This window comes from Heliconius melpomene, chromosome 3 (genome assembly GCF_056956725.1).
Source record: "Heliconius melpomene rosina isolate 202511_hmr_F chromosome 3, ASM5695672v1, whole genome shotgun sequence".
NCBI lineage: Eukaryota > Metazoa > Arthropoda > Insecta > Lepidoptera > Nymphalidae > Heliconius > Heliconius melpomene.
Window position 1 is genome coordinate 7,299,852 of NC_140391.1, and position 121,896 is coordinate 7,421,747.

The following is a 121,896-nucleotide window of genomic DNA, read 5'->3' on the forward strand; positions in this document are numbered from 1 at the left end:
GAAAAGTGAAGAAGAAGAAAAGAGAGTGGCCTTAACATTTTCTTTAGAGTCTAGGTTCTTGCTCTGCTGTATGCCGGAGATATTTAAACCTATTTACCTAGATACCTTGATAGGACAACAGGTAGATACTTTATATAATATAGTAGCTATGTAACCTTCATACAGAGGTTCCAAATAAACTTATTAGAAAAGTATTTTCTGCAACTTGTAGGTACCTATTGGAGAAAATAAAATTGAATTCTTATAAGAATCATAATGGAATATATTTATAATATTTTCGGGTTTTATTTCTATTCTTACTACTAAATAGTTTTATTCCAACCTGTAAAAGAACTATAATATTATTAAGAAACATTCCGTAGTAGTTCTATATACTCGTAGTTCCTAAATTTTATTTTAAAATTGTAAAGTGCCAATTAGGTACATACACAACAGTTAAGAAAATATTTAGAATCGTGTAAAAAAGTTTACCTATTTTTTAAATCTCTTGGACGAATCAGTGTCTCAATTCGTTCAAATATTTACACGTTTCTAAATATTTCATTTTAATCTTTTAATTTTGTAATCATGGCCTACTTATTGAAAGGTAATAATATTTTTAAATGATTTAATTAGATGTTTATTTGATACCTACTCAAAATATATGCAAAAGGTGTTAATTAAGTTATACTCCTATGCAGTTTTAAGGGCCTTGTGTCGGGTATAAGTAACTCATTAAAATGTTAATATAGAAAAGGGTGAATGAATTCTCTCATTACAAAATGTCAAAATAAAATGTTGATTGTATAATTACATTTTAACACAGGCATGTACAATTCAACCAGTAAGAGGTTTATTAGTATGTTTTATTCTTCAGCTTCACGTTACATCTCGCATGTAGCAGGGAAGGTAGAGAGAGCTTATGGTAAAACACTCCGTTCCCCACTTTTCGTCGAATTCTGAAGGCATTGCGAGTGGCGCGGAATTCAACGCCGCGCAAAAGATTATGTATATGAATAGGTACAATATATATATATATATATATATATATATATATATATTTATCATATAGGTATATGCCCACTTATACCTGTCCATTCAAACAAAATATCTAATAGGTAATATGTATAATGCTCAATACAATTAAATGAATATTAAAATAAAATATATATTAATGACCAAAAATAAAATTAAAACATAAATCCACCCTAAAACACATAACTCTCAATCCGAGCTAAAAAATCCAATAAAAGCCGTATAATTCGCCCTTTTATACAAATATTTGTTCAAAGAGGTGAGACCACAATAAAAATGCAGCGTGTTGGGTGCGCACCGACGAGACCATTCATTCGTTTGATGACTTCATTTGCCGCGACCGACTCGCGATAATGCACTATTGTTTACCCTTCGATAGTGCGTCTTGCACTGCACGCGACACCGCGCCAGACAGAGACAGCTATACGTGTCGCGACGCCCGCTTCACAGCACACTGCACACACACATCACCCGTCTCGCTCTTACAACTGTACTTCGTGTATGCGAAAGCGAGATAGGACCACCGCTCGTATAAAACAGGTAGTAGAAGAAATAATAATCATCTTTACGACTTCTCACTCTATTCAGCACCTTGTTACGATACTGCGCGCTCATTGTGGCCCGACCGAGAGTGGTTGTAAAATCTTTTCTTTACTGGCCCGTTTCACTAATTGTACGTTTATGAGTTTACGACTTTGCGGCTTAACTTTTCAGTAGCCGAGGCATTATTGGCCTTTTGTAGATGTTTTTTTGCTTGTTGACTGCGGTAAGCCGTGTTAAGTGGTTATTAAACATTAATAGGAGCCACTTGAAAAGTTAAAACTCAAATTCAAAGACTTTCTGATCTTACCGAAATTTAATTTATTTGGGCATAATAGCGATTACTCGGCACGTGGAGACTCTTACAGCGTCTAACACTTGAGTGTAGAGAGCGTAGAGCGCGGTCTGCCATCAGCTCTACGGTGCCTGGGGGTGGAAGGCACGTGTTTAGGAGGAGTGATAAGCGAGGGAAAAGAGAGCATCACTGATAATATTTATAGTGATTAGCGAAAAGGGGACGGAACAATCGTCGCTGCTGGTCGCGCAGGCGGCGCGCGGGGCGGCGCGCGTGGCGCTCGCAGTAGCCTGCGTGAGCCGAGCCGCGCCGGTTGTCCCGGCACAGTCGCGCGCCCGCACCACACGCGACCGCAAACTTCGCTCGACACGTCCGCCACATGTGCTGAGACACTCGCTCCCAACCAGCACCAGAGCCACTACAGAACATAGAACGCTTAAAAACTCGTAAAACCGCAGCACGTGCTCTAAACTCGTAAAATAATCGTAAAAAGTAAACACACGAGCGGCCTTTATCGCCGATGAAACACATTATGACGCTCGAGTGACGTTTAATAGCCAATAAAATTAATAAAGTTAACGTTCAGTCGTCTATCTGAAGTGACGGCGGAGAGACGGAGTGACGGCGAGTGACGGCGCGCGGGCCGCGATGACATAAGTGTTTCCGAGTGACGTTAGTGTCGGTGACTTATCAGAATGAACTCTTACTTCGAGCAGGGCGGTTTCTACGGGGCCCATGGGGTGCACCAGGGCGGCGGCGGTGGAGACCAATACCGCGGATTCCCCTTGGGGCTGACATATGCCCAGCCTCATGCATTACACCAGCCGAGGCCGCAGGATTCCCCGTACGATGCATCAGTGGCGGCCGCTTGCAAGCTGTATGCAGGAGAGCAGCAATATGCTAAGGCAGACTGCTCGAAAGCTGGAGGCGAACAGCAGAATGGTTATGGTGGGAAAGAGGCATGGGGATCAGGTCTAGGAGCGCTAGTGAGGCCCGCAGCGTGTACTCCCGAGGCCCGATACAGCGAGTCGTCGAGTCCTGGCCGAGCTCTGCCCTGGGGGAACCAGTGCGGGCTACCTGGAGCAGCAGCTTCAGCACAACCTGTTCAACACCAGCCCACTAATCACACATTCTACCCTTGGATGGCCATAGCAGGTTAGTAAATTTGTATCTTTTAATTTTGAAGTTATTGACATTCAAAATTTTTAGTATAGGAGCGTACAATAAATTTTAAAATAATAAACAGAATATTAGATACATTTATCATTAAGAAATAAAAAGATAATAATTAACGGTTAATCGGAATAACTGTAGAGCAACTTTCATACGACCATAAGAAAGCTCTAAAACGCTGCTTATCTCATTAATAAGATAAACTCATATTATAGGTCTGGAATTACCAATAAGATACTAATGAGAACGTAAACAGGTAGCCGAGAGGCGCTCAACTTAAATATCAATAAAAATCACATAAAATGAAAGACCCTCGTTAACACCTCTTTAGTGCGACAGATTTGAGTATTATTCGGAGTTTTATAGTATCATAAGAACAAGCATAAAACTGTTTGATATTAGTATAATTTTATAAAATAAAAATAAAAGTGGAATGTATTTGACAAGGTTTTTAGGAAGAGATAAGCTTTTATTTAATTCGGTCGTTTTATCATTTATGTGCACAATTACTTTTATACATTTATACAATGTATAAAATGACAGAGACGTGGTTCATAAAAAAATTGGGCATTCATCTAGTACATTTTAAGATAAACTTTAATATTATTTAACATTATAATACCTACAATAAATAAAACATAATTTTATTCTAAACATTCCACATCCTTTTAGCAATAATTTAATACAAATATTTTAATAGGTAAATGTACAAAATTCTAACAAAAATCTAGTAAAGCAATTAACAAGAACTGGATACAAAATATTTACTTAAACATGAAAATAATAAAACATATAATTCTCGAGTATTTCATTCATTAAAAGTTTACACATGAGAAATCGTTAAACATAAGCATTAGAAGACATAGGTAGGTACATTTTAGAGCCCACCGGCAGGAGCGCTCGCGCCGCTCGCCCGGGTCAATGGCCCGGTCTAGTTTGGGTATTTTTATTATCTTAGTTTAAATGTTAGATATTTCACATGACCATTTATTTATATGGCGAACTTGACACCTTATACTAAGAGTAGCAAAAAATTTACATATAATGTTAAGGCTATATTCAAAATCTAATTTATTACGTAAATTGTGGGAATATTTAATATTATAAAGAAAATATACATTTTCAAGATTCTTTTAATAAGGAAAAAATTTCGAGGACTAAAATAAGTAAAAAATATCTAATATAGAAATGAATTTTATTTTAATATGCATGTGAGGTCGAAGCTCCAATTGATTTATTAGATTCCCTTTACTAGTTAGAATATACAAGAAACAAATCCAATAAGAACATTTGTACCGACTATAAAATTTCTATTTAATATTGATATACGCCTTATATATTGTTATATTATACTGAAAATACTATTAGGTGCATATGTGACATACTATTGGAATGTTTATTCATTTATTTTTTATTAAATAATTATTAGCTCTATCTATCGGTAAAAAAATAGGCGGAAAGTGAGGAATGGAGTGTCTCAACACTACGTTCCCTCTGCCTTGCTACATGCGGGATATAGCGTGAAGCGTAAAAAAATATCTATCCGTATCCCGCGACGAGGGCAAGGCCATCATTGACGCGTAATTACCACGACGCGCGTGTGGTCCCAGTTCTCATAACTCATGGGACTTGATAAAAATTAAGTAACACAGCCTGAAAAAAAATATATAAAAATAACTAAAATGAGTAGTCGAACTGTCGGCCATATTTCATTCCAGTTCACGCAACACGGCCCGCGAAAACAATACAAGGCCGCGTCCATGTGGACCGCATGAGCTTTGACCGCTCTCGTCCTTATAAATTTAAAATGCATCGGAATTTTGTTTTAAGTAGATCCCTAAGTTAAAATCCTAATAGTACCTAGTTTAGTTAAAACTAAACTTTAAAATTTTTAAAAATCCTATTTAAAATATAACTTCTTGTTCTTAATTTGATTAACATAAGTGATTATATTTTGTAAAATAATTTATGGCGCAAAGAGTTCATTAGCATTTTTATGAACATTTTAAAAAATCATTACAGGAAATTTCAAATTTATGAAGTAACAATTAAATCTAATTGTAACAAAATGTAGCTCGTGAATTGTTTTTAGAGATTAAAATTTTTCATTTATCATTAAGAGTTAATTAGATTTTTTGGGAAACAAAAATTATTAATAATAACGAGGAAAAATATGAATAAAGTGCAGGTATTATTAAAATTTACTGACTGACTGACTGAGGCCAGTCGTCGCGTACAAGCGTGTGACTGTAAACGCGAGTTTGTGGGTTCGTTTTCCACCCGAAGAAATGAAATATTTATATCGCGGCGTTCGGTTCCGCCACTCACAAATGATTTCAAAATTTGTGCGGAAAGTGGAGAGCGGAGGATCATTGCTCTATGCTTCACACAGTGAAAAAAAGTACATAACTAAAATAATATGAAAAAAAAAGCTTGAGTGTAGTTCCTTATAAATCATTCGTCAGAAATTGTTTGCATACAAATAATGATTTAGGGGCCTTTGGTAGAGCGGCGACTGCGCGGCTAATTTAATGTAATAAGCCTTTATTATTATAATTTTAGGAAAGAACGCGTGAAATAAACTAGTTTTATAAAAATAGTTACACTGAAATTGATATAGCAATTTTACTTTTATTTGACGATTATTAAAAAATAATTTATTTACTAATAATACTTCTATACTCGTACCATAAATTTAAAACAAGCCTCTAAAAATATTAAATCTTTGATTAAGAAAATTCTAGGTTCCCTGGTTCCCAATCTCCTGGTTCCAAAAACTCTGGCATATGAGAGATGAAGTGCGAGTATTTTAAACATTTATTTTTATTCATAACTTCCCTGCACTCTATAACAACATTGTAAGAAATTAACCGGACGAGCTCAAACTAGAGATTAATTCGATGCATTTAATTTGCAGCATCATTAGCACAATTACGTTAGGTACAAAAAACTTATGAAGCTATTATAATTGTATGTGATTCTTTGTCTAAATATAAGAAACAAGTTTATAGAAAAATAAATGTTATGAAATTACGCGAACATTTATACTAGCTCTACTATAATTGATGATAGCAACTAGAGCGACATGAAAATTACATATTTTAAACATTTTTTTATTAAAGGTCTTCTTTCTTTTAATCTTTTTTTCTAACATTTAAAACTTTACATCTAGGGGTGGTAAATAATAAAAGATATATTGTGATTATTATCTTTTTGTTGCACTTATTGTTTTTCTACCTCCTGCTATCTGCATCTAACCTTAAGCCGAGGCCTGACCCTATAATTTCTAAACAGGTTCCCAAATTGGCGACTGAATTTTGCCCGAGGCGGAATATTTTAAATGCTCCTTTATTAAAGGGAAATGAGATATTGTAATCACTACCTAGTTGCTCCGTACATGCGTCTTGCTTATTATTCCAGATTTTTATTTTCAATTGGTGTTCAAGAGCATTCATTGATATAGGTACATTCTACATATTTGATTTTCAAAAACCACACGCAAATATTTTTTTAATATTTTAAAATATTTTACATAAGAAAATGAACATATAGATACCAATATAATTTAACGAAAAAAAATTCTCAGGCAAACTTTAGGTGAAATAATCACATTGTTCAAAACCATCGGACCATCTCTACATATCTGTAATAAAGATTACATAGTCGGTCGGACTTTCTAGAACGGTAGCTAAAAGATAAGTACCTTTAGCAACATAATTATGAAACTTGGTGTTATTTAAAAGGCCGGCGGTGTACTCTACAAGACATTTGTAAGAGCCTATAACCAATCTTTCATATAATGGACGAACCTCAATTATTTAAAACGTGCTATAATGTGGTTTGAATCGAAGGGAAGTTGTTTAACTAAAATATGGTAGATACCTACCTATATATGTATTACAAAAGTTTTGAACGTGAATTGAAAAATTTATGTTCATTTATATATACGTACTAATACTTAATCTAAATGCTTAATCAGTTTTAATATCTTATTAGAAAATAAAACAAAATACAACAAACTTAGGGAAGTTAGTGCGTAACATAGGGAAGTATCGTATTTGGTAATAAACTTAACTCAACATTTACATTGAAAAATGCCTCCAGAATTCGGCTGAAAATAGGGAACGGAGTATCTTAACATAAGGTTCCTTCTGTCTCCCTCGGTGCTGTGTGCGGGATACAACGTGAAGTAAAAGAATATATTAATTATAAGTACATCGACTTTATATAAATTCAATAAAATTTTGCACATATGCTAATTGCAACATGATACTAATTGATTGTAAACGGAATAATTATTATATTTAAAATACAATAAAATGTATATTTAGCATAGTAAATAATTATTTACATACCTAATATAAAAAATTGTTTTCGTGATTATCTAACTAGTATGAAGATTTTTGTTGTTGTTTTTATACTTATTTTATATAAAACATTTCAATTATTTAAATATATATTTCAATAATATAAAATCTTAACAAGATATATCTTGATAAAATAATTAATAAAATAAGTAAGCTACTTAGATATCAATGTCAATAATATAACAAAAAAATATTTTCTTCACATTTTCGAATTAACATAATACATAGTTATTTTTATTGGATTTATTAAATTTTGGAATATTAAATTTTATTAAACTCGCTGAAGGAAGCCATGTGGCACAGGTGCTAAAGCGTGTGACTGTAACGCGACGGTCGTGGGGTTCGATTCCCACACGGGGGAATTAATTATTATTTATTAATATTTTTTAATCGCGGCGTTCAATTCCGCCACTCAACACGCAACGCTTCAAAAAATCAGTGGAGAAAGGAGAACGTAGAGTCTTGTAGGCTCCCTCCCTATCCTGTATATACGGGGTAGCGGGAACCTGAAAAAAAACAAATTTTATTAAATGATAGGTTAATCACATTTTATTACGTACCAAGTCAAAACACCTTACGACGTACGCGCGTGAGTCAGACGACGCCCGCCACGAACGCTACTCTACTTTACAACATCGATGCGCATCGAATAACAAATTGCTAACAATTTATCTTTAGACAAAACAAACTGTTTTATTTTTATATATATCACACTCGCTTTATTTATTTCAATTGTGTGAATGTATATATTTGGATTTGATTTGGTAGTGTCATATTTTATTGTAATTATTTTAATTTAATTAAGTAATAACAATAATAATGCTTTTAAAAATTCTTTTTCTGAAGAAAAATATATTAATTTCATGTATCGGGATTTTAATCCGCGCCTCTTGACAGCGATCCGAGCTCTTGAGAGCGCTGTGACTACTAAGCCATACGTTCTTTTACATACGGAAGAAAAAATACAAAAGTAACAATAATAATGATTTAGTACGATAACTTACATAATATCACCAAAATTAAATTTAATTTTAGTTTGTAATTTTTTAAATTAAATTTTAAGATTTGAAATCCGCAATTACGTAGGCTGAAAATACTGATTTAAAGGAATGTCTTCTATTGCGTCATTAGTAGAACTAATATTATTACGTCTACCAATAACTCGTTCTACTAAAACTAGATCACCATTCAATGAACTTGGTGAGAAATTTACAACGATCGTAAGTCATTTTATAATTAGACGATTTTTATTAAATACTTTTTTAAGTAACATTTTCTACCTTATTACATTTAAATTTTCTTATCTAATACATTAAGAATAGCTTAATTTAGTACGTATAGTTCAGAAAGAAAAGAAGGTTTAAATTTTACGCGAGAACTAAGGAATATAAATCTTCGGCTAGTGTAGAATGCAGACTAACGCATCCGTGACTCATGGACGAGAAGTGTGTTCTACTATATGTTATCGATGCGTTCCGAATGCAAATTAGTGTTTATTTTATAACAAGATAAATGTTTTTGTACGCCATTATATCATTTGGTTATTAATTAAGATTTAATCGATACACAAAGACGCGGCATGTCAGAAGTAAATAAACTAATTTTGTCTCACAATTATCTTCAATTATGACAGTTAAAAAAAAAGCAGCTATTGCTTTCCTTAATTACATTTTGTGTTCCTTTTTTGGTATTGTCGTTTTGTATTGTCTAAATAGACGAGCATGTACAGAACAAGTAAAATGACCTTGAATACATTTCATAAAGAATGCTCTAGTACCTACTGAATAGACGCCCGTAATAGTTCCCCAAATTGGTCCGTCCGTCCACCGCACACAATCAAAACAAACGCTGGATACACACAAAAATAACAACATAATAGCCCCGTAACAGTCGCAAACCATAAACTAATAATGGGGGAGATATGTTTTATGGCTTTCAAGTTTTTGAATACGCTAAGTTTTTTGACTTTTAGTGCAGCAAAAATCGTGTACGTGCGAGGACGTTCATTCGGCTTTTTATTATTAATATTATAATTATTAATTAGTGAAGTTAAAAGAAAAAAACAGTGTAAAAAATTGACGTTGGTATGAAGGAGGTGCGCCTGCGCATCTCCCGCCAGTTGACGGCGCGCGGCGGCCATCTTGGATAAGGATCGATCATAGGTGTGCAGCTGTGAAGTGATAAATATGAATCCGGGTGCATCTTCGTGTGCGTGCTTTCTTTTTGTGTGCGCCGATGAAAGCTCGACTATCTCCTCTCCAGGAATACTGCAAAAAAATATACAATTATATTATAGTGCCTAGTCATAAAATAGCTAAATAAGATTTTTCATATAATGTATGTATGTAAGAGTATATTAAATAATATGTTTACGTAATAGTTATATATTTTATATCACGCCTCGTCCAAATTTTCTAGGGTAGGTAGAAGCTACTGATTTTCATTCCGTTCCCTAAATTTTACATATTTAGATTAGATGTTAGATAGATGGTGGATTCCAGCATCTTCGATAAAATTATATTAATATATTTTCTAAAATATATATGTATATAATTATCTAATGTATCTAAATAAACTCTACATTTTTACCAAGCTTACTCTAGTAATAGTATTTCACCATATATGCAATTAAAGAAGGTAAACGAAAACCTACCGAGCACCGTGAGATTTAGTTATTAGGCGTTGCATCGGAAATGATCGGTTACATACAATTGTGCTTAGATTTTTTGTTTTTTCTCCTATATCCAATTTTAAATAATTATAATAAATTCGACTAGACCTACATTAAAAAAAGGCAAGCGATAGCTACTTTTTTTACTTAAAGAAGACGTGATATAACGGATTTGAGGTTCTTTTTTCTTTTTTCGGCAATGATGGATCTTGAAAATATCATTAGGTCCGTGGGTATCATTACGCGTTGCATCGGAAATCATCGGTTACGTACAATCGAACCGTGACTCTCTACCTTACAATTGTTACCTACTATTCCACTTTTTGTTCGCTGAGAACAAACCTATTGACATTCAGTTTTTAGATAACAATGAGCTAGATCGACTTCGTTTCTATTTAAAAAAGAACTTCCTAGGTTGTAATATATACCATTTATATAATTATCTTTTACAACTTTAAAGTGATAAAAAAGGAATATTTTGTATAAATTTACTAATTTAATTTATGATAGTTAGACAATATAAAATAATTAATTATTAAAACTCCAAAAAATATACATGGTTAAACAATGATAATTAAATGTGTTTTTAATATCAAAGTTAAATAATTCTTAGGTAAATTAACTAAGGAAATCTACATATAACATCACACGTATCCACATATATCCGTACCTACGTAGTTACGTAAATAGGTATTATTATACTCGAACTTGCTCGGTTATTTTGCCCCAGGGATGTTCTTTTAGGATACTTGACCATATCGAGCGTTTCATATTTCAATTTCACATTTCGTTGATTTATGTTCAAAAATAAAATATGTTTAACTGAAGGTGTACTTTAAATTAGATTAAATCTTAAAATTTTTGTTTATCATTTATTACTTATTATTTATTTTTAACATTACATAGTTAATTTTAAATAACATAAAGAAAATTAGTGGATATGTTACATACATTCATAATAAAAAGTAAGTATAGAGTCGCTCAGTGCGTACTAATTATACCTGTCAATTTAAATACAACCAACTGGCAACAATTATATATAAATTATAAAAAAAATACATAGAGACTGCACTGTATAATCTTAAGATATATATTTTTTTAAATTTCAATGCAACTTAGTTGCATCTATAATTAACAGAAATGATAATAATAGTCTCAGTAGATTTCCTAAGACGATCATGAACTTTAGTTATTAAGATGGTATAAATTAGTATTAAAATGGCTGATTTTAATAACTCTTTTTAAAGTTTATCCGTACTAATCGTATATTACGTAAACATACTCAGTTTTCTTGAACAAAAACAAATATTTCTTTTTTCTAATTATCCATTTATTATGTACTTTCTTCAATAATATAATTAAATATAAAGTTATAACATATCTCGGGCCGTAGTACGGGGCCGACCTAACCGCAGAGCTCCAAGACTGCTCGGCAATTAATAATTTTGCACGATCCACCACTCCACAATCGCCGACATGAAACAAAAGTTTCATATCAAACCACAACGTAACAGAACATTATATATTAGATATACGTATTTATTTTAATTTTTATTACATCGTTTACACCTTTAAAATATCCTATAAAATATTTATAATGATTATGATTCTTAATTAATCGCAATAAATATCTCTTTAAACTGTAGTTAGAAATTTATTTTAAATTTGTTCACTTTATATAATATTTTTTGAGTAATTTTGAATTAATTGATGTATTTCATAATAAAAAAAAGATATTACCAAATTATTAAATTCACATAACATTTTTAATATGTATCGTAAAAATTATTGGATAAAGTATTTAAAATGCCAAGTTGATTTGACCCGCACATTGCTACAGTAAAAAGATATTATACATTTATATAGGTACCTGACAATATAATTTTATGTAATTTTCATAAATATTCTTTTAAAAAAATAGAAATATCTGAATGTATCTAAGACTAGATTGTATACAAACATCGATTACATCTCTTGCAATATTTAAAAAATTACAAATACGTAATTAACATTTTTCTTATTATAATATACACAATTTAAAATGAAAAATCATATTACTTAAAGAAGTGTGCTACCAGCCTTACACATTCATTAATTATAATAAAAATATTTTTATGTTCTTTTTTCATATCTACTTATTCAATTTAATACTCCAAATTGTTTGTACGAATTATAATAACCACTTTAATTATAATTATACAAAAAAAAAGTCTCTGAAAGCGAGGTACGATATAAAATTGCCAACTAATTTAAAAGCCCTAACCCGTTCCTAGTAAACTATTAAACCATATTTAATTTCACATAAACAGTGCATGGCAACATACACCTTGTATAAATAACCACCACCTTTCCATTCCATGCAAAAATCTTGAATATGTCATGCGAAATTAAATTTTATTTCTTTCACACTTAAGTTAACTATTGTAGAAAACTTGAATTGAACGTTTTTGAGTATATTAGACCTATGGACCACTTTATGGTTTAGACAATAAGGTCTCGTATTGCGTAACGACTCTACAATTTAAGGCGTTTTAGAATTACGTGTCTGATATAGGGAGCTTCGTGCCGAAACCAGCGTTTAACAGAACAATGTGTCTTCTTTTTAAACTAAGTCGGTTAATCGTGTTGATTCTACTATGAGGTTTTTACTTGGAATACTTTTTGCTTCTCATATCTCGGTTTTTATAGCTTGCAATGATATTAAACATGAAATATCATTAGGTAACTAATTAAAAATGTCAGACTATAAATAAATTTGCTTCTTAGTCACTTATGTTCATTCGATCTTTTTGCTTCAACTAATTATTAAATTAAAATCTTATCTTCGTAGTAAAGATTACACTTCGGATGCTGCCCATTAAAGAGAAGGCTATAAAACTATGATAACAAAAACAAGTGAGCCAAGTTCATTAAACAATTAAATAATAAAGTCATAGATATGAACTATAATAAAGCAATAAATTGTGTCTATTGTATACAAAATGACATTTTTATCATAAAACATATTAACATTGAGAATAAATACAATTAATGGCGGCAGGCAAGTTCACTTACCTTCCACTAGGCACTTGCTACTTTTTAATTATTCTTATTCAATCTCACGTTGGGCTATAGCCCGTGTCGAATCTGTTAGATCCATCACGCCACTCGTAGATTCGATACGGATATCGATATAACGATCAATAAAGTTTATCACACCATTTCAGTAGGAATCTCATAATTATCCACCAATAAAAATTTATAAACGTTTCGATTGTTAGCGTTTTATAGTCTAGCGGTGAAAGTTCGAATATTATTCTATGGCAAATTTTTAATAATTGGTTTTAATATATTGTATAGAATATATTATGTGAATTTTTTTCTAGAATTATATATATTTTTTGATTAATAGTAAATGTTATAATGGTTAATATTAGAAAGGTTCACAGCGGTAAACGAACAGAAAGCTTGCGCCGGCGCCGATAGCCATGATGGATGGGCCCCTCCACACACTTAACTCATAAACCCTTCCAATATTTGGAGACCCGCGCTCGAAACTATATCTATCCCTTTCTAATGTTTTGTTTAAAAATATTTCGTTGATTACTTGTTTAAAGGAATTTAGTACTTTTATTTTAATTAAATATTTACATCTTTCTCATATTATATTAAAAAGATATTTATTTGATTTCATTGGAATTTAAATTAATACAATATTTTCTTAGTAATAATTAATTTCTTTAATAACCAAAGCCTTTAAATACAAAATAGATTTACATAAATTTTCATACACTAATAACAATGACTAAATATTGATGTAATCTACGAAAATGGTTACAAAGCTCCACAAGGTTGTCGATTCAAGGTAATTTAACAAAACAGCCCGGACTCGTAGCGCGATAGACAACCAAAAAGATGTTTCTATTAAAGGCCCGTTTTTTCATACCAGTTGATGCCCATAAAGCCGTAAATTATAATTTATTAACCCACAGCAGAAGAGAATTAAGTTATCTACCATTTCCTATCAAGGGCGGCGTTCCTTTGGATAATAATTAGTCAGGCTAGTGGTGTTCGAAAATTCGTATGTAACGGACGTTCTTATACAGTTCAATACTAAAAGCTACATAATAATATAAGTTGTGAGAGTTTTTTTAGTGTTTTTCTTGCGTATAGTGTTCTTACGTATAGAATAGTGAAGGCGCGACCTACCACAGTTCAATTTGACGGGTGAAGCATTCGATATGCAAAGCGTGACATGCGCCACGCGTAACGTTAATTTACGCGCTAATATTGTCTGTCTGTCAGTTGTCGCGAAAAAATTCCCAATTTTAGACCAAAAATGGACTATTTAAAATATTTTAATTTTCTTAGTGTTATTATATAAATATGTGTCTATATATAAGTCTGTTTATTGTACATCTAAGTCTAAATAAAGATGAATTGGCTTTTACTTTTCGCACGCCTCGCGGGAGATGTGCTTGACTGTCAGCTCACGATGTTAGAGGCAACGACATCCGCGCAGAATTATAATAAGAGTTTCCTTCTGAAGTGCACTCGCGATACATAAAACATAACGCTGCCCGCCGTCGTGTTTACAAAGGAAAATATAATCCGTCTGACTATCGTAGTTTTATAATGAGTTTTAAATTAACCATAAATTTTATATAAATAAGATTTTTTTTTATCAGCTTACGTTGTATCCCCTAGTGTTAAAACACTCCCTTCTCCACTTTTTGCCATGTTTTTTCGAGGCATTGCTTGTTGAAATTGAATTTTTAACGACGTTAAAGTGTAATTACAAATACATTATTAACCAAATAATGATAATAAGTGATAAAATAGAATATAAGCAGACATAGAATTTTGATCTAATATAATTTTAAGTGTTAGTGTTTTAAGGGGTCAGAGACCGGGTGGTTTATGAATGCGAGTGCACGAAGCCGACGCGCCGCGAAAATATGTAGAGACAAACAAGCAACACCAAACAATCTTCAACAAAATATAACGATATTTTATGATCGATAAAACCGGAACTGGTGAATTTTCAATTATTATTATTAATATAAAACCCTTATTTAAAAATACTAGGTATATAATGTATAGCATATATAGTAGTAACGTACCAGGTAGAAAAATTATCGATTTTTAGTAGTGTATTTAAGGTAATATACCTATATACAGCTTTATTTGGCTTAATAACTTTTAAATAACTGATTATTTTAATATTAATAAGATAAACAAAGGAAATGTGTACAGCAAGATGTGTGGCCAACATATTTTTATGCAAATGCTCTAAACGATTGTGTTATACGAAATTATTATTTATGTGCTACGCCGTGTCATACTAAATGTTTATCTTGTATGCGTATATATTGTTCATATCTGCATTCCGATACCACGGATTGAAATAAAATTATAGAAATACATACACAAAAATTCGCTGCACTCTTTTTTTTATGTAAATATTTAAAATTCTTCACATTAATAAATAGGTTTAGAAACCCACATGGACATGTTATTTTTAAATTCATAATCTTGTATAAAATTTTGAATAAATAAATATGTATCTTAATAATTTTATCTCAATTTAATTATGATAAAATTTTAGTTTCATTTTTTACTCCACGAAATAGCAAAAAAATGCTTATGAGAAAACTTGTATCGATCATTATAATTATTTATGTCAGCAAAATGAATACTAATTTTATACTAATAATAGAATCAACCAAAAGCTCTATCCGGGCGATTTAAATAGGAACTCTACATATTATATTGATAAATAATTTTGCTTATTTAGGCTAAGTAACTTTATATATTTAATAATATTTAAGCACGCTACGTATATAAAATATATGCAAAAAATCCATTAGAAAACAAATAACATAGACTTAGTAAAAATAAAATATACTTTTGTAAGGTAATGAAAGTGGAATGTAATATAGCAGTGTAACTGCGGGTATAATTACAGTATCGCAGGACTTACCAATCCATCTTTATTACATTTTCCATGTAATATTACTGCATATTTACTCATTCCACGTTTTTGTGCATTTAAATTATAGATACGTCAGTCCTCGAGTTGTCATTAGAACAATGGTATTTTATTAGGTAGAGACATCTCATGATTTAAAACGCAAAGTTCTTTGGAAATATTCTATCAAGCTAACTATATGGGAGAATTCTTTCTTATGTATAACTGTTTTAGGTTCTTAGTTAATTAATTATGGAATTATACAATTCAATAGTCTCTATAATTTTTTTAAAAAATAAAATCATTTTATTGTAAATTTATACTTACACATATAATGACAGAAAATGGAACTCGCAAATTTACGTGAAGACAAAAGCTTATTATAGTTAGTGGAGGGCGAATTGCGATGTCCGCCCTACCGGCCCTCTGACCTCACTAAAACTAGAACTGTGATTTAACGACTAATTGACTGTAATGTTTCAAAACTTAAGATAAAGATAATTAAATAGCATTACTTAATTTTTAATAGTTAATTATTTAGGAAAAATCATTTTACATGACACAATTCATTATTTAGTAGACATTATGATAAATTCAAATACAAAAATTATATATTTCTTAATTTTTTTTTAAATTCACCAAAAACTGGCAGCTTGGTGGTTTTTTGTTTGAACGAACTCCAAAACAAAACAAGATGGCGATTGCGTGCCACTAACTTCATATAGCCCGAATTTAAAGTGATTACTTTCTGTTCACCGCAGTAACCAATTTTCACGCCATACATTATAGATGTAATATTTGTAAACCTTTGATTATTTAAAATTGCCATTTTGCGAGGGTTTTATATCTGAACGTAATTGTTTAAATATTTTATATGTATATAAATAATTTTAGTTACAGCAATAACTCTACCTAAAATTATTTAAGTATTCCTACAAACGTATTGGAGCAATGACCGCTAAACAAATTGACTAGGGCTAGAGCAATTTGATTATATTATACAGGCTTTGAGATAGATTAATTAATATAATATAATATGAATTTGTTATAGTAACAGTCATAATTTACCATCTTATATTATTCTGAACGTTTTTCTGTTTGATTTTAAACTTTATTATAACACAATAAAGTTACTATTCTATTGTTTTTCGTATATTTATCAAAGTGTATCGCGCACAGTAGCGTTGCAACATTAGATCGCAATTTCAATAAACGGATGAAAACAAGCCATTCGAATAAATTAGCAATTAAATAAGACAAAAAGCAAAATTCTATTCGCGCGAAATAAATGTTAGAATAATATATATTCGGGAATAAGTCGTGTTACTTGATTAGGCGATCTTAATTGCCTTGTGATTACAGTTTTATTGATTGAATTAATATATTCATTAATATTAAAATACCGACTTCGATAATTAAGGAGATAAGAGTAAATTTTATTTACACTATTACGAATGGGAATCAATTTTTTTTATATTCACAAATGTCTAATTTTGAGTTTTTTATTAAATTTGCTAAATATAACTAAAATTACTAAGCACATTTTATAAATACAAATATTTAAACGGATTTTGATTTTTACGAATATTTAAATAAAAATCGATTTTAAGTTATCTGTATTATAACCACAGATGAGCAAGTAAAGTGCCTGACAAGTATTTAAATGGCTACCTCTCGAGCGCAGTAGCGGCAGAATAAAGATAATGTTCACACGTGGCCGCGTATAAACGTCACTCCGCGAGTCCGATGCAGTAAGACGAACACTTTACGACTAAGCCCAAGTTGATAATTTTTTTTATTAATTTTACGATCTCTTAAAGATATAAAGCCGATATCGATAATGGTTATTGAGGTTATTACAACGCTATAACGTGTTATTTATTTTTATTTAATATAATTTTATTTTTTCATTTAAGTTCAAAATATATTGGTGACTTTTTCGAGTAACGGACTCGACGTATAAATAAAGATAAATAATATATCCTGACTACTATATATTTGTTTTTTTTTTTCTATAATTAAAATGGAAAATTGTTGGTTTAAACACATTTTTCACTAGAAATAATTAGTTTAAAAAAGGTTATAGTAATAAAATATACAAACGCATAGTAAACGGGATATTGTGAAGCATCCTCACGGGCCCTTCTTTTTATTGCGTAGGTACTGTTTACAACGTATTTTATAGAACCAGCTGCTTGATTACGTCACTCCAGCTGGTAGTATCGGTACTTTGGGGAAATTTCGAATTCAAATTCATTACACAAATTAGCTCGTACATTTAAATGCTCCATAAAATTCTTGAAGTGTCAGGATTACTTGCATTCTAACACAAATTCTAGTTGTATACATTCCTATTTTACATGAATCGTTTTATTGAAATTGAGATATTTTAAAATATATATTTTGCGTTGAGTATCTTTAAATGTTGAGTTTTTACGATTATTACCTTAAAAAAACTAGGAACGTACAGGATGTAGGTACCTGAATTACGTAACCGTAAAAAATAAAAGATGTAAAACTTGGACTTTTGAGCAATTTGCACAATAAAATCGTAAAAATTTGTAATACAATACATGCGGTCAGAATAATAAAGATTTGAGCAGTCAGGTACAAATCTATTATCTACCTTATACTGTGTTGAAAAGTTAACTGTTTTACGACCAAAAAAGTTACGCAATTTTAACGGTCGAACTATATTGTCTTTTTTAAACTATCTATGCAGTAAAAAAAAAAACTTAAAAAATCTTGATTTCTTCAATATATTCCTAGCTTTATTTATAAATATTTGTATCCACAACATGTTAAAGTCTGGTCGATAAATAATTAATCGTCGTATGCAAATGAATTGGTTTAGAGATGTGCCGCATGAATAATAAGGCAGGTGCTCCATTATCGGTGCATTTGAAAATGTTATCATTTAATTTTCTGTTTATATTTTAAACCTACGTACATCTTGTTATTTCACATAGGTATGTATATTTCATGAAGTATGTTATAATACTAGAACATATAATTTTCAAATAGGAAGGACGGTGCTATCTCACTACGGTTGATTTTCATGGTTTAAATTTCAAGGTCCATTTATTATATTTATATATATTGAAATATTTTAAAATTCATATTTGGGCTTGCGAGTTCCGCAATTTCGTCATAAAATCATATTTAAAATTAAAACTTATCTATAGCGATAATTAAAATCAACTGTGCTCTACATTTAATACGAGAACACTTTTTAGAGAGAGATTGTACAATATTGCTTTGGCGTTCAATAAATTCACGCTTGTTTTATTATTTCCTTTTGGCACGGAACCCGTTCCCGGCGATCCCGTTCCTCATCCGCGTCACGTGGCGGCCGGGTCGCTCCGACCGCATTGAAACGCGACAGTCACTACACATCATAAATCTTCAAGTTGGGTCTTTCCATTGTTTTCGCGAATGTCAAAGATCAGCGTATTGCTATTGTTATACTGGATCTCTACCGCACAGTTCATTACATTCAACCATAATTAAAAGTTTTAGGTGTTACTAGTTTATTTAGGTACTTGAGCAACGAATTATGCGAGTAGGTAATTAAGATATAGATAGATAACGGCAGAGTTATTTACGTCAAGACTTAGTATGAATATTCCAATGCTTTTTTAACTCCGGATGTTTAGACGAGTCGAATGTCGTCTACGTGTCTACGGAATGTGTACGAAAATAATGTATATTGAAATTGAAATATTTTAAAGGGTTAAAAAATATGTGATGGTGCTTTTAATGTATGTAAAGTTGAAAAACCACCTAGAGTATAATTGATATCATAAAACTAAAAAAACAAGGCGGCCTTTAGTACCGCCATAAATAATTTTAATATAAGCTGTACGTAGTTAAACAGAGCGTCAATTTGCAAGATATTCGTAGTCCGTTAACTTGTTCTTCGAGCCCCAAGGCGAGCTCAGTTCTTTAGCGCTGGCACACGGATCGATTTTGTTTTATTAAGTATAATATGTTTAATAGTTGCATACAAGAAATAAATAAATTTTGTATAATTTTTCCTATATAATAAACAAATATATTAGATTATGTCTTCATGGGATAAGTATTACTTTTTCTGTTCTCTAAAATGATATCATAGTCCGTATATAATCGCGGAACTACTATACGCAGCTAAATTATCGAGCGACCAAAATGTATTCAAGTTCAAGGACCCAATAAAAAGCAAGTACCCACGTGGTTGAGCGTACCATTACAAAACGTGACAAGTTATAATAACGTCAAACATTAGTTGAGATAGTGTTTACAAGTTGAAATATCTACTCTATTTCTATTTCTACTTATGGAGAGGAGAGTAAATAAAAAAAAACAGTTTAGTCACTAATATCATACTGTAGAGGCCGTCGTGGCGCAGCGGCACAAGGGTGTGACTATAGCGCGACAGTTGTGGGTTCGATCCTCATTCTAAGAAGTAAAAAAAATCTAAATAAATATTTAATATTTATTTAAGTTTAAATTTCCATTTCTTCGCTCTGGTGTCGAGGCAAACCGCGGCGTTGAGTTCTGCCACTCAACACGCAATGCCTCCAGAATTTGGCAGAAAGTGGGGAATACAGTGTCTTAACACTAGGTTCCCCCTGCCTGCCACATTAGGATTTATTTATCAAATTGTAGTGTATCGGGCTATATTATGTGAATTAGTGATATATTAAAAAAATATATGATAAAAAGATGATTCTCATTATTAATTGTCTTAATAAAATATCAATATATTAAATAAAAGACATAGATCAAGATTAATCCACGCTATCTTAATATATTAAGTAGATATATCTAATATAGAATAATTAATGAGTTCCTTTTAGAGTTTAAGTTCAATGGAAATGCATTGTACCATGAAAATAACACGAAACTTTAATAGTTCTTACATTTTATAAACTTAAAGTTTTTTTTAATAAGTAATGAGTATTTTAATGTCAACTTGATAACTTTCCTTCTTTGTAACAAGCTTTTATAAATGTACCCACATTTCTGTCATAGTAAAGAACTTTTAAACTCATTACTCTATTTTAATGTTTTTTTTATTGTTCTTGATAATAATCTAAATCATCAACGCGAGATTGTAATAATACTGCAATAAAATATATATTAAGGCTTAATTAAGTTGTTACTTGTATATGAATGTTTGAAATTTTAGTTAGGGCAGTAAAATTGTTTCACTCTCCTAATTAGTATAGACGTAGTTAAATCTATATGGCAACATCCGCATAGCTTAGCATTTTAAATTCATTTCATGTCTTTTTGTGCTACAATTAGTGTAAAAAGCTTAGACAAAAATTTTTTTGAGCAAAAACTTGTTGCGATAAAGTTATTTATACAGGCTGTTCAAATGGTACAAATATCTAACATATATAAAATTGCAAGTTATTTCGAATTATAATATCTAAGAATTATATATTACATAATATATCATCCATTTAATACATTAAGAGTAATATTATTACCATGAATTGAACATATTAAATATTTTAATTAATTGTCATTTTAAAATTACTTGCTCTTGGAACACTAGCACTAGGTTCCTCGAATTCCTCTACCTACCCTGCTATGTATACAATACAGCGAGAAGCTAAAAATAATAATATTAATATTTTATATGCATCTAACTTGATATTCCAGTTATGAGTAATAGCTGTGAGTGGGTCTGACTCCGGACGTAGTGGAAACGTTTATTGTTACCACTGTCGCCTACTTGCCACTCAACAAAAGTGGGGCACGTATTTCAAAATGTCGATTTATCTGATTTTTATGCTGTCTGTATTTACAAAAAGAATATGTAAACAAGCGTGTGATTGTAAACGTGAAAGTTCGATCTCAACTCGGGTAAGGAAAAATGCGGCGTTAAGTTCCATCATTCAACCCGCAAACCCCGGAAAGTGGGGAACGGAGTATCTAAACACTAGCATCCATCTGTCAATCCTGATATCCAACATGAAGCTATTCTTATGATAAAATATATTACCTAGGTACTTGAAATTATGTTTAATAATATAAATACGGAAAAGTGTTCTATTGACTGTGACATAAATATATATTTGTATGGACATATAAGCATAATATATTTCTTATAACAATATCTATTTCAACCTATTTTTAGAGTAGAGATACATTTTTCAATTTCATATAATGGGACTTTAGACTATTGTGACCATTCAAGGGTTGAAACGAAATATACAATAGAAAGAAAATTTTAAAAAGAAAATGTAACAGTTGTTGTTTTCCCACGAAGCAATGGCACATTTTTCTGTGCTTTCAAAATATTAGATAACTATATTATACATATATAGTAGGTAGTAGTTTTGATAGATTAGAGTTATGGATATGTCTAATTAATTTAAGGCTGCTAGTGAGTTATACAAATATACATATATTTTGTGAAAAAGTCACTTGCCTATTGAAAATATTGTTCTCCAAATTGTAAATGATTTCTAAATGTAATTTATTGTAATAAATTACTTACTATTTATTTTTAATAAAAACTGCAATGTTTAATTAAAATCATAAGAGAATCTTATATTTCATCAGTTGTTTGTAAAATTTAGTTCATACATTATTTTTAACATAAAGTATGTGGTAGTTTGTACTTTTATTTCACACGAATAAAGTTTTTATGGCGCTTGTGTTTCACTTCATAAATTCAACCCTACCTATTTCCTATTTCTAAATCACGCTACATTTTACCATTCAGCTATTTTTTGTTGGGATATTTTGATTTTAATGCAACAGCTCTACCTCGATAAGGAATTTGGGTTACTTCAGTTTTCTGTTGAGTTATTTTATAAGAATTTCATTAAAAATAATGAAAAGCACATACTTCTTATCGAGTAGTGTATATCTATGAAATAAATAGCTTTAGCTAGAAATTATTAATTAAAATATTATTTTCTAACAAAAGTACTATCTTATCTTTTCTGTCGAAAAAACAATATGGTTTTTTACCATATAATATGTCGCTTAATAGCTTAAAAATTGTATTTTATCAGATTTTTTTTGTTTATAGGTATTAAACAGGATTAAACCTTGAGATCAGTCATCACGCACGAGCATAAGCGTGTGATTGTAAGCGCGATAGGGTTCGATTCCCACTCGAGGAAATGACATATTTAGTATTTAACATTAAAGAGTGGTGTCGAGTTCTGCAACACAACAAGCAAAGCCTCCAGAATTTGGCGGAAAGTGGAGAACGGAAGTGTCTCAACACTAGGTTTCCACAGGTTCCCTCTGCCCTTCTATATACCTTCTAAGTTACTAAGTTCTCACGCATCCAAATAACATTTTTTTATATTATCAAACGAAATAAAATATATCAACACTAGCTACGAATTATGCGACTACAGGATCATTTTTCAAGTACGTAGATAGACCCAAATAATGTCTTTATAACGGGTTCGCGTGTGTAATGCCAGTATGGGATCACGCGTACAAACTACCTCTTTTCGGATATTATCAATTATCTTTTCTCATGTGAAAGGCTTTATAACACTTATTTTTACTAATAGGTATCACATATTTATATAAAATATTTGTGTTAACATGGAGGTCCATAAATTGATTTCAATGTAGAAATAGAAATGTTTTAGTTTTCCAAAAATCTCTCTATATGAAATATTTTAGTCTTAGTATTTCAAAATAAGTAAAATGTTATTTTTTCACTATTAAAAAAGTCAAATAGTATTTGAAAAATGATGAAACTTAAAGATGTTCTAATAAGACTTCCACCTAGCATTTTAAACCTAGTAAGCTTACTTTATAAACCATTTAATATGAAAACAAAATTAATTTTAAAATATTTTTTTGTTATTAACTAATACTTTTACATACATATGTATGTAGATATGTATTTTTTTAAGAAACACCATAAACCTTTAATGATTTTCACATCGATACATCGTTTTTAGCGTACATCACGACGCCGAGCGGTGAGCGCATAATTTGAAGCTGCAAGATGTCGGATAAAAGGTCTAACGTAACTATTAGAGGCATTGTTCTCACAAATATCCATGGGTGTTTTTAATTCGTGAAAATATTGTTAAATCTTTTAGAAATCATTAAAATTGATTGATATAAATAAATATTACAAATATTTAGTAATTCTATAGAAAAAAAATATTTTAAAGTGCTTTTTACATAATTATATACTTAATATGTATGGAAGTATATTACCTACGAAACGAATAGAAAAACCAATGAAAATGAAAGGTTTTTATCAAATACAAATATCGCAATACTTACTTACGTTTCGAAAGCTTTTAGTTGCGTTTATTATTATCATTTATAGATTATTTGATAGATTTTAGTAGTAATTTACCTGAAACCCATTGCAACGATCAATAGATAATTATAGAGGCATTACCTACACATTGAACCCTCCTGACCCTCCTCGTGTGACTGCAGTACACGTGTAGCGATGACTTTGTCGTTGACTCTATGAGCTAGGTATTATTAAAATGGAAAATTAAAAAATATCTTAAAAATACATGTAATTTGAGGCCATCATGGCGCAATAACACAGGAAACTATTGTAAACGTAACAGTTGTGGGTTTGATTCTGATTCACAAGGATGAATAGTAAATAGAAATAATAAATATTACGTAGGTACCCTCCTATATATTTATTTCAGCTTCACCCTGTATACCTACATAACAGGGTAGGCAGAGGAAATCTAGAGTTAAGACACTCTATTCTCCACTTTTCGCCGAATTTTAATAATAAGTGGTAATAAGTAGGTAATCATTATTGAATGACGAAACCCATCTAAACTGGAAAGCTCACCGTGCAGGCTACGAGGTAGCTTTATAACGCGATACGTTTTGAGGCCGACCTTGCTTTGCCCATAAATTTAACAATTGTGACATGCAAATCTCTACTAACCGCGCTTGATATATAGCCTGAACGCGAACAATTTGCTTCGCCGTGTCTGATAGCGATAGTTGGGATCAGGCACTACGTTGAGTAATAGATTCGTAACTGATGTTATTTTTGCTTCGGTCTCGTTCGTGGAATTCTCATTGAAACGCGGTAATACGTACATATCTAGATTTGTAATTTTTTTTTCCTATTTTTTATCTAGAACCTAATATATGCGGGAATCAAGGAATTACCTTGTGCAAGGTTTATCGATAAAAAATGAAGAACATTTATGTGCTTTTAAATAAATGCTTTTTATCTTATTGTTAATATAATTACTGTTTAGCTCCTGTATTGAACATTTTAAATAGTGAAGTATATAATGATTCATAAAGTAAGAAATTCAACATTAGATACATTGATTGGGTCAATTAGATTAACTAATATTTCTCATTGTATTTGCACTGCAAAACTCAGCGGGCGGCCGTGCGCAGGCGCCACATTACAAGGTTCCTATTGCCCCCAAGCGATAGCCTGTCTAGATGTAACGAGCCCACACTCTTAGCTATTATAATTGAATTGATCCACGAATACATTATCCAGTGATGCGTCAAATGTATGTAAACGACACTTGTTAACGATATTAACTACAAGATTTGTATCGCTTACCTACGCTTACACGTTTACCAAAGAATATCTATACGTATAGAAAAATAAATATTTTGTTTGTTTATATGTTTTCATTTCGTATTTTCCTAGGAGCGACAAAACTTTGAGGAAAATGAAATTAGGTGAAATCAAAATAGGTTACTTACGAAGTGAGTATGTAGCGAGTAAAATATTCGCATTAAATCATACCAGTCATAAATCGCACAAACCCGTTCCACAGCTTATCAAAACAATACACAGACACACTTCCAGCAGTTGGACGAAGAACGACTTCCATACCACCACCTTATATATGGCATTACTGGGCCTATTACTTAAGCAGCAAGGTTGCGCTTACGCTGCCATCGATATCGATATAGTATATTCTGGAAACAAGACCAAGATCATTTCAAAATTAAGCCTCAAGAATATGATAAATTTTCATAAATTAGTTGTTATTTATTGGAGTGTGGACTTTAAGGTGTTGCCAATCGGTATACTTTAGTTTTATAAGATTTGTTGTGTTAAGACTATACCGCTTTGAACGGATCAAGCCGAATATTGATTATTAGCGAGCGAGCTATTTCGTATATTACGAGCGATGGTAAAAAAGATTGTTGCGGGCAGGTAAAAGAAATATTTTACAGAACAATTTTAACTACATCCGTGATCTTCAAAATGCTTATAAGAAGGTAGGTAGGTACTTACCTCCTTGTGTATATGAAAGTACCTAATGTTATTTCACACTGTATCCAGCTGAGCCTATCCGACGCGTAGCAGGGTAGGCAGAGGGACCCTAGTGTTAAAACACTCCTCTCCCGGCTTTCCGCCGAATTCTGGAGGTATTGTCTACTGAGTGACGAAGAGTGAACTCAAAGCTGCGCTTTGCCTAGACACTAGATCCAAGAAATAAAAATATTCCGTTCGCTCGAGTAAAAATCGAACCTAAAGCCTGTAAAAAGATTAAAGGCCAGTTGTGACGTAGCATCGTCTCCCAATGAATTATGATATTATAGACAAGTACAAGTACTACTTAACCTATAGATATAACTTATAAAACTGGAATTCAAATGCTATAAACAATTAATAGGAAGCGAGAACTAATCGTTTCAAATTACTTTTTTTACACCTATTAACAGCTTGCGTCAGTGATTATGTTTACATCATTGCTAAATAGATATCTATCTATATATAAGAACTATCGAAGCTGTCTATTGTACGCTGTGTACTCTCACGTTAGAACTGTAGTAACTGTAACCGAGTTAGAAAAAAGAAAGTGTTGAGTTGGTTTTTATAACGCTTCATTCATTTATTAAATCAATTAAAAAGGTAAATAATTTTTAAAAAAATCACACGTAAATATATTATTATCGAATAATCGTACTAATTTTAATGTAGTGTTTAGTGCTTTTATCGTTTTTTGACACTTTGTGCATCTGATAACCAAAAATTTCGTGTATTAACACGGTTAATTTTCAATAAATATCAACAAGTTTACCAAATAAGATGCCAGACACCGCCCCGTGCGGCGCTCGGCATAACCTGGTCGGACCACCGCGGTACTTGATCCATTGACATCTCTACACAAAAAGAAATAAAAAGAATCATATTTTTAATTTGGTTCCATAAAGCGCAGGAACTTAAAGTGTGACTGTTAACGCGACTGGTGGTAGGTTCGATCCCCATTCGAGGAAATGAAACATTTATTGAAACGTATATTTCCATTTCTTCGCTTTAGTGTCAAGGCAAAGGGCGGCCATCTGTTCCGCTATTCAACACGCTATGCCTCCAAAATTCGACGGAGAGTGGGGATCGGAGTGTTTTAACACTAGGTTCCCTCTGCCTACCGTAGGTATTGTGTGCCGGATACTGAAGCGTGAAGCTGATTTTTTTTTATAGTTTTCATTCATTTTCCACAGATTTGTTGAACCTTTTCGTTCATTACGTGCCAACACAAACGCAAAGCTACCTCGTCATTAAAACGATTATCTATGTAACGCTCCTTTTTATACAATTATTTACAGAACATAAAAATAATCTTGATTTAAGGTTTGTTATTAATGGAGCTTTGAAATGAGTAGTTGTAATAAATTACAGTTTGATAATGCGAGGGAAAAGCTAGGGTGCTTTCTGTAAAAAAAATCTGTGGAAGCAATTATGGTATGTTTATATGTAGGGTAAAACCCGGATAGTTGCCACACTTTTTGAAAAAGCTCTTTTATTAGAAATGTATACCACTACAATAGCTATTCAAAGTGTATTCTTAAACATAGTATATTAATCTTCTAATTTAGCCAGTTTTTTCAAATATAAATATTATTAATTTTGAGTACAGCCTGTTTTAAGTGGCCTCTAAAAAAGAGGATAGTTGCCTACTATGGCGGATACTAGCCTCACGTTAAAAATGGTTCGGGGGATACTTGCCTCTCTATTTTTTTTTTCAAATAAAAACGAACTTATATTAATTTAAGTAATCACTTTTTGTTATTGAACACAATCTTTCATTACGTATTAATCAAAGTCAATATAAATGTAAAATTACAACAAAGTAGACTCCAAAATGGTAATTGAATATACAAAATAATAATTAAATATTACTATTTATTTTAAAGATAGAACAACAAAAAAAAAGAATTAACTTTGGCATAGCATCTATTAAATAAGTATTCAGTCCTAATTACTTACTGAGATCCTTTATAATTATTACCCAAACAACACTTAAAAGTACTAAGGTTTTAAAATTTTAAATTTGAACATGTAATTTTTTAATTAAAAAAAAGAATTAAATATTAGTATTTATCTTAAATATTAAAAATAATTATGGGAATAACTTTGGCATTAGTATTGATTATCACCAGAAGCCAAGGTTTTCAACTTGCCACATCTCATGCAATGGTTTTTGAATGTTGTACAAGTTTCATGCAACCACATTCGACACATCTCACATTGTATCCAATCTGATTTTGATTTAGTTAAATTATAATTTTCAAAACATTCTGCACAATAATTATCAACTTTAACTTCGTTGTTGGTATTTTCTTTTATTGAATTTGCTATTTGAATTTGCTATTTTGAATTTCTTAAGGTTCAAGAGGTTATGCCATAAATCCGGGATATTTAGTTGATACTTTTTTGTTTTTTATTTAGATCTTCGAGCGCAAGTACTAAGCTTAGTTGATGTGGCGCGGCACCACGCCTAGCTTTCGTTTATACTTGCGAGGCATTTTGCTGTTGAGAATTTATTTTATTTAAGATAAACTATAATAAAACCCAATAAAAATATCACCAAGAAAAAAAGGTAAAACCAAATGAAAAAAATAACTAAGAAAAAAAACCTGTTTGCTCGTTAAAATGTGTAGTTACGGATAGTTGCCCCAGGGCAACAATCCGCAAAAGACAGTAGGGCAACTATCCTTTTTGATACGGATACTTGCCCTTTTTATTTACAAAATAAATAAAACATATTTAACAACAAAACGTTTATTACAGTGCAATTTAAACTCTAATGCAATCAAAGAAATAATTATTTTACTGAAACCACAATTATTTATAATTATATTTAACGGAGATTACTTGCCAATATAATTCTGACTCTCGTCAAAGTATCGTCGCGGAAGATTTTTACTCACACGGACAAAACTCGTACACCTACATCGACAGCTGATGCGGCACCAAGTCCTACGCGGGGGACGCTTCTTATTATGATCAAAAAGAAACACTGTCAACACGTCTAACATAGAGCATTTGAAACTGAGGCATGTATCCGTCCGAGGCAACTATCCGGGTTTTACCCTATAGGCAGGCAGGTAGGGCACCTGTGGCGAAACACGCGTTTTCCTTCACCATTGAGGTTAACCGGAAATTTATCGACAGAGAAAGTTTTATCAACCAGTCCTTCATATTAGATTCCAATATAATAATCAAACATAATAAATAAACTTACGTAATTAATAAAAAACACGTTTACCTTCCTCGAACAGTAGATATCTACATAGAGTACATTAAACCTGATTTTATTTATTTTTATAAAATCCAATTATATTGTTTGTCCACATTAAAACGAGAGATAATAGTTGTCGCGTCGTTATACAAATGATTAATGCAAACAGAAAATTAATATTAATTATCAGCTGCCGATGCTTCGCCGGGGCTCGGTCGGACCGTTCACTCTATAGGATATTTTGCATTAAGTTGAATTAAAAAGGCTGCTATATAATTAAACATGTAATCGTAACTCATAGCGGGAATGACGGGATGCGGTTCATATCTGGTGTAGAGATTACGATCGTAATTGTACAAAATATGGCTGTTCGTCCGTCTGTCCGCTTGCATGTAGATGCGAGATAGCGCCCTTTGTTGCGGATGAACTTTCTCGGGTTTAAGGATAATTTGCACCTTCGCATTATATTAAATGTAAAAACGCGAAATCTCGTTTTTAATTCAAGTGGGTAGGTGCTTAACTTGTGAGTGCTTACGGAGACGCTTCTTATACTTACTTTGTCACTTAATTTACTATGTAATAGTTAAGAGCGCGGCGTTGAGTTATGCCGCCCAATACGCAATGCCCTGAGAATTCGGCGGAAAGTTGGGTACGAGAGTAGTGGGAATGGAGTATCTTAACACTAGGTTCCCACGTTCAATCTGCCTATCCTGCTAAGTGCGGGATGAGCTTGAATACAAAGAAGATACAAATAATCGAAAACCGAAAGGGAAGATAACTTTGTATCAAAGAGTGGTTTGTTAAATGTAATAAATTAACTACATTAATTACATTATCAAAATGTGATTTAAATAGGTATATATTTTTCATGAATGATACCAATCGAGGTGTCAATAATACGGGGCGATAATTAATAATATAAAAATTGCAATTTCAAGTAAATATTATACATAATATAAGAAAGACACCTATTGAAAAAATGTGACTAAAATACTAGTAGATACAATTTACGAGTAACGACTGTATCTGAGAAACATAGGAGAAAAAACTTATAAACCTGAATAACTTTTCACTATTCACAGAAAACCATATTTGGAATACACGAGTATATAAATAAACTCATTCGTCAACTTCTATGGTATTTTATTTCATATATAAACTAACTAAACATGTTAAAATGAAATAAGAGTGATGACAAGCGAATAATAAATAATGACAATGACAAATATAAATAAAATGGACTTCGTAGTAGAACAAAAACATGTTAAAGGCTTACTTACCAACAAAACGTGCTATCATAGAATAGAAATTTATCGTAAGAATTTTATCTCGTTCGTATCTTAACTAAGCGACGCCGTATACCGCCGGTAGACGATAATTTACTAGCTTTTAACATTTGAAGCAAATCGGTACGTATTATATTTAAATAATCACAATCCTTACAACATGTTGCTATACGGTCTAAGTTTCTACAGCTGTTGGGACCACCTTGTATGGCAGTGTGACATTGATTGTGACGTATATTTATTCAATGAAAACTCGGAAAAAACCTATAAGAGTACATGTATTTGTAAATCTAATTACTACCGAGATATTAATTAAAGAAACATTTTTTATATGAATTAATAATATAACACGTTTTTATTAAATTTAAATCGACTTCACAAAACGTTAAAGCTCAAAAAGCTTATTGAAATAGAAAATATAAGTTGAAATCGCGCAATTTTCTCCACTAAAATAGAGCAAACTTCTTGCTAGAGTTAGAGAGGGACGCCCAATATGTCCCTCCTTTTCTCGCGCAATCTTTAAACATTTAAAGCTTCATAGATGGCAGTAAAATCGGCGCTACGACTTGAAGTGCCCACTAGTGTCGCCATCTAGCGGAGTATAACCGAACTTTTATGGCGCGTTTATCGAAGAGGGCTCTTTGGCAGCTCGTAAACGATTTTACGAGCCCCAGCTCCGGCCCGCGCCTCGATATAACCCGACCGAGTGCGGTAGGCGGTGCAATATTCGGTGCTTCTGTTGAACGCTATAGTATTCAATTCAACCGGTGTTCATGGGCTTTTATGTGCGATTCAAGGTGCGATTGGATGGCGTGCTCGAGCGTTTATTTGGGTTTATTGTTGGGGTTTGTTTATGCGATTGCTGTTTAACCAAGTACGGGGTTCCGTACATGCCTTTGTTATGATTATTATGTTGTTGTGGATAATGAAGAGGAAACCGTGGGAAATTTTTAATTTTTACAAATTTTATTGACAAAAAAATGAAAAATAATAGATATATGGCATCAAATATATCAGTTTCTTTATGAAACATGAGCATTTAGATACTTAGGTCGTTTGAATTATGGCTTATTTGGGTTAAAAGTTTTAATCTGAAATATCGAATCTACATGCCGTTTATCATGGATTTATATTTGAATTTTCCCCAAAATGTAGCTGTGAAAAAGGCAAATCATAAATAAGATCCGATTCAAATTTGTAGAAGATGTTATCGGTATGATTTGTTAGCTCGCACCCAAAAGCGTCTAGTGATGCGCTAATTGCTGTTGCGCTTATCGATAAGCTATATGAATGGGTTTTGTATCGAAACTTATATAATAAATATTTATAATAGAATAAATAATTAGAAATTTAGTTAACTATATAAAATAAATTTCAAATAGGTATAGGTATTTTATGGTATTTCTAGATTTGATTAAATTTTATTTCACGTTTAAAATTTTTGTCTATATATCTATCAACATAAATTTTACCACGCAGCTTTTCTGTTCGACAGCACAAAATAAATAGGTATTTCTACTGCTGTTTTGTTATTCAGTAGATAAAGCCTGCCACGAATTTAAATGAAGGGCAAACCTACGTACTTATGAAACATGTAAAACATATAACCGGAAACTGTCGAAAATGGAGCTGACCACATTGAAACTACGATCGATGACTAAAGATTCAACTTCAAATTAACACTCATTTAAATTCGTTGCCTACGACTACTCGCCTACGGTATAATATATGACAATTGATGATTTAAGACGTTTAAATATTCGGTATTGTATCTCCTAATGGATATAATAAGACTAATAAAAAAATAAATTATATGATAAGCTCAAATATACTTATATGTATATTCGCACGTTTTGTTATATTGTTTGTACTATGTTTATTTGTATAACTGAGGCAGACTAAACATAGAAAGTAGATGTGTACATCAGGCTGTTAAATTTTCAGCACATTGATTTGACTAATCAACTAGTATAAAAATATGAGTAAAATAAATGTATGACTAAATAGAAAACTAAGTGAATTAAAAAAAATAATAATAAGAACGTAAACTGTATTTTGAATAGCTATTAATATTTGTAGGATGTACCTTAGGCTATTGTAGCATATAATATATTAAATGTCCAATGAGCTCGGAGCCACCCTGCCAGTAACAAATAACAAGCTATTTGACCGAGTAAACTTTTTTGTGTGCCTTACGGAGCCCAAACAATGTGTTATCTGTCCTAAATGTGATTTAACAGGTAATTTTAAGGATATATTACCCTTAAACAGAGCCAGATTTATATTCTGACATAATGTAAAATAGGTAGGTGAGCATCAGAATGAGGAACTACATTTATTTTCATTTACCTCCATTTGTATCGCAGCTCCACGTGGAGATTACGTGATTTAACAAAGGGAGTGCTATAAATCTGGGGGCGCTGTCTTAGTAGGCTTTGTGGGCATTTTTGATATGTGCCTTTAAAAGCTTTTTTCTGTATTTAGATGAGAGTTCATTGTGTAATTCATTAGAGCAAGGGTAGGTCGCCGCGTGGCAGTGCGGCCCGCGGTCGATATCAAGAGATAACGCAATATTTATAGTCGCCCAATGAGATATCCAACAAGGGCGTGATATTTACGTCGTCTTCGCATTCATTAATACTTATAAATGTCATTACAAACTATTACTAAACTATACTAATCCACAACATAGAAGATTAAATAAACAAATTAGAAAGTGTAGTCTCGTCTATTCGATTTTAAAGAACTTAAATAATCATATTATAATTGTAGATACGACACTTTTAATAACGGGAACAAAATAACTAGTAATAAATCAATACTACGGGTATTTATAGCGTAAGTCACTGTTTCGATTCATTAAAATGCTGATCACGTGTCGACCATCATTCGGTTTTACAAATGACTAGACAGCGCAACGCTAATGCTGAGGTGTGATTCCAGTTTAACGAAGATTCGTAAATTAAAGTTTTATGGATTATTTACGTAATTTGATTTACGCCACTAATACATTATTAAAAACAAAATTTTTATTTAAATCATAATATTAAGAATGTTTCTTTCATAGAATTGTTAAGTAATTTCGAAATGTTGTATCATTTTAATCTAATATAAAGATAGTATCAAATTAGTGTGGGTGGTCCCATAAACTAGAAGCCGCATTGTCTATTCTCGAATCGAACTTGCTATTTGCATTGAGAACCTACTCGGCATATATTATACAGGTGGCACGGCACGTAAGTAATTAGCGCATATGTCGATATCGCTACTGCCATTCATGAGATTCTATATCAAAACTTTTATACATTTTATTTTAAAGCATAAAAGGACTAAAGCTGTTGTCACACTATTTTTTAATAAAGCGACGACATTTCAGTTGGATTGGAGTTAATAAAGAAAACAGAGCGGTATTTCACTCTGCAGGCCAGACCAACTGACCTGACCGACCGCCAGTCCAGTAATACGTCACGACTAGACAGCTACCCCCTCCCCCGGTCCCGGGGCTCCTGCTCCACGCTAGACTGAGATGACAATACCACAAATAACACAAGAGCGATAGGGATCGCACCATCTCGTGAAACATGGCGCATAACGCCCCTTGATTTATGGTGCAGTGTGCCAAAGTTCGAACTTTATGTATGCGTGACGCTACGTGTACAATATTATATTTTATAATATAAATTTTATATGACATAACTTGTTATCATATCGTTTATGAGATAATTTTATTATTGTATTATATCGAATATAATATGTATTATATAATTTATCGAGACGCAAAGATCGATATTTGACCCCGCTCTAAAATTCAGCTGCGACCATAGGGGTCACAGCGCTCATTTTGCATGTCATAGCCAAAGGCTTTGTAGTATGGCGAAATTGTGGGAATAATTTCATCTATTTTTCTTTTATAATAAACTCATGCACTATATTATTATATATTATTTGTATGGAAAACATTGTTCTGATAATTATTCTTTAATAAAAGAAAATTAATGGTTCTGTAATTAAGTATGTTGTTGTAATGTTTTTAATATTACACTTCTACAACTTGTTATATTATAATAAATGTTTATCCTTATAATTTTTCTAATATTTTTATTAATTTAATATTTTTTTGTTACAGGTGTGTAGACATATTCGCCAAGTTCAGTATGTATACTTTTATTAATTGTACGAGTTTTAATTTGGTGTTCTTTAAATCTTTAAATACCTAGGCTTGGCAAGACTTTTAGTTATAAAATTGTCACTACAAATAAAAATATTATATGAATAAATTGCATAAAATATTTATTCAATTCATCAATTATTAAATAACAATTAGTTTTCAATATAATAATAATAATAATAAATAGACAAAAAAATAAAGCTTTATAAATTTGTATCTACTACAGTAGTCAAACATCTAAAGTTAACGCATTACAAGCGCTTACACGGGCGTCGGGTTCACTGGCGCGTACGGCGGGCATGATTAAAATTTAAATATGGGAAAGTCCCGGCTTCATTAAGTGGTTATTAGACACGCTGAGCAAACTGAGCAAACTGAGCAATTTGCTGAGTAAAAATATGCGTAGGTGGGTACAATACAGCTCGGGTAGCGCCGTAAACATCTTGGTGGCGCGCTAGGTGGTCTTAACTCTCTCGTATTATTTATTAGTTCACCCGCCCGGGCACAGTAGCTACGTGTATTCAAAAGTAACATCTGTCAGATATTGTTGAAAATTTCTTTTATATTTAATATAAAAAGTTTATATAATAAATGTAAAAATATTGTATGTGAGGCCAGTCGAGGCGTGTGAGTTCGATTCCTATTTAAGAAAATGAAATATCATTTCTATTAAAATGAATATTCATTTCTTCACTGTGGTGCAGAGGCAAAGCGCGGCGTTAAGTGCAGCTACTTAACACAAAATTCCTCTAGAATTCGGCGGAAATTGAGAAGCGTATTTTAATACTAGACTACATGCGGGATAAAGCGTAAAACTGAAAAAATATACATTGTAGGTATATAAATAACGAATATGTATTAGTAGTTTTACATAATTTAGTTTTACATAATTTGTAATACATAATTATAGTTACTTCCAGTCGTCTCTATCCATTTAATAATTTATTTTTTATAAATAAATGCCACTTTAAAATTAAAATTTAAAATTAAACAGCCAAAGCTATTTTAATTAAATTAAGATGAAAGGTTAATAATTAATTATTAAAATTAAAAATTTATGTTTATTTTATGTTTTATTAGCAAAATCAAAACTACCTGATATCTATACTTCCAATCCTATAACTAGCTGTATAATCATTAATAACCCACACCCACTCACACAAATTGAACACCCTGTAATTACCAAAAAAAATGCCGCTTAAATTTTTCCTATAATTATATGAGGACAAATTGAGTAAGATAGGCCTGCGTTACGAGGGTTCGCATTGTTCATACGATGACAAATAGTATGGCAGATAATACCACACTATCGGGTGTCCAGAGAATTTAGCACTGTTTCCAGCCAATATTCCACTCGATAATAAACATGGTACGACCTTTAATACGTTATTACGAACGCAATTATCATTCGAGTTTATTTTAATTTATGCCATCGTTATTTTATTTCGTGTTATCCCATTCCATTTTTTGATAAATTATTATTGATTGTTGTTTGTGAATTAATTTCAATAGTATGATGTTTTTTTATAAAAAGGTTTGTATAAACAAACGTTTATAAAAAATATTAATCCATTTTAACAGTCCGTATAAATGAAGAAATTGGTGCGAGACGGTATTTAACGCCGTGCTTATGAGACCCTTTTTATCCCTAAAAAAATAATAATCAAAAGCGAAAATCCTATATATTTTATAAACTTTGGTAATAAGTAGGTAGGTATACAAAATATAGAATCTTTGACTCCCATCCCATGAGATAAAGCAGACAGTTCCAACTCAACGTTAGTAAGGCAATCCTCGCCGAATCGTGATCCTCGTGACTAAAACTATATCTAACAAACCTTTGCTATTTTAACAAGACCGCCCAACACCGTTATTTCAAGGAATAGCTTTTATACTTATGGATTCATTAAGAAAGAAAATGTATATATAAAAATTGTTACGTTTAAATAAAATGTAAAATTTAATATGAAAGTCTAATTATAAATCATAATTTAACACGTTATTTTAAATATAAAAATATTTGATGGTATAACACAAATAAAAAGCACACACCAGTGCCTATTTAATAAATATACCCACTCACAATGTGGGAACATTATAAAAAACTTCCCAAACTTTCCTATACCTACGGTCTCGTAAATCTTACGTTTTTTAATAGATAAATAGCGCTTCGCACAAACGAGCAATATCACATTATTTGCCCTCCCTCAGGAAAGGCCCTCCTGATAAAGCCTCCTTCCTCACACCCTTCATGTTAATGTACTACGCCAGACGTTGACAATCATTTTTTGGCCCACTTGGTTATATTATAACCCCTATAAAGTATACCTCCAATTATGTTTTCCGTGTCTATTAAAACGGAAATTGGGCAAATGCCGCCTTAAAGATTAAAGTAGCTTTTATCGCACCTTTGGAATTTTGAGCTAATTTATTTTCTTTCATTATTCTATTCTATTCTCAAGTAACGGTAGAGCGTTGGTAATTTATGCAATTTTTTGAATGCAAATACAGGTAGCGGTGTTAATTTTTAAAAAAAGTAGTTTACAAAACAACAATTGTTCCGCCGTTGTCGGTCTTTAGACGTTACACGGTACAAGGTAATAAAATGTTGAAAAGTTCGAAAAAATATGCCGTCGTAAACAAAAGCGGTGCGGATGCAAAGTTAGATAAAGAACATCTCACACACCTGAGCTAGAAAATTGCTTTTTTCTAAGCGCCTCCAGTTTTTTACGCAACTTTCTCCAAGAATAAAAGAAGTTTCTTGGAAGAACTTTCTCGTTTTTTTTTTGGCCGCGGGGTGTAAATCATATGAATACCCGACTGATATGACGGTTGAAAAGTGCAAAAAAATGAGCAAAACAATAAAAATATGTTTTGACATATTTCAAATTTATAGTAGCACTTACAGACATTGCATATTTTATATTTTAGTAGGTATATTTATTTATAATGTCTGCTTTAAAGCTAAGTAAAGCTTTGACTATCTCTCATCTAAAAGTATTCAGATATTTTTCTTGTAGAGTGCGCATAAAACAGCACACCCTTATCACAACTAGTTAAAAACTAATTACTGGGGTGACACCACCTTTCTATAAATCTCGTGGCTCCACGGAATTGCCTTGACAAAAGTTATTTTTAAGAAAAATCCCCTCGAGGTTGGCCCTCCTCGCCCCCCGCCCCGCCCTCCCCGCGGTACCCCGCGAGGAATTTATCACGATTTATATTCATGGCATAACAACGCGAGCCAGTTTAGGGCGATACTGCCTAAATTACGATCTTCCAATAAAACTTGTTAGGTACCTATACTAATTTGAATAAAAAAATTTGCTATTGTAATTTCGTCTTGTTTGCTTAATAAATTAATTTCATAATTTATGTACAATATGACTAAAATTAAGTATAAGAATCTATTTATAAAATCCACCTAATGAAATTACTTATTTACAATGAAATAAACTTATAAATACACCAATAACTGTAAAGACCACTTTTGGGTTCGATTCCCACTCGGACAAATGAAGCTCTCTACGAACAAAATAAAGTGCTGCGTTGATTTCCACTACACAACACGCAACGCCCTGAAAAGACAAAGTAGAGAAGGAAAGGAAGGATAGTGGGAATGGAATATCTTAACACTAGAATCTCAGGTTCTCTCGGCCTATCCTTCTACATATGTGCAGGATACAGCGTGCATCAAAAAAAACGTAACTAAATTATAAATCCTACTTTATAGTATATATGTGGTTTAAATATATACATACCTAATTAAATACAAATAACTAATAAATGACAAAGACATAATTCAGCATACGTAAATCAGGTGGCATATGGTTAGAAATGTTTCGAACAGCCAGTAACTCTCGAACGGAACAACAAATCAGCTGTGGTTTGGGCGGAAGCGTTTACTGTCGCTGCAACAACTGCTTAAGGGCCATAACTTATAGGGCCCGGCCTATAGTTGATTGGAATGTGAATTTAAATTTGACATGAAATTTAGGCAATTATTTTATAGTAAAAACGATAAATAAATTTATTAATCAAGTTGATAAGTCATTAATTTGATAAAGCTGAAATATAATACAACAGTTCTTTGAAAATATAAAGAAATATATTTTGCGCCTTAGAATTTCCGATGACCAATATATAGAAATTTTAAATTTAATATACCTAGTATTGTTCACATATATTTAAGACAAAGGGAAAAGAAAAATATACAGAGAAAAGGATATCCAAATCTTCCTTGAGAGCCCTAGCAAAAATTGCTTAGAGAATAAATCTCTAGTAGGATCTGGATATAGCCACTAGATTGTGACAAAGGGGTGTAGCCTTCAGGGCACTGTGGGGGGTGTTCCACCATAATTGATGAGGTTCTTAGCGCAGCAGGGCGGCGTGGAATTATCATCGCGGCGCGACACTTCGGTACAAGTCCTCATTAATTTGTGATTAGCCCGCAGTAAGGAGACTTGAGGCTTTCTTCTAATTGCATCACTTTTTTTCATGGAACAGGATTAGAGGACATACGAGCTTGGGGTGGAATTTATAAGTAGCTTTTAGTAGGGATGCATTTTTGTCGGCGGAAGTCAGGCTTTAGAATAATTATTATAGGTACCTACTTCTAAGCAACGAAGAAAATTGTAATTATCCTCAACTTTTGGCTTTCTTTATACCGAATTCCTGCTTAGTTCAGGATATTTATTAAATTTGTTGTTTTTAAAACTAGCATACTGATGACAAATTAACTACATTCTATAGGTATATTGACATGAATATTGCAATACAACGATGAAAATATGAAATTATACCAAATATTTTGGTTATAATTCCGTCAGATTAGACAAACAATGTGTATAAATAAGAACGGTTTATTACTTAATCTTAAGGATAAGCAAAAAGACGAGAGAAGGCTGTAATATCTAAAAACTCAATTCATCCCTCAATAAATATCTTAAGCATCATTTACTGGGAATGAGGCAAAAACGTTACTCCCCCATACTGTTTATTTAAGGTGGATTTGTTGAATATTTATTCTCGTACACACATACTTTGGGGGCGAATGTATGCATGTCAAAAGGAAGTCTAAATAAAGTACCAATTTTTTTTTTCAAAATATGTACAATATATTTCTTTTCTTTCATTTTTATTTAAGGGTATCGATGTCAAGAGTCACATCTGCTTACAGAATTATTTGAAAGGAACAATTATTGTCGAAATAGAGTATGTGTTGTGATTTTTACCATTAAACTCTCATAGTTACTTTTGCTTAAAGAAATATAAAAAAATATAAATTTCGAGTAAACGAGCAAAAATCTTTTGTTATTTATATTTAACTTACTATTAATTCCATAAGAAAATCTGCGTTCTACAATATCCATGTAGTCGTATACATTTCAGTAGGTTGTTTTATCTCTACTTCCTCGTATATTTCGTAAGTGCTAAGCTAAGAAAACCTACGAATTAGATTAATTCGGTTAGAGGGGTTTGGTCGGAGCCAATTTGTCTGATTGCTACCAGTATGTCTCAACCTGCCTATGTATCTCAGTTTTCAATAAATTCTGACCCCCGCCCTATCAATAAATATTTGCGCATGATTAATCCAATAAACTTACTGCGCACTATTAAATTATTTTTTTATTCATTTAAGAAAACGTAATGTATTGTGAAGGGGCGTTTTATCTTCCGTTGCAATTCAATTGAATAGGGAATATAGTAGATATATGTACTCGTATATGAATCCATTATCCTTCAACGCAATCTATCTTATAATGGTAAATAAATAAAATATTAAAATAGACATAAATTATTAATAATGAAGTACTAAAAGATTAATAAAATTAACAGCCTACACTACCTATACCTAATACCTAGGCGGGTTCTGTGGCGTTAAAACACGACCCCCAAAAGTGATATCCGAAAATCATTAAACAAAGCCTAAAAGATACAACAAATTGTTAATAAGTAGTGCTACAGTCATTATCGTCGATGGCACACGCCTTTTCCGCATCCCTAATTGAAGCGAGGGGAAAAAATCAAACGGTAAATATTGGAAAGCAATCCGAGTGATTCTATTAGATTAAGTAAACTTGCTCTGAGGTTAGGGGGTTGGTACTTTAACGAGGCTTGATTTGTTTTGATTTTTCCTACTGTGTCCAAGGAAAAGTTAAGAATTATACAAGTTTAATTTTTTTCGCAATTTAATAGAAATATTTCGTTATAAAACAATGAAATTTATTGATTTATTTTTGTAATATCTATTCTAGAGTTCTTAAGTTACTATGAAATATGAAGCACAAAGTAAAATACAATATCTTTACTAAAGATAACAAAGATTTCGTGTCTGTAGCGTCGCGTGCAGTAACAGATGGAAATATATTGCAATTTAGCTGAGCTCTATCTCAATAGGCATCACCAATAAGGGAGATTCCTTTTATTCATCATTACCACTTCCTTATATCATGATACCCAATTTCTTAATTTTCTTATGAATAAACTTAGAAGTATAATAATAAAAGAAAAAAATTTCGTCAGCTGTATTTTATAGGTATACGTACTCCTGTGTTGGTATAACGTAGGAATATATAACAAGGCAAACATCGTTTTTTCATCAGACTTTAAAAGCGCCCGAGTGTAGCCTAAATCCTCAGATCAAGATAAGCTGGCACATTCAAGATATTTAAATCGATTTCCCCAATTTTCCGACAGAGGGCTCTACGGGCCGACTCAATTTATCCGGTGTCGCTGCGGGGCGAGCCAGCATTGTTCACCAAATGAACTACGTTCAATCTACAGCGTTTACACCACTAACTACATCGGGAAATTTGAATACGATCTCGTAATATGGATGGCATCTCTTATTTTGCAGTGGTTGCTTTCATTTCACTGCTAGTTGGAAAATTGAAGATTAATTTCAAATTGCATTGCATTGAATTTTTGTTTATTTAATTTATTTTTATTACAAGATCACTTATAGCTATTAATCAAGACAGCGAACCCTTTAAATTTCCCTCCATTAAGGAGTTTTGCTTATTTCTCCCGACCGGAACCTATTTGTTGGGTTGCTATTTAAAACATTCGCCCCGTCTGTTTACATAGATCAGATACGTTCAACAAAGGATTTTGTAATTAAGAAAGATATTTTAAGTCAGCGGCAGCTTGGCTTTATACGCAAAATGAATTTACTGGATTAAGTGCGTTTCAACTTTTGTTAAATTGTGTTTTGTTTCTTTATTGCTAAACAGAATCTAACTTAATAAAGCTTAATAAAGTTCCGCCGTCGTTAGAAATTCGTTATACCAGCAAATATCGTTCCGTTATACCAGCAAATTATAAATCGTAAATTTATATATTGTGTTGAACAATGGACAATTATTATTACTGGACATATTTTACATTGGGCCAATATCCAAAAGATAGATATAACACGCAAAGCCATAACTCGAACGGCTCCTAAATATAAATTTCCGAGCTCCAACCCCAATTTAGGAGTGCATTATTTTCGCTTTCGCAGACATCCAATACAATTAAAATCTTCTTTAATTAAGGGACGACAATGAATCATTCGCACGTGGCGCACCGAGTTTTCCACTTGTATGTATGTATATCGCCTTAACTCAGGAAACTGTAACGTCAAGGTGGGATGTACAAAAATAACCCATAACGTAAATAGGCTATGGCTCATATTAAGGCAAAACAAAGGGCATTTAGGGGTTAATTTCTATTGTTTTCTTGTATCTCTTTTCACTTTGTCGTATCGTCCGCCATATTTACCCGTACGTGAGGGATGTTTACAATAACTAAATAGGCAAGACAAAACCTATTTTACGAATATAGATACTTTACTTATAAATTGATAAAAGTTGTTTCTATAATATCACGAATTGAAGTCTCTAAGATTAATTTCTTTTATCAATAAATTAACATTAAGGCATTTCATTAAGCATAGAAATGTTAGACGCTTAAATGCAACCAAGAATGTTTATTGCGCCCTTAAATAGAAATGCTTTAAATTCCAGTAGAGTTTGCAAGGGTTACAAATTATGTATAAATTTTAGTTATTTACTAACTCGTTAATACTACTCCGATTTTGTATATACGTGTATAATATTTTATATTAAATTCTATTTATTTACTGATTTGTAACAATTGGAGATTCCTTTTACATCAGGTACCTATCTAACAATTTGTACTTACATATTTTTGATTCCTGTACCAATAGATATGTCAAATGCTTAAAACGTATTGATTGAGTCAAATCCATATTACAAAGTCCACATACAAACAAGAATTTTGAAAAAACCATCCTGTCAATAGAACTCACCGAATGCAAACATACGAGAACGAATCCTAAAAAAAAACTACAACCCCAAATTTGAGGCGAAACCAGTCAAAAAAGATGACCAAAACGAGGTGCGAGTCCAGCTATCCGTCGGGAGTTGTAATTCTGGTGACAAATATTGAAAGCCACATTTCATATTTGTGCTATCTGTGCGCTTGTGTCGCCATCTGTGCCGCTGGGACGCTATTGGTTCTCCATCAAGCGGGCGTATGATCTATTTTTGTTGGAAATAAAACATTGTTTTATTTCCACTGGGAAATGTTTTATAAGTATTTTTACGGTTCGTACGTGACGTGTTATTTTGGGGAGCTGTTTTTTAGATTAACTTGCACTATTATAACTTTATAGGTGGGATACTTCAAGAACCAACCCCTATGTACGAGCAGAACTTACACGGCTGTAGGTATTCACAATAGATTACATACAAATAATATAAACAAAAAATATCCTTTTAAAAAAACATTTATAGGTAATTTGACCATAAACTAAATTAATTGTAATAATAATTAAAGTAATATAAAATTCCAACAATAAAAACGGCAATGTCAGAAAATAGTGCGTCGCGATACAGAGCATACATTATTATCGAGATCGAAAATTTCACGTGCCCATATAATTTTAAGCTCGTAAAGCCCGAACAATAATTCACTGGGAGCATTTGCGGAAAATGCATTTTATTGTTAAAACGTGAATTTTATTTATCGTCGACAGTAGTGGAGGATGTGTGGGGCCGGGGGGAGGGGGGGGGGAGGGGAGGGGGGTTGATTTGCAGTAGCGCCGCGTCGAACCCACCCTTTGGCACGGATTATTTATACTAAAGGTAATTTCCCCGGTTCATTATTGGGAAATGCAACATTTGTGCATTTCACGGGCTGTCATTTGCAGTTCATTAAAAATAAGTTTCGACCGCAGGGATTTATCAATTTTTTATCTCGTTTTCCAAAGAGACGAGACATAATATTCATCCAGAAGTAATATAAACCCATCCTTTTTATTAAAGTTGCTCTACAAAAGTTCCGCTATAAGTTACTCGATGCAATCTTAGAATAAAAACTTGGCTCTATTACCTGAGTCCTACAAATCAAATTACACGGCCAATTTAAAACGCTCAGTTAGCAGTGAATAATTCAAAGGTGAGCTACGGTATTTCATTCTACTATCTAATACGCGTAGAGGCGGACCTGTGAAGCGATATTCATCGCGCTGCTTGGTCAAGGTCTTGGGAAACGCCTCTATCAATAAAATTAATGATTAATAGTTGTATATTGATATTACATTAACATATTGCACAATAATTTAATAGTAAGTAGATACTTAGTGATACCATATATTATTGTTTTGTATTTTTATCACTTTCACGCTGTATCCCGCACACAGCAGGGTACGCAGAGGGAACCTAGTGTTAAGACACTCCGTTCCCCACTTTCTGCCGAATCCTGGAGGCTTTGCGTGTTGAGTATATGTTTATATATTTAATCAAAACAAAACAATACTAAAACCTACTGAAAAAAATCAATCAGCACCAACTTTTCAGACACTCAACACAAAAGAAACAAGTTCAAACTCAATGAAAGTCGTTAGAGATTTCTTTCTCCATCCTACGCTATTTAAGGTGGAAAAAGGAATACAAAACAAAAGAGCAACTCTTTTAAAAGCTATTTAGTTGCAATCCCTAGATAGCGTCTACCGCAGCCACGTTTTTTCCCGCTGAAAAGCCAATTTGGAATGAATCACTGTAACATTGGCTAGCAGCTGGGCTAATTTACCTACGGTCGGACAGTCTAATGCGAGTCGTTGCCTCGTAAATATCGAATCGCGACCGAGCGCCGAATATCGAAAGCCGGCATTAGTCGGATACAGCTAATACACACGGGGGCACGCGTCGTAAATTATCGCATGTTCATTTGGCCCTCGATGTTTAATCTGTTCGACGCGGTCGTCGTGCTATTTCGAGTTGGTCGTACAATGCTGAAATTCGCCTACTAAAATGTTTAGCATTAGTATTTATTCGAATATCTGTGGATATGGGAGTGAAAAAGAAATTTATCAATCCGTTTAAAACCTCAATTTAAAATTAAAATCCTTGAGGCAGGTTAGACAGAGGGAATATGGGAACCTAGTGTAAAGCCACTCCATTCTCATTAAGATACTTTCGTTCTCCACTTTCTGCAGAATTCTCGAGACATTGTGTGACTTCGTTACCGAAGCTAGGAAACTGAAAATATTAAAGTTTCATTTGCTCTAGGGAGAATCGAGCCCACGACCTGTCGCATTTACAATCTTTTGTGCCCCTTTGCTATGACTGGCTTCAAATTATCATTGTTAACGAACTTAACGTTACTATATAAAGAACAACAAATAATCATAATAAGTATATTTATATTTTAAACAGTTACAATAGCCATTAAAACAAATCAAACGTACGTACAATAGTATGGAACGTGGAATGATGTCGAGCGTAGTACACACTCTGTCCCTGTCACGTAGTCCGTGATATAGGACGACGCAATGTACGCCAGCCCATATATACATATATATATTCAATTTAATTCGCACCATTTAAATCTACAGAAAAAAAATAAACAAATAGTTAGATGAAGTCAGTCGTACCGCAGTGGTGGATGTGTGAATGTAAACACGAGAGGTTGTGAGTTCGATCCTCATTCGAGGAAAATGAAATATTTATTTAAATTTATATTTTCATTTCTTCGCTCTGGTGTCGCGGCGTTGAATTCCGCCATTCAATACACAATGACACTAAATTCGGCGAAAAGTGGTGGAACTGAGTATCTTAACATTAGGTTCCCGTTTGCCTACCCTAATTTAAAAAGATAGAACATTTACTTCAAAGATAAGGAACCTTGTCATTTATCATGGATGTCTTATCAAATACCTTTTGATATGCAATAATGGCAGCAATGTATCAAACTAGCTATCTAAGTTGAACGCAATTTGAAGTATGGTGGCTTTTAAGGAGCTTTCACCCCAAAAAGAAGGTGGCGGGGGTGTTGCCTTATCGCGAAACTGCAGGCACTCCACCCGTTTACCTTAAGATCTTTAATATTAAATAATATACTACAGTTAAAGCCGCTTTTAATATACTACCTGACTATGCTTTATCGGCCATAGGTATGTTAGAATTTTCCTTTGCCGAGATATAAGCATATTTTAAAATAAAAATGAATGTAGATATTTAATTACACTTAAAATTTAAAAGAGAATAGTTTCACAATTTAAAAATATATTAAATTAGTTATTTTTTTAAATGATTATGAAGAATCTGGCAAAGTTCATGTATGCATATCCGCATGCCGTCATGCGATGCGTGCGCCGCGGGGAATGAAGACGTTAAATAATAAAGGCGGATGGCCGCATGCTCGACACACGCACGGCCATGCTCTTTTAATTTAACCGTGTAATAAATATTTATCAATAAATTTTGATTGAGTTTTAGTATTTATCATGGAGAGATACTACAGTACAGAAATGGTTTCGACGTCATCAACATTAAAAGTTTATTTTATTTAACTTGCCTTGAAGTTCAGAAGGCTCCGTAATAACTCCAGCTTCATTTACGCACAAGGTTAATTAAAACGGTTACGTGTGTACAATTAATATACTTAAACTTAATAAACTTAAAGTTTATTTGTAAATTGCATTTGTTAAAAGTGTTTTCATTATATTAATTGGTAGTTATTTTACTTTGTATAAGTTACATATAGTTTATAATGAATAAACATTTTTTTTTAGGAATAAAATAAAAAAAATATTGAACGTAGAATTACAAAGTAAACTTGTAGAGCGCTATAAATTAAAAATACTTGAGCACTCATTGATATAGAAGTTGCCAGCAAATAAATTTGATTAATGGTATATCTTACTATATACGACTACATAAATATATTTTCTGTAGTTTAGACGTTCACAACCATCTATTTATATTAATGTACCTATCATAAAAGATTACAATAATATATCTGCCTTACAATATAATTAACAAATAAATAAGTTATACACGAGTAAGTTTCGCAGTTTATTACATGTTTTGTAAACATAACATGTCTATTACGTGCATTGTCTCATAGCTAGGAGGGTCGCCGTAAAGCATGGGACTCGTGGTGACGGCGCGTGGGTGCTGATCTACAGCCGGCCTTATATTGTTTTCTAATGACTCAATGGCGATAAGTTTGTACATTTTAAATGAAGTCGTGAGTGAAAATGATTTAATTATATTTTTTTATACGAGTATAATAACTTCAAAAATAGTTATACCGGGAAATGTTGGAAACCTGGAAAGCACCGACGACGACGATCGACTAGACCAGCTTTTTTTATGTAAAATATAAAAAAGCTATTTACAATTTGAGCATAAAAATATTAATGGTAACTTATATTGCTTCATTATATTTTGTATCGTGACAGTTTTTTTTATATAAAAAAAAATGTTTCACGAGCGTGTAGGTATAGCTGTAGATTGAACGTAACAGTTAAAATTTCTGCTACAATTTTTGAAATTAGTAGGTATTTCTTTCTTCGATTGTATGATATAATGGCCATTAAAAAATAGAGATGAAAGATAATAATTGCAAAATAATTCATAATAATCAATATGACAAAATAATATACTAAATTAACTGCAGTTATCGCTTTTAATAATGTGAAAATCTGTGCATTTCGTATTATCCTATTATAATTATGAAAGTTATGGCCTATTTTATTGACCCCAGTTTCACACTATTTTACACCGCGCCGCACATTACCAAAATTAGAATTTATTGCACACGCAATGAAGTGACTTAGCCACAGTTTGCCCTGAGTGAGGTCCCTAAAGTATATGAGAATGTCAAACAGAAGAGATAGGGAGGGAAATCTTGATTCATTTCTTTAATATATATTATATATTTACTACCTACTACCAGTATATAATAGATAAATATTACAAAAAATAGCAACACTGAATTTCATAACATTTCAAAACAAAAAATAAATATATCATACTCGGTACAAGTTCAAAAGAAATATTAATATCGATAACTAACAGTGTATTCAATTTAAACGTAATAAAAGAAGACCACATCGCGCACACATAATTGTCATTTCCAATAAAAAAATAATGTTGCTACAATATAAAAATTACATTCCCAATTTCAATAGATAGGTAGCTCTACCTACTTTGTTTGAAAGTGGATGTATGGCGTAATATACTTAGTATCGAAGACCACGTGACCGCGGAAGATGGACGACTCTCTTGTGTATCACTAATGAGATTTTACTGTGTTTGCCTTAATGTATAGATAGATACATGTAGGTTGGTAATATAAGATTATGTGTTTTATTATATAATATTATTAAATAAGCTTAATTTATGTTCTAATATTTTGTTTTACTTCTTTAAATTTCATCAGAATTCACCTTACCCTTGAGGACAGTTATGGCACAGTGGTACAAACATGTAACTGTAAATGCGACAGGTTGTGTTCGATTCCCACTAGAAAAAAATGAAATATTTAATATTCAATCCTGCTAACTAGGCAAAGCTCGGCATCGAGCTTGTCCAATCAACACGTAATACCTCCAGAATTTAGCTGAAAATGGGGAACGGAAGTGTCTTAATGAGAACGGAGTGTCTTATCACTAGGTTCCCTCTTTCTACCCTACCCAGGATAAAGCGTAAAACTAAAAAAAAAACAACAATTTATATTAACAACAATTATATACTGTATTCCAGTAATCAAGCACGCCTTAGCTCGTACTCTATTATTCAGCACTAAAGCCATTCCAGACTGCATGCACTAAATTAACTTTACACAGCCACTTAAATATTCTGGTGCAGATCAAAAGATGCATTCGTTTAATTAAAGTCAAGCGTTTGGATTATTTTTGGACTGCTTATTTGTTTGAACAACATTTAGGGTATCTTTAGATTTTGAATGCATGAGAAAATATACAAATATATTTATAATAATGTATTAAATATATATAAATGTATTAAATTCTGATATTATTCCTTATTTTACATCTCAATGATTTTTTTATTGAGGCCAGTAGTGGCGCAGGGAACGGAATCAGCGGAATGTGGGGAATGGAAGTGTATTAACACTAAGCTCCCAGGTTCTCTCTGTTTTACCGTAAGCGGGATACAGAGAGAAGCTAAAAAAAGATAATTTACGGGCACTTTGAAATATACAAGAAAATATACTTTTCCTACATAATTAGATAATAAAAATATATAGCCAATTTCGCTCATACAAACTTTGTGCATATTATATGTCAATAAACAAAACCATCGTATTGTGAGGATCGGACGGTCGGGGGAGGTGTGGGGAGGTGCCACCCTCAACAAAATTATGTACGACGAACTGGGACTAATATATCAAGGGGAGGACGTACCGGGCTAAGGAGACTGGGTATTAGGGGGTGGGCCGGTGGAATACTTAAGAACCCTGTGACACCCTATTAAAACACACGACCTGCATTTTTAGGTAGACGATTTAATTTGCTTCGCCGCGGTTGAAATTCCTTTTGCAGTTGAATTCATTTACCAACTAAATAATTTGCTTATTTAGTTGGTAAATTTTAATAAAAAAAAAATTATCCAATATTTTTTATATTAGGAAACTAAATTTCTACTGATAAAAATATATGCTGTAAACAAACGGATCCCGAGAAAAAAAAATGTAATTATCAATATACCTATGGGATATATAAAAATACTTATGTTTAACCGTAAAGAGGAAATCACTTCTATTCCAGAACAGTTCCAATACTTATTACAAACTTTCCTACTCTCCTAAACTGCATAAATATATCAACGCGAATATAATATCACCGGTGCATATAAACGCTTGCAAGCGACCAATATTACACGAAACGAGGCGTGAAACACACGGCGCTCAGAACGCATCCGGAATCATAATTCCAAAATAACTTCCCTCCTAACCCTCGAACGAGCCCCGCTTTTTTGGATAAAGTGGAATCCCCGTCCCACCGTTAATTCCCAAGATAGAAATAATTTGAAATTGGATCATCTATCTGCCTGGCTCCAAACAAAAATAACTTAAGCGTGGTATCTAGTAACGATTTATGTACGCGAAATTATATTGAAAATTCTTATTTTAGTTTATCATAAGTTCAAATAAATAACGAATTAATTCAGGATATATAACTAGTTTTTTTTTATATAAAGCAATAATATAATATATAATTATTTTTATGTATACAGTTTTATTTTATTACATTAATTTCATTAAACTTATTTATCTTATCTGTAATAACATAAAACATTTAACTCAAAAACATTTAAATGACTATAAAAACTAAGGAGGTTATTACAATCAATTAATTATTCTACTTTTATTTGTTTTTATTTTAATTAAAAACATAATTTAATAATTAAATTACGTGTCATTTTAATGATAAATTATAATTATAAATATTTTTTAAGATATATTATACTAATAAATTGTATAATAAAACAAAACAAACAATATAAACGTAAAATATATTTAAAAGGTGGGCCACAATTAATTTTACGAGCAGTCCTTACGTTTACAAGGTCATAAAACGAGCCATAAACACGTTCATCCATTCACTCTATGTTTGCTTACCGTTTTAAATGTAAATACGATTACGGCAACCATTTATATGACGATTACTCAAATAAAATTTTAAAAAGTTCTTGTTGCATTTTAAACTCTAATCTTTTAGGAGAAAAATAAAAAATCGGTAGGTACTGTTTTGCAGTTGTTCTACCCACTTGATCCTCTCCAGACTTTTGGGGGTAGATAAATAATATGCGCGTTTTTTATTTCACCTTTGACACTTTATTAATCCAATTTGTTTCCTTATATCCTGCCTTGGGGATGAGGAAAAAATTTGTCTTTATAATTGCTTTTTTGACTATATATCTCCCTATAAAATAAATATTCGTGTCTGTCCCAAAAGAGTGTCTGATAAGCTTTTTTAATAATCCAGTTTTATAAATTGCTTCATTAAATTTAAGCAGTACCAAAGACTTTTTGGCTTCTGCTTGACTTTATTTATATTTAAGAAAAATAAATTATTTACTTTTAATTCTTTACGTTAATGCATCCATTGCAGTTAACCAAGGAAATATTTTTGTTTCAGTTTAGATTTAGGCTATAGATTGTTTGAAAAGATAAATATTTTTTACCATATCACTAAATTAATTTAAATAAAATAATTTAACCAGTATTTCTATTTCGTATCTATTTACCAAACGTCAAACAACCTCAAAGTGTAAAGTCGTGCCGCCATCACCGAGGTCACCATGGCGATTCTTTTTATAGCCAACTAAGAAAATTGGCTCATTAATCTTTAAGATAAATGTTCAGGGCGTATTAGGTCCGCGTTATCAGCAAGGAACGAATGGTGGTGTGGATTCCTACCCCTTTATCACCAACTTCGACATATATTGAGGAATCGTAACTAGATATTTTATTTTCGACATTTGACAAAAGTTATAAGTACCCACCAAAAAATAAATTATTAATTCGAAAGACCTATATTATAAATTCGAAAGTAACTCTATCTGTTTGTCTGTGTGTCTGTTTGTCTGTCTGTCTGTCTGTTTGTCTGTCTGTCTGTCTGCCTATTACGCAATCAGGACCAAACCGCTGATTTAATTGTAATAAAATACTCATATAGAGATACTCGAGGGTCTCGGGATGAACATAGGATACTTTTTTTTCATATTTGTAATATTTTCGATATACACTAATATATTGGCTTATAATGGCTTATTCATTTGACTTGCAATTTATTCTGTCATGTTAATAACATCCGTCGCTATGCGACTAAGCAACGAATAGCAAAGTTTGTTGTTAGTAAACGTCACCCAAAATGAGCTTACTTAACGCATCTCTCTATTGAAATCTCAAAAATAATTTCATAAATATATTTAATAAATATTCGTATAGTTCAAGCGGGCGTAGCCGCGTTCGGGACCACTAGTTCCCTATAAAAGTAAAACATAAATTAATTTCATATAACACAGCACACTCGTTTTTGTATATATAAACTAAGTAGATACATATATAAAGAATCTACATTATCTTTCTTAACCTTATATTTACTGCTTTAATATCAAATCACCAGCTGTTACAATATGATTTATATCAATTGAATAAGGATGCAATTCTCAGTGATAAATAGCTTATATTTTTTATCAACATTATATGAAATATGTATGAACGTTTAGATACATATTTAAAAAGTACTTTGTAATTGTTGTTTATAGACTGTTAGAGACGCAATATATCGTACATAGGAAGACTTATTATATTAATGATTTAAACATTAAACTATGAATACTAATACTCGTTTGCAATGTAGAGTTTATGACATTTTATGGATTTATATGTACATCGAGTTTTAAATCTTAATGTTGGATTTTAATATTTTTTTTCAAAACAACACACTATAAATTCACAACTTCACAGTGGCACGAAATAAATAATATTTTTAGGGATTATGTTTAAATGCAAATATTTTCTTTAGAATGACATTAAAATATGTGAGGGCACCGATAATGTCCAGCTGGTACAACCAATCCAAAGTTATTTATCGTGCAACCTAAATGAATTTGTGAAAAATAAAACAACTACCTTTCGGTTATATAGAACAAAGAATAAAATATAATCTTAAAGTGAATCAGAAAGTAAAAAAAAATATATTATTTATTACCTCAATATTATTGATAAAAATCGACTCTAAGCCTAGTAACCAAAGAAAAATGCGGACAAACGTCTGAACATAAATCTCGACATCCGCGTACCTCAGGCGAGAAAAATGCAAGTGACAAATAAAATCACACCTGAACCTATAACGAGTGGTTAGATCACTGTATTTAATTACTGGTTCCGGACGTAGATAGTCCGATAGCCATCTATATTCTATATCTACTAGGATTTATGTACATCTTTAAATAATTATAAATTCCTTAGACTCATTTATATCGACATAATCAGTTCAAATATATTAAAATTCCATGAAAGTTAAAATATATAGGTAGGTACTCTTCGCTTCTTCAAAAACAGCTACAAAAGAACATTTTTCGTTAAAAAAATATGAAAATACATAATTTAATTTTATTGTTATTAGATTTGTCATAATTATTTTACATTTTTCATTTTTTACAATTTTAATATCTAAAAAAACATTAGAAAGTCAAAACCGTTGACTTCCTCCACAAATATATCCCCATATACGAGTACGAACTTAATAAAGTGAAAACGTGAGCGATCGACTGTATTAACATAATATACGAATAGATTTATTTCGTCGGGAAAATACAAATGAGTGGTGGTCTAGTGAGGTGATAAATCTTGTCGATGTCTTGGCATGTCGCGCGTCGGGTTAAAAGCTCGATAACCGAGACTCACACACCTACCCGACTCAACAATAAGCAGTGCTTTGTTTTATTTCGGAACGTTCCTGAGATCCGACCAGATATGTGTAAGCTAAATATTTTATGCACAAAAATATCGATATATAATTGCTTCATTACGTCCCTGTGTTCGTGAATAAAATATGTGGGAGTCGTTCACAGGCAGTTTCGGTGGCATTATATTATTTAAATATCGATTTAATTATACAAAAAAGTACTCAAAAATAAATATAGTAGGTATGTTATAAAAATTTTAATATAGTATTTATGAGAATAACATCTCAAGCTTATGTACGAGTATTAAATCCAAAAACTATACGTCAATACCAAAAACTATACGACAATACTTCTATTTGTTGTTTGTTGTTCTTTATAATAAAATTAAACATAAAAAAATAAAATATAATTATAATCGAACCGAGAACAGCCTGTATACATCATTTGGAAAGCAGACGCGTCCTGGTGTCAGTTGGGTCTGTGTCGCTATCGTTGTATCGCCATGTCACGCCGTTTGCTTTATGGTGCCAGCTCGGGTGTAATATTTCATGAGGATCGCACGCCATGATTCATTCCACTTCACTTTTTTAATTCTCGAATATGCCTTTAATGAAGGTGGAATACAGATAATAGTATTTAAAACGTATATCCGACAGTTTATTTCGATGTAATTGACCTCACTAATGTTTTCTTATACGAAGCACCTCACTACTTACTATTTTGACGTACGACAGTGTATTTAATTAATGCGAACCACTAAAGGACTAATTAAAAATAACAAAAGTTTAAAGAAGTGTATCGAGAGTAAAAAGTGTACTCTGGCAAAATACGCGAGTTTGAAATTGCGACTGTGGCAGCCTGCTTGTCAGTTATAATTGGCTGAACTTGTTGGCTGGGTCGTTGCGATTTTTTTTTCACTCCGCCCTCCACCGACATTACTCTTCGTCTCCCGTGAGGGACGTAAATTGAGGACATGGAGGCTCTGGATACGGGCATTGATGTGACGTATGAATACGGGAACATGTTATGTTTTATTAAAATTCAAATTTAAAATGGAATTTCCTAACAGCATCGGGTCGTTTTAATTACATTCGCTTTCACAATTGTTTTGTGTGTATTTTTTGAATTGTATTTAAGACTTAATTTAAATTATAATGAAGTTAATACTTCAGTATATAAGTACTTAAAAATTTAGATGTATTTTACTTTTTTCTTTAGCTTTACGCTGCACATAATAGGGTAAGCAGAGGGAACCTGGAAACCTAGTGTTATGACACTCTTCAATCTTCGCACTTTTGCCTCCAAAAATAGTAAATATTAAACAACAATATTTAATTTCCTCAAATGGAAATCGAATCCATAACCTGTCGCGTCTACCGTACATACGAGTACCTACACTACAGACTGTCCAGCGCAGCGCGGGCCCGGCGAGACCCGTCCGCTGTTAGTGCGAATCTTTACATAATTCATAACCGTTTATGCATATCGGCGCAATTGACACGTGTAACACTTGTTTCGCTTGTTTTATTTTGTAAAGATTTATAGTTGTGCGTGTCTGCTCTTTATACGGGACGTATTTTAGAATTGTGCTCAATTGACTTTGAATTTATATCTTTGCTATATACTTTTTCTTCGAATAGCCTCAGTAGGTAATTTATTTGACTTAAATAAGATTAATTGTTAGTGAATTTTAACTAAAATAAATAATTTAACTTAACTAATATAAATTTAATATCCAAAAATAATTTCAATCAAAAAATACATATAGAAACGTTTATTTTCACGCAGGCAGTATTAATTTAATAAAAGTGCACCAGCTTAACTTAAGCCACAGTAAATAGTGCCGTTCTTCGCGGCTAAGCCAAAAAACTGCAACTGGCTTATAATAATTTTAAATACGCGAATTTATTTATGGGAAAGCTCATTAACTTCTGGCGGTTTTATTTTTTAATTTTATATTTCTTTAACTATTTCAAGACAAAGATAAATATAGACGTATGTAGGTACTATTCCTTTATACAACCATAGGATTAGGACAACATTTTATAACAAAAAAATATTTACAATAATTTATATAATATATTTAAATCAAACTATTAAAATACCTACTAGTCGTTGCCTCAAAGTTAATAGAACTCATAAACCACTCGTAGGAACTTAACGATTTTAAAACTCAGACAATTTCATTTCAGTTCTTTTTCTTTAAAATTTCATGCACAATTCAACGTTATAAAGTTTATGAAGGTGTAAAGTTTGCTTTTCAGTTAGTTACTGTGCGTAATTAGTTAGACGCTGCGGTAGTTTTAATGTTATTTTCTTTGTCCAACTAATTGTTAACTACTATTGTTTGTTTTTGTATTACATTTAATAATAACCAATTTTTGTATGTATTGTTGAAAAATAAACATTATGTATTTTTTTTTTGCTTTTCGTATATAACAAATCAATCTTTAACACACTTTAACACAATATATAAGAAATAATACTTTATGAGTATCCTCATATTAATTTGTTAATTTAATAATTATGTCTATTTTTTAATTTATATTTTTTAATATATAGGAATATATGACAAAATACTATCCTTTCGGATACAAAGATAACAAACAGATGCACAAATGCAAAATCTAGTCAACGTGGTCGCTTATCGCCATACGTTTGAACTCACATCACCTTTGACTGATAAAGTCTTATTTTATTAGGATCTCTTAGAAATGTATTTTTATTCTTTATTACAGAAAATTATTATAAGTATTGATGTATGTTTGGATTTTCAAGTGGAAAATAAAAATCTATTAAAGCATACAAATATTGATATTGAAACTATTTTAGAGAATGTTTTGCCTGATCAAAAATGTATATATATATATGTAGTAGGTAAAAACACTAAAATGTACAGTATAAAAACAAAAAATGCTTTCATAAAGAAGCTAGTAATAGTGATATAAAGATAAATGAGGACATAAATGATCATGCCCATTAAACAGTACCTTAAAAAACTACTTAAATTCCATATTGGTCACACTTCCACCTAATAAATCGAACTACCCTCTTTAAACATAAATAAAGTGGATCTCGTTAAAAGCCGTAGTAAAAAACCGTACATATAATAGTATTTTTAAACTAGGCCGCACCCCCGTGAAACGACTTATTTCTTTCATAAATATGTAGATTCCTTCACGTGGACTACAGGAGCTACGGCCAAAATTAATATACGAATTTATCTCCGTTTACGCATACTTCGCGGGTCTAGAAAGATTTGTATATAGTCGTGCTTTTGCATAAACAGCACCCCCGTATTGTGTATATAGGGGCTTTTACGCCATATTTATTATTTTATAATGAGTTTTATCTATTTGAATAATTTTAAATCATATTAAAAGCTAATATTTATGATTAAGAAACACATAAATTTAAAAATGCTTATTTAAAATGTCACGGGCAGGGTAGGTAGAAGGAACATGTTTGGAACCTAGTGCTATAATAGTTCTTTTTCTAGCTTTCCGCCATGATCTGGAGTCATTGCCACCGGGTTACAAAATCCTCAATTTATTTTAAAATTTATTATAATGTAAAATTAAACGTTTTATATCAGTGTCGCTATGCAAATTATCAAGTGGCATTACTTTACAACAGCATATACATTACAAGCTAAAGCGATCTAACGCAAAGCAAAATAGATAAGGCAATTATCTCATTACTCATTAATTACTCAAATAAACATTCAAGATAATAAATGTCTAACAACACTTGTCATCTTTATCGTGAAATATTGTAATATGGTACCTACTATTATTGTATTTTATTGACTGCAAAATATTAAAACATAATTATTTTAATATAGGTATTTACTTAGTATTTACTGTTTTATTTTATTGCTAAGGTAAACCTAGAAGCTAGTGTTAAATCACTTCTACATTTACCACCAAGCATTGAAATGGAAAAAATGTATGAATATCACTTAATATTTTCATGGGCAGCAAGGTCTCTTAACACTAGGTTCCCAGGTTCCCTCTGCCTACACTGCTATGTGCGTGAATAATAACAAAAATATATAACAAATACATATACAAACCAAATGCCAATATAAGATCATACATAATATATCTAATTGTTATTAATGAAACCACATATCTCAAAGAGCAATCGACTTGGCAAACTTTGCACCCTCTTAGCATTACGCAAGCTTATTTATTTTGTGTGATTTATTTTTCCATCTATATATGTAACAAAAATGTTTTGAATCTAAATTGCGATCATCAATCAGTCGTCCAATTAAATCTATTTGCGGTGCCCACGCATTACGCTCATTCTTGGCTCAGTCGAACGTAACATTTTACTCAGCGCTTCATACAAAAACTACATTATCCATAGAATAGAGAATGTGAGAAATGGCGTTAAGTTGTGTGAACTGATGACTACTTAAAAAGAATAAATTTAATAGTCAATAAATTTTAATAATCTTTTTGGGCAGTCTTTATATGCCTTATTAATTTTTCAATTAGCTTTTGATATTAAAGTTGAAAAAAACATGTAAACCTACATGTTTCTAGTTCCATATCCTCATACATTTATGCCATTTCCACATAAGTAACAGATTCAAAACATTACCTCATTCACACATTATATAACTGAAACGCAGGTGTTAAAAGCGTATTACAGCTAACAAACAGGCGCTAAGCCTCGAGCTTCGGCAGACCATGGTTCTGTAAAATGGCCGAAGATTAGCTGGCGGACTTATAATATCCATATTTCATCTCAAACTTTAGGTACGTACGGCTTAATTATGCTTTAATAGACCTTCTTAGGGCCTGACAAACTTTACTGAATTAAGTATAGTGGCGGTGTAAAGAACATTATATTAGAATACTGTACGAAATATTATTAGTAGCTTATAACTATTTAAACTCGCAAGTATGTACCTGTATAATAAATAAATCAATATTTTTATTTCTTCGCTGGTGTTGAGGCAAAGCGCGGCGTTGAGTTCTGCCTCTCGACACGGAGGTAAATGGGGAACGGCGTGTCTTAACACTGGGTTCCATTTGCGTAAACTGCTGTGCGCAGGATACACCGTGAAGTTCATATAATAAATAAAATTGGTATATAAAATATAGAACCTTGAACTATAATTAAACAAGAATATACTTTTACAAAGTAAAAGTTTTTTTTACAAAGTAAAAGAGCGTCGTTTAATTATTGGAAGTTGCATCTCGGAATACTTATTAATATGGCAAAGTGACATTCACATAATACCTCTGTAGGTACGCATCACATGCCTCACATGTGAACTCGTAAAGGCGTGCCAAGTTTTTCTTAGAACTTAATCAATAATGTGGAGAGGTATTGAAAAGCTCGCGACTACCCATATGTAGGTATCTATAGTAGCTTTTGTTCGATGCTCAGCAAAGTAAAACATAACAATACAATAGGTAATTATGTAAATATTTACCTGTAAAAAATATAATTCTTAAAATTTAAAAATGTAATTAAGAACCTGTTTACAACTTCTTACACACGGCAGGGTGGGCAGATGCAATCTAGAATCCTAGTGATAACATTCCGTTCTCATTAAGACTCTTTCGTTCCCTACTTTGTTTTCTTTATTCTACTTAAATATTTATTCTACTAAATAATGTAAATTTTACGAAAAAATATAGACCATTTATGTATATAATTACTTAAACATTTTTTGTTAAAAATAAAATAATACTTTTTTTTAAACACAGCATTCCGGCCCGATACATACACAAATAGGTGTATTTTAATTGCACTAGCAATTGAGATTATGTTTATCCTTTTATGTTTTGCGAAGTTTGACAATTTCCGCGACGCACTACGGGTTGCCGGCCCCGGTTCTGCGTTTACGTTAATTCTGCGTGGTGCCCGGGCCGTATTTGCATTTTGCACGCGTGATAAGTGGTCGGGATTACACGGGATTCCCACCTACAGCCTCTGTTTGTTCTGAAATAAAGGGCTGTTAAACTTTTTTCATGGTAATTTGGGTCACCTTCAAGAGTAACGGCCGTTGTAAATTTGTTTAAGTAGGCTTAGGTCCGTCCCATTCGCGAAATTTAAATCTCGTTCTTTGCTAATTTTCTAATTATACAAGTAGATATAGCTAAGGAAATTTTAGAATACATAATGGCTACTAATAAATATAAAATGTCTGGAGGAATTAATAAAAACTTTTAAAAGTATGACGTACAATAAGAAGCCGTCGGAAGTGGGGGTTATTTTTCTATCGTGATTAATGCAACCGCCACAAATGCAGCCCGGCTGACTTCCAAAATTTCCACACTAAATCTCGTTGCGAGCTCTCGTTTCACTTCTTTTGCCTGAGGAACACTTGGCAGCATGTTTAATCTCTTTAATGTTAGTTTTATACTGTAAATAACAAATAAATATTTATTATTATCTTATGTATACATATGTAAATGTAATAGTGTATATGTAAAGAAAGGTACGTAGGTTAGTAAAATCTTATATTCCTTTAAAAAAAATTAAAAATATAAAGGTATCAGTAGTAATATGTATATAATTATAATAATTATCTAAATAATATAGTATAATTTATTATATTAATGTATGTTTTTGACTCCTAAACAGTGTGATGTTGGCCATAGTACCTAACCTCTAAGCATCACCGAACTTGGGAAGGCCGAGCTAGACGAGCTTTACTTCTTGGCTTAGTATGAATTTAGTAAAATTTTAGAAATTATTTTACAATAGATAAATATAACGACCTCCGAAATAAATATAATATTGAATTCAACTTTGACCACCCTATATAATCTTATTTACCTGAGATATTTACTCGTAGAAATAGTAAACGACGTCTAACTTTTACAATATCGCACAATTGCACGGACTTTTATCCAACTTTAGAAGTAGCTAAGAATATTCAATGACTTTAAATGTGCTGAGAATTGTTTTGCACATTTCTGGAACCTTAGCAGTTTAAAACATTAAATATAACAAAAAATGATAACATTATGCAAATCGAAGTAAAAAAATAATAATGTCAGTTATTCTAACGTAATAATCCATTTCTCAATATAAAATAATATTAACCTCCACTATTAAAGAATAATTATTATTAATATTTTATCATTTATAAATAATTATTAATCTTACATTGCCCTGTACAATATTAAATTATTATTGCTATTATATAATAAATTGGCATTTGGACATTTCTATAACGCGCATGCGCTCAAAGCCCGTCGGCGTTAGCCAAAAGATAAATCCGTCGGAGTTCATTATATTTATAAGTTTATACTGTAAATTGGTATACATTATTGATATTTGTAATTTATGGTACATATAATAATCTAACAAAATTATTTTACTAACATTATAGATAAAAGTAGAGTTTAAGCAATCACAATAATTTAATTTAATTTCTTGTTAGGTTATTTGTGATTTTCCCAAACGTTATTTACGATTGTTTGCTATATATAAATTATAAAACAAATTCAACAGTTTAGGTTCAATACAGATTTTATGTTTATTTTTTGTAGGTTATAAGACCTAGCAACGGGTTGTTTGTTTGGCAACTTGGTGGAATCTAATTGGAAGGAGTGTTAAAAGCAACTATACCAAATATACTTAATCTAGTATTTATAACACTAAATGTTATTATTGTAATTATAAAATTATGATTTTAATTAAATTTATACCAAAAAATAAACAAAACATAGCGTGAACATAGCTCCAAGTAACTCCAACTAAGCGTCATCCACATAAACGCAAATAAACGCAGAAATTAGGAAGAAATACAATACTTGCCTGTAATTTGAAATTAGACACATGTAATTACACTCATTTCACATAAAAATATCAACTTAAAACTATTAAAAAATAGGAAAAACTATGAAAAACAATACGAAAACTACTGTGATGCTTTCGCATACTTCAGATAGGTGGCGAAGTGGCGCGTCATTCAATATGGCGATGGCTAGACGTAATTCTATTGGCTGACGCACGAATCACCGTGAAGTTAGTTACGAAGTGTGAGTGGGATGGCTTTATTGAAATTTAATATGTCAATAAAGGATGGAAGTATGTATCGGGGACTACATTCGCGTGTCGGCGGCGTCCCAAACCGGTTTAGTCAGAGGCGTTTACGAAGTGTGCGTATGTGCTCGGCTATGTGTCGAGGGCAGGTAGTCGCCTATTTATAATGACGAATTACAGCGTCCGACTCTGTTTGTATTAAAAACTGAATTTTTAAATTCAATTATTCTGTTTACAGGTAAATATACGAGAATGAAAACGTGAGCTGAAAATGGATGAGTATACAATTTTGTTTTTTTCTGATAGAAATGTTGATTGACGTGGTAGGGCGTTTGTGAGTTTGAATCTCGCTAAAAAATTAATACGGTCTGGTCAGACAAAGTGAGGTGACTTTTTTTTATTATACTTTCTTTTTTACATTTTACAATTTAAAAGGGAGAAGAATACTTCTCTACCTCTCAAATTATATTCTAATAATATAGGCGAAGATAAAAAATATTAAAAAACAACCAAATGTCGTTTATCATTAATTCAATAAATTTATTTTAATATCTAATAATATTTTGAGGATAAAACATTTATCTAATGATCTGATATACCATAGAATGTCAAAATTTGTACAATTTTTCCGCCTCACTCGCCTAGACTAGGAAACGTCAGGCGGAAGGAAGAATATGTTGCGTAAAAAAGCGTATACCTATGCCTCAGGCTCAGTGAGCTAGGATAAATTTATTTTGTCGTGTAACTAGCAATAAATATGCTAATTCAACACTATAACGTCCGTATGTCGCCTGGTGCCTCCGGCATTGAAAGAGTGAAAAAGATATCACAAAATAGCACTGCGCATTCCTCTTTTCAGTCATACAGCCTTCGAGTGGTATTGTGCGAAAGCTTACTTTGTTTCTTTCAGTCGATGGTCGTTTATTTTTCTCGCGAATGTGTTGAGTTACGACATTCTGCCATCCGCTTGCAGTTTTATCGACCTATGGCAACTACTAACCTAATAAATTTTGGTGTTTCGCTCAGTGAATCCATTGCTGAACGAATGCATCGTCCCAGATATGAGTGGGATTTGACTATATTGATTTACTACTGTAGATTACCAGCGAGTTACACTATTTTATAATTTTGCTTATGTTTTTGTATAGGATTGTGTTTAAAATACAATTAGATTTTTTTTATTTGTACAAATTTAATGATCGTACAAATAAGGAAACTTCAATAAGTTTTTATTTTTAAATAACTTTATCATAATATACCTCGCAACTCAATTAAGAAAAAGATATTATATATAAATCACATAGTAGGCGGCAAAATTAAAACAATGAAAACCAATATTTAATGGATGGGCAAACCTTAATTAACTTGTAGTTCGTCGGTTCGTCCAAAGCTCTACAGATAAAAGAAGCCATCTGCATTTCGGTATTCAAATTATTTTCAAACGTGTTCTCCATTCTAACCGGCGTAGTCTACACAAAATCGTTTCATCACACTCACTCTTGCGCACCTGTCATATGTGCGAGCAGTACAACCCTTCCCCAGGCTGGGACACTCGGTTAACAAAGGGTAATATAACATACGAACTCATATGGGCCCAAATAAAACATAAAAGATGAACATCACAAAAGTTTTGCCTAAACTAACCTCGTTAAGAGATTTCTGGATAAAAGAATACCGTTTTTTCAGTATCATCACGATTGTCCGGCCGATCGGATAGCTCGATCTTGCTCCTAAAATTCCACCTAAAACTCCTCAAAGTGCTGGTTTATTGTACAAGTGTACGGAGAAAGTTTAACGTACAAAAGACCTTACTTTTTAAGTCATGGAGCAAAAGAAAGTGGCGATTGTTATTTAAAAAGCTTTTGTATTGAACGGAACAGCATCCGATGTTTTATACTTTTTAGTTGTCGAATAGCAAAGCAGAGAGTCACATGTGTAGTGTATCAAGTTGTGCGTTTAGTGTTATCATTACAAAACAAATAAGAATCCTGAATATTTATTACCTGCAGGTAATTTTATTTTTTATTAACGTTCGTAAGCTACACCTTAAAAATATTCATCCGCTTAAAAATTCACGATTTTGTGAGGGTTTCCGAGCGTGTTTCATAAAGGAAACGAATTGAATTAAAATAATGTTTTAGATCAAGCTTTATAATAGTATTTAAAAAAAATTTCGAACAATTAAAGCTTATTACACTGTACAAGAATATTTGGAGGATGGACATGTATGGAATTAATGTCTATTGAATGTCAGGCAGGATAGCTGCCAGCTAATGTAATAGTAAAATATACCATTGACTTTGAAAAGAGCAACTGTTGAGTTTCTTGCCGGCTCTTCTCAGCAGAACTGTCTTCCGAACCGGTGGTAGTTTGTTGTTGACATCTACATTCGACGATTCAAAAGTGGTTTTAATAGTTTATTTGAATAAAGAATATATTGAATTTGAATTTGAATTTAGCAATACACATATATTGTTATACTTATCCAATGAATGCAATATTGCTATAACATCCATCTACCGCAATTGACCTGCTAGTGTATTAATTAATATACGTACATAGCTCAACTAGATTATTTAGACTTAGTTATCCTCTCGCCGGACCAGAAGGTAACATGAACGTTACGCACATACAGACAAAGGAGACGCTTAATTAAACTAGCGGAACGAGGCAAACGTAAGCATTTAATTTATACCCCTGCAGTAACTCCGCGAGCTCCTAGCTTGGGATGGTAGGACGAGCGTTCATGGTAAATTATTATAATTTTCCAATACAATATTACTAGGTACTATAATTTCAGTATACATATACAAATAGGAGGTCAGTTTCAATTGTGACTGCAACCACGATAGGTTATGGGTTCGATTCCCACTTGAGGAAATGAAATATTTGATATTTTTATTTCTTCGCTCCGGTGTCGAGGCAAAGTGCGTATAACACGAAATGCCTCAAGAATTCGGCGGAAAATGGGGATCAACTGCTATGTGCGGAATATAGCATCCCACTAAATATATATATATATATATATATATATATATATATATATATATATATATGTATGTAGGTTTATATACTTTCGTATATGAAGGAATAAATTTCAGTAGATTTTTAAAGAAAAATATTAAAATTCAAAAGATATTTCTAACATAGAGTGGTAGAGTTATTATTTGTTCTTTGAATATTTTTAAGATTTACTGCAGCATAATAGACTTTTTCATATCTTCCATGTACAGACTGCAGTCATTTACAGTTTTACTACTAGTAGTTCTTTTTGTATGAGTAATAATTATTGTCACATGCTGAAAATATGAATTAGAGTGCTCTACAGAAAGATATATTCAAGAAGTCTCACAGACTTTCGTTCAAGTAGAATTTTCTTTTATTACTATTTTAATTACGCTTATTGGCAAATTAAATTTATTATATATTTAATTTAAATTTTATTGTAACTTAAAGCTATTAAGAACTAAATTCAGCTATCTTTCAAATGTGGTTTCGATTCGAAATATGAATACATTAGATCTCCCTTCGGAGCAACTATTAACCGCAGGTATATATACTCGTATACCTATACAAGTTTAACATCTTGATTTCCCTGCAGCCGAATTTGAGAGCAAATATTATCTTAACGGAGTTAAATTACCCTTTATATAGTACTCCGTCTCTATTGTAGAGTAGATTGAGGTTACGTGGTACTAAAATTGCTTAGAATCTTCCATAATAGTTTCGACTTAGGTTATAATTTTTTTAGTCTTTTTTTTGTTGTATCTATAGATATCTATTTACATATTTATAAGAGCGCTAATATATAGAATTTATAAAATTTCTATATCGGTAGAGCAAAAAAATATAGTAAAGTATATGTCGATAAGTGACTTTTATATATTTCTATTCGCGTTATTCGTATAATAAATGTCACTTGTAATGCACCTGATATATAAATACTTTTAATGCAAAAATACGCTAAAAATAACAATAAAAACATCAAAATTGACAAACACCATAAAATGATCGCTGATCAAAATTTCCCACCTGCCCACATACCCAATTAAAATAATCATCTTAATACATTTTACAACAAAAAATTACCTATAAACGATACATATTAACAATTCTGTATAAAAGGTGTTACTTAATATAAAGTATAAATAGGAAAAAACAAACAAAACTGGCATCGCTTAAAGGAGTTAAGTATTTAAGAGGTAGAGGTACAATTCTAGAACACTCGAGAGGCTCACGCGGCCATGCCTGAATGCCTGTAGCTCTTCCCACCTATTCCTTTCTTAATTAAGTCCATACTGGGAGGCAACAATGGCGAGCCTCCGATGCGCTCGGAGATATTCAAATCTAAGGCCGCTATTATATAGCCGCCGTTTATAGCCAGGCGACTTCTGAATTGAATTTGAACGCCTTACACTCTGTTAATTGGAAAACAATATATGAAAATGTATTAGATCTGATGGTTTTAGACTGTTTATTGTCAAGTTGTATTTCTTAGTATATGGAGGAAGTTGTGGTTTTAATTCCTACTCGAGGAAATAAAATATTTGATATTTTCATTTCTTCGCTCTGTTGTCGAGGTAAAACTCGGCGTTGAGTTCCTCCACTCGACACGCAATGCCCCTAGAATTTGGCGGCCTCTAGAGTGGAAGTGGCTTAGCACAAGGTTCCCAGGTTCCCTGTGCCAACCCTGCTATGTACGGAATACAGCATGAAGCTGAATATAAGTTATAAATGCTTCGCATTATCAAAATTAAATTCTTTAAGTTATACAGACCATAAGTTCACAACAATTCATAATTATATAAATACCTATTTACAATAATACAATACATATAATTGTAAATTGATAGTCATAATTAATAATAATTTAATAATCGTTGTTATTCCTATTAATAATAATAATTTAATTATTTTAATCGTGTTTTATGCGAATGTTATATTCACTCAAGACAAATTAAATTTAATTTTTAAAGGAGCACTAATGAGTATAAAAAATAATAATATTCTTAGTTCATATTACATACGTACTCTTCGGTTAATAGTGGAGTTTGTGCTCCACAAGCATGTGACAAGCACGCGACCAGTTATAGGTTCGATTCGCACTCGAGGAAATAACACGCGTGAAAAGTGCCGACCGTAGCAGGATAGAACGTGAAACTGAAATAAAATACTTATATGTAGATTTATATATTTAACATTATAAGTATATTTTACATCTAATCTAAATCTCTATATATACTCGTATATGAATAAATATCTCTAGTTATTTAAAGTTAATAACAAAATCGACGAATAAATTCATAGCGGTTTTCTCGATTCGTGGGACGTTGGCCTCGGCGTCTCTCTTCCAATTGTACGACTATTTTTACTCGCCCTTTCATACACTCAAATATAAACTACATACTCGTATATTCGTAAGCACATGTCCCGTTGATGGTTTAATTGTTATGCGGTTATGACAAGTAAATTGAACTGATATAACGTGATTAGTTGGCGGACGTTAGTTAACACATTTATGTCGTTAAATAATTAAATAACTTCGTTAAATATGAAATATGTTTATGAAGGCAATCTTCATATATTATATAGATTCTTTGGGAAGTACTGCAGTGATATTTTTAGGGTTCTGTTCATCGAAATGTGAAAACCCTTAAAGGAACCTTTTATGATCACTTTTTTTTATATTATGTAAGCCCGCGTTAATATAACAATAAGAAATTACAGTTCAATAATTTTAGACTACAAAGAAAGGAAATTCATGTCAAGAAAGCTTTTAAGGAAACTTGTCACCGAGCTGTAGGAATTGTTACTAAATAAGGAAATCTTTAAATTATTTATTTTGATATAGCTTGATTAATACGCGACGCCTGAATTCTTATCGGCATTACCTTATTCTCATGCAAATGCCTTTTATTTTTACGATATCTATATAAAGATAATAAAACTATAAAAGGATAAAATTTTGTATCGACTTATATTTTTGTCTGTCTGTCTATATTTTGTTCGCGTGTTACACAATAAATATTGGACGGATTTTAGTGAAACGTTTATTGTATAGGTCATATTATTACTTGTTAGTCTTGGACTGGGAAAAACAAAGTCTAAAATTTATTTCAAAGGTGATGTGAAATACTTGCAGCCCGCCTAATCTATAAGAGATATTGACATAACGCCCTAGTAAAAGTTGTGATGATGAGCTCTTTACTTACATAGATGTTCTTCTAGTTTTTAGGATTTTCTGGTGGCATTAGAAAATTAAAGGTCTAGAACACCTAATGTGAAAATCAAACAGCATCTATATACCCTATGTATATTAATATAACGTTTCAGCAAAATCTTTTTGCTTCTTATGGAGAAGGTTGAGTAGGGAGGTAGATTCTGGCAAAAGGATTAATGCCTGGAGAAAGAAGAAGAAGTATTTACTCACTACCTACATAAATATCATTCTACCAATTGTAACAACTTAGCTATCTGTGTATGGTATGAAGAAACAGTGTAGCGGAATTGCGAAATGGAAACGAATAAATAGCATTTCTCAGTTTACAGGTGACAATCTGATCGGCAAAAGAAATAGTCCAGTTTTACATATGGCCGCGGTAAAAGTACGATACTCCGAGGAGCTGCCGCATAAATTGGCTCGTTCGTGATACAGTGCCTCGTTGAATATGTATAGGTATTCCCTTCCGTGCTTCTCATTTTACTAATAGATTTCTCTTTGATTAAATTTGTATACGTTTTATTCATACGGTTGAACCAGCTATTGTTGGTTGGTGGCCATTTAAATCACCGGTTACGGCCTTCCCTACATTTTATTTCGTTGTTTCGCGTGCATAAATATTTTGTTTTCTTATAATTCCGCTTACTACGTATTTTCAGATTCAACTTATAACAAAAAAGTACCTAAGCAACACTATTTCTTTCTATATGAAAATTATCTATAGGTATATCTAAAAAGTAGTAAGTTTTAGTGGTTATAACCTAACACAGAATTGTTTTACACAAAGAATTATTTATATAATACCTACCTATATATAACTCTTTGATATTTAGCATCGGCACTCAGCCATACATCGAATGGAAGATATTTATAATGTCTTTATTAAGACAAGCCATCGGATGAGCTCACGCCCGCTTATTATTATAATTTAGACGATTGCCTAAAGCTTTAATGGAATGAAGTCATCTTTTTAAGAATAACCTGTTTAAGCGCGTGTATGGTAAAAAAACAAATGAACCTATACTACTTCCTTCAACATACGTAGAGATATAGATATGTAATACAAATTTTACATTTTTGGGGTTACTTCAAAAGGAAAAAACCGAACCCTTATAGGATCAGTTTTTTGTCTCTCTATCCTTCTGTTAGGAGCATTTATATCGAGATAGTGTGGTATCAAGTTGAAATTAAGACGAAATACGGTACGGTCCCTTAAAGCAAAAAACGACTCGCACTTAACCGTTCTAATAATAATAAGTTGATATCTTATATGCGAATTGAAAAAAGTTATTATAAATATGTAATCTAATAACTGTATTACGTAAAAGTTTTTAAAATAAATTTATTCGTTTAAATGTATAACAAATCGTAGCTATATTAGATATGCAAGAATGTGAGCGCAGATTTCGTGACGACCGGTCGTGGCGGTTGCGAGTTCCTTTATGGGCTCTTATTTTTTGCAGGTCAACACGTAATCATATGTGGTAAGGACTGAAGGGTGAAAATGTTGTTTTTTCCAACTTATAATACCTATATTATTTACTCATTTCTATACTTTATCAAGTATATTCTTTGTATAAAATATATGGGTATTATATAGAGGCATATAGAGGAGAAATATTAATATTTTCTTTGCGGGTATCTTTATATTAATTCGGCCGAAAGTGGGAAGTGGAGTATTTTAACACCAAACTCCCTCTACCTACCCTGTTACATGCGGGATATAGCGTGAAGCTGAAAAAAACTGGACGAAGATGATAAGAATGATTATTCATCCAAACTTAATTAACAATCGGCGCTGTGTATCTTAGAGCGTTGCCTAAATGCCGTAAAGAGCTTTTAATCTTACAAACGGAAATATTTATGAATGCCTTGCCTGATTAGAAACATTAAAAGTTCCAAGTTATAACGTTGGCGCAAGTCTCAACCACACGAAGTAATTGTACATTCCGAGCGCGTACGTTCTTTCAAAGTTGAAATTTGTGGGTAGCTCTGAAAAAGTGCCAATTCATCATAGTAAAGCCCCAAGACCGAAAACGGAGTCGCCCGAATAAATTTTACTTCCATACTTTCGCGTGGGGAACGACTGCTTTATGAGATCCTTAAGGCTGTATGGATTTGGGGAATATTTCCTCCGCGTACTAGCCCTCGACAAATGAAGGAGCATTGAGCACATTAGAATGTGTGAAAGGGCCCATAGGCATTTTTATTGTTATACCGACCAATTCGTTTAAAAGCAAGTGCTGGTACGGTTTGTAGCTTTCATACGAAGTAGCCACTCACTAATATTTATTGCACCTCTTTGGTTTTCCTTTGAGAAAGAAAATTTTTGATGCTTTTCCAGTTAATTCTTTTAGTGTTTTTATAACACTTTCTCCAAGTGGAAAACAATGTTTAAACTTAGCATGTTTCTGACTGTTTGATATTAACTTATTGTTCTACTCTATATAAAAACTATTAAATCTATTCTAAAATCATATTTTAAATTGAAAAATTAAATATTAAAATTAAATACAATTATTTTTCTACATTGTTACTTAATTGTAATTGAAATAGAGTTAGGTATTCATTAAAATTCATACCTAAGCACATAAACTGCTCGTAAGGGCAGCCGCCTGGGCGCGGCTCGTTACCGCGCCTCCCACCACCGCCATGCGTCCGCGCACCCGTTTGTTCTAGCTTTAGAGATATTTTCTTTGCTAGGTCTTTAGAGAGACAAGATAACTATGAAATAATCTTATTGTGTGTTAATGAGCCAATTTATCTTTTTACACAATAGATAGTGATGTAGTTCTAATATAAAAAATAAATTAGTTATTTATCTTTAAAAATGAAATTAATTCTATAGTAATGCTTTAATATTCATGTTTCATTTATATTTCATCCGAGAAAGCGCTACACAGACACAATCGTTCCCATACAAGGCGCTGCACCAGTTACAGATAAATTGGAGAACTCGTGGGCGATGTGATTTGAATTGAATTAATTATGAACCGCGGAGCGTTCACTCACGAGCTCCTGCAGGAAATGCAAACGAGGAGAGAAAAATTGCAAGAGTATAGCATATTCCGTCGCTATTCTAGAGAATACTCCTTATCTCGGCACAGGGTTCAATAAACCAGGGTCTGCCGCGGGACTGAATTGCGGACCTCGAATTTATGCGACACAATACGCATACAGGTGTCGTCGAGCTCGGCACCCCTTCAATAAGCCGCGATGGGAACCAAATAGAATAGGGGCCTTGTAACTTAAATACTTGTACCATTAAATATTCAACTGTTAGAAAACATTTTCTTTTAGTTTGTTGTTTTCTATGTAACTATAAGTAATGAAAGAAGAAGCTGTTTAATAAAAATAAGTTTCTTTGGACTAAACAATGAAAAATCCAATTACTTGTGAAAAATTCGTCGTTAACAAGTTCCAACAAATGGACAAAACAAACCCGATTATAAATCAGAGTTGAATATTTGCAGAGCGTTCGGAATATGAATTATTCTCTGTGATTGTTCTTGTGGTCGCGTCATGGTTAATACATAAAATGCGAACTAGTTTTTCCGTAACTTTTCTGCAATAGCATATTAAAATTATATATTTAAAAGATACAATTTCTGCTTCTTAGTATATAAGATTTTGCTATATAAAATTGATAAAATAGGCTGTTATTATTCATAATAAACGTTATAATTTTATAACGAATTGATTAATATATGCCTTTCGGGAAAAAGTCTCACAGCGCCTACGGTTGTCTCCTGAAGATGCCTAACCTGAATTTGTTTTGGCGAATATTTCAAACTGTTTTTTATCAATCGGTAGGCTGGTCGGTAATTGGAAGCGAGCGAGGCAGGCGGCCATAATTGACAGTGCTATCATTCTGAACTACTCTCTTCGGACATTCGGGGAAACTCTTAATTGGTCCATTTTTGTTGACGTTTAATATAAACCGCCTTCGATAATAACACCACAATTATTAGCAAATCATTGCTTTAATTTGCTACTGAACTTTTACTTATTGCATTGAGACAACGTACCCATAAAAAGTTTCTCCAGGCTCTTGATGAACGATTTCCTTTAGCTACAAGAACTTTACCTCAGTTTATTTATTTTCAATGGTCATCATAAAATATCAAGTTTTCAAGAAAAATTGCTGAGATAGGTAAAAAATTATGGTCGATCCAATAAAACAATAACCTTTGTTTGATTAAGCTCTTCGTAATGTATAAATAAAAGTTTCAAAAGCGTCAGTTTTTAGAAGCTTTCGTTTTGCCATATTTTACAATAATTTACGTTTTTCTCCTAAAAGGATCGTGTACCAATTTCCACTAATAAGGTATTGTCAAGAAACCAACCAAAGTCACTAGAAGAAGTAGATTTCTTATTGGTTTATAATTAAAGCATCTTGAAGGTGACCGTCTACCCTGAAGGTGGACAAAAAGCGCGCATTCGTTGAATACAAACGAAAGCAGTTTCACTGAATTTCTCCACTGAAAAACTTTCCGAGCGATACTTATCAAGTGTTTGAAATGACACAACCGGATTCCATCCCTTCGGACGTGTACTTTTTTTACGCAATGGAAATAAAACTGACGAATTTCTCAATAAAAGGGAGATGATCGGCGAGCTGTCACGTACCGGTACCGGGGGCAGAGAGTATTTGGAGCGGTGCAGCAAAAACTATTCGGGGTCCTTCATTATGGCATTTTTGTCGTCTGACGGGGTTGCGTGGTCGCGGCCATTGCGGCGCGGTGGAGGGGTGGGGAGCGGTAAGGTATTCGCGGCAGCCCCCTCTCCCCTCGCGCCCTCACCGCGCCCCTCGCCCGCCATCCATCTTCGATATGCACATAAAGCGAACCGGACCCGTAACGGACATCGGCAGACCCACATTCCCGCTGATCTTCAATTTATTTATCTCTTTATTAATTCTCAACTCTCGAATTTTAATGTTTTTAAAATCCATCTTTGAATTATTTTGTTTAGCGTGACAACTTTATAGTAAATTTATTTACGTTTATTTGCATATCATTGATAACAAGTTCATTAAAACGTACGGAATTTGCATTAATTAATCACTCATTAGTGCAAATATCTAGATATAAAATAAATATCAGATTTCTATTGCACTATTTTTATAAATAAGACTATTTTATAAATAAAAAATATACATGCTATAATTAAATGTAGGAAATATATAACGTAACATTGCTTTAAAAAACTCATAAATATAAATTCAAATAATCATTTAAACCACATTTTGGGTCATATATTTAACTAACTCGTCGTCGTAACTGTAGATTTTATTCATATTAGGAATATCATAATATAGAATATTTACCTATAAATTTTCTATCTAATGAAGTTCTGGACTAAACATAGCATATCACATAAGATAAAGATAGATAAATATGATAAAATAAATCTGGTAGCGGCCGATTGCTTGTGACAGAGATATAGAAAATATAATTAAAGTCAGCTGTTTACAATGAAATCGATAGGGTTGCCCCATAAAACATCGAGCCTGGCGTGGATTAACGAAGTACTCTATATCTGTAGACACTTGCCTTCAAGGGACGTTTTAATTAATGTAGGGTTGGCAACTTATGTATTGTAAATATAATTAACTATTTTTTTTATAACCTGGGAACCTAGTATTAAGACAGTTCTGTTCCCCATTTTCCGCCGAATTCTGGGAGCATTGCGTATTGAGTGGCGGAACTTAACGCCGTGTTTTGCCTTGACACCAGAGCGGGGGAATGAAAATATTAAATATGTTCATTTCTTTAGTAAATTAATATAAAATTGTAAACTTACAATTAATAAAATTATCTCTTGAGTGCGTTGTTGTGTTAAATTGCTGCAGGGATTCGAGATAGCTGATAAGCTTCTGTCTTTACGACATTTGCAAGTGATGTGCAATAAGCTGTTAAATGGCTGTCTCCCTAACAAAACCTGTAATAAGTAATAATATAGCAAAATTAACAGTAACATATGTAATTGATGTAAGTATATATTGCATATCATAATTATTTTAGCAATCTATATTTTCTAGATATGTAAAAATAAATATAGGTACCTACTACCTTAGAAATAAAAGCATTGTCTTGTATATTTACTATATTTACTATAAATAGCTATGACATACAAACAAAATTTTATTTTTTACTGTATTGTGTTAAATACGGACAAACAGTTCATTCAATCAGATTTAACGAGACAAGTGACATTACTCTCAGCATTATAAATTAGAATATTTACCATTAAAAGTTCAATTCGTCGTCAAAATAGAAAATATTTACTTCATGCATGCTCGATCCGAACTTCGAACTGTAACCCTTTGAGTCAGCCGTAACTTTGAACAACAATTACTGTCAACTCTATGTGAAATATTTGAGAAGTCTTCCATTCATTGGACTACCGTATCGATATTAAGGTAGATAAGTTAAATATTTACAGAGTAAACAAAGTGATTGATTAGTATCAAGTTAGTGTAGGTAGGTAGAAGGAATCTAGTGCTAAAACACTCGTTTCCCTATTTACTGACGAATTCTAAAGACATGACGTGTTGCGTTGCGGAACTCAATGGCGCGCCTTGCGTCGATATCAGAGCGAACAAATGAAAATAATAAATATTATTTTTTCTCGAGTGGGAATCGAACCCACATCCTGCACCGTTTACAGTCACGCTTGTGCCTCTACGCCACGAATATAACATTTTTAATTAAAAAATTAATTCTATATATACCTATACCTACTAACGTTTTCAAATTTAAAACCCATTTTCGACAAAATTTCCTACAGAATCAGGAATCCTAAAGCAATCACAATATATAACACGTATCGAACCATCGCTATCTAGTTAGTGTAATATGCAATTGCTCCTTTGTGTTAATTGATCCCGTCGTCTTAGTTACGATAATTGTCAATAAATTGTTACGCACATTAATCTGTACATCAAATTATCTATTCGTATACAAATGGAAACCAATACCATATATATTATGCTTCCCATTGAAATACCTATACCTAAATTAAGGGTTTAGAAGGCGAAGGTCCTTTAGACCCTTTAAGATTTGGCAAAGTATCAGTTCTCGTCATAATATCCTGCTATACTCTTGTGTCAGCCTACAAAAGCTACTAAGAACGCCAAGCACACACTAATTAACTTTCCACGTGAAACTTTGTTGCGAAATCACCAGGCTAACCTGATCTATGAATACCCATACATCTTCAGCCTTTCATCCTATTCGTTAGATGAAGTAACGGATGGAAGGGTCTCGTTACGCTGGGGTCTTCATAATTGCGTGTCTAAGGCTCCCTACGTAACTTGGCCTTTTATTAGGTGGAAATTCTGTTTATGTTACTATATTCAAGCCTCGAGCCAGGTTTATGAGGTACAGGTGTATGTTTGTTACATTTAAAAACATTAGTTTCATATTTCATGACTATTTTATTGAGTAATTCACGTAAACCCTTCAACCTCATATTCTGTGGTTATCTATAATATGGCTATCATTTACCTATTTTTAAGTAAAAAAAAAGTTATAAATATGAGACTTTATTACTATACTGTTTTTAATCAATTTTAATCCATTATAATTCAACACCACTAGGTATATAATATAACTTGAACATGAACACATAAACATAAAAAGTCCAAACAAAAACCTGCAAACATAGCTAAATGCACCATAAATTCTATGTTTAATCCACCTAAAACAAATAAAGCATATAGGTATGTAATAATTTTATTGAATTGTTCAATTTTTTATACTGAATCGCTAAAATTTATGCTTCTGTCCGAATAGTAGATTTATGCACCGCGTAGTGAGCTCAATGAGGCTTGACATAGTTGATGCATTATTGTCATGTAACCGGCCAATCCTAAATGTCTGCATTACACGCGGCCATTGTTTACGATCATTTAGCACCTACTCGCGTTATTAATTCTAAGGTGTAATAAATGTTCTATTTGTTTTATCACGCTGCTTTTTATCACGCAATGTTTTTATTACAATTTTTTTTGAAATTTATGTAGTAGTGTTTATTTTTTTCTAATTGATATGTTGTGATATAAAGTAGATACCTTATAACTTGGATGTGGCCGTCGTAGTGTAGCGGCGTTGGCGGAGGAACTATTTTTTTTCTTGCTTCGGTAACTAGGGAGCAGCGTTGAATTCCGCCACTAATAATTGAACAGAGTTAACATTAGGTTTTCTTTTATTTACTCTGGTGCTGATACAGCGTGAAGGAAGCTGTTTGTTTATCATTAGTACGTAAATAAAATGAATACGATTAAATAATCAAAATAAATGCTCTCTTTAAATACAAATGCATACTTATATCTCGTCTTTGGCACTGTTTGTGAATATATACTGAAGATAGGCTCAAAGCGACGCAAATTTAAGGATGCTAGCCAAGTTGTCTCGGTTTTAGGACTCTACGATCAATACAAATATTTTAATGACTTTCAACATCAACATTTTATTATGATTATTTATATATTATTTTTATATACCTACCTATATATTAAATACACGCCTGTGAGTGCTTACCTATGTAATAATTATATTATTTAAATTAATTAAATAAGTTAAGTTAACTAAAATATTTACTTGTTTGATTACCGTTACAATTCCTATGACACTATCCATAAATTCCCACCCCAAGCTGGGTTTAAAAATATTACTAAGCAAAGTACACTTCGCTATAACAATAGACGATATCAAATTTTAGAAAGCTGACCGTTCGTTGCGCAACTTTCTCCCTTTATCTTAAACACAAAGGTAAGAAAAGTTAAATGTACAGTTCTTAGGTTTTTTTGTAGACCGTACAAAAGACGAATGCATAACAGTTTTTTTTGTGAATACATTCTTTTCTTTTACGATTTAAAATACACTACGTATTTTGTTTGTTTTTTTTATATTTTATAACTTTCAAATTGTCATTCATTTAAATAACTCTAGCTAGTGTTTTATGACTTCATAAAGTAAGAACATGCTAACAAAATATGAATGTACCTCTTGAATAAGACATATTTCAATATTTAGTATGTGTATTACAACTACCTACTTACAATACCTATACTAAAATACTAAATACAATTTATTAAATGGATATATTTTGCAAAAATATATCTTGCTCGCCCTGATCGTGACCTTAATTACTATTCGAAAAAATAATTTAAATATGTGTTCAATAAAAGATCATTGAAAAAATTAACTTCCGCCGGGGTTGCCGGGTTCCGCCGTTTACCGCTATTTTGTATGTGAACGTGTCCAAATCACTCCCAACAGTTGGGTTGGCTGTGTGTTCATAGATGAAAGAGAATAGAAGAGAAGACAATAAAATACGACGTATTTTGACAGATATATGCTAGAAATTAGTATAGATTAATTAAAAAAGCAATTTCAAGCATTCCAATAGTTTTCCAATACTCAATCAGTTTCAAAAAAATATTCAAAATCCAACGTGTACCAACGTTTTTTACCTTATTTCCATTAATTAGCCCAATAGAATATAGATCGAACAGATATGCATCTAGGCGCATGTTTAGGTATTAAATTCTGCCGGAACGACGTTTACGAGCATATTGGCGCCATACAGGGTGCAACATGCTAAGGCTATCAGTTACCCCGCCGGCTAATTCACTGTGACAAATTAACAGCTAACCCTCCAATTTAATACCTACTTACCTATCTGTATATTAGCAATATCGTATCTGATTGTTATAATCTATGTAGCTACATATGGTAATGTCGATTGATGCTAAGAATAATATATGGGTGTTGTTCTTTTATCAGCTTTCGTTTTATTAATGCGACAAGTTCTTTATTATTGTAGGGGAATTGTGCTTAAGATGACATACTTTTTGTTTGAAGACAAATATTTCAAATAAATAAAGTGATCTGAGAACAGCATATTGCGTATACTATTATATATTTCATAATCAACGAAATTATTCTAGTTTCAGAACAATCATCTTTCAAACATCATAAAAACAATCAAAAATCGCACTCAGGTCGACCAGTGTAAGACGACATATCTACAGGGTAAAATGACATACTTAGTATGTGGCACAAAAATGCCATCATTATTTGTCGAGCATAGTTCACAAATATATAGTTTCTTCTTTGCTGGGGGGCTTTTAAACAGTATTAACGCCAGATTCATACATGTTGCAAATTTTATGAGGTTGGACTCCGTTATCAGTCACTTCCTTTTCCAAAAGGGAAATAAGCTTCGTCACTTGCGGCTATTGAATGCCCTTGCTCTAGCAGCCTTATCCATGTCTTCTTGTGACCAATATATATTCGTTTGTAATTGCCAGGCATTTTGTAGGTAAAGCAAAAAAATACATCGATTCTATTTATAAGGGTAACATAGTATGCCATCTTATACTCACGTTTTGTATGTCATCTTATCCAATAGATATATGAATTTAATTTTAACCGTTGTGACAAAAGTTTATAGGTTAGGATGCGCTTTTAGCGTTAGTTGTGTCATATAATAATCCTATTTTAAATTTATAATTAGTTCAAATAGAAAATCTTTATCTTACATGTCTTTTCACCATCAAGCAAAATCGAAAGAAAAATTTGTTGCAATTGAAAATAACGAAAACATGAATTACTCGCTCATCTGCATTCACTTTCAGCCATAGTGAATTTAAGCACTAGCTGCATCTACAGACACTCTCTAAAACGTCACAAGATCGCACTTAGCGCTAATAGTTTCATCAATATTGGTAGTGTGTCATCTTATCATAGTATGCCATCTTGAGCACAATTCCCCTAATTTATTTGGTATATATATATAGAGATGTTGTTGAGTTTATTTTGGTTCTCAACTAATGCTTACGTAGCTATATTCAAGTTTTGATTCAAATTTATATAAATTGGTATTTTATTTTATTTAGTACAGGGTATCTGAGAATGTAGTGTTTAGACACTCCGTTCTCATTAAGACTTGCGTTCTCCATTTTCCGCTGAATTCTAGCCACAATCTGCCGCACGCTTGTGTGGCTTTCATATTAATATAAATATGTAAATAATTTACTATATAATTATTAAGTAGTACTCTCTTTTTAATATAATAAAAAATCGATTTGCCTGTATACAAATAAATGTGACTATTGTTCTGGCATACAAAACGACCCGTATGTGTCTACAATCCACATTATACATACATATGTATAAGTTATACAGAAATAGAACAGATATTGCGACAGCGAGACGTAGTAGGGAAGCATGTTTTGTATTCCAAGTAAACTGGATGCAGAATGCATCTGTTTGTAGGTATTTGTAGGTATAAGTTGCCTTACTAGTGATGTATGAGGAGTTAAGATCTAGATGGAAATTCATGTAACGTAGACAACATTTACTTTGCCTCCATACCTTATGTGGCTTTTGAATAAATAATTAAAATTAGCATAACATTATTAATACTAGTCTTCGAATTTTTTAGCTGTAAAAAATAATGCGTATTTTATTTCTTTCGAATATAGACTATTGTCAAGTAAACACGACGATCATGGGTTCGATTCCTACTCGGAGGAATGAACTTATTAATATTCTCATTTCTTCTCTCTCAAAATCATCACGCAAAATTCGGCGGCGAAAATAGGGATGGAGTGTCTTAACACTAGGGTTCCTGTGCTTACCCTGTTATATAGCGTGAAGCACAGAGTTGAGGAAGAAGAAAAGATTTAGAAGCAAATTTTGTTTTTCTCCTCCTAAAGTGCTTTAAATCAGCATCTTCATCCAGCCACATCCCTAATAATCTTTATTACGGACTGTATGTGTTTACATGTAGAGCTCGTGGCGGCTTGTAGACCAGACGTTGAATATGATCTGTGCTCACCCGCGCCGCTTGTTCCCGATACTTAGCCATGTCGGGGCATGTCCACAATAAATTTATATAACTATAAACAAGATAAATCTTTTAATAAGTAATATATTCTCGTACATATGACTGCTTGACCAAAATATAATAGAACAAATTAACATATAGGTAGGTAGCTTATTATTTAGAAAACTAGATCGTTAAAAAACCCAAAAGTGTAGAATACTATAGGTACATTTCAGATCAAAGAGAAAGAGAAAGAAGTAAGAATTGGACAATGAAAACTGAAAATTAAGTGATGATACCCATGGCACTGCTCTTACTGTTTCTATAAGTACAAAGATAGCGAAAAACCTACTAATATAGGATTATTTTCGTAATGTGTAGTTTCGTTATTTGCTAGGCTTTTCAACTTTGCTTCCCATGACTCTGCCCTGAGCAAATTTCCTATCCAGGCCTATAGTTAAGTCTTTACCTAGGTCTTTGCTTTTCCTTTATTGCTGCTTTCAAGGATAATACGCTGATGATGCATCTATACCTATGTCTATTTTACTTATAGGTATATAAAAACTATACTTATTAAAAATAATGCCTCAATTTTTTTCATTATAACGTTAAACGTAACTTCAGGTAATTTGATCTTTAAATGTATGGACCCATTCTAATTAATGTCACCTCTGAGAGTTTTTGCTATAATGAGCTTTTGTTACATTTTTTATTTCTAGTGAACTTCTTTGTAAGCAAACAGTAAATAGAGGAAATTAAGATATGAATAATACTTTATTTAATTTAATTTATCATCTCATATCGTTATTTTATATTTAAGTGATACTTAGCTCTTGATGATATTGTTATTAAAGGTTTACTTTTTTGTTGAAGAATAAACCTTCTTCATTCCAGAAAAAATAACAAATTTCCATACACCAAAATAATATAAATATACTTAGCTATATTAGATATTTTCAAAAACGATATATTTACGTGTACGTATAGTTCACAAATGAACTCTATGACTTGTTGGCCCGTTCACAGCGGCATGAAAGGCAAAACAAACGTTGCATCGCATAATCGATACTGTAATGTAAAATAGTACACGCATGCATCAACCCGTACCTACATACTAGCTGAGCGTGGACCCAACTGAGGACACAAATCAGTCAGTACAGCAATCCACGGATTAGACATTTGACTGATATAAAGAGTCGCAAAACTAAAAAATAGCTTTGTTTGCTAGCCGCCTGTTTGTTCGCTATCCACGAAGCGGTGTTATTCGCATAAATCGAGCGAAAACGCCAAATTGCACCGATAGCTCACCGGTCTCAACAAAAAACTCCATGTACCAAAAACAAATATTGGATGTGCAGGTTGTTTAGTTTATTTTTATAGCTTTATACTTTTGACGTGCTATATAAAATATTGTCAACGCATACGTAATTACCTGGGTGATCGTAGCTCGCGATCATCGAGGCTGTGAAATATGCCTATAGGTATATCATGTTTGACGTTTTTGTTATAAAAAAATATTATTCCATTATTTATAAAATAGAAATTGTGAAATAAATAGAAAAATATAATAAAATTTTATCATTTGATATTTTAAAAGTTTCATCTGTATACAATTTCGTTCTACTTTACCGTTCCGTACTCGTATTAATCCCTCAAAGCTTTGTAGTCGCTGATAAACTGCAAAACTAATGCCGCACGATTGCATTACGATGCGAAGTTTTTCAGTAACGGTGCGCGGAAATCGTACAAAAAGGAACCTGAATATATCGTACATTTTTTACGATTTAAGTATTACAATCTGTAAAAAATATCTATTTATAAGAATAAAGAAATTTCATATCGTAGTTTACGAGTTACGGCATATTGCACATCAAATAAACATCTTACTTTTGGCCAATATTGCGAAGACGACTAAGCAAAATGTATAGCAACATGTATGTTAGTGTAGGTACGAATACAGAGCGGGATTCTCTTATGATGATTTAGTGGTGTGTGCGACAGTCCTGGATGGATTTACCGCCGTATGAACGGATTATGTGGGCGAGTGCAAACACGGGGCAGTGGACGCCATATTGTGATTTATTGAGACTTTTGATTCGCAGTTTTATTGCCGCTTACTGCGGAGGGTAGGATTTAAAGAGTACCGTACCGTATGTTTTTTGAGCATTTAGGTCACAAATCTATCTAAATGTACGAATTTCTTTGATATTTGACAAGAACATTCATATTTTATTTATGTAAAACATTAAAGTAACGAGAAAATGAAGGAAAACGTTAATGTAAATACACACAAAGTAAATTACTGGAACGACGTCCAAGTATAAATTGCAATAACTCCTCCGCAACCTCGGCAGCATATTTGCTAATAAACCTGAGAGAACTTCCAATGTTTCCCCCAACAATTTTTCCTAAATAAGATAAGTAATAAATCATAAGCGCCCATTTCCTCACTACGAAACAACGGACAAGGGAAGGAGGCTGGGAAATTATGACAAACCATGCATTAAACATAAGGAATAAATGTTTTCTTATCACGTATCTATTCCTGTTTGTATTAGTTTCCCTTTATCTTTATTGACACAGGTTGGGAAGGGAACGTTTTATTGGTTGTTTTAGCGTGACGCCCGATCGTGGACATTTTTTTGCAATCATAAAAATAATAATTTTCTCAATAAATTTGTTTCGATATATAGATATATTTTTAATGTAATATTTGGGTTTTATAGTTAAGAGCAAGCGTATGCAGTACACATTGTAACCACGTGACAAAGACTGCACAAGTTCTTACATTTTTTTGTTTTTCAGTTTCTCAGCAGAGAGAAGCCGGGAGGAATGTTTTAACACTCCGTTCCTAATAAAGACCGTTCCTTTTCTCACTTCCCGACGAATTCTCGAGTCATTGTGTGTGCGAAACTCAACAAAGCGAGAAAATGAAAATATTAATTGTTTTAGTTTCCTTGATTGGAAAACGAACCCATAACCAATACCTCCATATAAAATAATATAAATTCCAAACGAAAATGTGATGTCTCAACGCAGTATTAACTCTGCAAATCTGGAATATTTATTTCGAATGCAGACAAAATCTCCGCAGAATCCCTGTTTCAGCGAAACTTGCATTTAGGCATTATGCGCACAGTACTTAAGCACATTTATCTTGCGTACTTACTGCATAAACCTATATAACATGACTAGCGGGCGCGCGCAGCCTCGCTTGCGTATTTAGGGGTGAATTCTAATATACCATGAAACATGTGTTCAGTTAAATACTTTTAATAGTCTGAATTTCAAATTTTATAAAAATTGGTCCCGATTTAAAAAAAATCTATACAAACTTTCAACCCCTTATTTGCACCCTTAGGGGAAGAGTTCTAGAAAACCATGAAACATGTGTTCAATTAAATACTTTTAAAAGTCTGAATTTCAAATTTTATAAGAATCGGTGCCCATTTTATTTTTTTCCGTACAAACTTTCAGCTCCCGATTTGCACCCTTAGAGGGAGAATTCTTGAAAACGATGAAACACGTATTCAATTAAATACTTTTAAAAATCTAAATTTCAAATTTTATAAGAATCGGTGCCGATTTAAAATTTTTTCCATACAAAATTTCAACCCCTATATCACCCGTTTAGGGTTAAAATTTTTCAAAATCCCTTCTTAGTGGATGTCCAGATTACAAAAGTAAACATCTGTCCAAATTCCACGTTTCTACGCACAGCGGTTACGGCTGTGCGTGCGTCTTACCTCAGTCAGTGAGGACAAGTCCTTTTATATATATAGATTTATGTCTTCGTTGATATTATCTATTGAATAATTAGTAAATGGGTGCTATAATGATAAATGTTTATTTATTTATTAATATTTAATAGATATTTATTATTTATTAATATACCTTAGTTACTATGATTATTATCAATAGCTGTATGTCGATTTATTGTCGTGTTATAAAATAAATTTGCATATAATTTAAATTATAGTTTATTTTAATGTTTATAAACAATATACTCTAACAATACTGGCATATTTCCCTTATTACGTTAAGGTACCTAAAGGTAGTCTCAGGTCTGCGATTACATTTGAAAAATTTAAGCTCACCAACTGAGAGCTCTAAATACGTATTCTTTCTAACAGTCTCGTACTTTAGAATGTCTAGGATATTCGGAGATTTCAACTTTGAGAATATCATATATAGTTTTGGAGGAAAAGAAAGATTCACGAGGTCGGATAAGCCACGCTATTGTGTGGTAGTTTTGGTATACATATATGTTCTATAGTCCTCATTTTAAAAATACCCTTATACCTTCATTCTTTAGGTAAAATTTGTATCTTACAGTAACTATTAATCTACCTACGGTAAAATATTACAGTATTGATTATTTTCAAATATTTAAATATATTTGGCACCAAAAATTAATATATGCAATATATTTTTTTCTTATTAAAAACTCATGTTATAAAAAAATAAACTAAACATATGTTTTAGATATAAAACTTGCTAATATAATTGGCTTGTGTCAACAATCATTTTGTAGCAATTTCATGTAAAGGTTATCGACATAACGAGCCCCGCTACATCGCTGAACGCCCGACTGTAAGATTTCTACTAATACTTTATTATATTCGATCGAATACGGTTAGCAGGAACGACAGTCACGAGCTTTAAGTTCACTTTGAAAAGTTTATCGTTTGAATTCTTTAGTTAAAATTAATTATTTGGAATCCGTTACAGTATACAATCAATTACAAAAAACCTTCATTTATTTATGAAATGTTGCAAATTAGTTGTAATATTTTTAAAATAAGATTTTTTTTCATTTTTTTGCTATTTTGTACTTAATTCAAATAATCAAATAAATCGTACAAAGCATAAGCAATAAATTGTAAGTTCAGTTAAACAGACACTTTAGTAGATCTTTCATTCCTCACGTACAGTCCTACTTATGAAAGTAATGCACTTTAATGGCTTAACTTAAGGGATAAATTGCATAGTACGACCCTTTATGATTTGTACCATCGATGGGTACGTGGATGTAGGCAAGGCCCGCCTGCTTCGCGGTCTGCAATCAAAGTTGTTACCGCATCGATAAAGCTTTACCAGACCACGTAAAGACAATGTTTTCATCGGAGAATCGAAGAAATTGCATGCTTCATAAATAATATTAAGTGAACCTATCCGTAAATCTTTTGCTGTTAAGCTTTTTTTGTCTGTTTTATTTCAAAGATAAAAAAAATTAAGGTAGATGTAGCAAAGAAAAACGTACGCATTATATCATGCGGTCAATCGCGTCTGTCATTTTTATAGTAATAATTTAAAGAAACACAAAAGAATAGATTGTTTTGACTGTTTAAATCGTATTATAAATCACAAAAAAATATTTCTTCATAGCTAGTGTGCCGTATAATTTTACACCTTTGAACAATAGGTATCTTATATAGACTAGAAACTTACCAAAAATACAAATTTTGATGTTTTCGGTAACACAATAGTTGTATTGTTATTGTCACTTACGACAAAGATTGCTGCGATATCGATATTCGCATTGAATTCGTTTCATAAGACAAGACGAAGATTAATCCGTACGGAGAAATGTAATACCGCCATATTTTAAAGTTTGACAGCTACAAGCCGAGTGCAATATGGCGTCCGCGCCACCCAATGAGGTGCGGCCTCGTCACGGCCCGCTCCGGACGTTAATCATGGCTGATTTATTAGGGAAGGAGTGACATTTTATATTCTATTTTCGAAAATCCTAACGAGTTTTTCAAAATGGTCTCGATCTGACAGAAGGCAACAGCTGCATCTAGTTAGAGCGTTTCTAGATATTATGTATTTGTGTTTTGTTGAAATTGTTCGCGTGAATGATTATATTATCTGTGGGTACTCGAAATAGAAATAATATCGCGCCCCTTTTCAATTTTAAAATGAATTTAGATATTGGTTCATATTATTCGAATGTTATACAATTTATACGGTACACGACCTCGTAAATCTAATATCTGCAAGCATTATAGATTTATTGAGTCATTCATTCTGAATAACGTATATATTCATCATATTTATTGACGTAGAAAGTCCTTTGAACGTTATCCGCTGATCGCGCTTAACTGCGTAAGTCCTGTAAATACTCCATAAAATTGATTTTCAAATGTGGTGTATGGCTGTCCCCTTATAAAGAAAAAGGTATGAGAGTTTTCTCGTGTCACATACGTCAAGATTTAGGCGAATCCCTAAGGGACGACCAATTTTTATTGCACGCGACCCTGATCTATAGTTTAATACGAAACCAATATACAGACAAGACAGTGTTAAAGGATACCCAATACACATACAACCGGGGGTGCACTTTTGATGAGTTTAAGCCTGTTATTTACTTTCATTTTTTATTATTTCATATTTTATGAAGGACCTGTAATTATTTTATAAAAGGCCATTTTATATGAAAGCTTAAATGGATATAGCTCCTTAAACTGAGTTATAAATGATGATGAGCAATCAGTAATTTCCATTTAAAATGTCACCATTATTTATTGTCTAGAGGCATGATTAAAGAATAGGTCAAAAATGCAATTTTATGTGCGAAAATTTTAATTGGTTTAAAATATGCTGTGAATTGTGTTGCTTTTAATTAACACATACTTTAGCTTTCCGGTAATTTTTACTAAGTTATATATGTGTATAGAATCTATATATGGTTCGTGTATAATATCTATGTATGGTTCATTTAAATTTATTACAAATTTAGAAAATGTATTATATCGGCGTAAATTAAATATTAAATAGTGATAAAATTTGATACCTGCACCATAAAAATTCTATGAATATGGTAACAAAACTGATTATTATGAAATAATTTTTATCTACTAAATATCAATATAACAAGAAATAAAAATCTACATATAATTACATAATATAATTTTTATATTGCATTGTTAGTGTTACAGCTAGCTTTATTTTAAAGAACAGTGTAGGCACTATTAGTTTTGCCTATACAATATTTTATTTTACTTATTAAAAGAGTAATATAAAACTAATACTTACTTGTTACATACAACACTGCTTTTAAATTTAGTTTTTTTACGCAACCAAGATACTTTATTTAAATATGCTAAACTAGTGCTTATGGCCACTTGCAACTTTATTTGCGTGAACTATAAAACGTAAAATCCCGTAATTTCCTTCCTCGCTTCCATATGAATTTCAAGAAATCCTCCACATCACACTCCGTAAAGAACCTACTTGCTAAATTCGACTGTACTGCTTGCCAGCCACTCAGTACCGTAAAAGTTTTATATATGTAAATTATACATACCTACATATATAATTTTAAATGAATCGAAATTACTTGGCACAGAATAATTTACAATCATTCTCAACACAGTTAAACATACATTTTTAACTGATTCCGTTATTCAGAACAAGTAAGTAAGTACAGATCGCAAAAAGAGTTGATCTCGAAACAAAAGTGCTCTTTCATTTCCAACCCTTGAATCAATTATACTCCGCCAATTTAAGTGTACGCGAGTGCTGCATCGGGAAGGCACTTATGTATTATTCATATAGTGTTTTTGAGATAACAAGCTGCCTCTTAAGTCGATACACATCTAGCAGACTGATTGGAACTCCGCTGTGGAGATAGCAACGTTTACTGGAATTTAGAAAATCTATTGTAATTAAAATATGTGCACGTAGAGACGCGAACGAGCTATATTCTTGTCTTTGTTATAATTTCGTTCTTAAAACAATTTTTTATGTTGTAAATAAATGATATATCTATTCTTATTAGATTTCTGATTGGAACTTAGGTAGTGCCCATTCAAATACAAGAAATATAATTTTAAAATAATTTTGTTTATATTATACCTACTCAAATAATAAATACTTAGATATTATGTAGTAGGTACTTTAAGTATTTTACAAAAAGTAAATGAAACTTCATAATTAATAAAAAAGTAATAAATTATTTAAAAAAAAAATTGAATACAAGACTTAAAAGCTTAATAACATCCTCACGCATGTAGATACAGGCAGAAGAGGCGGCGGTTTAAATGGTCGTTATATACTTTGTAAAGCGAGGTCGATTCCGGACCACCCAGGCGGTAGGTCGCACCAGGCTACACGCTTAGCCCAATATGTAATATTTATATAGCTACGACGCCAGTACCACGCCAGGCATAGTGTACTTGTAAACGCGCCTGGTCGTGAGTTCGATCCCTACTCGAGAAAATGGAATATTTATTTACTTATTTAAATTTATATTTAAAATTCTTCGCTCTGGGGTCGAGGCAAACTGCGGCGTTAAGTTCCGCCACGCAACACGAAATGCCTCGAGAATTAGGTAGAAAGTGGGAAACGGATGTCTTAACATTAGGTTCCCTCTGTCTATCCTGCTGTTTGATACAATGTGAAGCTGATTTATTTATTTTTTTAATTTTATATAGCTACGAATATGCATTGATCGCACCCGGTCAATTGCACGTAACTGCACATTTACATACACTTTAATTATATTTTCATTGGCATAAATTATTTTTTATCTTATTCAGATAGGTAGGTACGTATTTCTTAAGAATGCATTATAAATCAAATTTGGGAAAGCGCGGTTTTATAAATTGTTCCGAGTTGCAAGTTTAATTTGAGGTTTGGTAAAAGTAATAAGGCATTGAATTTTTACTTATATATTTTAACGGTACTTTAAATGGTTCTCGATTACCTTTAATTTAGTATGTAAGACCATTGTGAAAATTTCACGTTGTTATGTAAAACTAAAAGTATAAGTAGGTACTATTAAAAAAAATCATTATTGATTTCTCAATGTGCTAGCTAGATATTTACTTCCTCACACAATTACTTAAGTGGGTAAATTACATGTCATTATATTAAACTTATCAAGCAATAACAAGACCTAGATACATTAATAACTTGAAAGCGCATGTTCAGTGCAATCGGAATCATTATTTTATCTTAATTCGTCTCATTAGGACCCCGCCTGTATCTATTTCGCATAATTTCAATCGATGATATTTAATCAAAGAAAATTACGCGTGGGCACAGACAGCTTGATAAGATTTAATTTAGTTATTGTATTAATAAAGATATACGAGAAAGATAAACAATAGAAACTAGTTTAAAGATTTATTGAAAGAGAGAGAGAAACTTTTATTCATTTTCTAAAGTCTGTAAAAATCAATGAATAGGTTTTGTTTTCATAATTAGTGGCTTAACGAGCCACAAGTGTGAACAACCACTTCCCGTTACTAAGAACCACATGTTTCTCTAAAAAAATGGTTAACCGTATTCTAAAGCCGACGATCCAGCACAACAGTCGTAAATCAAAAGGAAAAGTTTTACGAATTAGGAACAATTAAAACATAGAAGCAAACAACAGTTGTTGCGAATGTCCCCAGCGATTGCGGGAACATTGGGAGTTACGAGCGGTTTGCAGGGTATAGATCTTAGTCCAAAATTCTTTACGACTAATATAACTTGCGCAATCCTTTTGTCGCTCCACAGGGGGGAGACGGGGGGAGTTGGACAAGTTTCTTTTGTTGGCGACACGTGTTGCAAAACGGGTTGGGCCTGACACTTGTTCGGAGAGAATCTTGGGAACGACTTGGGTCGATTTCCTTAGAAGTGTTGAGTACTTTTTTATTTTTGTGAAACACAGGAGCAAGTTCTGTAATTTGTGCTTATTTATTGCCTTATTTTTCACCCTTACCACAATCTTGTTTACAGTTTTATGGAAAAAATCTATCATAATAATATTAAATAGCGATAGCATCCTGGTGAAGTAAATATGCAGGCGTAAGGAATATTTAAATTCATATAGAAGTTAACATTGATATATAGGATCATTACGAAATGTGACAACATCGAAGGGAGGTGCCCTTGCAACTCGACACCGGAAACCGATACGCAGATGATGTACTAGCTCCGTGGCTTACGGTCATATTCCTCGTCATTATATACCTATTAAGGCCTTAACAGATCTTTTTTGCTAGCCACGAGGCCCGCCTCTTAATGAAGTCATTTCTGTCAACTTTATGGCTGTTGTGGCATACTCGAGATTTTGAGAGAAATTTACAATGCGCAAATTGACACTGATGTAAAACGGAGCTTAATTAGTCACATATGGCGTTGGGAAGATTTTTCCGCTTTAATAACTGTAAAATATTTTATATTTTCGTGTTACTTTTTATTTTGCTGCAGTACCTTCTTAATAAGCATATATTTATGTTTAAGAATATTCGTATACTTCCCGTATTATTTTTTATTTATCATAATTACTTTGAATTTTCTATATAAAAAGCGGAATCTAGAATAAATATTAATATATATTTATACTAGCGACCCCCTTGCGGCTTCGCCCGCTTTTACTACTGGATTATTCATATAATGTATGTTTGCAAAGCACTTAAGATAATGTGAAAATTAATTAAACTCTAATGCAACCCGCATTTTCGTAGTTCCAATAAGGATTTTCCAATTGTTTTACTCGGCAAGGATTTTTTAGTAGGTATCGTAATTTTAAATCTGTGCTACTAATCTTTTCAAGTACTTATTAAAATATATTTAAATGACTATTTTTAGATAGTTAAATGACTATTTTTAAACGGAAGAAATTATAAACAAAAGCCTTCCTACTAATAACTACTACAAAAAATATGAAACCAAATATATCGCGCCGAAATAATACATTCAACTCCAATTATCCAATACGTGCAAACGCATCTAAATCTTCGTTGCTATGCCTCTATAGCGGGCGGGTTTTTTTTTTCGAGCTTGTGGTTAATGCTGAAGAGGGTATTCTGTCCCTGATGAAAAGCAAGCACTACGTGGCTGCCTGTGAGGAAAATTAAATAGAATGCCGGGAATCGAACCCGGGCCGCCCGCGTGGCAGGCGAGCATTCTACCACGGAACCACCGATGACTGCTCATGACGCGCTTGTATAAGCAAAACGTCGCGGGGCGCGTTTCGCAGCAAGGATGTTTTGATATTGTAACAACTTCTAAAGTACTTATTAAAATGAAAAAACAGTAAAAGACAGTTTTGATCTACATTAAATGGCCAACGTAACTAATATACTTATTTATATGCTGAGAGTAAGGGATAAGTAAAATTTAAGTCGGCACAGCTGATGAGTCAACGGCGTGATGTGTCAACAATTAAATGCGTTTTTCTCTAAAACTATTCGCAATTTCGAAATAGTGTCAAAAGCAAATTTTATCTTCGTTTAACGTAGAAAATTAATAAAGTATTTTAAAGGATAAGGATTAATACCATTATGGAAAAATATCCCTCACAATAAAAAATATATTGAAATTATTATTTTTAGACAGAAAAATGATCACTACACGTTATTCTTAAAAGATACGAATATGCTCTCGCGGACTTTTTTGTAGATCTTATTGAGAGGAACAATACTCCAGTACATTATTTTCATGTAGTACTTACCATTAGAGCAGCGCATGCGCGAAAGTGTCTCAACGGGTAAGACTTTATACACATTTATCGTATTTATGTTAATTTACATAAGAATGTACAAATAATAAACTATATATAAACCTTCCCTGAGAAATACTCGACCTAATGGTGAAAACCGCATAAAAATCCGTTGGGTGGTTTAGAAGAAGAAGAGTTAGAAAGTTCAGACAGACACGAAAAGCGACTTTGTTTTATAAGATATAGGATACATATAGTCTTCAAAACATAAAGCAAGACAAGCGCATAAAGAAAAGAAAAGGTCGCTATTTACGCTCCCTCAGGCTTTTAAGGCTTACCTAGTCAATTAGCGTCACTCAATTAACCACTATTCTGCTCCAGAAAATATACTAAATAATTAAAACAGGTGAGCTTATTTCACTTGTTTTCATATAATGTTCAAGTAAATAGGAAGTAATATGGTGATATAAATAAGGTAATAATGAAATTAAATATTTAATATTTTAGTTTCTCCGCTCTGGTAACGTTGTGTGAAATGGGAGAACGGAAGTGTCTTAACACTAGGTCCCCAGATTATTTCTGCCTACTCTGTTATATAAATGGAGGTTTTAATGAAAATATACTATGTTGGTACCTACTGACAAGCAAGTTCAAAACCTACCTGCCTGCCTATATAGTAAATCTATATATATAAAATCGAAAGGTCACTCACTCATCACGAAATCTTAGAAACTACAAGTGCTAGGAATCTGAAATTTTGCATAGGAGTTATTTATAGGACGTAGGTGCTCGCTAAGACGGGAATTTGTAATATTCGACTTCTAAGGGGTTGTTTTGGGGGTTGAAAGTTTGTATGAAACTTCGTCTAACATTTTCTAATGACATTTGTCTTTGTCATTCGTTACTAAATGCTAGGAGTCTCAAATTTTGCGTAGACGTCACTAGGACGTAGCCATGGAGACAGAAATTAATAATAACATAGTTCACGCGGGTGAAACCGCGAGCGGGCCGCTAGTATATAATAATTTAAACTCACGTGTTTCTTACATATTTTCGTTGATATTCTTCTTTATATTTCTCAATATATCTTTATCCGTATAATTACAGAAAAAAATAAAACTTCAATAATTTTAATAGCATTTAATCTTGAAATAAAATTACAATCTTCAATTAATTATTACACACGAATATTAATGGGTAAAGCGAATAATTTAAATATTTTATATTCAGATTAAACTTCATATTTTAAAGTATCTATCTATCGATAAGGCAATGCATGAGTTGTAGCTTTAAAAGCTGCATTTATCAGAGTAGGTACTTGAGATAATTAAGCCGTTAAATCGGTTGGCAACCCTTTTACACTGTGAGAAGCGCTCTCCGATCTCGTTCCAAAATGCTTTTATTTTTGTATCAACTTTAAATGTAATATATTAGTCGAGTGGTCTCCGTTAAAAATTAGACATATTAATTTATTGGTATTTAGATATTTCAATCGTGGAAGGGAAGTCTGTCGCCATTATTGAGATATTTCTATTGTTTATATATCAGCAACACATATTTTTAATTAATTTATATGAAGATTCCATAAAAAATTAACAGAGTAAGAAAAATATAATTAAAAACCGACTTGAGCGACGAATAATGCCGATGAACTCCCCTAAGAATGGGACAATGACCACGACAGCCTATAAGCTATAAGTTACTCGCACGCTAAAGGCAACAAGTAATTATAAATCATTATTTTATAAAAGCCTTCCTTATTGGCTTCCAACCCGTTACGCAAGTTTCGAAGTATTTTCGTTGCAATATAAAATTGAGCCCAGCGTGCGTGCAAACCTATATATTAAGAATCGACATGCAATGAAGACTTCGGTACATAGCAAGAAATAATGTGGTTAGGGCTGTCCACTTTCATGTTAAAAAACCAGATTTGACATTCTGATTTATATATTTACGAGTAACCGAGCTGCGGTTTTGGGTCCGAAATGTTCTTGTTTTAAGGTAGTCATTTTTATAATTGGCAGCCCTGAGCGCGTGATCGAATTTTCACGACCCACGGCTATTGGCCTCGTACCTCGGCCTCGCGAGTCGGTTTCTTGGTAACCAATTCGATCGCTTTAAGTAAGGAGGAGACTCCATGTATGTACCTATACCTACTAATTATGTCCGTATTTTCTGACCCCTTCATGAAAGTTGTTACTGCATAATACTTAATCAAAATGATTTCGTTATATTAAGGGCTAGGGGCGAATCGATTTTAAATTTTGTAATTTAACTTTATATGTAGTAATGTACATGATTTTTAAAATATTATACGTAAAATATATAGTAGGTACCTACTGAATATTTTTATCAACAAAGACAGTTGAACGAGATGAAGCTGTCGTCACGGCCAATTGTACCGTCATTTGAACTAAGCTATATAAGACAACCATTCCATTCAAACATCAAACCCTTAGGGATTTCCTTTTCTTTTATTTATATGGAAGACTCCTTAAATATAACTGGCATCTGTAACCCGGTGTAAGAAGTTTTATTTATATAATTTTAAAATTAGTATTAATGTTTTTCATTTCTTTTTGTTTCAGGAGCAAACGGCCTCAGAAGACGGGGGAGACAAACCTACACACGATATCAAACCCTAGAGTTAGAGAAAGAGTTTCACACGAACCACTACCTCACGCGGAGGAGACGCATAGAGATGGCGCACGCGCTCTGTCTTACGGAACGTCAAATTAAAATTTGGTTCCAAAATCGAAGGATGAAATTAAAGAAGGAGATACAAGCGATAAAGGAGTTAAATGAGCAAGAGAAACAAGCGCAAGCGCAGAAAGCAGCAGCGGCGGCGGCGGCCGCAGCGGCCGCCCAGGGGCACCCCGAGCACTAGACACTAGTGTCTTAGTGTCTAGTGTCTAGTGCCGTACCAGTGATACGATTACACTTTACCGAACAATCTTTAGCCTTGTGTTTGTAAATTGTTTGTAATTATTTTCGTTATTTAAGTGTTGTTCGGTTGTTGTGATAATTTTTTTTTTAATTAATTAATTTGAATTAGACTCATGTTTTTATAATGACGAAGGAACAATAAACTGTTTAATGTTAGAATACAAACGGGTCGTATTATTTTTGTGTTTCGGGTTTTGTTTTTGTTGATTTATTGAATTTTACATATTTTAATTCGCGCTTTCGTGGTAAATGTTCGCGTTTGGAAACCAGTGCAATTTTTAGAAATCTCTTCCGTGTAACATAGTGTAGGTACGTAGTTGGTTTTCCCGATAGGCTGCTGTAACGTCGAGCTGGCGGTCGGCGATGGACTCTTACATTGTACAAATTTAACATGCCTACCAAAGAGACCCGGTCTCGTAACCTTATAGCTAAGCAAACAGTCATAAGTTAAATCTATCGCAATCTCAGACTTCAGAGTAGCGTCGAACAGAATAACCGCGCCATCAAATCCTTTAATACTCTCTCATAAGTATAGTGTAAACGTGGTCGTGTTCCTCCAGTTTTAATAGTCGGTGAAGTTTAACAAATTGCCATAAATGTAAGTAGGTATTATTTAGCGCGTAGCTGTAAATAGTTAGGGTTACGTCTATGATAATAGAAGTGAGCGGTTTTGGTTGCGCCGGCGCCGCAGAACGGGCAGAAAAAGTTCGAAGGGAGTGCGGGCGAGTGCGGGCGAGAGAGGGCGAGAGCAGGCGAGCGGGAGAGAGGAGCCGAGGGGAGCGGGCGCGGCCGGCCACCGGACAGGACTAGGTGAGTTTTTGTCAATGTCCACGGCATTATTTATCGAGCGGAGACGGTTGCGAAAAACTCACTCGTCGTCACCAGTCGGTGCACGACGCCATTTTTGAAATCGCCCATGCGAGACTTCTACGGTATTGCTGTTTTGCAACGTTTTAATTTACTAAGGCGATTCGAGAACGCTTTGATCTTCCCGACCGTCACCGCTTATCTCAATGTGGAGAGCTTGCTTGTTCCCCGAAACTTAATTTAGTTTTAACAATAATTTATTAGTGCCTTTATATAATTTAAACTCATGTTCACTTGTACAGTGCTACGAATAAAAATATCAAGTTCCGAAAACGGGAATAACATGTCATTAAGTAATTAAAGTATCTGCCTATATTTTCACATTGGTTAAATATATATATTAAACAGGTATTATTTAATTAATCTTCTACGTTTTATATTAAAAAAATAATGAAAAATATAGAGGAAAGATAAAATATAATTTGTAAAACTTAGAAATCTACAAAGTTTCCATTTTTTTAGAAAAAAGATCAAAAAATTTACAAAAGTACCGAAAAAAAAAACAAAATCTTGAACTGTATAAACTCGACTTATTAAAATTTCAACTGCTACTAAAGCACAATAGGTCGACTGTATTTCACTACTTAACGTATAGAGAAACGTGGCAATTGCTACAAAATATACCTACATAAAAATTTTACATATTATTATACGAAACGATTAAACTCTATTATAAGTAATTTAATTGAATAGTGAAAATTAAGTAATAGATTTTGAAGATAAACCCCAATATAAAGTCTACATGAATAATACAAACGGGCCGCATATATTTTTAACACAATTTACAAGGTGAACGGAGCAAGAAGTGAAAAATGCATGGTGTGCTATATTTTTGTCGTTTATACCTATACGACGGCCATTTCTGTCCACGACCAAAATCAATTCAACGATAACAGATAATTATTTTGCTTCGATAAGAAAAATTATTCCTCGTTACAATGGCCACGCATTGAGAATCCGATTTTTTTTTAAACAGCTTAATTTCGAGCAAAATACGAGTTATTTGGACTTATTTTTATATTCTTGCAATGACTTATGCAAGTTTCTCGTATATAATTAAAATAATGACTAAACTAGATAAGACTTAGTTAATTATGTTAGTATTTCACTTGAATAAAACATTAACGAGCTCGATAGTCGACGAGCGATCAGGAATAATGACTAGTTCCGCGCAAAGTTTCTCACTTAATTAAAACATACCGAAACATTAACGTTGGTAGACAGATGCAAGAGCAAAAACTCAATGTATTCCTTTATAATTCGACCGTTTGAGGTCGAATGCAATGATGATGGTATAACTTAGCGGAGTGCCACTTTTAATTTTTTCTCCGAACTCGTCGTCGTAAGTTTCTTTTTCAGCAATAATTATGATCACAATTTAGCATAATAGTCTTATATACTTAAAGCGATAGACACATTTCAAAGTTTTTCTTACGTCGTCGATGTGTATCAAACCGGCTCAGTCCCATTATAAGTTGCTTTTATTGCGTTCTTTCAACCAGTTTTAGACACCTGTAGTTACGCATTGAAAATAAAGTTTAGACCGTAGATAATCGTGCCCAGTGAGGAGATGGGGGAAATTTTCATATAATTGCCGATATTACGCTATATGGCGAAAGGTTTTCGAGTTAATTAGACGAAAACTTGAATAATGCATGACTGATTAATCAGTACAGGTACCTACAGGTTGGGAGTTTTGTTTTATTTGGTGAATTAATTGGTATGCGGCGGCGGTTTCTTATTAAAATATTGCAATTTTATAAAGCCCCCGGGACTTGTTCGGGAGAAATAAAAAGAGTGTTGTAGATGGCGGAGGTGTGCCCGCGACCGCCCGTCGATGCTGCATATATCATTATGTACACGAAGCCGACCCGGCAGCTGAGCAAGATGAGAGATCTCTCTTATGTGAAGTCACCACGACGCGAGCCAACTCGCTCCTTATTTATTATTTGCAATGTCCGAGAGGTTAATCAACTCTGGAGAGAAATTGTTGCTTTTAAATATTTTATATCGTAGTCTTTTATAAAATATAACTTTATTGACTGAAATAACTATATTGACTTTTCAATAACGGAATTAACAACAATGTAAATTGTTATAGATATGACAAAACAGTAGACAATTTTATTTTTATATAGCAATTTCATACATTAATTAATTAATACTTATTATAGAACTGCATTCACTTTTGCCCTCGTTATTTTTTTTATATATATATATATACTTGCATAACGTAAATTAATTTAATTGTCATTATAATTTACTTTATCGATTATTATTATTAATAACTAGTGAAGCTGTAAGTACATCACAGCATATATTTATAGTATCACAGGAACTCGCCATATAAAGCGGCGGTCGGTACACTCGTGTCGATAGTATCTCGTCACCCGGCGTGCCCCGCGCACGACTAACATGTCCCATAGGTTACTCACCCGCAACTGAAGCCTTTAATCGATAACGATTTATTTAATTAACTGTACACGAGCACAATTCTGCCTTCTAAGGTAATAGAATAATGCTTAAAGGAAATTTGTGCTTATGAGCTCTGAGCTCTTTTGCTCTGTCAATGAGATGTTTATTTCATTCATTTGTTTTTAATTGTTTATGTTTTAATATGTTTTTATTACTTAACCTTAATTTAGTTTTTTATGTACTTTGTATGGATTTAGTGAAAAATAAATAAACTTAAACTCTATTAATTCTTTTTTTTTACATTGTGTTATAATAGCTACCCAATTTAATACACCAGCAATAAATACGAACATTTCAAATAACATTCATTATATTTTCGAAAATACAAAAACTATATATAAACTCAATTAAAATTCATATATCACCGACTCATGCACATAAAACAATACAATCCTATTTTACTATCAGCACAGATCATAAACCAAAAGTGCTTAACCGCCCCATAGAGTAATCGAGTTAACCCCTACAAAATCACGCAATAACCGATACGAAATATCGTTTTCCATGACAGCTATTAATTGTGAGGCAATGAGGCTTCGCATACTTGAGGCTATAAACAAACGCTATCTAACCGAACTGCCTACTTAATAGTCCTTTAGTGTAATTGCCGCTATCAATAAGTACGTACGCTACGTACTGTAGACATTGTACTTCGCACTGGTACGTAAAAGGTGGTGTTGTCCTTTGAAGATAGCTGAAATAGTCTTCATCATGAGGCCTAGATCTGAATCTGTTTTGAGAAAACGCAAGACGAAGTAGGTACTGTAGAGCAAGTTGCATTTCGCTTCGGTTTCTTTTGTAGCAATAAATATACTTAATTAATATCTAATATTTTTTTACATTTGCACACATCTATTATCTAATTGTTAATTGGAATTTCAATAGTACTAAATATCGTAGTGTCGTAGTGCGTTTGACGGTAAAAACAAAAGTTATGGGTTCGATCTGTATCCATGAAAATGGACTCTACTTATTTCTTCGCTCTGGTAAGATGTATATGAGAAAATATATTAAAGGATATCTTTATAAGAAAAGAAAGCGAAGAAATAAGTAGAGTAATTCTTTACAAAATAAGAGAAATATACATATCTTTGTAATACTACGGATTCTCTGTACTCGTTGACGCTGTCAACAGAACAAAACATATATAACTCATTAAATGAATGCCTTGATTTTCGCGAGACACTATTTAATTTGTTTTTTGCTTTAGGTAATCCTTAAACGGATAGGTATAGTGAGCTGGTATTCGTCTGACCGTTTTCGAATCGATGCTAAACGATTCCTGAGATAATTGACGGTAGTTTGAAATAAAAATTGAATAGGTAGCAGCTATTTTTTTTTACTTAAAATCTCCTATATTTCGCACTTAGTTAAATAAATGAAAAATAGACCTAAATAGCTAAATAAATTTATAGTATCTGTTACGTATAGAAGACACTTAATTGGTTGTGTAGATAAATGTTTTGTGGTATTTCATTTTATTAGTCGTCCGTCCGCGACCGCGCCCACGTCACCGCTGATCTACGACGGAGACTTGTTAGTAGGAGAACAATATTTTTGATAACATTATATATTACTTAAAATACTTTACTTCAAAAATAGATAGGTACTTGGAAACTATTATTAACTGTTATTATTTAACCGCATTTTCATAGAAGGTATTTATAGAATTCAATTTAAAGTCTATGTTCATAAAGTTAACTCGAAAACTTACTTTCTGTAACTTTGTTTACGTAAATTATAAGGTAAAACGTAAAATTCCGCTTTTTCCGTCCCAATTGGAATATTTGGAAATCTCTTAGTGCTCCTCTACACTCCCCAAGGAACCTATATGACAATTTCAGCTTTCTTTGGTATAGTTTCAGCAATGAGATGCTGTCAGTCACTCAGTAATATAAGAATATTATATAAAATATATATAAATAATTCCACTTTACACAAATTGTATGTAATAGAGATTAATTAAATCATTTAACCCATAAGTAATTCTTCAATCAATAAAATCATTACCAGGAACCTCGCATAATTTAAAGACGTCCTGACTGTTAATCCTAATAGACTATTGGTTGACTACTTGTTTATTTTCTTCTTATTTTTATGTAGTCGGCGTTTTTGTTTTTCTACACATTTTTTTATTTACAATCACAATTTTGTTTCACACAAGATGTCTCAAGTTATCTTATGACGATATTCCCATTAGGGCGGCATAAATCTGATTTTATTTGTTTAACTAAATAACCTGCATATTTAATGTAGCTTTATCATATCTGGTCGGGTTTAAAGTACCCACCTATCTTTCTGTTTAGCATAGATATGCTTATAAAAAATATTTTTATATATATTAGAGTACAAGCTATCTTATTTTTTATAAAAAAAAAATATTCATTTAATATGATAAAAGAAATACAATAAAATATATTTTTTCCTGTATGGAAACTCTAATAAATATTTTTTTCAACATTCCTTAATTTAAAAAAAAAATTTTCGCTCTGACGTCGCGGCCAAGCGCGGGGTTGAGTTTCGCCACTCAAAACGCAAACCTTCCAGAATTTAAAAATGGGGAACGGAGTATCTTAATACTAGGTTCCCTTTGCCTACACTGATTTATAAAAAAAAAACCTAGGTAGGTACATATATTTATGTAGGTACAAGTTAAAAAAAACGAAGGAAATTTCCTATAGCTTATATCCATCTTTGTTTTTTATGTCAAATAGGTCAACTCAATAATATTATGACCGCACTTAATCAAAAGAATTAATTAAATGATAAAATAAATAATTTAAGTAGATACCGTATAATAATATAATACATATTCTGCTCTGTCATGACATATGAGCTGTCTTGGTAGCTTTTATTATTAATTTATAAATTTTCAAATAAAAAAATTAAATGTAATTAACATTTCAAAATGTAAATGTACTTATATAGTTAATTTATTTTAATTTTTTCGCTCTGATGTCGAGGCGCAGTGTTGAGTTCTTCCACTCAACACACAATGCCTCCATTCAGAATTCGGCGAAAAATGGGGAACGGAGTGACTTAACACTGTGAAGCAGATTTTAAAATTAATATGTATAATGTATTTAGGTACCCCAATGACATGTGAATCATAAAGATATGCCATTCACATATATAGTTAAAGATAGTTGTATATGCCTTAGTATATAATTGCCAACAAAAACAAACCCCATAATAAAGGGTTGCGTGTCTGTCTGTACGTACTACGTAGCGTTTACGAGTCGACTGTCGTCTGGGGACTGCGGTAAAACTGACCAATAAAAGTTCATTATCTATCGCTTGTTCGCTTCCAACTTTCATTTTATTGGTTTATGGCACCGAATGTCATAAAACTCGAGGTGTGGTTTGCGGGTGACAAATTACGTGTCGCTTCGTTTTTACAACGGCTATCGGGGTGGCAGTTAATTAAAACTTCTTTTTGTTTTAATCAATTTTATTATATCGCTTTGGATGAGTTTTATGTAGTAATAATCAGCTTCACGATGTATCCCGCAAACAGATCCCTCTGTACCTAGTGTTCAGACACTTCGTTTCCCACTTTCCACCGAATTTGAGTGACGAAACTCAACGCTGGGCTTTTGCCTTGGTGCTAGAACGAAGAAAATAAAAAGGAGTGCTACTTGAGTGCGAATCGAACGCACTCAACAAGCACGATAGCACCAGAGTCGTATCACTAAGCTCTATTTGCATTCTCTGTCAGTCTTGGAGACTGCGTGAAGCTGAAAAAAATAAGTTTAATTATAAATTTCTTGAAAATCCTTATAAGTGCATTTTTAAGTACACCTTTCAAGAAGCATGTTGAAGGCGTGGCACCGTTTATGCTAAATATATGATGAATAAGCATGCAACTGTGTTATAAACGTCATGACATTTATACCTTAAACGTACATTCAGATGTTTCTTTCTTTTTTGTCGGTTTTCACGATACTATAAATGCACTTGCAAATATTGCATATATAAATAATTACCTACCGGCTTATAAATAAACATATAATAATAATAACTACATTTTTTTTTGCTTCATGCAGTATGTTCGCGTAACTTAGGTATAGCAGGGTAGGCAGAGGGAACCTAGTGTTAAAACTCTCCGTTTACTACTTTCCACCGAAATTGGACACTACGTTTCGGTTTGCCTTGATACTAGGGCGATGAAATAAATTTTTAAATAATAATTAATTCTCCCGAGTGGGAATCGAATCCGCAACCGTCGCATTTACACACGCTTGTACCCCAGCCCCACGATAGCCTCAGTAACATATAATAATATATATTTTATACGCGAAAATATATTAATTTAATAGCTCAATATGTATTAAACATAACGAAATTAATATTCAAAGCAATAATTGCGCTCATCTAATAAAAACAGCACAGTACACACGTTAGGTCCACACCTACCAATACCACACACCATTTGATTGGTAGCCGCGAGATTTACGTTCAATTATCGACAATTTCTTTGGAGAACCTTACATTTACATGTAAATATGGCAAAAAGTCCATACACAATCGTCCACGACCAATCGGCGAGTGCGTCCAAGCAAAAGTGAATAAATTAGAAAAGCAGTAAATCGTCAGAGGCGTTTTAATTGAAATCGCAGTTGTTAATTGAGTGCGTAGAGCGGCGCATGCGTCCGCCTGATTTATTATACCCATTTGCTAGCCTAAGCACGTATAGGCTTCAATGGCTATTGCATTTTCAAAGTATTTTGTAAATTATTTAATTTAAAAATATTATAATTTTCTTTAAATAGATATAATTGATCATTTGATAATTATTTGTAATAGGTATTTTATTATGAATTTAAAGTAAATTGTCAAATGTGGCATAATATTTTAATATCTATCATCTATGCTTCAAGAATATTAACACCTACTTCCTCATCCCAATTGAAATGTATTATTTTTATAGAAAAGTAAATGAGTTGTGTTGACAAAAAAGTTTCTTCAAGCTTTAAGGCTTTAAATTCCACAGCAGCCATTTTATATTTAAATTTATATATTCGTATTTTAATTGAAAAGAATGCACAAAAAGTGCAGTATAGCATGTAATTAAGCTTTAATTATAGTCTGATACAAATTTTCATAACAAAAACTAATTCGATTTTTCTCATTTATATACAAATTAAGACTAGGGTTTACCCAGTATTAATTATTCGGTAGATAATTACGCTTCAACAATATTTACTAACGCTTTATATATATACTTACGATAAATTTTATACGATAAAAGCAAGCACCTACCTTTCAAGTTTTATATTATTAAAAAAATTAACATTTTCCCAATTCTGCAAAAAAATATCTAGCTTAGCTATCGTTCGCTGCCATTGAAGTTCGGGCGAACAATACAGATAACTAAAAACTCTATCAAACTGTAGCGACAGGGGCCGCCTAGTAAATAACGGTAGAAGGGTTTAACCCTTCAACTTTTTCTCCTTACCTCGACCCCTATCCGTCTTCTTGGAGATATGGCGCATATCTTTATTTATCATTCTTTATTGCTACGAACTCTACGGTGTTGTTCAAGATTAAAATGGAAGCCTATTGGGTTTTATATATTTTGATTAACTTTTAAAGAAAGGTGTCTGGCTGAAAGAAAAATTATAGGTATTATAATGATAATTTCCAGATTCGATTACTTGTTTCCTTGAATGTTTTTAGTTCCTGACTCTGGTAACAAAACAAAGCATGGCGTTGAATTCTACCACTCAACAGGTACCTAAAGTCCGAAAATTGGGTGCTACGTGCCTACGAATGGGGGAAATATATTGATTTAAAATTTTATAAATAAATAATGTTACCTAATTTAACATTTTAAATAATCTTTCTTAAATTTACAAAATGTATTTAACATACCTACCTAAGTATATCCTAACACTGTCATATATCTCGCATCAGACAGTCTATTTAAAAACAGCTAAAGTTATTTTCTATATACGTACACTGTACGGTACAAACAAGATTCCTTTAAGACTAAATTCCAAGCACTCTTTATATTTAAATTTAAATATTCGTATTTTTAATTCAGAAGACTGCACAAAAAGTGCAGAATAGCATATAATTAAGCTTTAATTATAGTCTTTAATACAATTTTTCATAACAAAAACTAATTCGATTTTTCTCATTTATATACAAATTAAGACTAGGGTTGTGCCTACTAGTAATTATTCGGTAGATAATTACAATTTCTAAACTTAGGTATATGTAGCGATAAGAATTAAACTTCATACGTAACTGTACAGTTAACGGTGGAAGTTGCTATCATTAAGGACCCCATAATTTTTTTCCAATTTCAAAGAGCCATCATATAACTTATCAGAATAAAGAATAGGCAGTATGAGGAAGGTCCAACAGGAATGGCAGTTTAATAGGACTCACCGACTGGAACTCGTTCGTAACTCGATTTTTGTTTGGTATTCGATTTCTATTCCTATGGGATAGTAAATATATGTATGTAACATATATTTTTATTTAAGTAAGCTTTAATCGATATTACTTAAAATACAATTTTTTAAAAATAAATACCTAATGACGATAGATTAAGCATGTTCTTTATGAATAAACGTTGCTATACGTTAACGTTGTATAAGAATAATTATTTTGCCATATTAAGAAATTGAATTTAATTTGTGTTTTTCACATAGACTTACTTATATTTTAGGCCAGTCGTGGCACAAGGCCATAAAGTGTGACTCCAACTCTAGGAAATAAAATATTTAATATTACCATTTCCTTCGCTCTCATGTGCAAAGCACTGCGTCGAGTTCCACTCAACACAAAATTCTACGAAATTTTGAACGATGTATCTTAACGTTGCGTGATGTTAAAAAAAATAACTACTTATAGAAATTACAATTTTTCACAAGAAAAAAAAATAAAAAATGTAAACAATATTATAGAACTCATTTAAAAAAATTACAATAATATCACAGAAATTATACTATCACTTATAAAGCAATATATAAAAAAAAAAATGATAGTAAGAACGGAAAGAGTAGGTATCAACTCACCCAAATAATTGCTATTCTATTCACACCGAGGGGGATTTATGCCCGGAATTATTTCCTTGTTGTTTTATTATAGGATTTGTCACCCGCCCCTGCTTTTATAATTACCCTAGATATTGAGGAACTTTTAAGATTGGATTTATGGAGAATGTTCCCATTCGGTTACAGAGGATTATTAACTTGAATATGTAATTAGGTGGATTTTAGAGTTTGGTACTCGTTTGTTTCAAATTTTATCTCTTTTTTAATGAAGAATTATTATAGAATGGATTTTTGTAAATGTAAATTAGTGTAATAGTAGATATTTTTCAAATATTTGTAGTGTATAAGAAAATAAATATTTCTTTACTTTTATTTCATTTACTCTATTAAAATATTTAATTAATATAAATTATATATTTCATTTACAGAAAAAAATATATTATAATTTGGGTAGAATAAAAGCTACATAATATTATTATTTTAAATATATTTTAATTCATAATTAAATAACTTTTCTGTTCATTTAATTATTACAGTTTCTATTTTTTGTGTTGCACAATTATATATATTACAAAAAAATATGTACACACTGTAATAAAAATATTGTTTTTAATATTTAATTTAGAATAAAGTTTAACATAATTTTTTTAAACCTTTACGTACTTAGTGAACTGCAAGCGCCATCTATTTTCGCTAAAAATAAACAAGATTTGTATTACACACTTTCCACTTTTATAATTTATATATTTTATTAATTATTTAGTAAAACACGCCGCTAATAATCAGTTTAAATATTATATTTTATATACAAATCATTTTTATATGTCATTACATATTTAAATTTCGTATAATATAAGTAGTTTGATGAAGAAGTTCAAGACTTGTCTGATAGATGTCGCATAAAGCTCGACTGTAGCGCCACAAGTTGTGGTGGTGGCACGGGGAACTAATAAAAGCGGGAACTTGCCGACACGACGCGCTGAGACAATGTTTATGATGCAATTTACAGTCCGTATATTGCCAGCCACTTCATATAACACGACAATATACATCTGAATTTATTTATTTTATTTTCCAAGGGTTTTTCTCTAAACCTGCTTTCGAGTTTAAGGCGATTTTTCTTTTAAATATAACTACTTGCGGGCTTTCATGATATAACAAAACTTTTCATCAATTATATAATGCATTATGCGAATTATAAGTAAAATTTAAAATAGTTAAACTGTTATTAACAAATAATAATTAATAACGCAATCAATTTAACTATTCATCCGTTTTAGTTTCTAGATTACGTAACGGTTGAGTTACGCAATGCTATTCTAGCGGCATCGTTATTCAGGCCCATAAAACATTTATTTTACGGCGTGACGACTTCAAATAGCCCATAAAAAAGTTCACCGCTCGAATCACAGATGGCGTTGCTAGTAGATTGAAAAATGCGCCATCTACAGTTGTCAAGCAGTATTTTACTCAGCTTACGAACTCATGGTTTTATTGGAATACCCATAAAACTCACTCCGGCCTTCCAATATGGAGTTATCGTAGGGTGAATGGGCGTATAAGACAGGAGACCGACTTTTATTGTTTGTAAATTGGTTGTAAAATTATGAGTCGCTCGTATTGTGTATAATCACGGCGATCAGCTGTTCGTTTATGGGATAAATCACTTTATTACCACAAGCGATGTTTTACGAGGTTGTAAGGCCGAATTCAAATGGGCGACAAGTTGTCACTTTGAATAGTGTGTCCATAATTTATTACTTGGAAGATTGGTTCATAAAATCATTGCGTTCATTTCTTTTATATCTTTAACATCTGTTTTACTAAAGCATTTTGATATATAATTCTCGATGCTTAATGAGAATCTTTAATAACTATACGAATAATAATATATTTAAAATGTGATTTTAGTTCTATTTGTAACTTAAATTTAATTGATGATGTTTAAAATTTTTTTATCTTATTAGAAAAAAATTACGTTGCTTCAAATATTGAACAATTTGTCCATCATTGATTTTTTTCTATTCGCCAACAGATGGCGTGCTTATTAGATACAATAAATCTACACGCCAATTAAAAATTATAATTAATTTATGTTACTTTATAAAGATATGATAGAAATTGTAATTAAATGCTTCAATTTTATTACATATAGTCATATCTAACGAATTTTAATTTAAAGCATTAATTCCTCCAAGTAAAAATCCCACCTCTGTAAATTATGTTAAATATAATTTTTATGATTCACTTATTATCATTAATTAAGTGAATATACATGTTAATTTTAATTTAATGATTTAATTTTGAACCAAAAAAAAAATTAAAAGATAATAGTAGAATAAACTCACATAAACATAACGAATTAAAAATTCACTACAGATAATAAATTAAAATATAACACGTTAAATTAAGACGTCAAATTGCTATATAAATTAATATATAACATTATAAAGTAAGTTTATTAAATATTAAATGGGTATATATATTAAAAATCTGCATAATATGTTTCGGTTGCAACAGTTTTTTAAAGCAAACTTTACTACCGCTAATTATTTGTTTTACGAGACGTTTACGATAATCGTGATCGTTAACTCGACATTTACGATCGGTTAACACCTCGGCCGTGATTGCGGCGGGCTTTAGTGCCACTTGAAATTAATTTTGTAAATAAATAAAAATTTTGTTATTATTTGCTCGTTTTAATATGTTTATTTTAGTTTGTATTGGTTTTTTTTAAAGTAATTATCTTGTTATATTTAAATATGCGTCTATATAACCTTTATCTACCTTAATTTGAATTTTGAATTTGAATTTGAATTTATCTTTATTTTATAAATTTATTGCTTCATGCAGAATAAATGCAATAAATAAACAGAAGCTTGTGGTGCATCACTATTCTTTACATTCTGTGCATTGTTTTGATGTAGAGTTAAATGGTCTAGCGCAATAACCCATTTAGTTTCATCCGATTGTCGAAAATATAAAAAAAATATATCCTCAGATGGGAATCGAATCCCCAACATTACATACATATATAAGTATATTAACCTTATACATTGAGCATAGCTTCATAGGTCATGAGATTTCTAACACGTTTTTATAGTAATTTCTTACCAAACTTTAATCTTATAACAATAACAGATTTCTAATTTCTTTTTTATCAAACTTGTATAGGCCCCAGTGGATTGACCCTGTTAATAAAGGAACAAGACGTGCGAAAGAGATAGCAATAGTGAAGGAGCGCCGTAATTTATGAGATACACATTTGGTATGAACAGCTCCAAATAAAAAGATATTTCCCGGTATGGTTACGATATTAATGTTTTTTTTTTTTATTTAATATTTTTTTGTTGAACACGCTCCAAGTTAACGAATATATATCATTATAAATTAAAATTTACATTTACTTATTCAAATATAATTAATCTTAATTTTTTTCTATAAAATACAAAGCAAATCTGAAATTTCTTTAAGAATTTAAAACGAAAAACTTACAAAACAGTTTCGCGAACACTAAATTGCTAAGTTAAGTCTAGAAAAATAAACGAGTCGCAATAAAACCATTTATCAGAGTATAGAGAAAAGCTGCTTAAAAATAAAAATAAAGTGGACATGTTTTCGCGACAGTACCGCCTATCTCTATGAGTAAGTTATGGCTTTTGTAGGGTGAGTTACACCCTGCTTAGGTCACGTGGCTCGAGGGGGACAGCGCTATACGAATGTTTGAACGAGGAACCGAGACAGAGACATTGGGGCGGCAAGTTATCTTCGTTTCATTCAACTCACACTCGCGCCGCCCGAACGTCCGTATAGATCAATAAAACTACTTTATCTCTTTTTGGCACATCCCCATCCCGTCGGCGACTTCCTAGAACGATACTTCAATGCTATGCTTTCTATTTAAAAAATAAACTTTAAAATTCTTTAAATTTTCTAAAAATAAACCATTAAAAAGGTGTGACGAATTACTAAAAAAGCTTCTTGTAAAAGAAAGGTCTCAGTCAAAGAATATGCTATTCATTCCATTTTAAATTGCCGCATTTGAACGTACCTAATTGTCGTTTTTTACACGGTATAGCCTTTTTAACCGTGTTTACAAAGATAATGGCCATAAAACATTATTACCGGGTATTAGAGCGAGCCACAGGTAGCTTCGGGTGGCAGTGTCTAGCTCATTGCGATATTTAGTGTCATCTAATGAAGGTTAATCATTTACGATTGCTTAAACGAGTAGTTAAAATAAAGTTTAAACGTGTACTAGGTTAATCGTACTCTCCTCGACTGTTGTGTTAAGTGTAGTGATTTTTTTTTCCGATAAACTTAATATGTTTATATTAGATGCATAATTATATAAATATAGGTAAGGTGGCTCCCATTTATACGCCAATATAATGGCTGTAGAGAAATGCAGTATATTTTATATAAAAATACTGTCAAACATAAATTAGTTTTTCAATATTTTATAGATATTTATTATCTACGAGTTGTATTTGTGTTCGGTTAAGCATATATTTCTTTTATATAATTTTGTTATTTAATAAGTATATTTTTTACAAAAGCTTATTTTAAAATTAATTATTTATGAAAGTTGGAGGAACGTAGTAATTTGCAACGATGGCGCTAGAACTAAGGGGTTGATAAGCGTTTATTCGACGGGCGTTCCGGTTCTAATAAAGTAATTATTCTTGTAGCACGACGCCTAAGTTATTTTCATAATTAAATAAAGCTAACACCATCGGTATACGTATTATCTGGGTAAATCTTTAGTGAAAAGATATTTTTTTTATATTTCTGGAAATATATTGCCTACTTATTTAATTTTTTATGTGTTTCTATAGTACCTACGTACATACATAGTACCTACTATAAGGATTTCTGTCATTTTCTTAACTATATGGTTTTAACTATAAACATGATTAGTGTATGATCACTTCGTTATTAGATACCGCCCAGGTATAGTGTTTTGAGGGATCGTTTGTTAATAGATTTGGACTTCAAGGAAATCGTAGATGCAAATAGTCTAGACTTGACATTTTTTTTGCTTCACCTATGGGCAGGGCAAACCTATTATTAAGACACTACACTTGCCATCCAATTTTCGAAACATTGTTAATTGCTTTACATGACAAATTTGAAAATGATTCATTCCTTCGAGTGGTAATTGAACCCATAACCGTCGCGTTTATATTCAAACTGTCGCAGTTATTAATATATTGAAAAAATATTAGCAATATCATGAATTGAATTGATCTTATACTATAGTTTAAATTACATCAAAACAACATACATATATCTAAGTAACTTTCTGTCTAATGAATTTATTATCCATGTAGAGCCCCTCGAGTAGTATACATCATTGAAAAACTTCTTAATGACGTCTGTTTGCTCATGCCGTTCCTAATTAGGTATTGTCAGTTATAATAACTTGAAATAAGGGTAATAAATATACCATATAATTACGTTAAATGAAAGGAACATAAAATACAAGTAAAAAGTAAGGGAAATACCTACTACGGTATACACGCATAGTAGTTTTATCGATAGAATAAGCATTTAGAAATTTTTATAGCGCTCTAAGGTGCAACAATTAACAAATTCTTTGGGCTTGTATAAATAATGTCGCTTGAAAACCATAAATAAATGATCAAATTGATATGAAAAAATGTTAATTACTGAAGTAAGTCTAAATGAACAAAGAATTTTGATTTCGATTTTGATAAGTAGAGACATACCTACCTACTTATTATTTAACACGAAAAGTTTGAAGATAAATTATTTTGATAAACAGATGAATAAAGGAAGAAAAGAAGGAAATATTTGCAATAGAATGATTTTTACATTATATAAAAAACCTTCAGAAAGACATTATTATCAATATTCTATTAACATCCAGTTAATTCTGTGCTATCCATGTTTCTTCCCCCCCTATGTAGAGGAAAATCATGGTAAAATGTAGCAGTCCTCTTCCCCAAACATGTGTTACATGGCAATCGGAAAGAAATAACGCAATTTTCTTCTTTATTAAGTATCAACTAGCTCCTGCTTTAGCCAAATTTTTATTATGCAATTCTATATAAATTTTTGCTTTTTTAATTATAATTTTTTATGCTTAAAGTAGAAATATACAAACAAATTAGCAACAAAAGAAAACGAAAAACTCATCTAATATTTCAAAGTAAGCTACAAATATGTAAATATGATGATGTTTAAAATCTTTTTAAGTTTTAAAAGTGCAGTGTAGGTATCATCGCTAGTATCAAACAAAAGTTTGGTCACGCTTAATGCCTTTACGAGTGCCGGGGGTGACATAAAGAAAATGAAAAACATTTTGTATTATTCTTGTTGTGCTCTTGTCCCGCCTAACTTCAACTACCCTCCGTGGCTGCGCAGACTGGCGTCTTTAGTGCGACGCGATGCGAGTTAAGGGTGGTTGTCGTTAGAATTATAATTTTCTTTGTGTTTAGCTTATTGAGTTTATTAAATAGTTATTGTACTGTCAATTTATGTTTTAAGGTAGTGTCAATTATATGCTTTTTAGTGTTAAACTTAAAAGGGGGCAAAATTTGGTATTAAAGCCTCTAGTTCAAGTGAAGTATTAAATGAAAGGTCTTGGGTGTGCATATTCCAATACATATTTTGTTCATTTTATATGACCAATTACAGTACGGAACCCTCGAATATATTTTTATGCAATTTAAAGTAATAGTCTAAAATATCAGTTTACATGTCTACGTCACGTTAGTCGCAACTGTATAATCGTCCTAATTTTGTCTACCATTCCCAGTAGCTTCTGCTTAGACAAATATCTGCAGAAACTAGTTACGTGTTTCGACTCTAATGTAAGTAGCTTTTTAATATTTATCACCTTCTGTGATATATTTTATATCTAGTACTGAAAAACATCTTGTTTTTTTTATGAAATACGTAAGATACCTATTAATAAAAATGTGATTCTTGAAAATCTTCTTCTTCTTGGCATTAACCCCGGTTATTACCAGGGTCTGCCTTCCTACTCAACCTACTCCACTTTGTACGATCTTTTGCGTCCTCGGTGGTTAGACCATTGGCTCTCATGTCCTGCATCACGTCATCCAACCAGCGCTTCCTTGGGCGTCCGGGAGGTCGCGCCCCAGGAACTGGTATAGCAAGTAGTAGTACTGGTATAGTAATAGGTTTTATATCATTATAATATTTGCTGCTGACATTTACATTTTATCTTATTAAAGATTTTTCGGGAACTTCGTGTTGTATTCAGAACATAGCAAGGTAGGCAGAGGGAATCTAGTGTAAGACACTTTGTTGCCTTTAAGATACTTCCTTTTGGCGTAACTCAACGCCTCTTTGCCTCGTGACCAGAAAGAGGAAAAGCAATTATTGAATATTCCATTCCCCCGAGTACGTAATCTAAGTAATAATATGAGTCGACGTTTCATGCATTACGTTTTCCAGTCCGTACAATCTCCTAGTAACATTATACTACAGTCATTTCAGTATTTTTCACAAAGAAATAAAACTATAACCATACCATAAGAGAATACAGAAACTAAAAAAGACAATCGTTAGCGTTGCCTAATTAATGTTGTGTTTTTGTAAATTTAAATAAACTTCTGGTACAAGTGGAGAGCACGACGCGCTATAAACTTGTCAGCTTTAGCTATTTCTGTGCTGTTTGTTTTCCTTTTGACAAACGCGTCTCGTGCCGGCGCCATCTTGCGGCATTCCATTGAGAAACTCCATTTGGAATGAAAATTTTGTATAATGTTGTTTTACAGGACCAATTATTCTACATAATTTCTTATTTTCTATTGACATCTATGATTGAAATTAACATAATAACTGGGGCACAAGGGTGTCCCTGTAAGACGACGGTTGTCGGTTCGATGTTTACCTGCTTGAGGAATAAATTATTATTTATTAATATGTATTTTCATTTTTTCGCTCTGGCACTAATGCGAAAACCCCGCCGTTAAATGCCGAAAGTGGAGAACGGAGTGTCTCAACACTAGGTTCGCTCTGTCTACCCTGCTGTGTGCAGTATACAGCGTTAAGCTGATTTTTTTAATAACACTAACAGTTTTTTTATATACTTAATTATCATTAATTTTGATAATATAATCATTGGTTATAAATAAATATGATTATAACATAAGTCAACCCCTGAGGCCTGGGTGCGCTTGTAATTCATCGTGTGTGGCTCGCGACTCTTCTACGTCGCTTTGTTTGTAATTTTGTCTGTTTATTGAAAATTTTCGTACGAATCTAACCTTTATAATTTGAAGAAGAAAGTAGAAATTCTTTTGTATTATATATATACTTTAGACGTTATAACGGTTTACAAAGTAAAGCCTTAGACAAATGTGATCTATGATGAACGCGATTTCGGTAACGAGCTCCAGAGAAACTGATGTACGGCCACGATAGTTAGTTCTAAGGAAACAAGGAAAAAAATAGAGTGTGAACACCTTACTAAATAACCGAGATGAAAAATAGTTTATTGTGAGTTCACGTGCTCCTCGGTAATAATATCACATCTAAAGAATAATTTTCTATGAGAGATATTGTTATATTTTCTTTTCTCTATTCTTGGACAGTGAAAGCTTATGGTTTTGCAATGTACCTTACAAATAGAAAAATACATAATAAAAAATTGTAGATTTATTGTATGATTTTAAGGGTGTTATATGAAATAGTTCATATAAACTGTAGATACTCTTACTATAATAATTATATGCCTATTGCAGTTAAAATAATTAATTTTGTAAAATTTTAAAAGTTTTTTTATAAATTTTGTACATTGTAAACATGTTAAAGTTAACATTTTTATTTCAAAACAGATATTATAATAACGTATTATTTAGCAATTGTGCCTGGAATCCGTTTCAAATCACAAAACTTACCGCTAGTTAATAGAGCTAAGATATTTATCACGCGCGCTATTCATAATTAATAGCGCCCTCGTATTCGCATGTTGGTACCACTTGCTATGATAGATTATATATGCTCGTATAAATCGCAATGTTGCCAACACAATATCATCTTATTTCCTTGGCATCCGCGACGACTCGTTGATTTATTTCGCCGTACCAACCTACAAAAGTTTTCGGATTAAATAGTTTTTCTCGTTTCAATATTTGGCAACAAAACAATTTTTTTTCGTCTGTGCTAGGTTTTAAATTAAGTGGGAGAATAATGTTTGGAACATACGTTGACATGTCTTAAAATATTTTTTTTTCTGCTATGTTATTTGAATTTAGTTTTACATATTTTACACTAACGAATGGATTGTGTTTAACATAATTTATACGTACACCTGATTTATACAATGTAAAGTTTTATAATAAATATAAATATCTAAATTTATTAATTATATGTGCATAATAAAAGAATCTCTCTAAAGCCACCAACGTGTTATTCGTATAGGTAAATGGGCCCTAAAATAGTTGCATACATACTCGGCCTAATAGAGACACATAATTAAGTGTTAATGAAATTAATAACAAGAAAAACAGGAATTGGATCGTCTGTCGGTCGCATTAGTTATTTAAAAAACTTAGAGTTCATGTCAGGAAATCGATTCTTATTTGGTTTGTTTAAAAAGTCGTAAAGTTTGGTTAAAAAGTTGTGTGTTATTGTATATATTTAGAATTGCTTACCTTTTTCTATTTTATTTATATAATTCTGTAGTATTATAGGAATTTGATACAAATTTGAAACTTTAAGCTCTACAAAATATAAACTAGTCTGAAACATCTGTTAGAACCCTAGAGTGGAGTTTTATATATTTTTTTCATTTGTTAATATTCAAACGCCTTTAGTTAAGAATCTTTATATCGCTTGAGCAGTATTAGGTGACGATGGTGTGTTCGTGGCATTTTTTCCATAGTGTCAAATTATATAAAATTTACAATCAGCTTAAACCATTCAAAATTTTAGCTTCGCCCGTCCACAATCCTGATTAATAACCCAACAGGGGGCACGTTGTAATTCAGCACGGAAATCTGTTTTGAACTCTTTTTAACTTATTTAAATATATTATTTAACCTTTACTTCAAAAGTTTTTTAAGTTTAGAAATGAATAATAGTTATGATAAAAATACTTTTGTTTAGTTTTTGAATATTTGACATTTTGAAACATTTAAAATAGCTTCATATCAACTTAAACAATTATTATCTAATAGTTATAACATTAATTTTAATTTTTGTATAATCAAAGATTAAAATATTGTTTTAATATAGAAAAATAAAGATTTATTTAAGAAAATCGAACCTCAATCCATAGTAGACTAGAGTAGAGTCAGACTATTCACAAATATGCCATATTGATGCATTATTAATAAATAGTATTTTATAAGCATATTAACATTATAATAAAAAAAATAATATAATATATACACAAGTCATGATACCCATACCGCATTACAATAAACGAAATAGCAATGGCTACGCCGCGCACGTCACGGCCCGCACGTCGCGTCGGTGGGGATGAATTGATGGCCAGGTAGGGGTGGATAAGCACCGCCAACTTAAAAATGGAACCCCTAAGAAATATTATCTACATAAGTTATGGATATGATAAAAATTGAGGATTGCTTTTTTTAATATTATAAGCATGCTTTCGACTTTAATTCAGTTTCACAGCTTTGTTAGTTTTTTTTTTTTATTTTGAAAAATAATTTAAGCTTAATTTATTTGTGTACAAAGTGACACCTTTTGTGTTTAATCTTCTTATAATTTGAATTCAAATTTAAAGTGTTTACACATTAATCTAATATGCGTTAACGAATGTAATAAAATCCTCGAGGGTGGGTGGATGAATCTGAGACAATTTGCCGCTCGCGCCCCTCAGTAAGCCCACCTATGTGTCTTTCTTATTGCCGACTAAATCTCGAATATACAACTAAGATTAATTCCCGCTGAAAGAAAGGGAGTGGAGAGTGCCAACCCTTTAAACCGCCATTGCAGTATAAAAGTGCGAGAATGCACCGTGAGCAGATTTTCGCGTAAATATTACCAACGCTATCAATCAAAGTGAAAGCATTACGCGAAAAAATTTTAATTGGCGAGCGTATATTTTGTATGGAATGTTAAAATGTTAGCACTATATAAAATAATAATTAATTCTTGATGTTACATTATATTATGTAATGCACCAATTAAGATAACGAAAACGAGTTCGATTATATATATATATAAAAAAAAAAATAACTTTTTTGCAACCGTGAGAAATATTTCGGTCGCGATAAAATACCGTTCAGTGATAATTCGCCGATTAAATTCCAGAAGCGAGTATCGAATAAAATGATTCAATAGCGAAACAAACATTTTGTCTTATAATTCAGATTGGTCGTCAGATAAGGGGGATTGAGTGATAGCGATGCAGCTTAAACAAAACCTCGATGCTGTGAATTTAATCGATACTCGATCGGAATATCGATATCGAACCCACTCTCTGTTTATATCCCGTTTGATCCATTATACGTAATAGTTATTAAGAATACCATGGCCAGTCGTAGCGGAGGGGCAGAAATTGGGGCACAATTGGTAAATCGATTGGTTGTGGGTTCAATTCCCACTCCAAGAAATAAAGTAATTATTTAAATTTATATTTTCATTTCTTCGCTCTGATGTCGAGGCAAAGCGCGGCGTTGAGCTCCGCCACTCAACACGTAATGTCTCCAGAATATGGCGGAAAGTGGGGAACGGAGTGTCTTAACACTCCCCTCAACAGGTCCCCTCTGCATACCCTGCTGTGAGAGAATAAGTTTCTGGTGTTCGAACTTTCCGCAACAAAGCGGTCGATATTCATTATTTCCATGGTAGAATGCGTCCAACCCTTATCAAGGGAAGATGCCCGTTTTTTCTCGGTTTTCCCAAATAATTTATTTAGCGGGCTGCCATCAATTTATCTCTGTGGAAGCTAATTTCGCGTCGGCCCGGTGCCCGGTGGCTGGCTGGAGGCGCATGCTGTAATTCAACAAATTGCTCGTCCTGCAGGATTTATGAGGCCTCGCTCTTGACGGAGCGCCTGCCGCTCTTCTTCCATTGTTCTTGCTTGTACTGGTCACTGCCTGGAAATAGAATTTGGTATGTTTATCTATAGGTCGTTGGGTCGTTGGCTTTTGTCATATTTGTGTTTTTGTATTTTTTACAATGTTGCGACTATTTTAACCAATAATTGTAATAAAAAAAAAATATTTAGCACATTTTATTAAGTAGCTTCCAGATATCTATGAGATAGTTTGGTCATATATGAATATTTTTTATAGTATAAAAAGTTTTTTAAATAAACCTACCGTAAACACTTCAAGTACTCGTTTATCAGCAATATTAACATATATTTACAAATAACCTACCCTAAGTACGTAATGTCTTCTAAAAAAACACAATGTATTACATTTTATATAAGAAATGTATCTTCAACAAAAGTAATTTACGCGACTGTGTACCTACCTACACTACCCGTATCTCGTCTGTAGTACTAACATAATCGTATCAATTATTCGGTTGGCGTCCTCCTTCTTTATTACCTTCCGTAGGAAGGAAGGTGAGCCGTCTTGTACCACTTTGACTCCTTAAAGTTCCTTTTATATCTCTTTTAACTTTTATTCCTCTATATTTCTGCAAGAACGAAAGTTTTCTTAACAGTTCAACTGAAACAAAATAATTTCATAGTTTAGTAAATATTCATAAAAATCAGAATTTATATAATTTTTAATAACTTCACATGATAAATTAATATTAAACTCATAAGCCGTAGCTATACATTACATATACAGGTAGACGAATATTTCTCAATATTGTAGGTAGTTGTAGTTACTAAGCAAACAGATGAGAGTATGCCAGTGCCACAAGATTTAAATTCGATAATATTTAATCTGTAGTTAAAGCTCGGTTGAGTTATACAGTGCTACGACTGTTATATCTTGCTGATGCGGACGGCGAGACAGCCGTCCCGCTCGCGCCTTCGCGGAGCTACATCAGCAGCTGGGGAACTGTTACGAGCTGATCGGGATATTTTATTAAAAATATAATTAAATTTTAAGAATATCGCTAATTATATTACGATTTACGATTCCGTAAAATGTGATACGTTTGCATCATAGCGAGTTTTCCAATAACGTATTTATTGTCGTAAAAAAGTCGTAATTTTTAAAAATATATGTAGATACGTACATATATTTCGATGCCTCGTTTCTGCTCTGTTTCTAAATTACTTGTTTAATTATTATTAAATATAACATCACAAGTTAATGAATAAACAATAACACCAATATTATAAATATATCATATTTTCATTATAAATATAACATATCAAAACGAACATACCATATAAGCGCGTATCACACTCGTAGCCGCTCAGCACGATACCCTCGCTCTTTGTAAATCAGCATATGCAAAGTGGTATAGCAATAAATCTAGCAGCTCTTGCTCGTTCTCGCATCATGTTACATCTTAATTTCAGAGCCGGCTCTCCGGAGCCTGCCCGCCAGAGATACGGCCTTTATCAAATACGTATTATATTAGAAATTAAGTTTAAACTTTAAAAATATTCGTACGTAGCGTAGGCGGTAAATAAACTTGTTTAGATGTGACTGACACCCACTTCTCTATAAGTCTCCATTTTGAATATATTTTTTTAGTTTTTATAATATTTATTCATCATTTATGTAATAGCTACTACGATAAACATGAAAATAGTTTTAAAATAATACATAATAAAAGATTATATTTAACGACGAACGACGTTTTTAACAAGATTTGCCTTTATGACAGCAGGATTACGTTGACGCATTTTATTTATTTATGATTGGCATTATATTAATTTCGCTTTTCCTTTTGTTTCAGGTGGTCGTCGTAATGCATAGTGGTAGGTGACGGTAGGGTACCGCGTAGGAACGTGGAATACCAGCGCGCAGTCAGTGTTAGAGAACCACCTTGCTATCAATGACGTGCTTGGCGTTTCATTTACTGATCGTCCAACTCAGCTCGCAGTAGATCAAGATATCAGAGTCGACTGTCGAATAAATTTTTGTGGCAGCCCACACGAACGCTTAGGCAATCGAGTGCTATAAGATTTATTGTCAAAATTTCCCGTTAGTAACGCTTACCGAGCACACTCCGCGTATCACTATTTCACAAATAAAAGAACCAGTCGCGATATCATCGTCGACTATAAATTATTATGAAGCTCGTATGAAAAATACAAGTTTCGATGTCCGCTTATTTATCGCTTACCTTGATTTATGTGTATATGTTATGTTAATATTGGATCGTTGTTAAATAGACGTTTCTATTAATATTAATTAGCTGCCGTCGAAGTTTAAGGGAAGTGGGTAGAGCAATGGTGGTAGAGTTCTTGGAGATTGAAAATTGTACTTACAAAATTTAACTACTATAATATGTCCATTTCTATAATATATTATATACAATTTTTTAAAACAAAAAGAAGAGAAAATTAGTAATTTTTCAATAATTTGTTTTGTCTATGTATACGCAAACCTTAGACGGAGTAGGTATTTCATTTAGGGATGTAGCGTAAAATGGAATAGAGAAATTCTCGATATCGGTTCGGCTGATCTGCTATCGGCTCCATCGGACGGTGGCTGTTCCACACTAGGAATATAGGAGTAGGTTGAGTTCCCGCGTTGTTTCGCCCCGTGATATATTGTTTCGCATCTCCCTGTATAAATCTTGGACGCCTGCTGAGGTACACGGGACAAGCCGCGCAGCCTCGAGCTTCAAATGGAATTGTATTTTTATTTATCGTGCGAATTGTACCCCACTATCGCTCACTCGGTATCGCATTTTATCTGCCAAAACAGAAACGTGTTCGCTTATATACGTAAATGTTACATTTCTAAATTGTCTATACTTTTATTGTTTTGTTTTGTAAATTTAGCTTATTCAAAAACTTCAATAATTCAATTTAAATTAATAAAACAATGGATTTTAATTATATTGTTATTAAAACCTTCTTTAAAACATCCACCTGAATGTTAAACGCTATGAGAATAGCGAAATAATTTTTAAAATTAGGATTAGAGTAAATAGATACAATGTACAAATATAATATTGAGTGTACTGATAACTTGCCACCTTTTTTCCTATACTTGAAGTGTTTTATATATAAGTACGGGGGCATAATGAATAATATTTGATAACACGTTGCATCTATGATTTCAATATATATTTTTTCTTTTTTTTCTATGTTTTTAACATATTTTTTATCTATGGTTCTAGGTTTATTTTTCACGACAATTTCTATTTCAATGTTTTTAAGCAACGCGTGTTAGCCAATGTTATTATTTATGTATGTAAATATTTTTAAGATTAGTAAGAATTAATGATGAAAACTGATGTACAACGTCTGTATACGTTCTGAGATAATTTAAAATTGTGTCTATATGGAAAAATTGACAAAGGAAGCTGGTGTGGCGTTTTGCAAAACGGCTCTTTTCTTTTGAAATTTTATTAAGAATAGTGTTTTTACTATTACTTTTATTTTAAGTTAAACCTTCATTTACTTTTGTCTTTGAAGATTGCTTATGAATTGTTTTTAATAACAAAATTATTATAAGTTATTTTCATGGAGTCTGATAGCGCATTCGCGTCACACTGGGAAACTATATACGTAAATTAAAAGGCTTTAGTATGAAAATATTCCATTTTAGTCGATAGCTTAACTTATTCTTAGCTTACCTATAGTCACTTAAAAAATGACAACAATCAAAACTAGTTGTGCCCAGTATACGAATAGCTAATTAATATAAGTAATAATATAATTTATTTTAAGATACAGTAGCTGTAATATTTTTGGATTCCTATAAACATATACGTTATTGTCCTGAGGTTTAGTGTTAACATTGAAAGATTTGGTCGTGATTCTTTCGTCTTTTATTAGTTTATCCAACGAATAAAGTGCCAAATGCCAATTCTGTTAATTTTACATATTTCTTTAAAATATTTCAATTATCTGAAAACGTTCCTTCGAATTGGTCCAATTGTCTTTTTTTTGTATTTGTATAACAATATGTAGAAAAAGAAGACTTTATTATTTCTGAAAAATTTCTTTATAAGAAAGAATCTACACCTAAGTTTTGGAGCGACTCATTGTTAAATATATTGTAAATATAATAAATTTTTTATTTATGAATTTTATTATCACTGAATATCGGAATTCAAAATTATTTCACTTGTTTTAAAACACACTATTTTGGACGTTTATACAAATTAATTTTATTAGTTTACGATCGTATAAAATGTTTATTTATTTTAAATGGGAACGTGCTCACGAATGCTATACGTACATTTTGTCTTTAAACGCGACGTAATACGTAAATACATATTTAGGCCCAATTTACTGTAATATATCTATCTTAATTGATTAATATTAATTAGTGATAATGAAGAAAAATACTTAACTTGAAGGGATCTAGTTAAAATGAATTGTGTTTATGATTGTAATTGTGTGCAAAGTTGTGTAATATTATACAAGTATATATATATATATGTCTATATATTACTTAATTTTATGAATTGAAAGCGATATTATAATTTTTGTACAATATCAGCTATAGTGCGAGATTGATCTGCATTAAATAAAATTCTGTTACTGTATTACCCTATTTTATTTTACCCCTACCTACAATATATTTTAAAAAAGAAAAAAACTTAAAACATAATTATGTTGTACTTTAATTAGGTAGGTATTAAAACGTTCTAAATATGAATTTGATTTTGTATTTTAAACAGATTCTCTTTTATATGTTGTCATAGAGACCTTCAAAGATTTCAAGTCAGAACGTCTAGATTAGGATTTTTTATAATTTACTTTAATATTATGCAGACAATAAATATACTTACCATATAATTTCATTCTAATAATATTGATATCTGGACCCTGCGACAATATTGTCGAATAAATGATGAAGACTGCAGGTTAAAACAAAAAAATAAATTCGAGTGTTTATTGTCACTTATAGCATATAATAGGTAATTTACGCATTTTTTATTTAAAATATTTTAAGTTTATTTTATATCCAAAAACCATATAACATAAATCTCATACAACTTTTATTTACAAAGCTATATGCCTAGAGAATAAAGCTTGGCAGGTAGGTGCGAGTAGCCGCGGTGTCGTGCCAAACAGGAAGTGTATACGAGGCCGGGACGTGGGGTTCGAAGACGCGCCAAGCGATTACCGACCGTATTTGCATACATTGTATATGAAGCCAATTTAATATTCTGAAAAATATATGTGTGTATTATAATTTTGAAACGATGAAAATGAAGTCTGTAGTGAAAAGGTATAGTGTGGACCACGAGTTGTGGCTAAAGTTAGCTGTAGAAGGCTGCGCAGTTTTGGTATTAAGTTTTTTTCTTGCGTTTGTTTTCTTTCTTCCTAA

The 121,896-nt window shown here is 32.2% G+C and overlaps 2 protein-coding genes across 5 annotated transcripts; one reads left to right on the forward strand and one right to left on the reverse strand.

Annotated features, from left to right (window-relative positions):
* The first annotated feature begins 2,544 nt into the window (after positions 1 to 2,544).
* LOC146540007 (homeotic protein ultrabithorax) lies at positions 2,545 to 121,100 on the forward strand. Its single transcript, XM_085207525.1, has 3 exons — positions 2,545 to 3,004; positions 93,785 to 94,952; positions 118,337 to 121,100. Exons 1-2 carry the CDS (start codon positions 2,545 to 2,547, stop codon positions 94,081 to 94,083), a joined length of 759 nt encoding a protein of 252 aa, XP_085063651.1. The 3' UTR covers positions 94,084 to 94,952; positions 118,337 to 121,100.
* Positions 7,455 to 61,604, reverse strand: LOC146540008 (uncharacterized). 4 transcript variants are annotated; one of them, XR_014879462.1, is made up of 4 exons: positions 61,465 to 61,604; positions 59,882 to 60,060; positions 9,470 to 9,656; positions 7,521 to 7,895 (listed from the first exon to the last, which is right to left on the reverse strand). XR_014879462.1 is itself a non-coding variant. In XM_085207527.1 (3 exons), exons 1-3 carry the CDS (start codon positions 61,485 to 61,487, stop codon positions 7,867 to 7,869), a joined length of 255 nt encoding a protein of 84 aa, XP_085063653.1. In that variant the 5' UTR covers positions 61,488 to 61,603; the 3' UTR covers positions 7,455 to 7,866. The 4 variants fall into 4 exon arrangements, 2 of the variants coding, with proteins under 2 accessions (XP_085063653.1, XP_085063652.1); XM_085207527.1 differs by lacking the exon at positions 59,882 to 60,060 and having other exon boundaries at positions 7,455 to 7,895; positions 9,454 to 9,656; positions 61,465 to 61,603; XM_085207526.1 differs by lacking the exon at positions 59,882 to 60,060 and having other exon boundaries at positions 7,497 to 7,895; positions 61,465 to 61,603.
* Positions 121,101 to 121,896: the final 796 nt, after the last annotated feature.

Excerpts from the sequence above, each read along its gene's own strand:
- LOC146540007 (XM_085207525.1), top strand. The coding sequence starts at position 2,545 with ATGAACTCTTACTTCGAGCAGGGCGGTTTCTACGGGGCCCATGGGGTG. Across the intron at positions 3,005-93,784 it reads CCCTTGGATGGCCATAGCAG|GAGCAAACGGCCTCAGAAGA; the intron begins GTTAGTAAATTT and ends TTTTTGTTTCAG.
- LOC146540008 (XM_085207526.1), bottom strand. The coding sequence starts at position 61,487 with ATGTGTCTAATTTCAAATTACAG. Across the intron at positions 9,657-61,464 it reads TGTCTAATTTCAAATTACAG|TATTCCTGGAGAGGAGATAG; the intron begins GCAAGTATTGTA and ends ATTTTTTTGCAG. Across the intron at positions 7,896-9,469 it reads CGCACCTCCTTCATACCAAC|GTTCCCGCTACCCCGTATAT; the intron begins GTCAATTTTTTA and ends GTTTTTTTTCAG.